Below are 141,495 nucleotides of genomic sequence, written 5' to 3'. Positions count from 1 at the left end.
ATTCAGAAAGTAAGATTTGTTGTAACTATTTTGATTACTTATTATTTGTTAGTTAGAGACGGGTCTCTTTATTATGTAGTTCTGGCTGTCCTGGAACTCACTCTGTAGACTAGGCTGACCTCAAACTTAGAGATCCACCTGCCTCTGCCTCCTGAGTGAGGGGGTTAGAGGAGTGTGCCACCGCACCAGCCTGTTGTAACTATTTTAAAATTTGAATCTAGAAATATTTTCCTTTAAGAAGAAAAGGGAAACGTGTTGGTACAGAGGTGGAGCAGGATGTGGAGTAGTGTGAGTCTGAGGCCAGTCTGGTCTACATCACAAGTTTTAGAACAACCAGGGCTACGTAAGAAACCCTGTCTCAGAAAAAAATTAATTTTTAAAATGAAAGAGAAAGACTGGGATTCTTGTCTTCCATTGCTCAACACGCAGCTTGTTTTTGTGCAGTGTCAGAAAGGGTAAGAAACAGGGCCTGGGGTGTTTTGAAAATGCAAGCTCATTTTGTTTATTTACTGACCGGTTTTATCTGCAACCCGTTCTCCTAGGTTGGGGGATGGTGTCTATGATACCTTCATGATGATAGATGAAACCAAGTGCCCACCCTATACAAACACACTTTGCAATCCCTCTGAAGCACCTGTCTCCAGAAGGCTAAATGTAAGTAAGTAAACGATCCTTGAGGAAGAAGAAATGCTAGTTAATGTTCAGGCGTGGATCTGTATCGATGGCAACACAGACTTCCCTTTGTTGTTATGGCGTTGGTTTCTTTTGGCTTTGGGGGGGAGTTTATTTTGTTTTTTAAAACAATTATTGTTGGGATTTGGTTCAGTGGTAGAGCGGTTGCCTAGCAAGCACAAGGCCCTGCGTTCGGTCCCCAACTCTGAAAAAAAAAAGAAAAAAAAAACAAAACAATTATTGTTTTGACACAGCGTCTCAGTATGTAGTCCTGGCTGGCCTGGATCTCTGTGTAGACCATGCTGGATTCAAAGTCAGAGAGGTGCCTGCCTCTGTCTCCAGAGTGCTGGGATTAAATGGGTATGTTACCATACCCTGCTGGCTTCGATTTTGATTTCTCCTGATTTGGGGAAAACAGTTCCTGTGGTTTGAGTTTAGCTTTTGGGAACAGTTTGGATTTGAAATGCACCCTTTCCTTACTCCTTCTATTGGGGTAGGTGTGGCACTTGGGGAGGTACTCTTTTTTAGGTAATGTTTCTTTTTGATAGCAGATGACATACATAGAGTATTACAAAGGCTTCTTTTAACCGAAGTCACAAGGAAAATAACGTCAGAATTCACAATCAGTTCAGTTTTTCCCCTGTAGACCTGGCAGATCAGTATGTGAAAGACAGCTTTAAAAAAAAAAAAAAAAAAAAAAAAAAAGGGACTGGAGAGATGGCTCAGTGGCTAAGAGCACTGACTACTCTTCCAGAGGTCCTGAGTTCAAATCCCAGCAACCACATGGTGGCTCACAACCATCTGTAATGGGATCTGATGCCCTCATCTGGTGTGTCTGAACAGCTACAGTGTACTTATAATATGTAATAAATAAATCTTTTAGGGGCTGGGGATTTAGCTCAGTGGTAGAGCGCTTACCTAGGAAGCGCAAGGCCCTGGGTTCGATCCCCAGCTCCGAAAAAAAGAACCAAAAAAAAAAAAAAAAAAAAAAAAGAATAAATAAATCTTTTAAAAAAAAAACCCTCTTAAATTGTTTAAACAATAAGCCTGGGTTCACACCCCCCTACCTCCCCAGACAGGGTTTCTCTGTGTAGCCCTGGGTGTCCTGGAACTCACTCAGAGTGCTGGGGTCAAAGGCTGCACCACCACCTTTTGTCCAGCTTGGGTTTTGACTCATTCAGATCCTTTATGAACTCCAGACCCTTAGCTTTCCACACTGTTTTGTTTAAGGTAATAATGAAATGAATTCACAGTCCACAGGCATATGCAGAGTAGTGGAGCAGGGTTTGGATACATTCCAAGGCAAGGAGCCTGGGTCTGTGACTTGAAAATATGCTACAATGTGTCATCTGATGAAGCATCTGACTTCCTGAGCCAACTGCCTTGTACTTTTCCTGTGGTTCCTCTTACAATCTACATTTGTTGCTTTGTTCCTTTCTTCGTTTACTCTGGAATTTTACTTTAAAAGTAGTACATTTTATTTGTGCATGTTTTGTGCAGGTGTGTGTGTGTGTGTGTGTGTGTGTGTGTGTGTGTGTGTGTGTGTGACCAGACTTAGCGGCAAGCATCTGTATCTGAGGAGCCCTCTTGTTAGCTTGTAATTGTTTCTAGCTCTCCCCTAGGTTTTACCACTCACAGGGAGGCTAATAATACGACATGCTTGGTCTAAATATGTTTGGAAGTGTGGTCACCCTATTTTTAATCTCTTTTGGCGTCCAGTGGGGGTTCTTTCCATCCCTTCGAGTTTATTTCTGTGGTCTCTAAACACCTCAGAAAAATCCAGAGCCATCCCTGTGGGGACCATCCTATTCCCTGGCTCCCTGCTGTCAGTCATCGAAACACTGCATTGAAAACCTCCTGCATTTGGGCATCGGGCACAAACCTCATTTAACGTTAGGTCAGAGTCGATCCATGTTGATCTCTATCCTATAGGTCTCTCAAATTGTACTTCAGGATCAAGTGAATTTCTCACTGCATGTTGTTTAGAGTGACCGTTACAGGGAAGCCCTAAGGTTTTAGATTCTAATCCAACATGTCATTGCAAGGTCTTTTTTTTTTTTTTTTTAAACCCCTTTATCCACTCTTACTGTGTGTATGATGTAGATGTATGCTCTTTTGTCTTACTCTTTGGGGGTGGGGTCTCTCCGTCAAGAGCTCTCACACATGACCAGCCTTGCTACACAGTTTGCACAGCTGCTTGCTCTGGTTTTGCCTTCTGAAACTGGAATGAGGGTCAGGCTGTCTCCCCACCCAGTGCAAACGCGCTAGCCTCTGCCCTCTCTCCTCAGCCTCTGTTATTCGCAAACTCGACTGCAATGGTACTCTTTGACCCTGTGGGGGCACTTACAATCTCTAATGCTATGGCTCCGTTCGGAGTACCCATCAGTCTTGGCACAGTCGGCCTCATCACCTCAGCACTTCACAGGGTCCTTTCGCACGCTGAGCTAAGCTGTCAGTCATCACTCTAAAGGCTTTCACTGGACTAAATTCTTTGTCCCAGAGATTTGAGGTCAGAGGCTGGTAGGAGGTAGGAGTTTTTGTTTGGGTGGTCTTAGGTGGGGATTGAACCCAGGACCTCATGCACGGTAGACAGACTGAGGCACATCCTCTCCTCCCAAGGGTAGGTTTTTATATCTGGATTAGGAAATTACTCATTCTGAATTTTCCAGCAGGATTTTTTTTTTTTTTTAGGGCTCAACTAATATAGCACATTTTATTTAAAACCCAATATGCTTTCCACATTAATGGTACACATGAAGCATTCTTAAGAAATAAAACATAACTCTTGCGTGATCTGTCTCTTGTACATAATTACGTGGTTAACTTGATACTGTATACATGACTCTTGTTGGTTTCTGTTTGTTTTGTTGTTGTTTGAGACAGGGTTTTGATGTGTAGCCCTGGCTCTCCTGGAACTCGCTCTATAGACCAGGCTGGCCTCTGACTCAGAGATCTGCCTGCCTCTGCTTCCAGATGCTAGGATTAAAGGTGTGCATCACCGGCGCCTGGTTTATATACCTTTCTAATTATCACGATTATAGTCATAGGCTAGAAATATATATAGCATTTTATAACTACTAACATTTTATATATGAATACTGGTGTCTAATCTAAGGGTTTCTGTGTCTGTGAACAGACACCGTGACCAAGGCAAGCGTTGTGAAGGACAGCATTTCATTGGGGCTGGCTTACAGGTTCAGAGGTCCAGTCCATCATCATCGAGGCAGCACACACTGCAGCATGTAGACAGTCACTGCTATGTAGCTGAGAGTTCTGCATCTGGATTGACAGGCAGCAGGAAGAGTGACACTGGACCTGGCTTGAGGGCCCGCCCCCAGTGACACACTTCCTCCAACAAGGCCACACCTAACAGCGCCACTCCCTTTGGGCCTATGGGGGCCATTTTCATTCAAACCACCACAGCTGTAGATTGAGGGAAAAGGGAAAGAGTGTTTTATTATTGGCACAGAAGACTTGGTATATAGTCGATTCTTATAAGGATTTGAGATTTATAAGAAAGGGAAACATGGCAAGGAAAGATTCTTTTGTGTGGCAAAAACCCTTATTGGGATTTCCCCAGTTTGCTGGAAATCTGAGCTGTGATAATCTACAGTGGAACACGTCTGCGCCATCCACTGCCCTGTAAGCCACACTTCAGGAAGGGGCAGGGTGAGGGAAGGCCAGCAGGCACAGGTGAGGGAGAGGACGAAATGAGGTTGGCATCTACAGAAGAACTGGGGGGCAGAGACAGGACAGCCCTGGTTACGTTTCTAGGGACTTTATGAAACCTGGACATGCCCTGTGAAATTCTGGGAAGTGCCAAGGACTTAATTTGCAGAGAGTGCAGATAAGGTCTTGACGGAAAGAAAAGCCAGGAGTCAGGAGAGTTAGGACTTAATTTGCAGAGAGTGCAGATAAGGTCTTGACGGAAAGAAAAGCCAGGCGTCATTCTTAGTTCTGTTAGAGTGATTCTATGGAAATTAGACCTCTGTTAAATACTTGTTCTTCGTGATGTACTGTGCCTGAGACCCTCTCTTTATCACACACGGGAAGTGAAGGCCTTCAGAGTCAATGCAGCCTTTACCAGGCAGAGAAGTTTCCAGGGGCAGGCACAGGAGCACAGATAACGTCCCACCAGCCCGATGATAACCCTTGAGAGGCGTTCCTTTGCATTAAAGCAGTGGTTTTATGATTAAGCTTGAATATCTCTAGAAAGGTAACATTAAACTGAACAGCAAGCAGAAGGCAGCCTTTATGTAAAGGGAGGAATGGGGTTAGGTGTTTTCCATGCAAAAACTTACTGCTGGGCCCTTCTTTGGCCAGATACTTGGCTGATATTTAGTAGAAAGAGCTTTAATATGGATGGAGTCACCACAACAGGAAGAGAAAATCCATGGGGGTTGGGGGGGGAGGAAAAGGGAGAGAGAATACAGGAGCATGAGTGGGCCACATTTTGAGAACTTCACATAGCGGTAGCCAGCGTTTTTGCATAAGTTTTATAGTTTGTGATAGCCTGTTTTGAATATGGACTCCCACGACTGCTGCAAGTAAGTGTTGTCCACATTTTACACAGGAAGAAACAAAAGTTATGCAAAGTTCCAGGTCATAGAGCTTTGAGTAGTACTGCCCTTCTGACTTGGTATATCTGAACAGTGCATTCCAAAGAGTTTAGCAGTAAATGTTTAGTTATATTAAAATTAGATAGTGATTTAAGGAGAAATGACCAAGTTGCATACAGATACTCTTTTTTGGTACATAAATCTAACTAAAACCAAGCCATTGTTCTTTGCCCAGCTCAGCCTTATAGGTAGGTTAAAGTTCTTAAGAGTACCTGGTTTTTAGTACCGAGCCACATAGTGAACAGTAGGTATTCTGTCGTACTGGATAGACAGATGGAAGGAAGGAGGGAACTCATCTCTGATCTGTCTGACTGTCTTTCCTTTGTGTGGCCCTGGCTGTCCTGGAACTCACTCTGTAGACCAGGCTGGCCTTAAACTTTAAGAGATCTGCTCGTCTGCCTGCCTCTGCCTCCTGAGTGCTGGGGTTAAAGGTGTGCACCACCAATGCCCCGCTACATTCCTACTTTCCATTTCTAAAGATGAGCTGGCTCTGTGGGTAAACGCTCTTCCCAGCACGCCTGAGTCCAGCCCCTGGGAAATGTACGGTCGAGGGAGAGAACTGGAAAGCTGTTCTCTGGCCTCCACATGTGCGTCAGGGCACTTGCCCTCCGCCCTTCAAGAAATAATAAGAATCATAACAGTATGAGACTAGTATGATGCTACAGAGAGAAGACTGAAATTGGGTCTTGAAGGCATATTGGATGAGTGGATGGTGGATGGGGCGGGGAGGGGACTAAAGAGGTCTTCTGTCTTAGTCAGGGTTTCCATCACTGTGAAGAGACCATGACCAAGGCAACTCTCGAAAAGGACATTCAGTGGGGCTGACTTACAGTTTCAGAGGTTCAGTCCATTATCATCAGGGCAGGAAGCATGGCAGTGTCCAGGCGGGCATGGTGCTAGAAGAGTTGAGAGTTCTACTTTCAAAGGAAGCCAGGAGAAGACTGTCTCCAGGCAGCTAGGAGGAGACTCTCAAAGCCCACCCCAACAGTTTCCCTAACAAGGCCACACCTACTCTAACAAGGCCACACCTCCTAATAGTGGGGGTGGGGATGGGGGAGACAAGCCAAGCATATTCAAAAAACCATCACAGGCTCTCAGTTCAAAGAATTAAGAGAAGGAATGTAGCTTACTGAAGGGCAGTAAAGAGTGACCCTGGCTAGAACAAAGCTGGCCACATGTAGGAGCTGTGGTGGATGTGTTCAAGGGATCGAAGGATTGATGAAAGGCATCTCCAGAGACTGTTGCTTCTTTTTTTTTTTCCTATTTGGGACTTTGCTTTTTCCTCTCTCTCCCCCTCCCTCCCTCCCTCCCTCTCTCTCCCCTTTTCCCCCTTCCTCTTCTTTTTCTCTTTCTGTTTATCTCTTCTGTGAATGTATGTATGTATGTATGTATGCATGCATGTATGTGACTGTGGTATACTGTGTGGTGTAAGCATATGTGCATATGTATATGTGCACGCCTATGAATTCATGAGTATCTTAGCTAAGGTTTTATTACTGTGAAAAGACACTGTGACCAAGGCAACTCTTACAAAGAAAAACATTTAGGTAGGGCTGGTTTACAGGTTCAGAGGTTCAGTCCATTACGGGAAACCGGCAGACGTGATGCTAGAGAAGGAGCCGAGAGTTTCTTCATCTTGATCCAAGGGGAGCAGAAGGGGACAGGGTACCACACTGATATAACTTGAGCATAGGAGGCCTCAAAGCCTGCCCCCCCACTGTGACACACTTCCTTCAGCAAGGCCACACCTCCTAATAGTGCCCCTCCCTATGGGCCAAGCATTCAAACCCATGAGACTGTAGGGTATGTTCCTCTTGAACCCCATATGGCTGTGTGCATTTCCGAAGCCAGAGGAGACCATCACCTGTCCTGCTCTAATGTTCTCCTCCATATTCCTTTGAGACAGAGTCTGTCAGTAAATCTGGCGCTAGTCTGACTGTCTGTCTCTGTACCCCATAGCCCTGGGCCTCCAGGCACATGGGTAGCTTTTCACATAGGTACTAGGACCTAAACTTACTGTGTTCTCATTCTTACCACTGAGCCATCTCTCCAGTCCCTTGCTTGGGTTTTTTAACTTTAAAATAAGCATACCAATGTGTGTGGTTGTCGCTTGTTCAGGGAGAAGGCCCCTTCCCCGTCCTCCTGTCTCTCGTCCATTAACCGTGTTCACTCTCTTCTCGCACAGATTACCACTGAGCCATTCACGAGAGGCCACACTCAGCACTTCGTGAGTGGGGGTGTGATGAAGGTGGAGCAACTGTTTCAAGAATTTGGCAGCAGAAGAACCAGTACTCTCCAGTCCGATGGCGTCAGCAACTCCGAAAAGTCCTCTCCTGCTTCTCAGGGGAAGAGTTCAGACAGCCTGGGTACAGTGAAGTGCAGCCTCTCATCCAGACCATCTAAGGTGCTCCCGCTGACTCCTGAGCAAGCTCTGAAGCAGTACAAGCACCACCTCACCGCCTACGAGAAGCTGGAGATCATCAGCTACCCAGAAATCTACTTCGTGGGCCCGAATGCCAAGAAGCGGCAAGGAGTTATTGGTGGTCCCAATAACGGGGGGTACGACGATGCGGACGGGGCCTATATCCACGTGCCTCGAGACCATCTGGCTTACCGCTATGAGGTGCTGAAAATTATTGGCAAGGGGAGTTTTGGACAGGTAGCCCGGGTCTACGATCACAAACTCCGACAGTACGTGGCCCTGAAAATGGTGCGCAACGAGAAGCGCTTTCACCGCCAGGCAGCCGAGGAGATCCGGATTCTGGAGCATCTTAAAAAGCAAGACAAAACTGGGAGCATGAATGTCATCCACATGTTAGAAAGCTTCACCTTCCGGAACCACGTGTGCATGGCCTTTGAGTTGCTAAGCATAGACCTGTACGAGCTCATTAAAAAAAACAAGTTTCAGGGCTTCAGCGTCCAGTTGGTCCGGAAGTTCGCCCAGTCCATCCTGCAGTCCTTGGACGCCCTTCACAAAAATAAGATCATTCACTGTGATCTGAAGCCTGAGAACATTCTCCTGAAGCATCACGGACGGAGCGCGACCAAGGTCATTGACTTCGGGTCCAGCTGTTTTGAGTATCAGAAACTTTACACGTACATCCAGTCCCGTTTCTACAGAGCCCCGGAAATCATCTTGGGGTGCCGCTACAGCACGCCAATTGACATATGGAGTTTTGGTTGCATCCTCGCAGAACTTTTGACAGGACAGCCCCTGTTCCCAGGAGAGGATGAAGGAGACCAGTTGGCCTGCATGATGGAGTTGCTAGGAATGCCACCACAGAAACTTCTGGAGCAATCCAAACGTGCCAAGTACTTTATTAACTCCAAAGGCTTGCCTCGATACTGCTCCGTAACTACCCAGACGGACGGGAGGGTTGTGCTTCTCGGGGGCCGCTCACGCAGGGGTAAAAAGCGAGGCCCACCAGGCAGCAAAGACTGGGCAGCCGCGCTGAAGGGGTGCGATGACTACTTGTTCATAGAGTTTCTGAAAAGGTGCCTTCAGTGGGACCCCTCTGCCCGCCTCACCCCAGCTCAAGCATTAAGACATCCTTGGATTAGCAAGTCTGCACCCAGGCCCCTCACCACGGACAAGGTGTCAGGGAAACGGGTAGTTAATCCTACAAATGCTTTCCAGGGACTGGGCTCCAAGCTGCCTCCAGTCGTTGGAATCGCCAGTAAGCTTAAAGCTAACCTAATGTCGGAAACCAGTGGTAGTATACCTCTGTGCAGTGTATTGCCAAAGCTGATCAGCTAATGGACCACTCAGACTCATACATACGTATTTTTAATTACCTTACAGACATGCAAATGGAAAAAAAAATAATTGAAGCCCATTCACCGATGGATATGTTTTTGTTAGACTTTTTTTTTTTAACAAGGCAGAACATTTTTATATGACTATAAACAAACGCTTCAAGGGCTAATGTCTAACCAGCTTGTATTGGCCATCTGGAGTATACATTAAATGACTTTTTAATAGGTCAGTGCATCGTCCTCATTCCCTTTGGAGGTTCTTCAACCCACGTATTACCCTCTTGGTTTAAATCTCTCTCAAGATAGAAGATACTTTTATGTTTCTAGCTTTTTTTATTTTATGTACATTGGTGGTTCGCATGAATGCCTGTGTTTAGGGTGTCAGATCCTGGAGTTAGACAGTTGTCATCTGCCATGTGGGTGCTGGGAATTGAACCTATGTCTTCTGGAAGGGCATTCAGAGATCTTAACCACTGAGCCATCTCTCTAGCTGCTAGATAGTAGATACTCTAAAAACATAAGCTGTTTCTCTCTTCGTCTCCCTTAGCATCTACTGTGGAGGGTATTGGGGTGTGGGAGGCATGGACGGAAGGCAGAGCTGGAAGTCTTTACCCCAGCAAACAGTTCTGGGGGGCTCATTCTAGGTGGGAAGACTCGCAGAAGAATACAGGTAGCTGTTTGTCACCTGGGGAGCTGTCGCCATGGTTCAGTTTTTAGTTCTCTGGTTTCCATGTTTAGTTCATAATATTTTATGGTTTCGTTTTTTATTATTTGGCCTCCGATTTATAGCCTGGGTACTCAGTGGTTCACAGATCTTAAGACTTTACCAAATAACACTGTGGTTAATTCTCTGCTTTCATAATTCCCCCCAAAGGCCAGCGTGTTAAAGGCCCACTCCCCAGCACTGTGGGGACATACTGGGGTCTCCTAAGTCATGGGCCTCAGTGTTGGATGTTGGGCTGTTCATTGTGAATGTGTTTTAAAGAGGACGGTGGAGCCCTGGTCTCATTCTCTTATTTTTTTTTTTTTAAAGAAGATTTATCTATTTATTTATGTATATAAGTACACTGTTGCTGTCTTCAGACACCAGAAGAGGGCATCAGATCCCATTACAGGTGGTTATGAGCCACCATGTGGTTGCTGGGAATCGAACTCAGGACCTCTGGAAGAGCAGTCAGTGCTCTTAACCGCTGAGCCGTCTCTCCAGCCCTCATTCTCTTAACTGCTGGCCCATCATGTGAATGGCTTTGCGCCATCAAACACTCCACTGTGATGTGATACCACAGGCCTAGGCCAACAGAATGAACCCTCTGAACATAATAAAGCTTCCACATATAAACTCATTACCGTGGGTATTTGTTAACAGAAATAAAGAGTTAACCCATACTGATTTTAAAGCCAACTCATGCTCCTTTCTTGGGCCAACTCAAAAGAAGCCAACTTTATGTCATAAATGACCCAGGGCATCAAAGGTAGACTCAGCATGAAAAGCACAGTCCCTTCCTTAGTCATCAGTGGCCAGACCACTACCTGCATTGTCTCGGACTCCAGACTTTATGTAAGTGATTACCGTAAGGTAACCTCCCAGCAAATTAAATGCCACTTGCACCTCCATGTTCCACACTTTCACTCTGAACACCCCACCCTTCCCTGGACTCCTAGTGAACCCCCATTATAAGAAGAAAAACATCTGAGAGTCCAGAAATACAATCCTACATTTTCCCTAGTCTTCAGTGGCCTTCCTTTCTCTATAAGGACTAAAAGTTAAAACAACAAAACCTAGCAGTGCCTGGGGCTGCTACTGCGGGTCTCAGTGGAATGGTGTAGAGCGCCGGGAGCTAAGTAACCCACAGCACCTGCTTTTGTTTTAGTTTTTCCATCTCACCTTTGTTCATAGCCCTTGGGCACAGACGTGGCCGACTGCTGCGGGCACCGTGAAAGTTGGTCTCAACCTGTGGGTCTCAACCCTTTTGTGATTCAAGCGACTCTTGCAGGGGTCTCATATCAGATATAACAGTAGCAAAATTACAGTTACGAAATAGCATCATTTTGTGGTTGGGGATTACCTCAATATGAGGAACTGTATTTAAGGGTCACAGCACTTAGGAAGGTTGATAGACACTGTCTCAGATGGAATTATCATTGTATTGCCATGTGACAAAGTTCAATTTTTCCTCTTCCCAGCACTAAGGCCAGAGGCAGAACGCTCAGACCCGCTATGGCCACTTGAAGTTTTTGTCCTTTGGGTGTTAGATGACTCAAACTTTAATCCTGGCTTAGAAAAGACAATCCCTCGGGTAGCACAAGGCCCTGGGTTCGGTCCCCAGCTCCGGAAAAAAAAAAAAAAAAAAGACAATCCCACAGCTCCTGGTAACTCCTACTAGATTCTCTGACTTACAGAAGAAACTCGGTCCCCCATGTTATCTACACAGAGCACACGTTAAGGTGGTTTTGCCTTTCCCTATCAGTGTGGAAGGCCTGCTCTCCCAAGCAGACAGTTGAAAGGGTCACTAAGTGACATATTCGTTTTTGTTGTTTGTTTGTATGAGCAATCCTTGCCAGCCAGCACAGAGTCCGAACTTTAGAAGGGAAACCATGGTGGAGGCTGTCACAAGTTTTTCCTGCTGGACAGACCGAAGTGTGGACCTGAGCTCATTGAAACTGGGCTAAGTGGAAGGTTGTAAACGGCCCATGCTTTTACAAAAGCTATAGAAAGCTCAGAAAAGGTGAATGGATAAATTTCTGTCTAAACTTGGCAGCCGGAGCATGACGCACAGCACAGTCATTCCCATTGGCCAGCCTACCTCCTGCAGTGACTCAGGTTTGGGGAAAGTAGGCTGTTCTTAAAAACATAGAACTGGCTGTACTAATCAATCTGAGGTGCTCTGCAGGTGTTTTTTAGAAGCTCTTGCTCTGCCCTCTCAGCAGGGAGGGACTTAGGTTGCCGCTGGATAGCTCTCTGGCAATCTCTGTTACACAGCCGTTTCAGTGGAACACATCAAGTTGGCTGCCTTGGGGGCTCTCTAAACTGAGGAGAACCAATTCCATCCCCAAATTGTTACCAACATCCTAAAAGAGTTCAGTCAGAATTTTTGTTTCATTGTTTCTGACATACTTTTTTTTTTCTTTCCACGTGGAGAATTAGCTGATTCACCCAGTGCTTGATGATCTGTTTTGACTGCACTCTCTGATACGCTGTCAGGATTTCTCTGCAGCACGCATGTCAGCCTGAGGTGGCCTGGGTGTCCCAGTCACGGACAGACTGTATACAGTCCTCTTCCTCCAGGACTGGGCTCGCTTCTCCTCACTTCAGATACACGGTCTGCTGCTGTCTTCTTCAAGGAACGGGGTGATCCGATAAGAGCCAAGTGAAGACACTTTGTTTTGGTAGGCATAGTTAGCTTGGTAATAACGAGAAGGAAAACACAAAGCCTGGTGCAGCAGGCCTTTAATCTCACCCCTCAGGAGTCCAGAGGCAGGCGGATCTCTGAGGGTGAGGCCAGCCTGCCCTACAGAGTGAGTTCCAGGGCTACACAGTGAAACCCTGTCTACAAACAAACTAAACAAGAGACAACAAAGACAAGGGTAGACTATAGTTTGCAGGGTGGGGGTGGGACACGCCTCTGAATTCCAGCGCTCAAGAGGCAGGGGTAGGAGGATCTCTGAGTTGGAGCTTAACCACTGTGCCACCAGCCCCCTTAACTGTTCTGCATCGGTTATCCGATACCATTAACAAAAAAGGTAGGAAGGTGGCAGTGTTCTGCAGTGCCCCCCCACCCCGGAAATAAAGGTAAGTGCACAGCCCTTTCAAGCAGGTAGACTGGCCAGGTCGTGTCTTCTTTTCCTCAGCTTCCCCAGAAAACTTTGCAGATGGCTCTATCTCATGGTGTACACAGAGCAAACACAGACAGACAAGAGAAGCCTGGGTTTGTTTAAGAACAGATAAAGAGCCAGAGATATAGCAAGCCAAGAAGAGCTTCGCCTTACCAGTGATCTGCCTCCTACTTTTCAAAAATACTTCCCAAATCCTCATTTCAACCCACCCCCTCTTGAGAACCCTACACTTCCCGGAACCCAGGAGTTTTAATGGTCTTAGACCTGATTAGAGGCAACCCTTTTTCAGTGTCTACTGAATTGCATCTACTAATATCAGTGGTAAAAATTTTCCATCACAGTCAACTCATCCTCCAAGGCTTAAAAGCTCGGTGGTCCCTGAGATCCAACCACCCAGGCTCCACCTCTGAGATAAGTCAGAGCAAGAATAGATCATCTGGAGCAAGGGTTCTCAACCTGGGTTCGAATCCTCTTGGGGTAGGAGACCCTTTCACAGGGGACTCCTAAGACAATCTGCATATCAGATACTTAACCACTGCAGTTCTCGGCCTTCCTAACGGTCCGACCCTTTAATACAGCTCCTTACGTTGTGACCTCCAACCATAAAACTGTTTTCATTGCTACTTCATAACTGCGATTTTGCTGTTGTTCTGGATCACAACGTGAATAGCCGATATGAACGATACCAGATACGCAACCCCACAGAGGCACTGAGACCCACAGATTGAGGACCCCTGGTCTGGAGGAAAGTGTTATAGCTTCTTACAGGTCACTCACTGCTAAGCCCAGCCTTCCTGAGTGGAGGAGACTTAGGAATAAGTTCACTCCCTGCACCTCCATGCAGATAGAACACGGAGAAAGCAGAGCCATAAGGGAGGCCGAATGGCGATCTGTGACACTTCGCCTCTGATGTAATTCAGTTTGAGTCACTTTGTGGTCATTTTCTTCCATTGTTCATTTGACCCTGCTGAGTGCGTCTGGGAAATGCTACCCGGAGGCGGTGACTCATCCTTGCCTCCATCCAGGTGTTCTTGTTTTTCATTTGATGGAGTGGTGGTGGTTGTTTTATATAAAAATGACTTGCTTTGAGAATTTTCCAGCACCTCATAATTGTTTCAAAGCCCACACAGCACAGACGTACTCTCAAGTGTCCTATGGGGCTGGGGAGGTGCGGTGGTGTGGAAAACCAGCCATGCTGGATTACTGGGGCAGTGTCAGGTACAGCCTCTCTAGCATGGAAACAGGAACAGTGTTAGTGGATAACTGGTTCTTTGGGGATCCCCCAACGTCAGTTGATTTGGAACCACCATGTAGCCTAAGCTTAGTTTGCATTTGAAGGCCTGACAAAAAGCTTCCAGAAAGCAGTTTGTTTGAGGCCCTGGCACTGATTTTTAAAGCCTTGAACAAATGACAGGAAGTGGAATCTGTATCAGGGGTCTGCAAGCAGTTCACCCTCGGCCTGCTTTTTCTGGGCTGGTTCTGAGCCACACTGTAGTCCTGGCAGTAGGAGCTAATTAAGAGATGAGCTGAGAGATTGCTATCCCCTGCCTTTGAATTGTCCCTTGGCTTTCTTCCTTATCAGAGCCTGGCCCAGCTGGATGTGGGGCTGCTGCTGAAAGTGAGAGAAATTGGCCCATGGCTTCAATCTCAGCATTCTGTCTGAGTTTGAGGTCAGTCTGGTCTACAGGGTGAGCTCCAGGACAGCCAGAGCTGCACAGAGAAACCCTGCCTCAGGGAAAAAAAAAAAAAACAACATCCAAAGAAAACAAAAACTTACCCCATGGCTCCCATGGCTACCTTCTAAATGTGTGTGTGTGTGTGTGTGTGTGTGTGTGTGTGTGTGTGAGAGAGAGAGAGAGAGAGAGAGAGAGAGAGAGAGAGAGAGGGAGGTAGGTGCGCACACACGCATGCATTCCGGTGCTTGCACACAGGGCAAGCAGTCACGTGGCACAGGCGTTTTTTACTTCTTTGTCTATCTAGGAAGGACAATGTTAGTCCAGGGGCAACTGCAGTGAGACCACACTGAGGACTGCCCTTGACCTTTTGACTGCATGAGCCTAGGTGTCGCTTGCCCTTGCACTGCAGGGGCCACCCAGCTCTGCTCTTATATGTTGGCTACTGATGAGCACAGAGAGGACACCCAGTTGGGGCACGGCAGAGAATTCTCATCCATTCCTAGGTCAGAACACTGGGCCCAAGTCAAGTCGCTTCTCTTCCTTCTGAAGCAGGTCCATTGTGGCCTCTGCTGACGGAGCCATCTTTCAACAGTGACTTGGGACACTGCGGGCGAAGTTTACTTATGTTCCACCCTGTCAGACGAGACAGGTGAATGTATGAGGCTGGTTCAGAAACCGCAGCCCTGAGATCTTTCCCTGTGGGTATGAGCAGGTGCCGACTCCTGGGTCCGAGTCTAATCCCTTCTCATTAAACTCTCTCCTCACATAAGAGGCCATTTTTTCTCTTTGGGAGCCAAAGAAACCATCAGCTATAGATATCAGAGAGATGCTTAGGCATGTTACTTTGGGAGAAGAAGACGACATCAGCGTTGTTTGGGGACCAAGAAGAACAGACTGGTCACAGGTGCTTCCTTTCCATCCGCTGCAGCCAGCCAGGGGCTTCCAGGACAGGCCCTCCTCCTTCAGGGATAACTGTCACTCACTCCACCCCCTCAGCCTTTTCCCAGCCTTACCTGGTCTGAGGCATCTGTATTTCTAAGATGATAATTCTTCTGTTCTTCCTTTATTCCTGTCCTTCCGTTCCACCTTAAAGAGGATGGAGGGGAGGTAAAGACCAGTAAAAGCCGGTAAAAGCCAGGTGACAGTTGGAGCACACAAAGAAGAGATTCTTCAGACCAAAGTCAGGAGTTGCAGGAGTGCTTGGGCTCTGGGAGGGCTCCCCGACCCCAACCTCTCTCCCTGTACTTTTCCAGGGCTCGCTCTCCAGGGGGTTAGCCCCACTACTGTCTCTTTTTTTTTTTTTTCCCCTAGAGCTTTTGGTGTGTGAGACACAGCACTGGGTCTATTCAAGCGTGATGTAGCCCAGCGAAACAGGTAAATGAGACGCAATGCCGTATGGTCATAGACATAGGCTAGGTGCCCTCCCCCACCTCAGATAAAGGTCAAGGGGCTTGGTGGGAATGGAGGTCGCCGTAACTGTCCATGGCCATTTATTTGTAATTTGTTCCCCTTGTTCCTACTTCTTTGGACCCCCACATCCTACAAGTCACTTAGCGTCTGCAATGCTTCATGCTTTGGAGGTGAAAAAAAAATGATGCACTGGACTAGGGAGATGGCTCAGCCTGGAAAGGTGCCTGCTCCCAAACCTGGTGACTGGAATTAGATCATTGCGGCCCACACAGGAGAAGACTGACTCGACTCCACATGTGTTCAGTAGGACGTGTGCCATGACACACACACCCTGCATACACAGGCAAAGAAACCACAACACTTAAATATATTTACATATATTTAATGTGACCTATATATAAAATGATTCTCTCCGGTCATGGCGGCACACCTGTAATCCTAGAGGCAGGCCGATCTCTGTACATTCAAGGCCAGCTCGGTCTACAGAGTGAGCGCCTGGACAGCCAGGGCTACATAGACCCTTTCTCAAGATAAATGAACGAAAGGGTGCTTTTTCCAACTTAAAAAAAAAAAAATAAGATAGACTCCCTGAGGCTTGCTCCCCTCCCTGAAGGGTTTTGTCCCCCGCTCTCTCGGTTCCCCGGAGCTGGGGGCCGAACCCAGGGCCTTGTGCTTGCTAGGCAAGCGCTCTACCACTGAGCTAAATCCCCAACCCTGTCCCCCGCTCTCTTAACGGTCCTCTTTCCATACTTAGCTCCCAAAATAGTTTTATTTCTACACACTGGGTTAAGAAAGGGGCCAAGGGTGAGGCTAGAAAGTTGAGCAGTGCCAGCTGAGGCTTCAGTGGGGAGAGAAAGCCCGCCCTTCCACTTGGTGTGACCAGAGGCCAACAGGACATGATGGTGCTGACGGGCCATGAGGCCAGCTCTGTGGGAGGAGGCTGGTTAAAGAAAGCTCTGAACCTCCCAGCTCAGATGCCTCTTCTAGCATGAGAAGCCTCACAAGTGAGGGTGCGGCCCCTTCTTTATCCAGTGGAGGGGTCAAGAAGTAGAAGAAAGAGCAATTCAGGCCAGGGAGGGAGCTTTGAACCAGACGAAGCCTGGCACCGAGAGACGGCGCTAACATGAGTGAAGGCAACGAGGACCAAGTGTGGCAACTTAGGCAACTTAAAAGCTCCATGACCAAATCTTAGTTTGGCCAACGCAGTTGTTTTCTTCTTTTTTTTTTTTTTCCGGGGCTGGGGACTGAACCCAGGGCCTTGCGCTTGCTAGGCAAGCGCTCTACCACTGAGCTAAATCCCCAACCCCCGCAGTTGTTTTTGTAATACCAACGCGCTCGCGCTCGCACTACGTTGTCCTACCTTCGCTCTCAATACCTGCCTCCCCTCCCGACCTGCTCAGAATGTCAGAACCTATCTTCAGCAACATGAACACTCCCGACTTCCCTGGTGCCATCTGGGCCTCGGGATGGTGTTCACTTCATTTCTGGGCCTCTGGTTTCTGTCTACCTCTTTAGGGAATCTAGGACAGCACACCGTGAGAGGCTCCCGGGAGGTGTTTCCTCTAGAGCCAGTCTTTGTACTGAAGACCCAGAACTAGGTTAAATAATTTCAAAAGCTGAAGCCCTTGCCCAGGTTCACTGAGCTTCTCAGGAAGGAGCCCTGCAAACAGAAGCCCACTGCTGGGTTCCTCCTGGCAAGGGCAACGCATCTCAGGAATGCCGTGCGTGCGTGCGTGCGTGCGTGCGTGCGTGCGTGCGTGGTGCGTGCGTGCGACCGTGGGTGCGTGCGTGCTGTGGGTTGGATGGATGGGGGCTGGAGATCTAGGAGAGACAGAGAAGTTCTGTCTACAGGGTGACGGGTCTTGCAGAATGGGAGGTAGAACAGGGGACAGTGCTGCAGTAGATTCAATGAGCCAGGCTGTCACAGAGGCCAAGCATGAAAAGGCAGGGCCCATTGTCCAGTTCCTTACCAGAAGGCTGAGTTTTTCAAGATAGACTGGGCCTTTCCACCACCTTTCCCACCCCAAAATCCAAACAAAACAAGTGTAACAGTCAAATCCTTATTTCTAAGGCTAGGGACAAACGCCTGTTTTCTTGGGTTGGAGAGTTAAGAGATAAGTGGAGGTCTGGGGCATAGGCAGGCTGAGGCGCCCAAGGTCCTAGATTATGATTCGTAAACGTGTCAGAAGCAAGGGAAGCCCCGTGGCCAATATGGAGCAGGTTATCTGAGAGCCTGTGAAATGGAGCTGGGATGGAGTGTGGAAGATGGCCGGCAGATTCGGGGCCCAATCTCCTAACAAGGAGCAGCTCAGAGACTACAAAATGTGGACTGGGGCTCAGGAAACCCTTAAGAGATCGTGAAGGGGCTGGAGACGTGACAGCTGTTCAGAGCCCTTGCTGCTCTTAGAGGGGAACAGAGTTCTCCCCCTGGCACCCATGCTGGCATCCACACTGGGTGGCTCGCAGTGGTTTGTAGCCACAGGGGTCTGACTCCCTCTTCTGGCCTCCTCTGGCACTGACACACAAATGCACGCACCCGTGAGTGTGCCCTTTGTGCACTGTGTGTCCGCGTCCGCAGATACACACACATAGATAGAAAGAAAACCAACCTTAAAAAAAGGCACCACGATGCGCCCAAGGGCGCGTAAGAAAGGGAGAGAGTTTGTTAGAATCCTAAAGAGCCCTGGCTGTGGGTGAGGATGTAGGAGAGGGCTGTCCACCTGACAAAGCGTCAGGCTGGCGGAGGGCGCAGGCTCTGCAGCCTTTGGGCTGTGTGAGGAACCAGAAGAATAAAGAGCCTGACTTCAGCCTTGAGCAAATAATCTTATTTTCACGCTTCCCACTGGCCAAACCTAATTGGAGTCCAGAGGTCCAGCGTGTGTGCGTGTGTGTGTGTGTGTGTGGTTGGTGCAATCTCGAAAGGCTAAACTCAAGTGTGGAGCACAGTGGGGACAGGTGCTCAGGTCGTTTGGTGGGATGGAAGACTGACATTTGACTTTGGAGCAGATCGTGGAAGGGTGGGGGGGTAGGTAGATCCAGAAAGGCAAGCAACACACACAGCACAGTCTCTATGACCTCCAGGAGACATTTTGTCAGCATCAATAAATACCTTTAAAGAAAGATTTATGTAGCTGAGTGTTTTGTCTGCATGCATATATGTGTACTGTGTGCATACCTGATGCCCACAGTGCTAGACCTACCTGGACACTGTATCATCTTGAACAGGACAGTTGTGAGCTAGCATGTGGGTCCTGGGAGTCTCAACTCAGGTCTTCTGCAAGAGTATCAGGTATTCTGACCTGCTGAGACATCTCTCTCCAATCCCCAATATACACAGCTTTGGTCCATTCAATTTTCCAGTACTGCACTGTCCACTGAGCCTTTCTTTTCTTCTCATCAGTTTGCCCACTTGCCAGTTTTTCCTGCTGCTTTGTCAGAGTTACAGCTCTCTCTCTCCCAGATTCCCAGACAGCTTGTCCTCACTCTACAGTAAGGATTCACTGGATATGTAAGCCTGAAAAGTTCAGCTCTCTGGGCACACTGAACACACCTCCTGTGTAACAAGTCCTTATCCCACGTAGGCATAGAAGTCGGATGTGTTTGATAAGGTCTAATGTTAGTCTGAGCAAACATTTAGAAAAACACAGTGGCAAGAGTGACTCATGGCCTCAGGCAGGTGACTGCTGGGTAGTGCCCTTAATGAGAAGGATTTGTCATGCACGGAAGGGAATTCCTGGCACACAACTTGAAAAGTGAGGGAACAGCAAAATTTAAAAAGTTCCAGGGCTGCAGAGAAGGCTCGGGGTTTAAGACAGTGTACTGCTCTTGCGAGGACTTGACTTAAATTCCTCGTGTCAGCCAGCTTACAACCACCTGAAACTCGAGATCTAGTACCTCTGGGCTCCGGGTCACCAGCTCTCACGTGACTGTACACCCACAAGATGCTCCACTGCAGTGTATAAATGTAATTAAACAAAATAAATCTTTAAAGTGTGACCAACGCAGGATGGCCAGAGCACAGAGAGCAGGAAGAAGAGAAGCTGGAGAGGGTTTTAGTTTGTATCAAATGACATACCTCCAGGTTAGAAGCCTGTTCAACAGACAAGGGACCAGAGGGGTTCTAACGTGGTGGTAGGGTGATGGCTTGTCCTCTCAGAGGGCTAGTTCACTAGTAGGAAACAACGTTTGCTCAAGTACCTACCATCCAGGACCTGAGATGGGCTCACCGCCTCTGCTCTAACTTTCCCTCTACTATACACCCCGCTTCTCACCTCCTCGTTCTTACCTCTACCATGCACCCTGCTTCTCACCTCCCAGTCTTCACCTCTATCATATACCCCACTTCTCACTCCCCATCCTTACCTCTAACATGCACCCCACTTCTCACCTCCCAGTGCTTACCTCTACCATGCACCCTGCTTCTCACCTCCCAGTCCTCACCTCCTCTCTGCACACAACCATCGCTCTCTGAAGCTCATCACGGCTCTGACTTGGCATCCAGCCATCAAGGCTAACTGAGCTGAACGTGCTTCTCAGTCTAGGATGATGTGGATCAAGAACACCCAGGAAGCCTGTTTATTAGTCAACTTTCAGGTACTGTAAGGAAATGAGGGAGACTGTGAACTTTATAAAGAAATGCTTGGGGCTGTAAGTCCGGGATGGGGCAGCGTTGTTTAACCTCTGGCTAACTAACACTCCTGGGTATTCACATCATGGTGAGTTAGTTCCATTACAGTTGTGATTTTGAGACAAATTGATGTGTTGATTAGGCAGCAGCTAGGGGCAGAGGCTGTTTATAACAGTCCTTACCTTATAGGGTCTTGCCTATTCATAACAACCCCTCACAAGACCCTTATCAGGGGCCCTCTGAAGACACACGTTAAGTGATCCAAGTGCCCTTAGAGTGATCAAGGTCTCCGCACCTGTTATCCTCACTAGACCCCCAACACAGCAGGTGCCACACCTAAGCTGTGTCTAAATCATATTGTCTTCCTCCAGCTTTGGCCCCATCCTCAAACAGGACAGCGGGAGAACAGGATGGACCCTGACAAGGCAGGTGGGACTTGGGACCTGCTAATCCTAGACTCACGCAGCTCCGAAGATTTTCAGCCTTCCTGGTGTTCTTTCTAAATGTTGTGGCTATTCCCCACAGGCCTTATAGCCGAAGAACACTAAAAATAGGCCGGCGTGTTTCAATTTAATTAGCCATTCCTCCGAGAACACCAGATGGAATGAAGACAGATGCTCTGGGGGCTTCAGAAGTGGGAGTCGGTTCTAAATGTGGTTCTGTGAGCCCAGACAAAGGCACACTGCAGCCTGCAGGCTTGCAGACCACAGTCTGCCTGTTGCTCCCAGGTGCTGGGCACACGGGAGAGCTGGTGGGTGAGCGGGTGAAGGGGTGGTTAGGGGTGTGGGGGCTGGGGCAGGGAAGAGGCTCCGGGCTCAAGAAAACAGGCTACTTCCTCCTCGGGGTCGAATGTGTGATCCCTGCGGAGGCACCTGCTTGTCTAGCTCCTGTTTTAGGGGTCTGCGGACAGGCAACATCCCATAGCAAGAAAGGGTTGTGACTGCCGCCAAGTGAAGTGTGGAATCTATTTCTGGAGCCCTTTAAGAGGAGGAGAAACTGCCAGTTGCCCGGGGTCAGATATTTTCCTTATCTAAAAACAGAGTGATGTGTACAGGGTAAAACCAGGCAGCACTTGGATAAAAGGGGTGGGGTGGGGTGGGGGTGTGTTAAAAGGTCCTTAGGGCCCAGGATCTATGCCCTTAACTAACGGCTTCACAGTGCATGGAAAGACCAGCGATGTGGAACAACTGCTCCCCCTGGTGGTGTACACAGGGATAAACTTACCAGACGCACTTCATTATTCAGCTGTTCTCTACGTGGTTCAGTTTGTTCCCCAAATTCCAGACAAACGAATATGTGCCTGGTGTGTGAATTAAGGGTCGATTCCAACTCTTTCTAGCTTTCCCTCCCCCCTTTCCTCCCTTCTTTCTCCTCTCCGCCCTCCATTGCGGGTTAGTCCCAGTCGAGGGCATCTTTCTCATTTTGCAGGCTCAAGTGAGCTATGACTTTAGCGGCTCCAGGGAGAAGGCTGTGTGTGTCACATTTCCTTCTGGCTCTTCTCCAAGGAGAAGAAATGGCCTTTTGTAACACCTTCGTGTAGCTTAGCTGTAACCTGAAGAATCGCTAGACTCCATGCCCATGCCCCAGGGAGGCTGGGAGGAAGAATATTAACCACTGACAGCGAGCTCCATTTCTGGTCCTGACTCTGGGGAACAGTCTTCCCTGCTCAGAACCAACATCACTAGCATTCGCACCAGGTCCTGTACTCTGTGCTCCTCCTGGGTGACATGGCATTACTTTACTGGCTGTTCAAGGTTGGCTGTCAGGGAAGGACAGAGGGACCAGGGATTGTGGCATGTAATCTGTGAAGACACTCTGAGGTGTCTGTGCCTATTTGTCGTGGTTCTTACTAACATGGAGCCGTCCTTATCCTGGAGGTTTGTCCTTAGACTTCTCACTAGACGTGATTCTGTGTCGGCCAGACACCGGGTGCTGTGATGAGGACCAGATCTGAAGAACCAATTCTCGTTCTCCTTTCGGTAGACACGCCATGGTTGAGTTTCTTTTGTTTTTGATCTTGCAGGCCAAGGTCTAACTATTGCTTTCAGGCACCAGGAATGGCAGAGAGCCCTCCCCTCTGCTCCTCTTCTTCCCCCTTTCCCTCCTCACTCCTCTCCTTCCCTCACTCTCCTCCCTCCTTTGTCTTCCCTCCCCCTTCCTTTTCCTTCCCTTCTTCTTCTCCTTCCCCTCCTTTCCTTCCTCACCCTCTTATTCCTTCCCTCCCTCCTCCCCCTTTCCTCTTTCCCCTTCCCGACCCTTCCCTCCCTCTTCATCTCCCCTTCTCTCCTCTCTCCCCTTTCTTAGTGTCCCCTTCCCCCACCTTCCGTTCCATGCCCCCCCATCCCCACCAAACCCCCCACTTCAGTAGGCATATGTTTGGAAATAGTGCTGCATGGTATACTGTAAGTTTTGAAGCGCTGACTTGGGGCTGTTGAGATGGCTTGTAGGTAAAGGCACTTGTGACCAAGCCCGACGGCCTGAGTCTGATCCCATCGTCCATAGGATAGAAGGAGAGAATAGATCCCAGAAAGCTGTTTTCTAACTCCACATGTGTGCTGTGGCTCACGTATGTGCATGTGCGGCTTACGCACGTGCATGCTTGTATGAGCATACACAATAAATAGATAAAAATGTAATAAAAACTTTAAAGTTAATTTTGAGATTACTTCCACCATTTTTCTTTTGCTGTAGCAAAACATATAACATGAGCTTTATCATTTTACTATCTTACAGGGCACAGTCCCACACCACTAAGCATATTCACGGAGTTGTGCAACTGTCAACATGCTCTAGAAGTTTCCTTTATTCTCTACAGAAACCGCACAAGTCTTGTGTTTAGCTTAAGATTATACGAGACGCCGCTGGAGTCACGCTGTAATTTCTTGGTGGCTTGGGCAGACAATCAGTGGCCACCACACCACCCTCCAGGCTTCTCCAGATCCTAAGGACAAACAAGACTGTGTCCTCTTCACTGTGCTGCAGTCACTAGGGTCTGTAGGGGTCTATACCATCTCTTCCCGAAGCAGAACCACAGCTTGTCTGTGTACTGCAGCTCTGGGACTGACAGAAATTGGCTATTCCACACGAAGGAGTGCATCTGTCTGTACAAATAAAGAGCAGTCCCTGGGAAAAGAGACTCTGGCTGTTCTTGGTCATAAAGAGATGCCAGGGGTGTGCACTTGGGGGTCAGAAAGATTTGGGTTCAAAAGCTGGTGTCGGCCCTTGTCAATCACTTGGCTTGTTTTGTGTTTGGGTCAAGCCACAGATGGGGACACTTCTGGCACAGAGATCCTTTACCTCAGAGCAGGAGACTCGGTAGTACTAGCTCTTCCTCCCTTCCCCCTCCCTTCCCCCCCTCTTCCTCCGTTCCTCCTTCCCTCCCTCTGAGAATACCAGAGACAACTTGGTTGCCTTTCTTATTGGCTCCTTTTCTGGGGCATTGGTTCCTAAGAACCAGAATGCTCCCTGTTTTCTGAGCCCTGACCTCATTTTGTGTTGATTAAATATGAAAGAAAAAAAAAGGTTTCTTTTCTGCTGGATGAAGGTGTGGTTTGTTCATTGGTATATTCTAATTCCCCTGCCTCCTACCCAGTCACTGGCCTGAACTCCTCTTGCGTTCTAAACTAAACCTACCACATCTAATGTCTCCAGACCCAAGAAAGGGACAGAAGACGTGATACTTATATGTGCATCTAATACTTTTTTAAAAATTGTTTATTTATGTATTTTATGTACATAAATGCTCTGTTTTCATGCACGTCAGAATCGGGAAACAGATCCCTTTTAGAGATAGTCGTGAGCCACCATGTGGTTGCTGGGATTTGAACTCAGGACCTCTGGAAGAGCAGTCAACCCAGGGCCTTGCGCTTGCTAGGCAAGTGCTCTACCACTGAGCCAAATCCCCAACCCCGCAGTCAATGCTCTTAACCGCTGAGCCATATCTCCAGCCCCTAACATTTCTAATGTGTTGTTATGTATATTTCGTTTGCTGAGGAAGGACATAAGTCATAGAGTGCATGGGAGTCAGTTCTCTTCATGTGGTCTTACAGATTGAACTCAGATGGTCAGGCTCAATGGCCTTTTCCTTCACCTGCTAAGCCAGTGCCCCAGCCCCAGGCACTGAGGTTTTAAAGTAGGCAGGACCTATCAGCCCTTGCTGACAGATTCCCCTTTCACTTACCTTTCCATTTCAGTTACTTGACCATTTATTCTCACCTCCAAATGTTCAGATAAGGTTTATGCTATGGGTGAGGAGGTCCTTGGAAGAGCTAAAGTCCAGCACAAGGTGACACATTTGCATTTTAAATAGTTAGATCTCCATGTGTGAATTCAAGGAGCCCTGGGGCAATGTGGGTTTAGGAATATGAGCTTATTATCCAACAAGTTGCTAAGGAATGTTTAGTGTTTTATAATGGTCCTAGCTAGTGTCCAGTTCCCCATTCATCCCTTCAGTGGTCTCTCCTACACGCAACTGATAGATTCTACAACCAGTGCTCCTGGTTTAGGAGCCCAGACTTAGATCTCAGGAGATATGAGACACCAGGGGAGCTTGGCTCATTTATTTTTAAACCTTAGCATTATGTGATCAGATTACCAATCAAATATTGTGAGAAAGGGTTGGTTGGGAAGAAGAAAGCCAGAAGCATCTTGGGAGGGCCAGCAATTCACATGGAAGCCAGTGGGTACCTGTGGCAGAGCAATGACCTGTGACCTGTGAGGGATGCAGGAGGAGGTAGGATGAGGTGGAGTTGGCAGTTGGCTGACTGTTAAGAAAGAGTCTAGACTGCCTGCCTGCCTGACTGCTTCAGCCTGTGGTGGTTAGGTGGGAAGTCATACTTTCTCCTAAAGGCAGAATGAAGATTGTGTATGTGTGCGCATCACACGCACACACACACACACACACACACACACACACACACACAACACACACACACAGAGAGAGGGGGGGGAATATGATGATGATGTTGGGTTAGTGTCAGTGTCTGAGTATAATTCAGGACACAAGCTCTATCAAGAGAACCATTTGAGTTGTGTTTATAAATTCAGGGGTGGTGGGTTACCGGGAATAGAAACTTGGGAATTAGCACAAAATAATTAATCAAAGCAGGGAGGGGAGGAGCCGGAAGAACATGTTAGAGGCTAGCGCGTGAGGAGAGCAGTTGGGAGAAAACTAAGAAGTGAGCCGGGGGAAGGAAGCAGAACATGGTGAGAACCAACAGGCAGGGGAGAGGAGAGTTCTGAGAGGGAAGAGTTGCTGTCAAGTGTGAAACCAGGCAGCTGCAAACAAACCCACAAGGTAAACAGAGCTGAGGAGAGCAAGCCTCAGAGTCAGCACGGACCCAGGCGGGCCAGTGAGATGTAGGGGGAGCATGAATGGAAAGCTTGGTAAGTCTGTTCCTTTCACAAATAACTTGGAGTTGGGAATCCAAAAGAAAGTTTTGCTGTCAGTTTTTAATATTAATGGGATGTGGTGGCACATGCCTTTAATCCTAGGCCTGGGAGGAAGAGAATCAGAGGTTGGTGGGCCAACCTGAGCTATATGAGGTTTGTGGGCTAACCTGAGCTATATGAGAACCTGTCTAACTTCTGCCCCCAACCAGATTTTTTTCTTTTCTATTTTACCCCAGCCTCTTTTCTTTCTCTACCGATCTAGGTCTCAAGAATACAAACTTTGGAGCTGCTGTAGTCCCCTTAGAAGATGAGACAGTGCCTGAGTGGACACCGAGACCAAGTCCATTGTGAATTTTAAGCTCTAGATTCCAGAAGGTTCTTGAGGACTTGGTTGGGTTGCTGGCCAACCTGAGACCACTCTCCTTCAGTCTTACGTCTGCTTCTCAGCAGCATGCATCCTGAGGCAGGGAGGTTAGCATACTCTGGACCCAAAGGGCTTTACTCGGGTTATTTTTAAAACAAGATAAGGGTAGCAGTAACCTTTTCAGAACGTTGAAGCAAGTGATGCTGGGAGATTGTTTCTTCTCACTCCATGCCTAATCTGTTGGCAGTGTTCTATCTCAGCAGGGCTCTGACCTCCTGTCCACTGTTCTACCTGCCCGCCAATTCCTTTTCTCTGCTCTACCTTCCCTCCCCCTTTCAATTATTACATTAACTTGCCAATTAGATTTCTTGTGTTCACCCACACCACACAACTCATTTCCAGTCTGTTCCTGACACTCATTGTATTTGAGCTTTTCTTGAGTACCTTATAGGACTCTTCCCTCCAAGGGTAACCATTTCTGCAGACCAGGAATTTCCTTAGCAGTCACCTTCAGATGCCTCCTGTACCCCTGCTGGGTGCTCACGCAATGGCTCCCTTGCAAATCCCTTTCCCATTAGTACTTTATGAACTACGCTTACCAAAATCCAGAGGAAAGTATGTGTAAGTTCCAGGGAAAAGAATGTTATCGGGAATCTTGGTCATGCTAATGTCAAAACGAGCAGACTGGAAATACTAGGGAAGATTTGCTCCCTAGTAAATCAGTAGGTGTGGTAACGTTGCCAAAAAACTATGGAGAGAGCTGATGGGTGTTTCTTGGTTGGGAGGTTTGCTTGCCTGAACTTTATCCAGAGAGAGGAGAGAGAGAGAGAGAGAGAGAGAGAGAGAGAGAGAGAGAGAGAGAGAGAGAGGCTCTAGTCTCTACCACCTTGGAAAGTAACTAATTTGTTTAAATAGTCAAGATCAGTCTTTTGTTGTCTAGACTGGCCTTGAACTCTCTCTTTAGCCCAGGCAGGCCTTGAATTTCCAATACCCTCATTTTAGCCAGAATAACTGGGATCAAAGGCCCTTACTACCAGGGCCAGCTTTAAGAGTATTTGAATGAGTGATGGCCACAGAGTTCAAGGTTAGTCTGGGAACCTGGACTAAACAGCAACACACACATAAATACACAGACACACAGACGCACACTTACTTAGACACAAACAGAGACAGACACACAGAGACATACACAGACATACACACACACACACTCAGACACACAGACACAGACACACAGACACACAGACACATACACACACACACACACACACACACACACACACACACACACACACACACACACACACGAGTGGCCCTGACTACTTTTTCAGAAAACAACCACAATCAGGGTGCATTTTTATTTTGCATAAGTAACTGCTCCTAAGCGGAAGGGCGGGGCTAAGGAACCGGATCTTTGCACATAGAGATGCTAAGACAACAAGACAACCAGTATACGAAGGACTGTGAATTAGGGCTGGATAGGAACAACACCATCACTTCAGTGTTGTCCAATGAGTTAATGCCTCGAAAGTACTTTAAACCATGTCCGGTGCGTAGTGAATGCATCAGAAGAATTCAACATCACAGCAATGACTCCCCCCTCGCTCTGATCCAACCCTGACAATACCAGGTCAATTATTCACAGGGTTGTAGCGAGCCTTTTTACTTTCAGATTTTCCACCAGCCACCCACCAGCCAGCCGCAGGCTTTTGACCCTCCTTTGAAGCAAACAAAATCCAACAATAATAATTACACAATAAATAAATGTGTAATTATCACATCCTCCCTGCTTCCTGTGTGCAACTGGAGAGTGCTTCAAAGTATCCGTGGTTGCGTCTTTAAGTGTGAGGAATGTTTGTTTGGCTTTTGTTTCTCAACTCAATCAGGAGCTCTCTTTGTTGGTTCTACTTTTTAAAAAAGACAACTTTACATGCTTGTTTTTATTCATTTCCAAAGGTTACTTGCTTCGTCCTTCCACATCTCCTCAGATCCCTCCAGAGGTGGGCAGGAGCTAAGGGCCATTACCTCCATGGCTGCCAAGACAGTCAAGATAACGGCTGCTTTCTTCCCTAGAGCCCAGGAAACTTTCAACATTTGACCGTAGTCTTTACACCTTGGCTAACCAGTTGCCTTGGCCAGAATCTGGTAGCAGTTTTCTAGCCTTAATAGCTACAGTGCATTCCCACTGAGAAGGCAACCATCTTTTGGAGGCTGGCTCGTCACTAACGATCACATTTTTTTTTCTCTCTCTCGACAGAAATAGATGTGGTTTTCCCTTACAACACTGTAAGTTCCCCCACGGAGCTGGAAACTCCCTTCTTGGTTGTAGCTCTCCCTTCTGACCCAATCTGCAACTTTGGGAAGTTAGTTTGAGCTTCTGCACCTCCAGTCACAAAAATCACCTTGGCTAGGGGCCAACTGGAGGATGAAAAGGTTTAAGAAAGGATTTATTTTCGGGGGTGCTTAGAAGGGATTTACGAATGCCTCTGCTGAGAGAGAATAGTCCATTCATGGAGTTACCGGCTTCTTTAGATGATTGAGTTTAAGCATTTCCATCGCTAACCACTGCCCTCAGCTTGGATTAAGAAGGCAGTTCTGTCATGTTACCTACCTTCCCTTCTTTTTCTTCTTCTTCTTCTTCTTCTGTGGAGTGTACTTCCGAAGGGCCCCAGGTACACAGAAGGCAGGGGTTACGATGACTATGCTTTCAGTCTGAGAAAACAGGAAATGAAACTGCCCTCTGATAAATGCCTACCCCTATCTCCTCGATTGAACCTAAAGGCAAAGAAACCAGCCAGAGAAAATTGTAGTCTAGCCACAGGCTGCAGCAACTTTCCAGTGTTGGGGTGTGCGGAAATGTGGGCGTCACGGGATTATCTTTAATCACAGAGTTTTCAGAACCTTCCATGTTCATCCATTCTTATCGTAACACCCTTCTTCCTTCCTCCTTCACGTGATATCTTTGGGGCACTTCCTTACCCCCTGTTCCATTTCCTAGAGAGCTTCTTGTGGCTATCTAGAAGTCCATGATGCATTGCATGATTGGTTGGTACCCTGGTGCATATCTTACCTACCTAGGCCAGGACTGAACCACCCACTACTCTTGTATTCCCACAGCAGACCTATTCCTTAGGCCTGCCTGGGCCCTTTTCCCCCTCTCCCTTCAGGGGCTGTGCTTTCTCCTGGCCTGGCTGCCCGACACTCTGTCTGCTTAGGTGATTGTTCATAGCCTTTATCCTTTTGAAGGAATAGATTGTGGATAAAGACTAGTCAGAAAGCAGAACATCTGGGCCAGAGTAGTCACTCAGCATGCACTGCAGGGTTTGTAATCACAGTCTTGTGTTTATGACAGCAGTACTCATAACGATCTAATAAACAGCATTTAAAGAAATACACATAGGGTATTATCTTAGTCAGGAATTCTATTGCTGTGATAAAATACCACGACCAAAAGCAACATGGGGAAGAAGTTTATTTGGCTTTAAACATTGATATCGCAGACCATCACTGAGGGGAGCTAGGGAGGACACTTAAGGCAGAAACCTGGAGGCAGGAGCTGAAGCAGAGGCTGTGGAGGGGTGCTGCTTACTGGCTTGCTCTCCATGGCTTGCTCAGCCCGATTTGTTATACTATCCAGGATCAAGGGGCCAGGAATGGTAACACCCACACTGGGCTAGGCCCTCCCACACCAATCATCAATCAGGAAAATGCTCCGCAAGTTCCACAGGCCGATTGTACGGAGGCATTTTCTCAGTGGAGATCCCTTCCTTTCTGATGATTGTAACTCGGCTGTGTCAGGTTGGCAGAAATGAACACACAGGATTAAACAAACTAGCCAGGGCTGGAGGGATGGCTCAGTGGTTAAGACCACCGGTTTCTCTTCCAGAGGTCCCTAGTTCAATTCCGAGCACCCACATGTAATGGGGGGGGGTTGTGATGGCTCACAACCATCTGTAATGGGATCTGATGTCCTCTTCAGGTGTGTCTGAAGATAGCAACAGTGTGTGCATATACATAAACAAACAAGCAAACAAACTAGCCAGTACAGCTACCGACTACACTTAGCCTTTTTCTTAAAAGGGGAATTTGCAACTCATACCAGCGTGGATGAACCTCGAGGGCATCATGTATAATGAAAAAAAAGGAATGGGGTGGGGTGGGGGAACATAAATTCTGCAGCTTTCACTTATGGGCGGTATCTGAAAGAGCCAAATTCCTAGGGGGGAAAATTTTGATGGTGATTTTCAGGGGTTGGTGGTGGGGAGAAAAGAGAAAGAAGGTAATACGGAGTGGGTATCGAGTTTCAGGAAACCGGTATAAACCCATGGTGGAGATCTTCCTCTGTGCAGTGGAATCTGTAGTCAACAGTGAGGTACTATAGTAAACATCAAGGTGCGTTAAGAGAGTAGACCTCATGGTAAATGTTCTAACTGAAATGGCACGGCATAGCATGGCAGGGAAAACCATTCTAGAAGGAACGTGACGGTCCACATGGGATAGGTGACTTAAATGACACTGTGGTACGTAGGAGGAAGATATCTTATTCTTTCTGCTATTTTTTTCTGAGTCTAGACCAGGAGTCCAGGGAAGCCACCTTCAGGGTTGAGGTGGGGACAAAGCTCGTGGAGAAGAATCTGCAGAGAATCTGGGCCACTGGATAGCTGTTGGTGACACCTACTTTATGACTTTTTCTGGGGCATTGACTGAGTCAGCCCTCGGAAACACAGTCATGTCAGCTCACAATAATTACTCACTAAATGGGATCTATTATCATGACCTTTTAAATCTGTTTTTTCTGTCTGCCACCAATCATCCTCCCAACCATCCATTCAGTACAAATGCCAGAGCCCTGTTTTGTGAAGGGCATTTGGCCAAATCATCAGGATTATACAAAGTTGCTGTAGCACAAATCTCAGGTTGATTCTACCTCCCCAGGCTTCTTTTAGTTTACATTTTTATTATCGAGCCCTCCCTTCAGCCCTGTGTTGGGATCTAGGGCCCTGTTCTTTCTCCCTGACTGTTCCACCATCGGCTTGTGTTTTGTAATACCCGTCATTTCTTGACAGGAAACAGAGTACGAGACAGGTAGTGTGTCATCCGGTCCTCACCCCTCCCCAAATTCTGTGAGGATTTGGTCTCAAGGAAAGCCAGGAAAACCCAAGATCTCTCCAGACTCTCAGCATTGGTGAGGGAGGCACTGACTGGGCTGGAGCGCAGTAGCTCACTGCTCCTACTCAGCGACTCTCCTGTGTAGGTTCCCCTTCTCAGGCCCCAGGCTTCTCCATAAGCTCTCTGGGAAGCAGGAGGAGCGCTGTCGTGTTAAGTAAACAAGAACCAGATTCCTGAGCAGTGATGTGAGTGGGCACACTGGTCCAGGCAGCTGAGATCACATGGGGAAACGAAGAGACACCTCTGTGTACTCCTGCCCTACCTGGGGAGGGCCCAAGGGAGAGGCTGCCCATGGACCTGGACCCCCTCCCCATGCTCCACCCCCCACTTCCAGTTTTTCTTGGCTGAATTAGATCGACTTTCTAGCAATAGGATCTTCAGATGCAAATGAACAGCCAGTCTGATGTCCTTTGAACTTCTCTGTTATGCCCAGTTCACAAGACCCCCCCCCAAGAGACCACCAGGGACCCCAAATCTGATGCAAGTACACAAGAGTCTTTATTCAAGCTTCCTGATGGAACAGGAAGGAGTGTGACCCCCCAAGCTCTAGATGAAAGGGGTTTATAAAGGGAAAAAACCCACAAGTGGGGAGGAGGGGGGTTTCTGAGTCTTGGCATTACATGAGAGGGTAAAGGAATGTTGGTCTCTTTTACAGACCAAGGGTGGGGGCCATATCACTTCAAGGACAGCAGACAGTAGCTTTTAGACAGTAGCTTTTCCCAAGGACAGCAGCTTAAAATAGAGTTTGGAGGACAAGACGGAATCTGTCCTGGTTTTTGTTTGTTTGTTTGTTTTGTTTTTGTTTTTTGTTTGTTTGTTTGTTTTTGCCTCTTCATTGACCATGTCTCTCTAAGGGCAAGTTAACTTAGAATGAAGTCTTAAGAACAAAGTGGAGTTTATTCTGCTACATCAGCCTGCTACCTCAGATACTGCTTTCTTACCTTCCTCCCAGCTCACGGATTCACCTCCCCCACCCTTGGTTGCTACTCTCTATTCTTGCCCCGCATGAGGGAGAATTCTGAGGAACACTTTTCTCACTGAGACTGGGAGGGCCTCATGGTCCCAGGAGCTCATCCTGATTCATGGTCCTGGGAGGACATCCTGCTCTTAGGCCCATAGGTAGCCAATGCTGGCTGATTCAAGCGGTTGGGTTTTCTTTTGAAATAGGTGACTTACTGGTATAGTTTCAGCTCCCCTGAGATTAAGAGAGGAGAGAGAGAGGAAGAGAGAGAGAGGGAGAGAGAGAGAAACAGAAAGAAGAAGAAGAAGAAGAAGAAGAAGAAGAAGAAGAAGAAGAAGAAGAAGAAGAAGAAGGAGAAGGAGAAGGAGAAGGAGAAGGAGGAGGAGGAGAAGGAGAAGGAGAAGGAGAAGGAGAAGGAGAAGGAGAAGGAGGAGAAGGAGAAGGAAGGAGAAGGAGAAGGAGAAGGAGAAGGAAGGAGAAGGAGAAGGAGAAGGAGAAGGAGAAGGAGAAGGAGAAGGAGAAGGAGAAGGAGAAGGAGAAGAAGAAGAAGAAGAAGAAGAAGAAGAAGAAGAAGAAGAAGAAGAAGAAGAAGAAGAAGAAGAAGAAGAAGAAGAAGAAGAGGAAGAAGGTGGTTTCTTATACTGCTAGTATGGCAGGTATGAGGCGCCACACTAGGGAGGTACCCAGCTTACCCAGCTTTCAGCCTTGGTAAGGACTGCTGAAGGCCAACTTGGTTTGAGGATTTCCCAGTGTCTTTAATCAGTACTGTAAAGGGGATATGCTGTGTGCAGTGGTCCAGGAAGGAGGAAGATGAGTCTGTGGTCAGCCTGGGAAGGCTATGACTTTGTCCTGTAATGGCTAGAAGGGACCTCTGTAGATCTTAAGGGTCCCAGGAGCGGCTCATCTGTGCCCTCTGTTACCTTCGTGCTTGGAGCGGATAGGTCAGTGTCAGCACCTTGGAGACTCAGTATCCTCTTGGTTGACACTGTTTTCCATGCCTGTGGAGGGGTGAGAGGGAGCTACTGTTTAACGGGTATAAAATTTCAGTTCTGAAACAAAAACAAAAAAGAACACACGGATGGCAACAATCGTTGCACAGCAGTGTGGAAGCACTCAGTGGTACTGTGCACTGTAAAACAGCTAAAACAGCGGCTCTTAAAGGCTGGGGAGATAGCTCAGCTGGTAAAGAACTTGCCACTACATCCTCGAAGACCTGAGTTCAGATCCCCAGCACCTGCAAGAGAAAAAGATGAGCCTAGTGGTGTGTGCCTGCACTCTGAGGAACTCACTGATCAGTCAGCCTAAATAAACTGGTGAGCTCCGGTTTCTCTGAGAGGCCTTGTGTCCTGGTTGGTTTTTGTTGTTATTGTTGTTGTTGTCAATCTGACATAAGACAGGAAAAGGGAATCTCAGTCGACAGATTGCCTGAGATTGGCCTGCAGGCCATGTTTTTGGGAATACCTTGACTTTTGAGATGGGAGGGCTCAGCCCACTTTTCCCAGCCGCCTCTGGGAAAGGGATCCTGGGTTGTATGGGAAAGAGGCTGAGCACAGCCAGAGACAGCAAGTCAGTCAGCAGCATTCTTCTATGACCCTGCCTCTGGGTTCCTGCCTTGAGCTCCTGCGCTGAGTTCCCTCAATGATGGACTGTAATCTGTAACATGGTTTGCTTCTAAGCAAGAAGAACCTGACTAAAATACCTGATCTCAAAAAGTCCTGACTAGAATACCTGGTCTCAGAAAAGTTCTGACTAAGGCTGCAGAGATGGCTCAGTGGTCAAGAGCACCAACTGCTCTCCCAGAGGACCTGAGTTCAATTCCCAGCAACCACATGGTGGCTCTCAACCATCTGTAATGGGATCTGATGCCCTCTTCTGGTGTGCCTGAAGACAGCGACAGTGTACTCATATACATAAAATAAATAATCTTAAAAACAAAACACAAAAACAAAAAAAAAAGTCCTGACTAGAATACCTGGTCTCAAAAAGCAAGGTGAGGGGTTGGAGAGATGGCTCAGTGGTTAAGAGCACCGACTGCTCTTCCAGAGGTCCTGAGTTCAAATCCCAGCAACCACATGGTGGCTCACAATCATCTGTAATGGTATCTGATGCCCTCTTCTGGTGTGTCTGACAGCTACACTGTACTCATATATACTAAATAAATAAATAAATCTTAAAAAAAAATAAAAGCAAGGTGAGGAACAACTGAGGAAGACATTTGATGATCTCTGACCTCCACACATATGTACACATGTGCATGCACACCCACACACACATGAACGCCTACATACATATTACACACACGTTGAATTTTACATTAAGTGTGTTTTATTCTCTCTCTTTCTCTTGTGTGTGTGCATGTGTGTATGTGTGTGCACATTCATGTGCCCATGCATGCCCTCTAAGGGTATTAAGAGTCTTCTGGCGTCTCTATTTTATGACAAGTGCACAGGTCTTGGGCACTCTGGTGATCAACACAACACTTGGTACTAACTGGCGCTCAGTCAACGTTGGTTGCTTTGAAAGGGATCATGGAATCCATAGGGGACAAAGATATAAATATCAGGCTAAAACCATGTGCCCTTTCAGGACCTTCTGCTGTTCTTTGCGTCTGCGACTGCTCCCAATGGCCGGAGGCTGCCAGAGTCATCGAAGGCCTTTCCTTATAGGAACGAGGGCCTCGTGTGTAACAAGAACTGCCTTAGGAAGAGTCCCTCTATGGAGCAATCAAGCGCCGGGGGGTTGAGAACTTGGTTTGTTACGTCATTCACTAGTGTGTATGTGTAGATGAGGTCTCAGGATGAGAGGATGGATGAGGCCCTCAGATGTCTCTCTCACTGGGGAATGTTTGGGGGAGGGAACCCTCACTCTGTTTGTCACAGACGGCAAAAACAAAACAACACACAGTGCAGGTCCAATAGCCCAAATCTGGAAACCCAAGACTTTTTGAATATTCTGAGATTTTAGAGTTCGGAACATTTGGATCTTTGAATTAATCATGTTCAGCTAGCGAGTCCCAAGAATTTCAGATAAAGATATGTGATCTGTCTGTCTGTCTGTCTGTCTGTCTGATATGGGCCTCTTATAGTAGGTCCTTCCTAACATGTTCAAAAATGCTCTAAGTTCATATTCATTATTGTTTTCTAACTCTCTTTTCTTTATCACTGTTTAGATAGTCTCTGGGAACTGAGAAGTTTCCAGTTTCAGACTGTGTTTCCCTTCCTTGAGTCACCAAGAGGTTGGCAGGTGTTAGGAGGCCGCACCACCTTCTCAAGCATTTAGGATCATGGGTTCTGACACAGGCCGACACAGAGAGGGTTGGGATTCTGGTCCTTCTCACTTGGTTGGTTGATGATTTTATGATGGTATATTAGTTACCATTCCTTCACTGTAACAAAATAACCAAGGTGGTGTAAAAAGAAGAAAGATTTACTTTGGCTCATAGTTTTGTGGTTTTAAGCCTTTGTAGTTGGGTCTGTTGCTTTGGGGTCTCTGAGAAGGCAGAGCACATATACGGTGAATGCACATTCACTTCACTTCCAGAAGGAAAGAGGAAGGGAGACTGGCAGCTCACAATCCCCTCTGAAAGCAACACTCCCAGTGGCCCAACTCCTCCCATTAGGCTCCTCAGCCTAAAGGCCCAACTCCTCCCACAATCCTTTAACGCATGAGGAACATTCAAGGTCCAAGCTGGTTGCCAGTTTTTTGAGTGACAGTGTTTTCCATGGTGGGCATAATACCAAAAGGTGTTGTTTTAGAGTGTAGCTGAGAAGGTAGAATGAGAGGTTTTTTTTCATTGTTGTTACTGTTGAGACAGGGCCTTACATTGTAGCCTATGCTGTACTGGAACTCATGTAGCACAGGATAGCCTCAAATTTGTAGCAATCCTCCTGCTGCGTCCTTCTGAGAGCTAAAATTACAGGTAGGTGTGTGTGTGTGTGTGTGTGTGTGTGTGTGTGTGTGTGTGTGTATACGTGCTCTGCCACTGAGCTACATCCCCAGCGCAGAATGAGATAATTCTTATGAAAAGTATCTGTCATATAACAACAATTCAGATAGAAGCTAGCTACCATGTGCCAAGAACAGTTCAGGATATCGCTCTTGTGTTGAGTCAAGGGGATAACATCTCTTCACCATACAAGGCAACATTGAGGTGTGACTGGAATTTGAACCCCTGGATTTGATTCCTCCCTATTTGGCTGCTTCAAACTTCTGTTCTTCCGTGAAGCTGTTCATCATTCTACATTTAAAGAAACCTATGTCTGTATTGTCTCACATGCGTCTTCACTACCTTTCCCTACACTCCTTCCAGTCTGTTCACCAGGCGTCACCTGGTCACCAGGCAAAGAGCCATGGGTCCTTTTCACTGATCTACTCTAGCTGTACTGTAGTCCTGGATGGTGAGCTCCTTTTTCTTTGCTTCCTCCCCCAGTGCATTATCCATGCTGTACAGTGGGGAGCACACGTGGTGTGCAGGACACCAGAGGGCAGAACCCTTGATACAGGAACCTGGGCTGGGCCTTCTGGAACGCAAGTAGATACTTCCCTCTCTTCCTGACACTTGGCGGCCCGGTGGTGCGATCTAGACTTAAGAGCCATTGGGCCGGCCTGGTGTGTCTGTTGACTTACAGAGGACAAGTTTCCATTCCTCTCTGGTAGTTTCCTCTTTCTCTTTCCATTCCTGTTCTTCACAGCTGCTCTGGCTATTCCTCACCGTGGCTTCAAGAATGGGCTGCAGACAAGGGTTCCTGGGGGGGGAGCCCAGCACTTCCTTCCCTAGGAGGGTCCCCAGAAAGTCATTGCCAGCAGCACGTGTTTTGGGGAGAGTTTCTTTTTTTTTTGTGAAATGGAGGGGAGGATGGGAACCACGGAGACTACTATTTTGAAGTTGCTTTTTGGGTCAGACATTTCTGTTACTAAGGATTCTTATGTATTTTATGCCATTGTTCTGCTTTGGAAGTTTTCTCAGTTTATCTATGAAATTTACTCCTATGACTTGAAGACAGCTTGGTGCCTTTGGGCATCGAGTCATGGTCCTTTGCCAGCGTGAGGGCTTCGGAGCACTGATCTGTCAGCCATACCAGCCACAGACACAGAACTGCTTCTTCATTTGTGCGCACCTGTCTTTCAGTCTGTCAGAGGTGGTTCTGTCTTACCCAGAGAAGCTCTCTGAACATTCTAAGAAACTGACGTCCATAGGTCTCCACTCTGCACCGTCTACCGTTCATACCACATCAGAATAAAATAGGAAACTTTTACTCCTTGTTGGTTTGAACTGGGGGCTAGGGACGTTTGGAGAAGACATACTGTCATTGACCTTGTTTTTTTTTGGGGGGGGGTGTTTGTTTCTTTGTTTGTTTGGCTTTTTGGGACAGGGTTTCTCTGTGTTGCCCTAGCTATCCTGGAACTCACTCTGTAGACCGGGCTGGCTTCGAACTCAGAGATGGAGTGTTGGGATTAAAGGTGTTTGCCACCGCTGCCCGGCTACATTGTTATAAAAACATAACAGGCCAAGATGGAAAGAAGGCTGTGAGACTTAAAGTCGACTTAAAATGGGGTTCTAGTCAATGCTTCTTTAGAATATTCTTGCTTAGGAATGGGAGAACCATGTCTTAGACGTCGACAATTTGTGGATGGGCGTGAGGGCCATTTGACTACGACATCTTGGTATTTATTAACAGAGTTGAGACTGTCAATGTGGGTGGCTAAAAGGGCGCCACCTTCATTCCTCACCATTCCACATGTGTCTCTCTAGGGCTGTACGCTCCATCAAAAAGAGCAGTGTGTCTCTGTAGGAGAGGGTGCTCTTTGGGTAGTGACACACAAGTAGTGCTTTCTTGCCAGAAGCTCCCAAAAGCTCTCAAGAGGGACACATGGGAATATGTCTGCTCAGGACTTATATAGGAGCCATAAGTTTGGACTGTGGGTCAGAAAGACTTGGTTCTGACCTTGGCTGGAAGAACAACCCCAATGGAGTCATTTCTCTAGAGCTCACTTTTCTCATTTATAGAATAGATGTTTGTGACTAGCAACTCATTACATAGGGTTGGGTTATAGGGTAGCTCTTGCTGTAATAGAAAGCCTAGAACACTATGCCCTTCAAGAAGAAGAGCATTCATTTGTTGTCCATATAAAGATCTATGTAAGTATTTTAAAACTCAAATTATTGATCTACATTCACTAGGACACAGGGTTCCTTGTCATTTTATTTGTCACCCTCAAACTACAGCCTTCATTTCCATGATCCAAGAGGGCTGCCCAATTTCCAGAGACTTTCATTCTAGTTAACAGGGAAGAGAAAAGAGGAGGGGGGTGTTTCGTGACACTATTCCTGGGGTGACATAGCAAACCTCTGCTCATCCCGAACAGGGAACCAATGACAGACCAAAGTAAGGGTACCACCAAAGTACAACCTGGTTAATCAAAGAGTTTCAGTGGTGTTACTTACAGAAATATGGGCAAGGGGATACTACAGGGGCAGAAATGACTCAGAGAAAGCCGCATCACTGAAGATCATCCCAGGATGGGTGGGCGCTCGTGAAAACTGGAAACACAGAGTTTGTTATTAAAATGTAAGGTAGCGCAGTGGGCTGGAGAGTATCCTTTCCAGGGAGTTCAGCTGGTCCGAGTCCGTTCCAGGCAGCTGGTCTGGTCTCTGTTTCTCCCAAGTAGCTTGGCTGGTCTGAGCCTGTTTTAGGCAACTTTGCTTCTCTGATAGTGTCTCTCTACAGTCTTTACACCCATGTATGCTTGGGGAAGGAGAGATCTACTGGATCATGGAGTTTCAGGGACTTCTTGAAGCCTTCGAATTGTTTACTTCTGGTGTTAAAGACCTTCTCTGTGACAGAATGCCTCACTTCCCCTTAAAACATCCTGTTATTTCACAAGACTCCCATGTCTTATGGAGTGCTCCTCCAAGATGGGATGTTCTAACCTCAGAGGAAACGCATTTTCCCTTATATCACTTTCATTTGTGGGTCAATGCCTAGAACTTAAAATCTGGCATAGGAACCCGCTGGAACAGACGTAGAGAGATTACGAAGTGAATTTTGTATTTAGACAGGCATATACTTAGCTAAATATTGCATCTCTGTCACTGTCAAAGAGTGGGAGGCTAAAATGACATTGACTGGCTAAATCAACTGGCAATCTCAGCTACAGAGACATTCCTGAGAGTTAAACAAGACAATCCAAGTTGTGAGAAACCCGAACACCTGCTGGGTTTAGAGCCATCACTCACCTGTTGCTGCCCTTGCTGCCATGAGATGGTGGTGAATACTTTGTAACCACATCTTGCTGGCCACTTCTCTTCTTTTAAAAGATACTTTGAGCTTCATCCATTATATCATTTCTTTAAAAATTTGGTTTGTTTGAGACAGAGTCATGCCACGGGTAGCCCAGGCTTCCCTTAAACTCATTATGTAGCCTAGAGTGGCTTCGGAGCTTGCACCAATCCTCCCTCATCATCCTCCAAAGATGAGTGCAGGTTTAAACCATTCTATCTGGCTTGTAAAGACACCTTTAAGCATGTCTTCCTAAACTAAAGCCGTATAAAGAGGGAAGCCCGGGAAAGGTGACTAGAGCGCGCAGTGATGGTTGTCTTGAGTGACACACGGGGATGGGCCGGAGGGTTGTCTGAGGATTCAACGCTTTAGATGCACGCTGTTGTCCAAGTCTGAGTTCATGTTTTCGGCAGTGGGACCACAGGTGCCTCTGGATTTATTAAGGAACTATGACTTAAGAAAAACAGAAATGCAGAGACCAATCCTCTAACAACCAACGTGAGCCATGAATCCAGGACGGCAACTGATACAATTCTATATACGTGTGGTGCTTCAATTGTCTTCATGTATGCTATATTACACGGTATTGATCTGCATGTCAATATAAATCCTAAATGTTTTTTTGTAACTAGATTCCCTACATCTTTGTAATGCTTTTCTGGGGCTCACGCCCGGACTTTTCACATGATAAGTGTATACGCTATTTCTGATCTACAACCCCAACCTGACTTCCACCTTTTGAAGTGCTTTTACACATCCTCAACAGCTTTTGCTTGAGCAGCTCACTACAGATGGCTGAGAGCCTGGTGTTAGACAAGCAGGACTCTGGGCTTTATTTTGTCCTTATAATATCTCTACAACGTGGGCAGAACAGATGCCATCGCTACTGTTTTTTTAGACAGGAAAGAAGGAACTGAGGGGGCAAGGGACTTTTGTAAGGTCACATGGCTACCCAGTGTTAGAATGGAAGGTTCTGGGTCTCTTGTAGTGTCTTTTCCTGTGGTTCGTCCTACCGGCCAGCTAGCCATGGGTTACTCATCCATACTGCTCCATGCCAGGTGCCCTGTCCTTTGGAGCTGTGCTCACATGAGTGTTCTTTTCTGGTGTGTGGTGTGGTGGTGGTGGTGGTGGTGGTGGTGGTGGTGGTGGTGGTGGTGTGTGTGTGTGTGTGTGTGTGTTGTGGTTGTCCTGTGTGCTCTCTAGCTTCATCTGGCTTTTGTAACTCCAGGAGAAACGCTTCACTGGGTCTCTGTGATCCATTATTCCTAAGACCTCAGGTCTAGGCATCTTCCCAGAATTCCCCTTACACAGGAAGGCTGCTCAGTGTCCGGAACAGGTCGCCACACAATGGGAACAGAACAAGGAACAAGGAAGCAAAGCTGGAGGGATGGTGGTGTTTAATCTTTCACGAGAACTGATGCTGTATGCTCTGTAAAGCGTTCTCGTGGACGCCATCACATTCAGTTTCTCCTCAGTCATAAATGGAAATGTTAGGATCTTTCTCATTTTCCCAGAGAGAGCTGCTAAGAATGGTTTGCTTAAGGTACCTGTTAGGGTCCAAGAATTGCTGAAGGAAGACCCCAGACTCAAATAGCATGCAAAGGCAAAGAGTGTTTATTCTGCAGAAATTACCAGCACGCAGGGGTCAACCATTCATGGAAATGGTGAGAACCTGAGGGGCTTGCAGGCCTCCTTTAATTCAGTGCTAGGGGACTTTTCCAGAAGGATTAGATAACCTCTAATAACCTCTACTATGAATGGTAGGGGCAAAGCAGTGACGTTAGTATACTTTTGACTGGCTGCTATGTTAGTTTCATTATATTTGATGAGACCTTGAATTCCAGAGACCAGCTCAGCTCTGGCCCCATTATCTCCTCTGGCCAGGTGTCCAGGAGATTGTCTCAGCTCTGGAGATATCCCCCCTAGTTCAGTTTGTCACTGACTAAATTGTCAGTGGCTCCTTTTGAGAAGCCCAGTATGCAACCCAGGGAATTGAAAATTTTTATTCCTGGTATTGGATGTTATACCTCTCACACCTTTTTAGGACAGCTGGATTCTGTTCATTTCTATTTTGTAGTTTCCCACTGTGCCTCACTGCCTCTGAATAGCTCAAAGAGACAGGTGACGGCCAATGCCAATGAGAAGTTCTGAAGACCCTCTGTGGGTACATGGGGCAACACAGAGCTGAGTGAGTCAGGATGGGAACTCCTTCCGCTGGAGCCAGTGAGGCCTTCCACCTCCTCATCTCCAGATTCCTTTCCCTGTTCCTGCATCTCCATAGCCTCAAGCAGTGTCGTTGAAACCGGGACTTGTCTAGCCTGTGTGCAATGTGGAAGGGATCTGTCCAGCTGCAGACTGAAGTGAGCTAATTTGCTTTCTATTCCCAGGCCTGTATCTGCCACACTGCTGACCCAACTACTGCATCTATCCATTCCCCTGGGTTAGCATTATCACCACAGGGGTAAGCCAGGAGCATGGAACCTAGTGCTGAAAAAAGTGCTTCTTGAAAGGGCACCAGTCGTCTCAGTTTTGCTGGATCTCAAGAGGGGAACTACTGTCCTTCACCTGTCCACCTCTGTCTTCCTTGGGACAAGCCTCTTCTGGAAATCTAAACAGGGAAAAGCAAATGAACCTTATTCTCCTGGGCTATGTCTCCAATGCCCTTTTCTACTTCTACTAGAACTAGGCTGCTACAGGAATAGTTATTGGTCATAGCCTCAGGGATGATTTCCTCAACCACCCAAGAACTATTCCCCTTGCCTTTCCCCTTGGTCTATAATCTCAATGAGTTTAGAACACAAAGGCATAGGTGTACCTCCCAGAGAGACATGAAGTTTATGGGTATTTTGAGACACAGTCTGCCTTTGTTGCTCAGGCTGACCCTCTGACACATCATCCTCCTGCTTCAACCTCCTGCAGATAACCCTGGATTACAGGCAGCTACAGTGCCTCATCCCTTTCCTATCTTGGGTCATGTTGGGTTTACATAAAAATATGTTCAAATGCATAATAACTAAATTGGTCATGATAACACAGCAATACAGTCTCAGAAAACCAGTAAGTCCATGAGGGAAAAAAAAGTAAAACTCACAAGTATATTAAGGAAATCCTTACTATTGCCTGACGCCTAATCTTAGGATGAATAGTCTCTGTAACCCCCGCCCCCCCTCTCCGCCCCCGGCTCCCCGCACTGCCCGGGTAGCCCCCACCCCCAGGGTCCACGTAGGAAGATTCTTATCAATTATCCGTTTCTTTCAAAATACACCGCCTCCTCAAATTCCCCGATGACCTGTCTTCTAGATCCAAGCAGTTGGAGAAGTGAGGGTTTTGTTTGAATTATCCAGCCTCTTTTCTTTTGCCCTCCTTCCCTTTCCCTCTGCCCGGCCCGGGTTAAGAACTAGGATTTCTTGGTGCTCTCTTCCTGACCGCTAGCTCGCACTCCCTATGCTCTCCCGCCACTGGACTTCCTCCCCTTTAAGGCCCACCCCTCCCCCAAGCCCACGCCTCTCCCAAGCCCCACCCTCGATCCTCCCCTTTAAGGACTAGCCCAGGACGCTGAGCAGCCTGTGACGCGGCCGCCGCCCCCGGGCTGGTACTTCTCGGCGCGGCGATTCCCCCGGCCGGGCCCCGCCGTCCCGCGTTCCCCGGAGCGCTCGTCTCCGGGGGGAGGGAGCAGGGCTGGTGGGCGCCCGCGGCGCACAGCGGGACCCACGGGGCCCCGCGACCCGCCGAGCCTGGAGCCGGGCCGGGGCGGGGCAGCCGGCTCCAGCCCGGAGCAAACTTCGCCGCCGGGCGGGGCGTGGCGGGGACCCGGGCCCGAGCCGGAGGAGGGGGCTGCCGCGGCCCCTTCCTCTGCGCGCGAGTCGCCGGGCACCATGCTGTCGGGCTCTCCGGGCCAGACTCCGCCGGCGCCGTTCCCCAGCCCGCCACCACCCGCCCCGGCCCAGCCGCCGCCGCCGTTCCCTCAGTTCCACGTCAAGTCGGGCCTGCAGATCCGAAAGAACGCCATCACCGACGACTACAAGGTCACCAGCCAAGTGCTTGGCCTGGGCATCAACGGGAAGGTGCTGCGGATCTTCGACAAGAGAACCCAGCAAAAATTCGCCCTAAAGGTAAGTCTGGGCCGCCCGGGATCGCGCTGGGATCCGGTGCAGCTTCCGGTCACCCCGCGAGTGGCCGGCACCCGAGAGGACTCACGGGGACTGCCATGTTGGGGTGTGAGTGGGATCCAGCCGGGAGGCCACGCTTGGGTCCGGGACGGCCTCTGATCGCTTCACCCGGAGCCGAGGACACGGTGGCCCCATCCTCCCTCCCTCCTTCCTTTCTGCGGGCACAAAAGGCCCTTTACTCATTGAGCTGGTTGGTCGGTCGGTTTGGAGAAGTTCGCTCTCTGAGGTTTCCTTAACCCTACTCCTTATTTGGGAGCCGGAATGTGACTTCGCTCTCTCCGGCCTCGCGAGGTCGGCGCGCAGCACTGGGGCGCGTCGGCGCGGCGCTGGAGACTGGGGACCCCGCCTCCGTGTCCCGCGATTGTCTGGAACCGCCAGCGCCTGGCCTGCGCTACCCCTTAGGCTGCGCCGCGCTGTTTCCATTGCTCCCTCCACCGTTGGAAGCCTTGTCTGTAAGCCAAGGCTTGGCCCAGTGCTGATAAACTGGTCCCTCGTAGCTGGAGACTCAAAGGCAGGAAAACACTATTCCTGCATTTGGGAAACCCACTCTTAATTTCTCTACGTCTGCCTGCCTCTGTTTCTGTCTGTGGTAGTGGAGAATGGGAATTTCAAAAGGTCTTAGTGAACCACCGGACTCTGTCATTCAGGGTCACTGCAAAGTTTTCTTCTCTCAAGGGTTTCAGGTTACACCGTATCTCTAAAGGTCACTTGTCAGGTTTCTTTCTCCCGAGGTGTCTCAATGATTGGAGGAGCAAACTACTTCCTGTGTTATATTTTTCTCTTCCCCCTCAGCCCACACAACTTGCTTTGTTCCAGCCCTTCTATAGTACAGATAGACTATAGTACAGATAGAGTTGAGACTGTTGTCATATGCGGGACCAAAACCTGGGACTTTGTATGTTTTTGCTGTTTTCATCTTCAGCATCACATTAAAAATGTTGCTTGGTGTGAATGCTGGGGAGGGACTCTTAACACGGCCCCAAATACTGAAGCGTTTGTACTTTTCACTTCTCTTTCCCTGTTAGTAAGTAAGTGAGGAAAGGAGTTGATTGGGTCGAACGGTGGCTCTGACCTTGGGGACTGGAGGCTAAGGAACAGTTTGACCACAGTTAACTGTATTGTTGAGGAAGTGACAGATGTTCTTTCCGGAAACATTTCTCTCTCTGCCGTGCCATCTGCCTTTACCCATCAGCAGACCGGGGACACTGGCTGTTCATTCTCTTGCTTAGCTGGAACACAGTCTAAAGACTTCACAACAATAACAGAAAAACCTGCTTTACCCTTTCCTATTCTGTTTGAATACACTGTCCTCTGAAGTGCTCTAGGCTGTCAATTCAGATTTCTGGTATAGTTAACGGAAGTTCGTGTACTTTTCTCCTTTGGATAGTTTTGAAAGGAAAAGAAGCTAGCAGCATATTAAACCATCCTCATGCTAACCCTTCTCTAGTCAGGGGTAGGTGAAGACTGTTTTGACAAGCAGCCCGCTCCCAGATCTTCAAGGCTGACTCAGATGGCAGATTGCAGATTTCCCGTACATCTTTGTGTTGAGATTTTGAGTAGAGGAAGAAAGGAGAGCCAAGATGTTTGGAGAGTGGCAGCCGTGTCAACAGCATTTTCATACCCAAATATTGGCTAAGACATAATCGCAGCCTTGAGGGAAATCTGGTTAAAAGAAATCCTCTTTCAGTGGCACGCACCACCACTGCCGCCGAGTCTTACGCTTTGAAAACTTTAGGTGCTGAGTAGTGAAATGATTTCAAAACAGTGGGGGCAGCACGGGGAGAGGAAACAGTGGAACAGGCTGGGTTGATGATCCCTTTGGGTACTGGGAAGAGACCTGTGCTCTATACAGTGTACTGAGTCCATGCCTAGGGACGTAGTGCCCAGCCTGGCTCTCATGGGGATTTAGAAGCCTGTCTTATAGCCCCGAGGAATGATGGGAAATGAAGGCTGCTCCTAGGTTCTGCTCTTTGTTCTATTAAGTGAAACCGGGGCTTAAAAAAAATAAAAACTAACCTAAGGATGGCCCAGCTGTGAGGAGCGTTTGCTGCTTTTGCAGAGGACTCAGGTGGGTAACACCTACCTGTGACTCTAGTTCCAGGGGCTCTGACATCTGAGCTCTTTCTGTCCTCTGTGCTCACCATTATGCACTTGAGACACACACACACACACACACACACACACATGCACACGCATGCACACACACACACATGCATATGCACGCACACACAAACGCATAACACCCCTACACATAAAATAAGAATAAATAAGTAAAGGAACCAGTTGGTCCTGCTACTTTTCTTTATTCTCTTGGGAAAGCCGATGTTTAGATGCTTCTGGTGGACGCTGTCACCTTGCTTGCCCGTCCCTGCTTGCTAGCCCCTAGTCATGCACACACTTCCAGTCAGTTCGAAGCGAGTTGAGAGGTCATCACCATCCAACACATTCATTTAGTTGATGAGAAAACCCAGGCCCAGAATGAAGACACAACTTGCTGAAGGCAAGTGGTGATTCCTGCCATTCCCTTGACCGAGGCGAGAACTGAACCCAGTTCCTCGGTTTCCTAGTCTCGGGCCCCTCTCGACTTGTAACTGCCGTGGTATTGACAGCGAGTGTCCGGTTGCTGCTTCAGAGTGCCTGGGGTGTGAGGAGCTGCTCTGACCCTTGAGTTTTGGATGCATAGCAGGTCTCCCCACCCCCATTAAGGAGTTTGTGATAGACATCTTATTTATTACTCTTTGGGGATTCTGTAATTTCTTTGGTAGGGACACCCAGTCTCAATCCGTCTGTGTATGAGCTGTCTCTCTTCCCCATGGGGCTACATGACTTTGTTCTGCCTCACTGTGTCATGGTGACGCTTAGGTATTAGCTGAGCAAATTTAATTAAAGCTGGTATTATTGTCCCACTCTGCTGTTCAGTGCCGATTAGGTGAAGCGTGTTATTGCTTTGCAAGATACGGAATGTTGTCATAACTTATCTCTGTTTATCTTTCCATTGCGCAGATAGGGAAGCAAGGTCCTGTAGTTTCTTTCCCCAGTGTGCCTCCCTCACTAGGTCAGTGACGTAGCTGCTTTTGGTAACACGATGGGGAGATTAGAACCTCTCACCATTGTCTGGGACATTGTTGAAGGGCAACACCAGCGCTCTCTCACTGCCTGGGCCCCACCTCTCCAGCAATGTCCTCATTCTGTGTCCTCACTGGAGAGATGGCCCGATAGTGTGGCTGGCAGGGGCAGTCTCAGTTTGACACCTGCTGGATGAAAACAGGAGGGGAGGATCGTGCCATCCAGTTTGGTTCCAGGGAGTCGACGGTTTGTGGAGCATTGACCACATGTTTATTAGGCTAGAGGACAGAGGCATTAATGCCCTATAAAATGTTGGGGGTCAAGAAACCTATTTGGAGTAGGCAAGATCAGTAAATGTAGTCTAGGGCAGCATTGTCAGGTATGGTGGCCATTCTTTGTACATAGCTGTTTATGTAAAAGTAGCCAATATGCAGGCATAAAACCAAATGGAAAATGCAGTTGCCAGCCACAGTTTGAGCACGCAGAAGCTTTTTGATTCTCACAGGAAAGACTACTGGACTTTGCTGTTCTGGGGGCTGCATCGCGTGACCAGGAATAGAGGTGTTCTGAAAGACAGGCGTCTGCGAGGGAGGGAAGCCTTGGCTAGTGGCAGTGGGAACTTGTTGGGCCCCTGAGGAATGAACGGACCTGCCAGAAGTCTTGAAACTGGCTGTGGCTAGAGCTGAGGGGAAGAGCAGGAGACCAAGTAGGTCAGGAGCAGTGGGGCTCGAGGACTGAATGTAACTTGTCTTGGGGTCAAATCAGCTTTAAAGTGGTTTTTTTTTCTTTTTTGTTTGTTTTGCTTTTTGGGGAGAAGGGGGCAGGGCTTGTGGATTTTCTAAAGAAAGGCTAGGTGGCATTGAGGTTGGGGGTTTGTACATTTTTGGACAGAAAGGTTGAATTTCTGCCTTCAGAGAATATTTCTTTTGGAAGATGACAGCAGACATGTTATCCCGGCGTGATCCTGACCTTTCTACTAAAGCAGGACTCTGGGTCTCTCTTGATGCAGGATTAGAAATGGGTTAGTTAATATCCAACGGTCCTTTTTCATTTGAATTTTGGACTTTTCACGGAATCTGAAATCTCTAGTTAAAGTTATGGTTAGGTGGCTAAAAGTCGGGGGAGTTAGGGAGAAAAACCATCATGGGCCTCTCTCTCTGGGCCTCATATTGGTGTAGGGTCTGGGAAACATGGTGTTCTCTTTTTTTGGGGGGGAAGATGAATAGTTTTGAGGTGCCACAGCAGACCTGCTTTGCTCTCCCTGGTTGTTTGTGTGGAACATCGGTGTTCACTGGCCTGCCTCTTCTCTGTGTCACACCCTCCTAAGGGTCATGTTGAGGTCTCAGTCCCCCCCCCCCCCATCCACCATGTTTTTGTGGCTCCATACCTTGGATGGAGGTGAGTGGGCAGGGGAGAGTTATTGGTAGGAATGCAACGTCTCTTGATAGTTGAGTAATAATGGGCACTCCTTGGTCATCCTTGTCACCTCCTCTATCCCATTGGGGAAGAGGCTGGGCTGCTGCAGAAAGGCTCCCTGGTGTGTATCAACGCCTTGCTTGCTTGTGGGCAGTGTAGCCATATGCTGTGGAACCTGCTCTCGGTGTGGGTTTCCTAAGGCTATCTGGTTGCCAGCAGGAAGTGACGCTGCTACTGAAGACCTGTCAGCCTCAAACTCAGCTCCCTGGTCTTCTCCCAAGAAGCCTTTTACACACCTCCCTTGTCAATGGGGGCGTTGGTAGGGAGAAGGGGGTCATGCCAGAACATCTAGATGTTATCGTACATGTAAGACTGAAGTGTGTCTTTTCTGCTACTTAGGACTGATACCCCTGAGGATCTTAAACTCTAATATTTTATATTTCGAGGTGTATAAGTTCATACATAAGTTCAAATATAATAGAGATGGACCTGCTTTTAGGGGTTATGTGCTAGATAAAAAAGAAAAAATAATCTAAACAGTAACAAAACGAAAACCAACAGTAGACCATCAAGCGGTCTAGGTTTGAGGCCCTGCTAACTAATCGTGTGACTTTGAGATTTGGGTTCCAGCTGTCGCCAGGCGGCTCTGGCAGTGTGCAGTGGCAGAAGAGTCTACCCAGGGCCCCAGACACCAAGGGCAGGTGAGGGGCTTGCTGACTCGCTCTGCACTGAATGGTCACCAGTACCTGGGCCAGCGTGGATGCCCTCTGACAGGTGTAATGTGTAATAATCTTTACTGCCCGACTGACCTCTCTCGTGAAAGCTCAGAGAGTATCCGCAGGGAGGAGAGGCGCTGCCAGCTCTTGCCTCGAAATGAGAGGAATCTCAGTGAAGGACTCTTTGCCCTTTGAAGTCATTGGGATGTTGGAAGGCCACTGGGGCACCTGATGTGGGGGTAAGTATGGCCGAGTTGTAGCCATGTCCCTTCCGCTGGCTAATGTTTGTCTAGGCATTAGACATCATTCGCTCAAACAAGTGCCTTTTAGTTCAGCCACAGTCTCTGTGATGGGCAAGGGGTTGTTCTGAGTCTGTGAGTGGGGACCGATTCCCAGAGTCGGTGAGGACGTTAGGGTTTCTGTGTTGGTCCACTGGCCTTCAGGGAAAGCTGGCCATTAAGGAAGCGAGTGGAGAGGGCACATCTGGAGCAGACTGCTTTCTCCTCCCCGTGGCGAGCAGTGTTTTAGCGTGTATGTGGGCTCCCGTGTCCTGATTTGTTTGGAAGGGGAGGAGGTGCAGGGGAGGAGGGATCGTGAGGTTGGGCTTGGCCTCTGGCATTGTCATATTCTTGGAGACTTTATTCTGTGATCCAGTAAACATCTCCGTACGCCAGCTGGGAGGTGGTGGACCTTCGGCCTTAGCTCAAGGTCAACCTCTGCTTGTATGGGATGTTCCCCTTTAAGGTGAGAAAAGCTACGTGTTTAAATCACTGGCAACTTGAGCTCTCCAGAAGGGTCACATGAAAGGGCATCTGGTTCTTGATGGATGGCTTCAGGCATCTCCTAACTAGTGCCAATTTGAACTCCTCTGGGAAGCGAGCGTAGTGGCTGCAGGTAGCAATTCTGGGCATCCGTGAGCTGCTTCTTCCTCGGCAGACAGGAGGGAACTCTGTTGTTGACGCCTTTCCTTCTTGTTTAGCTCCTAGGTGAGTCTTCCTCTGACTGAAGCAAAGGTAACATATTTCACCTGGCTTATGCCTCTGCTGACCCCTGCTTCTCTTGGAGCTTCTTGCCCTCCATCTCCTTCAGGGCAGGTGATTGAGTTGGCCCTTTCGATGGCATTTTGACTATTCGTGTTATTAGGAGCCTTCTGGACCACACTGGCCATTTTATAGCCTGGCCTCCTGCCTCAGGCCCAGGACTGATACGCAACCTCTGTCTCAGCGTCTAAAATTAAACTGGCCACGGCTGCACTTCTCTCTTCGTAGCGAGGCCCTGGTATCTGTCCCAGGTCTGCTTGCCACACACTGAACTGTTTATCCCATTATCACCTGTGCCCTCCTTCTGTGCCTCTTTCCCTTCCAGCCTGAGCGTGGTGGGTAGTTGGGGCAAATCTCTGCCTGAGGGCAAGGTGAGAGGTGTGCTCATGGCTTCTCCAGGTGTCTTTATTCACTTGGACAAAGGCTCCAAAGGGCTGCCTGGCCATTCCCCAGGCAGGAGAGGGCCAGACAGAGAAAGGCAAGCAAGTTTTTAGATGGTTAGGCCTTCTGCCATGCTTGCCTGCTTCTTAGCTGTTGCCAGTCTGTCCCCAGTGCCTATCCTGTCTGGCCCAGATGGAGTTTGCTATGTCTTTGTCCTCTTGCCCTATTCCTAAGTTGCACTCTCCACCCCACAGTATGTGGCCTCATGTTACCACATCCTGAAGTATGACCTCATTATATCAACTTCCAGGAGTAACTGGGCCCTGGTTTTCTGAGTACCTCCTCGCTGAGTTGGGCCAGGACCTCCCAGCTCAGCCACCTAAGAAGGACACCAAGGACAGGAGGCCTTTTACTTTCTCACTGCAGTGGCAGGGGTACCCGTCTAGGTGTATCCTCTTTCTCTAACTGCTGGGGCTTCTGTGGAGCAAGATGAGGGAGCTGTGGGGTAGAGCGTCTCTTAGCTGGAGACAATCAGCAGAACATCTCCTTCACTTCTACCTGGGCTTTCCAGTCCTTGGACAGGTGTTGATACGAGCCACGGCTTGATCCATGTTAGAGCATGTCTGTTCTCCCGGGATCAAGGTGTATTTGAGGGGCAAGGGTCTGTGGGATGAGTGTTAGGAGCCAAGAGGCAGGACATGGGAAGTCCTGTCTCAGTGGAGTTGACTACCTGTCCTCTCTGGTCTGATGCCCCAGGGCTGTATTTCTTCTACATCAACCCCTTAGCCTCTAGGTGGGAGGAGCTGGGCAGAGTTGGCGAGAAGTTTATTTTTAACTGTGACAGAAGGGGCCCCTGTCCTCAGAATAGCAGGCTTTCTCTCTTTCCCATGGAAGCCGTCATCCTTAGCCTTCAGTTCTGAGGAGAAAGCTGATAGACTCCCAAGGAGCAGGCTTTGCAGGAGCTGGGGAGGGAAGACACGAAGGGAGGAGCCTGCAGATTGCTTGCCATGCTTAGCTTCTGTAGGGCTCCAAGTTTCTTGCAGTGAGAGAGTGGAGGATGACCAGGGAAGGAACTGAGAGCATCCTGGGAATTCAGGTAGACTGGTGGGGACCACCCACCCGTGCCCCGGAGTGGCATTGGAGAGGCTAGGCCAGTAAGGGGGTATTTTGTGCCTTTGTGGCTTCATCATCTGCTCTCTGCTCTTTCCCTTCCTCTGTGCCGTTAGCCGCACCCCTTACCTGGCCCTCACAATTTGCTCATGTCACCTCGGCTCAGATTCTTTGAAAGGAAATAAGGTTGAGCTGCGGCGAAGTAGACAAGAAGCAACAGAGAGAAGGGCCGGGGAGTACGAGGACAGTAAAGTACTGAGGCTAACGTTGAGACCAGGCAGCAGCGGAATGGAGTGGGGGGTGTCTCTCCCAGTACTGTGCTTTTAGTTTGTCCGAAGCCCCGCTGTGTCCGTACAGCTTCCCCGGTGGGTTGGGTTCCTTCTGCCTGCCTGTTATAATGACTTAGGCAGATGCTTCCCAGGTCTGGGTCTCATCAGCCCCTCATGTTTGCATATTTACTTGTTTTATCTGCCATTCCCATTCCTTTGCACCTACCTCTCTGTATCCTCCTTGCACTCCTCCCCCTGCCCCTTTCCCTCCTTCTAACTAAATTGGCTCTTTCTGTCCCCTACAAAGGCTAGTCTTTCATGAAGCTTTCCGTACCCAAGTGAGTCCTGAAGCTGAGGCTCAGTAGCACAGCATGTGCTTAGCATGTGCTTAGCGTGTGCTTAGCATGTACACAAAGGGCCCTGGGTTCCATTCCTAGAGCCCTTTACTGCTCCTTCTGCCCCACAAAAGAAAGTGGAAAAAAATGTAACCCTTCCTGTCAATCGTAAGAGACCCTTACCTGTTACTAAACATCTTAAGTGCATTTATTTCTCCGCGGGCAGGATGTTTGGTTCAGCACGGCATTAGGTCGTTGATTCCTTGGAAACCTACATCTTTCCTTTTTCTTATATCATCTTTTCCTTTTGTAATTTATGAAGCACTTATTTATTTATTTTAGCGTATACTCATGCCTGTGTGTGCCCGTGGCGTCTTTCCTTCTCCCTTCTCGGTTCCTTGGGCTGAACCAAGTCGTCAGGTTTGTCACCCTTATCTACTGAGCCCCCTCAACAACTCCATCCTCCCATCTCAGCATAGCGACTCGATGCTCTCGTTAAAAATGAAGTTCAGGACTGGTCACACTTGGATGGGACAGTGCTGGCTGGGTGCTGAGATTAAGCTAGGGACATAGTAAAGCCCTCCGCTGTCAGTATGAGGCCCTGCCCGTCTCCTGGCTGCTGCTCCAGGGTCATCTTTTGGGTGATTTTTTTCCTCCATCCATTCAGATCTTCTGATTCAAGGAGGTACCTTGTGTTTCCGTTGCTGGGATTCTTACAGCCCTCCTCTCTTTTCCGCTCCAGGGGCCCTCACTGTCTTCTCTGTGAAGAAGACCCTCCTGTCACACATGTGAAGGATGTCAGCTTCCCTACAGTCCTTGGCTAGCTCTAGACCCACAGCAGGGACATAGATGCAGATCAATGTTTTCTGTCCTCTGGCGTTGTGCCTGTGTGTCGCAAGACAGACCAGCCATGAGCGTCATACTGCTGGGTCTGAGGTCAGAGCTGTCAGTCTCATGGGGCCACTTATCTCCCGTGTCCTGAAGCTTGCATAGGAGATGGAACCCAGGAAACCTGGTTTCCAGCTCAACCATTGTGGCCCTGAGCAAGTCCTAGGCCATGCTTGGACTTCCCTCAGTTTCTCTGTTTGTAAATAGGAAGACTCAGAGTTGACTTAGCAAGACTTGTGCACTGAATGCCTTTCCTTTATTGTCACTACAAACCATTACTGGGAAATGACTCAATGCTGAGAAAGAAGTGGTCACCTGGGTCAAGAGCACACTACACAGGGAGCCATTCTCACCAGTTGTGGTGTTGTTGGTGTTGCAGGCCGGGGTTATTTTATCCTCCTCTTGGCTGTAGTATTTTTATTCACTTACCCAGTGTTTGTAAATGTTTGCTTTCCCCCACCATGCCTCCTGTCTTCCCTGCTGACTGGCCATCAGGGGCCTGGATGTCTGGATTAACCTGGAATGGGAAAGAGATCCTTGTCATCCCTTGAGTCTACACCACATCTGCTGCATCTCTACTTTGAAATGGGAGGAGGTTGGAGGCATCAAGGTGTGTGTGTGTGTGTGTGTGTGTGTGTGTGTGTGTGTGTGTGTCTGTTTTGCTATTTTAGCAGTGTGGGATAGACCCTGTATTTCTAAGCAGGTTTGCCTTAGGGTAATCTTCCATTCTCCCCATCCCCCAGATCCAGAGTAACTAACTGGCTTAATTAGGTTTGGTGAGATAGCTCACTGGGTACCCTGCTAAGCCTGACCTAAGTTTGATCATCAGGCTCCACATGTGTACTGTGGCATGTGTGTGTCTTACCCCCACCCCCTCCATAAGATGCAAGTAAGAAAGAGAAAAATAGCTGTGCCAAGTACTACTTTTGTAGCCTCCCTTGGATACATCAGAGCCACACCCTGGCTTTGATTCCTATCACCCTTCTGTCTTTCAGACCCCTGTGGGAAGCTCAGCTGATCTAGGGGCTCTTGGATTAATAACAGGTTCTTTTGGGGCAGGTGTGACAGGGTAGACACTGCAGCCGATGCTGTGTACACCCTTGTTAGTCCCTTCAGTGGTAGTAGGTACATGGATGAGACAATGTATCAGATGCTGTGTACACCCTTGTTAGTCCTACTTCAGTGGTACTAGGTACATGGATGAGACAATGTATCAGATGCTGTGTACACCCTTGTTAGTCCCTTCAGTGGTACTAGGTACACGGATGAGACAATGTATCAGATGCTGTGTACACCGTTGTTAGTCCCTTCAGTGGTACTAGGTACACGGATGAGACAATGTATCGGATGCAGTGTACACCCTTGTTAGTCCTTGCAGTAGTACTGCAAAGTAAGTAAGTTTTTTTTCTTTTTTTTTTGGAGCTGGGGCAGAACCCAGGGCCTTGCGCTTGCTAGGCAAGCGCTCTACCACTGAGCTAAATCTCCAACCCCGTAAGTAAGTTTTTTTACAGAAGAGGAAACATGTTCAGAATAATTAACTCATTAGTAGTTATTGAACACCAAGTGCTAGGTATTAGTTTAGGTTCTGGGGACATATCAGCTTATAAAACAGTCAAAGCCCAATCTCATCTGCAGGGGGCTTGTGTTCCTGTAGGGGAAGATGGAGCACACTAATTAAATGGTAGAGCTTGTCAGATATCAGTGTGTACAGAATAGAAAATAAAAACTGAAGAAGATCTGAAATGTCAGGAGTTTCTGCCTGTCTGTCTCTTTGTGTGTGTGGTTGTTTATATCCTTGTTAATTTAAGAAACTATTTTTATGTATGTGGATGTTTTGTCTGCCTATATGACCATGCACCATGTACATGTGGTGCCCACAAAGAAGGTGTCGGATCCTCTAGGACTGGAGGTGGTTGTGAGCCAGGTCCTCTGGAAGATCAGTGAGTGCTCTTAATCACTGAGCCATCTCTCCAGCCCGGTGTTTTAGTTTTAAATGGCAGGTTAGGAAAGGCTTCCTGGAAGAGGTGACTCATGGCTGAATCTCAAATGTACTTGTAGAAGAGGGTCTATCAGGCAGAAGGAATAGCCAAGGCCAGAAGCTATAGATGATGAAAATGCCTAACTCTAACCCCCATCCGTACCCCCATTTTTCTTTTTTGAAACAGGGTTTCGCTGTGTAGCTTGAGCTGACCTTAACGGTACTGTCTTTCTGCTTTGACATCCTAGGTGCTGAGATAGCCAGTATGGACTACCTTGCCAGGCTCTGAGAGTGCCTAACTAAAACCTGGTCCTTTTGTAGTTCACAGTTCTGCCTCTGGTCCCATTATAATTCAGAGCATAGGTGACCTAGTAACTAGTGTTCTACTTATAATATTCATGAATGCTTTTCTTATACAAATTGCTATAATGATAAGGGTGGTTTGTGGGATTTGTCTTTGGAACTTACAATTTTATACAGACTGTATAAAATCAAGGAGAAAAGGCATTGCCACTGCAGTCTTCTCTCCAATCTAGATCCTCCTCTGGTCTGATACTCAGTTTTATTAATGAATCAATGGAAAGGTTCAGGGAGCCAGTGCTAGGTAGGTAGCAGAGGAAGGGCCGCAGGTGGCCAGGAGAGAAAACAGAGACACATGGTTGGGCTCCCCAAGACAGGGTGTGTTGAGGTGGGATCACGTCATGGCACAGGACACTGTGTGGACACACACCTGATCAAATCTGTGTGTAGACAGCAGCTGGTCTCTAGCAAGTGGGTGGGGCTGCAGGCTGTTCTCTTTTGTTTGACCAAGGAGAGAATGTTTCTGTTAATTGACTGTTCTAAAGAGCTGGGTAAGAGAGAGAGAGAGCGAGAGAGCACCAAGGAGTGCTGGGTAGGGGTTGAAGCAGCGGAGGCTTTTTTCCTCCTTCCTTGGGCCTCAGAGTCCTCCAGGTCATTAATTCTGTCTAGGCATATAGGTGGAGGCCCAGCAGTGCCCAGCCCTGGTCACCTCAGCATGGGTGAGCAGAAGGCAGGGCTAGGGAAGGGAGGGTAGTTAATACAGTTGAGAAAGTGAAGCAATGGGGTAGGCCTGGTTTTTTCCTAAGTCTGCGCTGTAACAAAGGAAGTTGCAACATTTTTCTTTCTTTTTTCTTTTTATAGAGTAAGAAGTAGGGAAAAAAAAACCCCATCTTCCAGTAAACTTTAAGAAAAAAAAAGCATGTAGCCATGGCTGTCGTCCGCCTCTACCTCCCTGTCTTTTTCTTATGTAGTCTTTTTAGGACTTTCTTTCCTGTCTACACTTTCAGTCCTTCTCCTCTGAGAGCCTGTCCTTATGGCAGTCCAGCTGTGTCTCTAGAGAGGGAAGTAGCCATGACTTGGCCGGAGGATCTTGAGAAGGCTTCTGTCTGCGGTTCTCCACATGTCTGTTCACACACTTGGAAGGTTGTTGGTCCTCCTTGGATGTTGAGGGCTGTTTGAATGGACCCTGATGCCCAAGGCTCTTCCTGCCACCTGGGTCTGGACTTATGTGGTATTTCATAAGGTCGAAGTAGCTGTTGTTTCTCAACTCCAATCACTACCTTCTGGTAGATGTGGACTGTGTGTTTAGGCATAAGCAGTGTGTGTGAGGTAGAGAGATCAAAGCTTGAACAATCATTCCTGTTCATGTGGAATTTGGTCATGTTTGATTTTGGCCACTGGGCAGGATCTGGGCAAGAGTCCAGCTGTATTTGGAAATGCAGAGATGGTATATTTTCATGATGAAAACTGTGAGATTTGGAAAAGTTGAGAACTTAACTTACTTCCTTTATTTCTTTGCTCAGATTAATTTCCTCTGTCCTAGCTTTCTGTACTTCAACACAACCCCAAAATTCCAGTGCACCTCAGCTTTGAGTCCCAGCTCTAGTCCTCTAAGGCTGTTCTGGGTCATCCTTGGAATGAGGGCTCCTTGCTGGTAGGATGTTGGACTGACCAGAGCAAGTACTGAATTCAGTGTGTTCCAAGGGAGAAAAGGTAAAAGTCGTCTTGGTGAGAGTCTTTGTTGGGCTTGTTGTTTCTAGTACCTTGGATTTCTCCTCTCACACTGTTTTGTTAGACTTAGTCATCCTGTCGTTGGCTGGAGAGGAGTCGACGGAGTGGGCTCAGAATTTTGACTCCTGGATCCCATAGTTGAGTGCTTAAGTCCTATTCTGAAGAAACCTCTCTCTGGCCAACATGAGAACAGCTCTCATGTGCTCAGATGTAGTTGTCTACATTGAAATTAAATAAGCTCTCTCTACATCTGCAGTGCCCAGGAGTCAGCTGCTGGCTGCTGTATTAGCAACACAAGTAGAGGACATCCTGTCATCACAGAACATCTGGATACAGTCATTCTATATCCGTTCTATATTCATCTCCACTTAGAGGGGACTTGGGGAAGGGCAGCTAGAAACCAGTCATTTACAAAAGGATCTTTTCAAGATATTTAATTCGTTTGTTTCAGATAACATCCCATCATAGAGATGCTCATCTAGTCTTGTGGCCCCTAACCCAAACTGACCGTCAGATTCATTTGTGGACACCATTTGAAGGTGTAGCTTTCTGGGCAATTTTCCTGTGTTTTATGGAGTCCTAGATTGAACTTTGGTCCTCAAGCTTGCACAGAAAAGTGCCTTCACATGCTACGCCATCTTGCTAGCCTATATTATAGCATTTTCATACAGATTCTATATTGTTCTGCATCATCTCCCTCCCTGACGAGGAATGCGTATTTTTAGACTATTCCCACGTCAGAATCGCACAAGTCTGGCAACCACCCATCTGTCTAGCTGATTTTTAAATTTTTTAGTGACAGGAGCTTTATTCTTTTTCAAGAAAACCTTACATATTAAAAAAAATAATGTAACAATTTGTTTATTGAGTAAAAGTTTTGTTCTTGATCTTATAAAAATCCTTTGATGTTCTTAATCTTCTTTAGACCCATGGCAAAGTGCATCACCCTATGCCTGGGCTTAGTCTCCGCAGACGGACTAGCACACTGCAGTGCGGACCCTGCCAGGTACATTTTCAGGGAGCCTCGGTAGCCAGGGGCTCCAGGGAGATGCAGCGGCCAGGGGCTCCAGGGAGGTGCAGCAGCCAGGGGTCTAGGGAGGTGCAGCAGCCAGGGGCTCTATGGAGGTGCAGCAGCCAGGGGCTCTATGGAGGTGCAGCAGCCAGGGGTCTAGGGAGGTGCAGCAGCATTCCTGGGTCCTTTGGCTGTCAGGCAAGGCCAAGAGACTGAGGAGAGCTCTGGGTCCCTGGGAAGATCCAGCCGGGATGGCCACAGGTACCTTAGCCTTCCTGTGTCCTCTCCTTCTGTCATTGCTCTGCATTGTTAGCACATGCACCCAGCGATGCCCAACTGCTTCCTTCGGAGACCTTGAGGGACTCAGCCATCCATATGGCTTCTGTTTAGAGATCTTCAGTAGATGCCCTACTTCCTGAGCACACACCCCTCAACCTGGCATCACAGAGAGTTCAGCCTCTCTTTGCACCTTCAGTCTTCCAGGCAGCCCTCCGTTCTGCACATGCAGATCCCCCTTTTCTCTTGATGCCTTCCGCTTGCTTATCCTTCTGCATTCTTCTTGCTGGGGTTTTGTTCATCTTCTGAGACTCGTACAAGTTCTTACCTGCCCGAATTCTACCATTCCAGGCAAACCCGACTGTAGGTGGACCAGTGGCAGTCGATCCTGGTTGCACAGACTGTCACCCCCACCTCTGCTCAGCTAGCTTGGCTCCAGGGGGACAAGTAGTGTGTTCACTGTTTGCTATCCCCATGTGCAGACCCGGTGCCCAGAACTCTTGAAGGTGCAGTGATATGGCAGGAGAGGATCCATATCGTTTCCTCTTTGTTCGTTTGGGAGTTTCCAAGAGGCTCTGAGGAGAGCTGGAGCCTTTGCCCCATACCAGCATCCTCACCTCAGTACCCAGCAGCTCAGCAGCTCCAGTGAGGAAAGTGGTGCCTTGCGGCTGATAATCAGCAGGCGGCATTGGAGGCTTGGCTGCCTCAGAGGCAAAGCCGGTATTTAAACAATAAAGTGTTTTAAGTCAAGGGTTTAAGCACCATCTTCAACAGCAGTTACTATTAACATCACCCTACCCAGCTCCAGTGACAAAGACATGAGTCGAGCCAAAGAATTTTCCATAGCTTTGAGAAGAAGAGACAGGGAGGAGTCTGGATGGGTGCTAGAAGGAGCTGGCAGGGACCTCGATTTTGCTCTCTGGGCTGAGACTGTGTGGGAGAAAGGCTGTTAACATGCCCATCAAACCCCGTGTCTCCCAGGTTGGACTAATGTTGATGAGTGTTGCTGTTGTTGTTGTGATTATTATTATGTGTTTGGGTACTGTGCTGCATGTATGAAAGTGCCTGTGGAAGCCAGAGAGGGTGTTAGATTCCCTGGAACTGGTGTTACAGATGGTTTAGAGCCATCCGATAGGGATACTGGGAATCCAACCTAGGACCTCTGGAAGAGTGGCCAGTGCTTTTAACCGCTGAGCCATGTCTCCAGCCCTGCAGTTTTATTTTTCAGTAGTGTTCCTTCAGTACCGCTTGGTGATAGCCCATGAGTTGTTTTTTTTTTTTTTTTTCCGATGCAACCGAGATGACAGAGGGAGGACTAATGTAGGGCTTCCTTCCTTCCAGGATGCACAGAGCTGGAGGAATTCCCCGGCCTCTTGATGGTGCTCAGACACTAACCACAACCAGCAGCTCTGTCAAAGGTGTTCTGAGAAACACATGTGCCAGGAATAGTCTGAGTTTTCAGAGAACTGCAGCTTGTAAGAGGTCTCCTGTGTATTGGGTAGAGCTAGAGAGAGAGAGAGAGAGAGAGAGAGAGAGAGAGAGAGAGAGAGAGAGAGAGAGAGAGAGTGTGTGTGTGTGTGTGTGTGTGTACACACTTTTGTATGCAACTGTTTCTGCTCAACCACACAGATCAGGAGATTTCTTTCAAGGTTGGCTTCATTGTGAGCCAAGTAGAGAGTTCACAGCCCAGGAAGGCAAAGAGGTGGCCAGAGGCTTGCTTTTTGTAAGTTCATTCAAAGGTATAGGTGCGGTGTTTTCCCACGTAAGGTTGGGAAAGTAATTTACCTTGGAGGGCTCAGGGATGCTTCTCTCGAGTTTGAAAAAGTTTGAGACGTGTATTTTGAATACGAAGGTTTTGAGCAATAGTGGTGACCTTGCTTGTGCCTGAGTGTGTGTCCTGTGTGTGACTGAGTGTGTGTCCCTGTCTGTATCTGAGGTGTGTCCTTGTGTGTGCCTGAGTGTGTATCCCTGTCTGTGCCTGAGTGTGTATCTCTGTCTATGTCTGAGCGTGTGTCTTTGTATGTGTCTGAGTGTGTGTCCCTGTCAGTGTCTGAGTGTGTGTCTTTGTCTGAGTGTGTGTCCCTGTCTGTGTCTGAGTGTGTGTCCCTGTTTGTGTCTGAGTGTGTGTCTTTGTATGTGCCTGAGTGTATGTCCCTGTGTGTGTCTGAGTGTGTGTCCTGTGTGTGCCTGAGTGTGTATCCCTGTTTGTGTCTGAGTGTGTGTCTTTGTATGTGCCTGAGTGTGTATCCCTGTTTGTGTCTGAGTGTGTGTCTTTGTATGTGCCTGAGTGTGTGTCCCTGTCTGTGCCTGAGTGTGTGACCTGTCTGTGCCTGAGTGTGTGACCTTGCAATCACCCAGGTGCTCTGACAGTGTAGGGTGGCTGGTGAGGGTTGAGACTTTATAAGGGAATAAAATTAGCTGGCTCATGGCTGGGGGGATGGATCAGTGTTAGGGTTACTTGTTGCTCTTGCAGAGGACCTGGGTTTGTTTCCTGGCAGCTCACAACTGTCTGAAGCTCCAGTTCCAGGGGAGCTGACACCTTCTGGCCACATCAGGTATTGCGCTCATGTGTTGCACTTACAGACAAAACATGCAGCTAAAACACTCATATACATAAAATAAAAATAAACTACTGTGATGTGTGAGTGATGTATAAATTCCGTCCATCTTCCTAGTTTTTAATGGTCCCTGCAGACGTGCCATCACCACTGGACCCAAATAGCAAAGGTGATGTGTGTATGTGTGTGTGAGTGTGTGAATGTGTGTATGTGTGAATGTGTGTGTGAGTGTGTGAATGTGTGTATGTGTGAATGTGTGTGTGTGAGTGTGTGAATGTGTGTGTGAGTGTGAGTGTGAATTTGTGTATGTGTGTGAGTGTGTGTGAATGTGTGTATGTGTGAATGTGTGTATGTGAGAGTGTGTGTATGTGAGAATGTGTGTGAGTGTGTGTGTGTATGTGTGTGTGAATGTGTGTGTGTGGTGTGTGTGTTTGCGCATATGCTATCACTCACCTGCTCCTTTTCCTCTTGCCATCATAGAAAAGGAAACGTAAGCAAGGTGGTTCTTTGCTCCAGGTAATGGAAGAAAGAATCTAGGGACTAGGTGATGGTATGAAGGAAGGGGCTGCTCCGTTTTCCAAACTCTGAAGTAAATCCTGACGTGTTCCGTGATGTCACATAGGTGGGAACATTCTACAAGTGTGTGTTGCCACATTAAAGGGCCTGAGAAGTTCTCAGTAACAAGCGGTTATACTTTGTGATTTGGACATAAAGGTCTTTGTTTGTCTCTCTGTCTTTCTCCCTATCTCTGTCTCTCTCTGTCTCTCTCTCTTCTATCATTAGCATCCTATGGCTTACAGACTGAGAAGTTACAGTAAATACTCCTTTTCTGAGAGAACTGCCTAGTGGTTCGGAGAAGGTCACCTGAGCTGAGCTAACACCTGTTGCAGAGGTGTGAAAAAGCTGCGTGTTTGCTGTGTGTGTGCATGTGTGCTGTGGGGAGGGAGGGGTTATGGTGGATGAGGGTTCTGGCAGGTGGTTCTGTTGAAGGTGGCTCTGCCCGAAGCCCTTCTGCTTTGTTTCCAGGGAAGCTTTGTCCCGCCTTGGAAGCAGTGAATAGCAGCTACATCTGTCAAGCCTGGGAAGTGCGGTTTGCAGTGTGGGGGTGAGGGAGCAGTTGGCAGACACTCCTGCTAGAGGCTCAGGCTGCCCAGAGCTTCTTGGTATTAGGGAAAGGAGGGGCTGGGTGGTCCTTAGGCAGCTGCTTGCTAATCCTGGCCATGGGAGGAATGAGATTTAGCCCGCTTTTATCTCTCTGCATTCTTTTCTGACTACAATGCCACTCAGCTGTACTGACCCTTGAGGGAACAGCTAGGAAGAAGCAGGTGACTTGGAGGTTTTCTCCCTTCCTCACTGGCTGGAGGGCTTTGAGCAGAAGATAAAGGCACTCACTTAACTCTTCATATACATAGTGAAATTCAGAATTGTGAAATAAATTGAGATAGATTAAGGATTGTAGAGGTTTAAAAATTTTAATTAAAATAAACATTTTTCTAGTTTATGTGTATCATGTTTTGCCTGTGTTTTTGTCTTGAGTACCACGTGCATGCCTGGTGCTGTGGGGGCCAGAAGAGGGTGTCAGATCCCCTGGGACTGGAGTTACCATCTGTGTGCTGGGAGTTGAATCCAGGTCCTGTGGAAGAGCAGCCAGTGCTGCTAACCACAGAACCATCTCTCCAGCCCTTTCTTAAATTTTTTCAGAGTCCTGATTGGAATTGTTGTTTAGAGCATTGTTGCTATTGGTTGAAGGTGAATGAATGATTTGTAGATGTCAGGCTCCTTGAGAAATTTCTGGAAGGTCTAACTGGATTCTTTACCTGGAACAAACCTAGGCCAAGAGGGTTTCCAGAGCCGTCGAGGGCTTCAGTTTATAGGGAATCTGCTTCCTTCCTTTCCCTCCCTCCCTCCCTCCCTGCCTCCCTCCCTCCCTTCTGTTTGTTTTTGTGACAGTTCCTTTCTTTGTATAACAATCCCAGCCTTCTGGAGACTAATCTGTAGACCATGCTGGCCTTGAACTCACAGATCCACCTGCCTCTCAAGTGCTGGGATTAAAGGTGTGTGCCACCTCTTTGGCAGAGTGTGGTTGTTTCTAAGGAATTCTATACTGAGGGACAAGTAGGAGTCGATTGCTTCCTGGGGTTGTATCCTGGCATGGATCCGAGGCCCCAGCCTGATTTGGGCTAAGCTAGGTTTCCTATCTCTGGTGCACTGGTTTAATCGTTTTAGTCTGCTTTTTACAAAGGAGTTAGGATGTCCTCTGCAAGAGCTAAGTGGGGTGTCCTCCATTTTTCAGCTCTCCGACATGTTCTCTGGTCTTACAAGTAATAAGAGGCCCAGTTATTGAAATGGGGGAAGGGCAAGCCCTGTGGAGAAAAGGCCCATGCTGGCCCTAACTACTTGTCCTAAGACCGGGGAGGCCAGCTTTGATATGAGAAACAGCAGCATTAGCCACTACTGCCAACTGGGGTTGTGCCTGCAGATGCCTAGCCTCCAGGGCATCTGGGATGACCAGCAGCTGTGACTCCCCAAGACTGTTCTGTGGTAGGAAAGGAACCTCCTCACTGAGGTAGAGGTGGGCTGAGGTGTGAAGAAGGCCTGAACACACGAGAGGAGTGTGGGATGACTCCCCCATCATCTGGGGATGCATCACTGCTAATGAGAGGAAGACCTTCAGATATTGTCTAGATGAATTGGTCATGATGGAAACACACCCTCTTCGTGGAGCTTTGTGTATTTAGAAATCTTCACTTTTTCCAGGTTGTGGCAGGCAGTGCCAGCTTTTATCTCGAGCCCCTGAAGGCTAGGAAGCAGGGCGGTGGCTAAGCCGAATGCTGTAGTGGCTGCCTGTCCATCATCTTTTGGTCAGTGCCTCTAACCCTCTTGGATTCGAGTCAGAATGCAGTGCACTTGTATGAGGAAGAGCGGCCATTGCAACACTGTTGCCTCTTTAGGTCTAGCCTTGTGTCAGTGCCCTGCACTGTGGCCCGCCTGGATTTAGTAGATATCCTGCTATTTTGTGTGATGAGGAGCTCGAGTTTTCCTCAGTGACTGGCACTGTTATTCCAGCGTAGGAACAGGACTTGCACTACCCAGGCACTGCAGGGACTTCCTCCTCCCTCCTCAGGCTCCTCTTTTGGGGTCTTGACCTCTGTACTCATTACTTTGTTGCTAAGATAAAGCACCTTGACAAAACATAGGCAATTTAAGGTGTTTATTTTGGCTTACTGTTTCAGGGGGTGAGATCCCATTACGGCAGACAGAGGCTTGGTAGGCAGCAGCAGGAAGTGAGAGAGTGCTTCCTGAAGTACAGAGGAGATACTGGAAATGGGGCCTTTAAACCCTCAAAGTCCCCAGTTATTATTTTCTACCCCAGCTAGGCCTTGATCTCTCCAAACAGTGCCCCCATCTGGGGACCATGTGTTGAAATGCCTGAGTCTATAGTTTCTCATTTAAACCACCATAGCCTCTCAGCTGTCACTCACCCACCCATCCTTTGCCTCAGACCGGTGGCCTAGCAGTTGTCTTGCTTTGTGAGACATTTTTACTTGGAATGTATATTCCCTCCTTCTTCAAGACCCCCGAGTCCAGAAGCTCCAGACGGTTCAGGATCCCTGGAAACCAGAAGGGGGAGGGTGAGAGAGAGCCTGGCCAGTTGTAGGCATTGATAGCCAGGAGGGGTTCACTGGTGTCTCCTGCTTTTCTGGGGAGCCCCACATGGTCTCCACGTGACAGGCATGTCTTAGATCATGTAGGGAAGAAAACGGTGAAAGCAACTTGTGTGTAGTTTCTCAGTAAGCTAATGGTGGTGCTTAAGTTAGAACCGGCTTGCTTTTCCTTATCTCTCAGCAAAATCTATTAAATGTCGTCTTTGGGGCCAGATTTAGATGATCTATGTCAGGGGTGAGAACAGAGAAGGCAATCTTAATGTTATTGAAACTGGACTTTTGAAAATATGAGTGGTTTTTTTTTTCATCCAGAAAATTTCTTTCTTTAATTCTCTTTGGCTTCCATAATATTCTTTGTGCCAGAAACAAGCACACACACACACACACACACACACAGCAGGTTCCTGCTTTTGGCCTGTGTGGAGATGAGGGAAGCTCTGATTGATATCTGTGTATTTGGTTTCCATCTAGAGAAGTGGTTTCTAGAGATGTTATAAATATTGGGCTGTCAAAGCTGGGCAGCCCAGTGCTCTGATTCCGCACCCGGTGGGTGCCGAGCTCCTCAGCCAAGGCTAGAGTGGGCGGGACTTGCTTCTGACTGTCGCACAGTGATGCAGCTGGTCCCATAGGAGCAGGGATTGATGACATCCAAGGTCTGAGCACCAGCTTTACATGTGCTCTGTGCTATAGAGTTGCCTGTTACTGGGTCAGCCTGGCCTTCATAGTTCTTGCCTTGAGAGACAGACCCCATGTGGGCTGAAATGAGCACACTTTGCTCCTCCCGCCACTTCTCGGACCTTGTGGTACTGGAGCCTGGCTGTTCTTTTTATCGTAGTGTCTCACCGTGATGTGTGGTTAACACCGTCTGCCCAGCCACCTTGTTCTCTCATTAGCCAGTCACCATACTGTTCTGTCACTCTCTCCACTCAGGTGACCTCTCCATACAGGTCATTGTATTTGCAGGGGACACTTCAGAGTGGGTTCCGACACCAGTGCATTTCATCCTGCACTTTCAGCATGCATTTGCGTTAGATCCTAGTATTTGCTAATGTGTGCGGTTTGATTTTTTTTTGTTTTTGTTTTTGTTTTTTTTTTGTTGTTGTTGTAAAATTAAATAGCAGTGAATTACAAAAATCTTAATTTGATAAAGCTTGACAGAGGTTCCATATACAACTCAAATCTCTATAGCGAAAAGCTTATTACTCTAGTAAATTATTCCATGCCTCTCTCAACCATACCAATATGTACCTCTTTACAAGATGGACACACACACACACACACACACACACACGATAGATACCCCTTTATAAGATGGACACACACACATACACTGGATACACATGCATTCGGGCCACTCCACTCGTGTTTGTATGCATGGGTTTGTGCGTGTGCATGCATGCACTGTGGTATAAGGTTTAGCCACATGGTAATATGTAGGCCGTCTGTCACTCTGTGTGCTGAGTCCTGTTCCATTGTGTGGGCACGATAATTTGCTTATCTTTTCTCGTATGGATGGGTGTTTGGGTGGTTTCCAGTTTTGAGAACTGATGAATAAGCTTCAAGTGCTTCTTGCACAGGTCTTTTTCTTATGAGCCTAATGTTTTCATTCCTCCTGGGGAAGTAGCTGGCATGTGATTGCTTGGGTGCTGGAGGCTGATTCTTGTTTTTGGCCAACTGCCCTGTCTTCTGACTGTCAGCGATTAGGGCGAGCCTACTCCTCAACCAAGTTATTCTCCCCAAGATGGTGGGCTCTCCTTGGAGCCCACCCAGCTTTTGAGGGGAGAGGAAAGTGGTAATCTTACAAGACGTTATCATTGTTAACCCACTTGCTACCACTGAGAAAAGTAGAATTTAGTCCTTTTTTTTTTTTTTTTTTGGTTCTTTTTTTCAGAGCTGGGGACTGAACCCAGGGCCTTGCGCTTCCTAGGCAAGCCCTCTACCACTGAGCTAAATCCCCAACTCCGAATTTAGTCCTTTTTTGATGGCACTGTGTGGGGTTTTAGGACTGTCACTGCTTTGAGCCCTTGACTCCCTCTTGAGGGCTGTCTTCTTCAGGCCTGTTGCTCTAGTTTTCCAGACCATTTCTCTTGTGTTGTGGTCCTCAGATCAACCACAGCCTGGTTATTCTCTTCTGAGAAGGAGCACAGTTTTCCCAGTGTGGCCAGAACTGAGCAGCGGCACTCTGGATGTGATTCTGTGCCAGATGAGTTAATGTTCATCAAAGTGCAGCCCGTCCGACTGACGTTGCCATTACGATACTCAGTGTGACGTCATGTTGACCTTCGATACTAAAAACATGAGCCGCATAAGTTCTGTTTGCTGTTGTATCATTTAATCTTTGCTTCTATCTGATGAAAAAGCTACTGTTAAAATTAGCTTTATCTGGACTGTGGTTTAAATCAGCCTTTCTTAGCTGTGATATTATTGACTAGATGCATCTTTGTGGTGGGGAAGGGTAGAAGTTGATGATGTCCTGTGTTTTGTAGGAATGAGCGGCGTTATGGCCTGAATAGATGGAGTCGAGGTGTGGTCCCCAAAGCACGGATAATGAGCATTTTGGCCAGATAACTGCCAGGGGTGCCTTGGGCATCAATCCAGTTTGGTGACACCACGCTCACTAAAGATGGAGTTGTACAGAGGACACTATCATGGCACCTGCACAGGACATGCACACACACGAAGCAATCCATGTTTTACAGTTTTGTTTCTCCTTCACTCTCTAGAGGACAGGTCTCTGTTAGGTTTGCGGGGCAGCATTCCCCTTGGAGATCCTCACGTAGGGCTAGAATTGGAGTAATTTGTTCCTGCCTTTCAGGAAGTAGAATGAAGTGATCTTGATGGGGGTGGGGGGTGGGGAGGTCAGCCGAGTTTGAAAACAGGCCGTAGCTTTGCTTCCTAAAGCCAATGACTATGGGTCATTAGTGTGCACACTTCCAAGCTACGTGTTTCGTGTAGTCTTCATTTTCCAGTGTTCATGAGTTTCCCCAGTCCTTGGCAGCACGGCTCAGATTTCGGCTGCCATGGTGTATTAGCATTGAGTGATTGTGTGGAATACAAAGTTCTCTGTGAGCGCCTCAGTGCACAGTCACTGTGCTTGTGGTAGTACCGTGGGCCTTGACGACAAGTTGGTTATTGGTCGGCAGGTCTGGGACGGTTTGTGTTCCCGATTCTTGGTTGTCTCCTACTGAGAAACTAACGGCATGTTTTGAGACATATCTAGGACTACCATTGTCTGCATTAAGTGGCTGAGGGTAGTGTAGATTGAGAAAATGAAGGTATGACTAAGGGCAGGCAAGGTTGAAGTTGGTATTTGAACTACATCTTTAGTCACAATTCTTTACACCCTTCGTTTTTCTTAGAAGTAGCTTAATAGCAAAACCCAACAAGTACGTTTATCGCAGGAGGCACAGTTCTAAGCACAGTTTTATTAACACCTCCCTGAAGTAGATACATTAGTGTTCCATTCTGTGTCAAAAGGAACTGGATGTGTAACGACAGAAAACTGTCCAGACAGTGGCAGACCGGCTGGGTCCACCCAGGCAGGCAGAGCCTTTGCTCCCTGGTGTCCAGAGCTGACTTCTGTGACAAGGTTCCTTCCTCCTCTGCTGTTGTAGTGACTCTCTGGAAATGCTAACGGGACTTTGGGAGGTGATGTTTGCCTCATGTTTTTTCCTATTACATCTTAAAACAAGAACCAACGCACACACGCACGCACGCGCACACACACACACACACACACACACACACACACACACACACACACACACGCTCGTGCGCACACACACACCCCGTTGCCTAGAACACTCCCGATCTCTCTCTGCTCCTTCAGAACTTGCAGGCGTGATGAGCTTCTTCTCTGTGATGGCTTCAGTTGGCTCAGTGGTAAAATGTTAGACAAAGCCAAGGATGGCATTCCTTGTTTTGCCATGGGGTGGATTCTCTGAGTTAGTCGGCAAGTCGATTTTTACAGAATACCACTCAAGTGCCATGTACTGGGGACTTAAGACTTGGCATCAAAGGATGGACAAGACATTGTCTTGGTCTGTGGTGGGAGAAGACTTAGATTGCGAGTAACACCAGTGTTTTAGCTTTTGCCTTGTTATGACCAAACACCTTAGCAAAAACCTGAGGAGGGGTTTATGGCTCAAGGTTCAGAGAGTCCAATCCACAGTCACTTGACCCCATGTGCTTGGAGGCATGTGGTAAAAAAGAGCTGTTTATGGGGACTAGCAAGATGGGGGGCTGGTAACAGAATCCATCCAAGTACTTATCTTCAGTGATCTGCTTTCTCTAGTCAGGTCTCAACCTCTCAAATTGTCCAGAACCTCCCAAAATAGCACCACCACCAGGGACCTAAGCATAAATCAGTAACTCTTTGAGAAAAGAAATGAGGGTCACTGGCTGTGGTTTCTCAGGGAGCCCAGGCTGGATGGTAAAGGTCTAGTTGATGATCTACCCCAGCTTGGCCAGAGATGGTGCATGTAAAATAGGCCATCTGTTTTCCGTACCCTCTTAGTTGGTACGCTGTTAGCACTTAGGATTGTGTATTGCTTCCTTTCCCATGTTCTAGTCTGAAATCCAGCCTTCATGCTAGAAAAGATGTGCATAGTAGTAATGGACATTCCGCCATTTTCTGCCTGTTCTCAACAGGGGCCACTTCCTCCTTGATTCTTTTTGACTTTGGCTGCAGCTACTAGTTCATACATAGGGTCACTCTGTTCTCATTTTCTACCTACCTCACTTTCCCTGCGATTAGAAATGCAGGTGATATTAGATCTCACATTTATGATCTTACTCTGATAGGAGAAGTAATGTCTGAAAGTTTAAAGAAAAATCAAAAGGGCAGATGTTTTAATCGTGGAAAGCAAGGTCATTTGAAAAGGGATTGTAGGGACTGGAGAGATGGCTCAGAGGTTTGAGCGCCCTGACTGCTTGCTCTTCCAGAAGTCCTGAGTTCAATTCCCAGCAACCACATAGTGGCTCACAACCATCTGTAGTGGGATCTGGCACCCTCTTCTGGTGGGCAGGCGTATATGCAGGTGGAACACTGTGCATAATAAATAAACAAACAAACAAACAAACAAACAAACAAGCAAGCAAGCAAACAAGTAAGTGGTTTAAAAAAAAAAGAAAAGGTATTGTAGACAAGGTAGTTCTAGAACCTAATAATGTTTTTCCTAGAGATAATCCAAAAAGAAGGCCCCAGCCTTTTGGAGTCTGCAGAAGGTGAGGTAAAGCCCAACATTGGACTAATGAATGCAGATCCACAAGGGATAGGCAAGGTAACCCCTTGCCATTGGGAAATGCCCTAGGGACCTCCAAAAGGCTCCAATATCAAACTCGATTCAATCATTCCCTGTCAGCATTGGAGAAACTCATCTATAGAGCAATTAAAAGATTGAATGCCTATTTTTAAAAACACTGCCCTGGATAAAATCAAGATTAGAAGAGCTTCAGTAGATAAAACAAAAAATTCAGGAGAGACCAGAAAACAAGTATTTTGGCAAACTGCTATAAATGATCAGAGATCAAGGCTGAAAATACAGATAAATAGCATTGAAACTGAAGGCTTACTAGACACTGGGACAGATGTAACAATTTTACCAAAATTTTGGCATTCAGATTGGCCTCTTCATGAGGTAAACATTCAGCTTCTAGGGATTGGAACTTTATCTGAGGTAAAAACCAAGACAAGATGGGTTGAATGTACTGGACCAGGAAGACAAATAGGCAAATTAAAGCCACATGTGGCTAATACAGCCATGGATTTATGAGGATGTGATTTGTTGCAGCAGTGGAAAACACAGATTAACATTCCTCCAGCCTCAGAAACAAACCATAAAATAAAGAATGCTTCCGAGAAAAATATTAAAGGGTATTATTCGTCAAGAACGGTCACAGATTGTCCAGGTTTCTATGAGCAGGACACAAGAGTTTCGGGGAGACATTGGATAGTGGAAAAAACTGAATTAAATCACCCTGTATATTTTAAAGATGTATGGACTTCACACGGAAACCAGGATATGTGTGAAGTTGGGGAAGAGGTTTTTGCCTTTGTTTCTACAGAAGAAGAAAAGCTGTGGGTACCATCAAACTTGATAAAGTTTAGATTCAAACAGAAGAGACCTCCTGAATCAGCTTGGTCATTCAGTTCAAACTAACATAACAGCTAACAGATGCCTTCCATTTGATCAGATGTGAAGAAATAAAAATAATAATATTTTCGAATGATAACCCACCAGAGGCACACTTACCTTCCGGACATGAAGTGAGGTTTTCTGAAAGCGTGTGTCCCAACTCCATGTTAGAATGTCAGACCGTAGACTGCCATGTGGCCTGAAGGGGTATTTCTGTTGTTTAGTATTTAAAACACAAGTAAGAGATTTAAGGTACTTTAAGTAATCCACAGGGTTACTGCAGTTCAAGCCTGTTTTCTAAATCTCTGTTAGGTGATTTGAAGCTAAAATAAAACATTTGAGCAGGGCAGCTCATGCCTTTAACCCCAGCAGAAACAGCTGGATCTCTAGAAGTTGTTTTCTAAATTCCAGAGTTACCGTGAACAAGGTGGCATTGCATGCCTTTAATCCCGCCACCCTGGGGTGAAACTCAGATGCGACTCCTAATTAGTATGTTTGCACACCAGAGAAATCACAGACCGTGTTCAAGGAATTCATATCCAGGTGGTTCAGACCTGTAATCCCAGCACTTGGGAGGCAGAGGCAGGCACATAAGAATTACAGGGATTTAAATTTAAAAGCCACTTGCAAAAGGCAGGCTGAAATTCAAAGTGAATGTCCTTTGTGATCTAAAAATAAATACACTTAACCTTGAAAAAAGTACATATGTAAAGAGAAAGGAGAATATAGGTGTATTTATCCACTAAGGTATATTTAGTTTCAAAAATTCAAATGTTAAAAATTTCAATTGAATCCCCAGCCCCGGAAAAAAAAAAAAAGAAAAAAATTTCAATTGAAAGATAATATTTTTTTTCTGAGAACGGAACCCCTGTTGAAGGAATCTTAGAAAGGACTGGAAGAGCTTGAAGGGGCTTGAGACTCCATATGAACAACAATGCCAACCAACCAGAGCTTCCAGGGACTGAGCCACTACCTAAAGACTATACATGGACTGACCCTGGACTCTGACCTCATAGGTAGCAATGAATATCCTAGTAAGAGCACCAGTGGAAGGGGAAGCCCTGGGTCCTGCCAAGACTGAACCCTCAGTGAACTAGATTGTTGGGGGGAGGGCAGCAATGGGGGGAGGATAGGGAGGGGAACACCCATATAGAAGGGGAGGGGGAGGGGTTAGGGGGATGTTGGCCCGGAAACCGGGAAAGGGAATAACACTTGAAATGTAAATAAGAAATACTCAAGTTAATAAAGAAAAAAAAAGGGGGGGATATTCATAGGAGGGGATATGGAAGCAAAGTTTAGAGCAGCGATTCAAGGCATGGCCATTCAGAGCCTGACCCACATGTGGTCCATTTATATACAGCCACCAAAACTAGATAAGATTGATGAAGCTAAAAATTGCATGGAAAGGGACTGGATATAGATCTTTCCTGAGAGATACATCCAGAGCATGTCTAATACAGAGGTCAATGCTAGCAGCAAACCACCGAACTGAGAATAGGACCCCCTTGGGGGGGAATTAGAGGAAGTATTGAAAGAGTTGAAGGAGCTTGCAACCCCATAAAAACAACAATGTCAACCAACCAGAGCTTCCAGGGATTAAACCACTCTCGAAAGACTATACATGGACTAACCCAGGACTCCAACTGCATATGTAGCAGAGAATAGCCTTGTTGGGGCACCAATGGAAGGGAAAGTCCTTGGTCTTGCCAAGGTTGGACCCCCAGTGCAGGGGAATATGGGGGATGGGGAGGGGAGGGAATGGGGGTTTATGGACAGGAAACCGGGAAGGGAAATAATCTTTGAAATGTAAATAAAAAATATATGATAAAAAATTAAAAAAAGAAATGTAAATAAGAAATACCCAATTTAATTAAAATGGAAAAAAAAAAAAGAATAGTCCTAACATCTGTAATCTGTGCAGAGAGGAATCTTAACATCCCCTTCCATGGTCTCTCTGCTCCCTCCCCTCCCTCTGGTCTCCTCTGCCTCTCTAACGCCCGCCTTCCTTCTCATCCAGTGACAGGCCTCGTTCTATCCTGTACCCACCTTCATCTGCACAATGACATCAACCTACATAATTGTACCTTGGTAAATAGAAAGGGGAAATAAGATTAGCTAAAGACACTGGATTGTAGTGTAAAATCTGCTGAATTAGATCAACCTGTATACTTTAAAGAATGGCAGAATGGGACTCAGGGAGTGCGGTAAGTTGGGGAAGAGGTTTTGCCTATGAAAGACTATTGGTTCTATCAAAACTGATAAAGATTCTATCGGAGTAATAGAAACTTCCACATGAAAGGGATGACTCAAGGAAGGAAGAGAGACACAGCAGAAAGACAGAAACGAGGACAAGACAGAAAGCAGATCCTCTTCTCAACACCCATTGAAGAACAGTCGTTCATCAGACTGGCAGACTGAAAACCTTGATCTGAAGTGAACATTTGCTGACGACAGATGATCGGGTCTGCAGTTAGGGAGGGTCATCATATCAAAAGATCATCGTAAGGACATTCAGATTGTTAAGTTTGTGGGGTTGGTAGTTGTTTCTGTTGTAAAAAGTTAAGTCGTGTACTATTTTAGCTTAGACAAAAAGGGGGAAATGTTACAGGATATTTGATCACAGTGTAAACCCTGAGACTTTGTTATTTACTTAAAAAAACAAAAACAAAAACAAAAACTAACCTGTTTTTAGTTGTGGGGTGGCTCACCATTCTTTTTTTTTTTTTTTTTTTTTTCCCCCAGAGCTGGGGGCTGAACCCAGGGCCTTGCGCTTGCTAGGCAAGCGCTCTGCCACTGAGCTAAACCCCTGTGGCTCACCATTCTTATACACCTTTAATCCTTCTGGCTGGAATACACACACACACACACACACACACACACACACACACACAGACACACACAGACACACAGACACACACACCCCCTTAGTACACACCTTTAATCCCAAACAGTGAAGGTGAAGTTAGTTTGTAGAAGGAACCACACATATTTGCAAGTGATGTCTAACTGAGTGGCAGACAAAGTGGCAAATCAGAGAAAGATTTGACAGAATAAGATATGCCCAATTCTCTTGAGAAGAGAGGAAAGGTAGTCTACTTAAGAGACCAGTGCAGAGAGGAGAGAGGGCAGATTTACTGGGGCATTTGTACAGAGACAGGTTGCAGAGGGAGAGAACCATCTAGACACAGATAAAGACAGAGAATGAGGAGCTGGTAGATTAGAACATATTGCCAAAGTTTATGTGAGGCCAGGCAGAGCAATTCAGCAGAGACTGAGAGAAGCCATTTTGAATCAGTCAGCTGGGAGAGGAGTCTGAGTCAGAGCAGCTGAGTTGAATCAGCCAGCCAGAGTTCAGAAAGAGCTGGGAAGGGGGAGCTGATTCAGCAGCAGTCTCAGGGGCTGAAATGTTCTAGGCCTGGATTAGATTGTACAGAGGCTAGAAGCTTCCATGATTAGGCCTTAGTTAGCAGACAGAGTCAGTAAGCAAGCCTGGAAGATGACAATTACATCAGGCAAATAAAAGCTAAACTTACACTGACCTTTGTGGCAGGGCCTCCTGCCTCCTTCCTGGGTTATTGTGTTAGAATTCACTTGTCGGACACTTGGCTGTACCTTTCCAGGCAGATTTTCAGGTTTCTTCCCATTGCAGCTGTCTCTCAACATCTGAATATTGGTCCAAATGTTGGTCTAACCTGCAGGTCTCCCCACCCCCTCTCCTCTCTGACTTTGAACAAGGGTGCTTCTCTCAGTGTGATGTCATTGCTCTTGCTTTTGCTAGCGGGTATCTGTGTTTAAGCATCAAACCTTCCCTGGGCAGTCAGCTTAGAGTGGCACCGCCTTTGCTGATGTCTTCAGCTGGGTGAGGGACGGTGTCTCGGGTAAGACAAGACATTACCAAGGGCCCCATTCTTAGCAGAACAGAAGTTAACGTCTCTGCCATGTGGATTCTTGTGTTCAGGGACTTGAGCTCTGTCCTCCATCTGGGACATTTTTATTAACAATGTGGAAAAGAATAGCTCATGTCTCCCTCTCAGCCATTCTCCTGTGTGTTGCACGGACAACTTCCACCTTTTGGTTCTCCTTCTCTTTACCCAGCATTAGACGTGTTGCGTTTGATGCTCACAAATCCCTGAGAACATTCCCCTCCCCATCCTACTTCTTCCAGTCAGACCTGTTTAGGTTTGTGTGCCGTGAGCTTTATTCAGCTAAACGGAGTCCAGAAAAGGATGCTGCACTTCACCATTTGAGTCAAAACTTGACCATTTCTGTGGCAGAGCAAATGGACTGAGCGCCTGACCTCTTTCTTCTGTAATTAAAAGGATCTCTGCTGGCTCTCACACGTCTCACCTACTAAATACTAAAGAAGCTCATCATTTTTCTTCCTGTACCTTGACCTTAAAGAGTCTGGCCTGTCTTCTTTCCAGCGGGCTTTGTCTCCATTTCTGGGAATGATGCCTTGTGATTTACTGGAAGCCATGGCTGATGCTGTCCAATTTAATCAGTTAATTAATGTCTGTTGCCACTCCTCCATGTTAGGTTTTGCAGTGGACCTCAGAAATGGAGCAGCTGTGTGTGTGTGTGTGTGTGTGAGAGAGAGAGGGGGGGGGGGAGAGAGAGATGGGGGGGGAGAGAGAGAGAGAGAGGGGGGGGGAGAGATGGGGGAAGAGAGAGGGGGAGAGAGAGAGAGAGAGGGGCGGGGAGAGAGAGATGGGGGAAGAGAGAGGGGGAGAGAGAGAGGGGGGGGGAGAGAGAGATGGGGGAAGAGAGAGGGGGAGAGAGAGAGGGGGGGGGAGAGATGGGGGAAGAGAGAGGGGGAGAGAGAGAGAGAGGGGGGGGAGAGAGAGAGAGAGAGGGGGGGGGAGGGAGGGAGAGAGAGAGGGGGGGGGGAGAGAGAGAGAGAGAGAGAGGGGGAGAGAGAGAGGGGGGGGGAGAGATGGGGGAAGAGAGAGGGGGGGAGAGAGAGAGAGAGAGGGGGGGGGAGGGAGGGAGAGAGAGAGAGAGGGGGGGGGAGAGAGAGAGATGGGGGGGGAGAGAGAGAGAGAGAGAGAGAGAGAGGGGGGGGGGGGAGGGAGGGAGAGAGAGAGAGAGAGGGGGGGGAGAGAGAGAGAGAGGGGGGGGGAGAGATGGGGGGGGAGAGAGAGAGAGAGAGGGGGGGGAGAGAGATGGGGGAAGAGAGAGGGGGAGAGAGAGAGAGAGAGAGAGAGAGGGGGAGGGAGGGAGAGAGAGGATGTATAAGAATGAGGAACTGCAAAAAGGCCTGGGAACACCACAGGGATGGTGTCTTAGGGTTTCTATTGCTGTGATAAAATACTTTGGCCAAAACCGAAGTTGGGGCGGCAACACCACTGTTCATCATCAAAAGAAGTCAGGACAGGAACTCATATGGGCAGGAACCAGGAGGCAGGAGCTGATACAGAGACCGTGGAGGGTGCTGCTTACTGGCTTGCTCCCTACGGCTTGTTAAATTTTGCTTTCTTCAGAACCCAGTACTACCAGCCTAGGGATGGCCCCAACCACCATGGGCTGGACCCTCCCTCACTAATCACTAAGAAAATGCCCTTCAGGTCCACCTACCGCAGTCTTATGGAGGCGTTTGGTCATTTGGGTTCCCTCCTCTCAGATGACTCCAGCCTGTGTCCAGTAGATGCAAGGTTAATACGCACAGTGGGAGATGACTAGGACGGATGAGGGCTGTCAGGGGTGAAAACTCGATGCTCAAACTCCTTAAAGCTCATGAAAAAACAAACCACTGCTATCAGACATATACCAAAGAGTCCGAAGACTGGAGTGTGACTCTTAGATTTATCAGTTACTTCCTGGTTGGCGTTGGGCACGTGGCTTCAGTGGGCCTCAGTTGCCATCTTTGAAAGGGGAGCCAGCAATAGATTAAATCCTGTGGGTCTCTTAGGCCTGGATGTGCTATATTGCCTTGACTTGTGTGACCGGCACAGGATAGTTTCAGTATAAATGACAACTCATTTTGTCTCTAGGTCATAGTCATCTGTTGGAACAGAAAGAGCATCTGTATCCCCTAGTCGTCCGTCCTCCTAACTAGACTAGCTTACTATTTTTCTACGGTAAGTACTAGGCTCAAAATCAACTTAGTGTTTATTTTGGCTAGAGGGCCAAAATATTTTGGTTATTTTGGTTATTATGGACTCTAGCCCTCTAGATGGTAGGAAGGCATGCCATGCCTGAGGGGTAGGAAGCTGGTTGACCACATTTCTGTGGCACAGAGGAAGCAGGAGAAGGAAGTGGGGGAGACTGGACATCCTCAAACCCCAGTTAAATGATAAACTTCCTCTAGCAAGGCTGCACATCCTAAAGGTTCTTTCCAAACTCTGATTTCATTTTTTAAAAGCAGCACCAAGTGGGGACCAGGTGTTCAAATACTCTGAGGTCATTTCTCATTCAAGCCACCATGTGACCCGGGACTCCTAGGAAGCATTGTCCTACTGTGTCAGGCCCGTGTCTACCCAGCTCGGAAGCTGTGAGCAGTGTAGTTTGGAGCTAGTCTACTTTGCCTTCTGTCATATTTTGTCTCCCTTCTCCAGAAATTTGTAATATTGCCTTCTTAGTCTCCCGCGTACTTGTGCAGCAGGCTCTCCCTACCTCACCATGCCGTCTCTCAGCTCTGCTGCTCTCCTCTAGAAGGAGGACGCCTGTGGAGGGTGCATAACTCTTGTGTCAGGTGAGGACTCATATAAAAGGCCTACTTACTGCTCCTCTTTGAAAGAAATCACTCAGACACTAAGGAGTCAGACCAACATGAAAAGTAGAAAAAGGGTGTGGGGAAATCCGTGCTCTTCTGTAGGGCCTACTGACTGGTGGTCGGCACTGTTAACTCTTTATTTTTTGAGGTTTTATGTAAATGAATTCTTTTTCTGAATCCATGTCAGTGCACAATGTAAGTGCAGTGCCTATAGAGGCCAGAAGAAGGTGTTGAATCTCAACGACTGGACTTTGAGATATCTGTGAGCCATCGGGTAGAACTGGGAATTGAAACCAGGTCCTCTAGCCTTAAGGCCCGTGCTCTTAACTGCTGAACCATTTCTCCAGCCCAGCACTGTTGACTAGAAATATTCCTCCAAGAAGACCTCAGGCATCCACAAGGTCATAATAGTCTTCGTCTTCTCTGTCTCTCTGTCTCTCTTTCTTTCTCTTTCTCTCTCTCTCTCTCTCTCTCTCTCTCTCACACACACACACACACACACACACACACACACACACAACTTGTGGTTGTGGGAGTCAGTTCTCTCCCTCCACCTTATGGGTCTGGGGATTGAACTCAGGTCATCAGGCTTGGCAGCGTGCGCTCTTGCCCATTGAGCCCTCTCCCCAGCTTCTTAAGAAACAAAACAACAACAAAATCATACATGGAGTTGTCCATTCTGTTTAGTATCATTTTTCCCCTTTGTCTTTTTTTCCTTTTTTTCCTGTTTTAAAGATAGTTCAGAGATACACAAAAGACAAGAAAGGTTGCCTGTAACACTTCCCGGTTATAGTAAACCTAAATTCATGTTTAGTGTGTTTGCATCTTGTCTTGAGGACTATGCTTCGAAAGTTACTTATGAAACGTGAATGCATTTTCATTAAAGATCAGGACATTAAGCACAGCCAGGGCATCACCTGGATCCTTGGGTGCTCTCACTGAGAGCACCGTGTTCTGTGGCCCCAGCTGTGCTTCCCCTCTTCATCAGCTCCTTCCTTGTAGACATTTACGTGGGTGCTCGTAGGCTTCTTGATATCGAAATACTGAAAGAAAAGGATTTGTAGGGCCGTGGTTGGATCTGAGATTTAAACACAGTTTTGATAGGTATGAAAGGCTTTCTCCTAATTTCTCCTAATTCTTTCAGCCAGGATGAGAATTTGCTTCCCAGATCTTTGCAAATCAAGGAGTTTGTTCAAATGTGAACGGTTTGCCAGCCCGGTGCAGTTATTGGCGCTTTTCCTAAGTCCTCTCTATACGAGTTACAGCAGGTGTTTTAACTTGGCCATCACCTTCTGTTTCTCTCAACCACCTTCAGCCACTTTTGTGTTGGGTTGGTGATCTTTGCTAGGATTCAGTTAGCATCCTGTTACCTGTCCTGTGTTGCAACTCTTTGAAAAATTTGTCATTTATAGTGTGACCTTTTCTTTAGCCTCAATCCTTTGCGACTGCCTTTCTGGTGGTTCCGGAGCATGGCGGGGCACAGCAGGGAGAGTCACCCTCAGTGGAGGTCACTTCTGGGCAGTGTGGCGAGGGTGTTCTGTGGCTTTTGGCATGAGGATTCCTCATTGTCAGTGTTACTTTGGGTAGAGACTTAGCCCCCATCATAGTTATAAAACTCAGTAACAAGGAGAGAATTGGTTTTTACATCCTGGTTGACTGTACCAGCACACAGGGCTGCTGCCGTCCTTCCGTGTAGTCTGCCGTCTGAGGAGCGTAGGATCTGTGGCTGCTGTTAGGTTGAGATCAGTCTCTGGGGAGACTCATGGGGCATCCTCACTGGGCTTTGCTCTAGCAGAGTGGGGCTCCTTTATCTATGAGTAATTGAATGGACAGCGTCTGCTGTCATCGCCTGTGCTCTGGAGCACAGACAGAGGTGTGGTCTGTCTTTCAAGCCTGTTGGCACCTGTCAGTGATTTTGGGAGTCGAGACTCCCTCATCACCATGGCTGCTTCTGTAGCAGCATTGTGCTTGCATGCATGTATGTACCTCTTTACAGTATAATTAATTCCCATGGTTGGGATCTGATGCTGTATTTTTTAGTGCTGTCCGTTTACCCTGACACTGAGCATTCTAGATTTTTCAGAGTGAAGGCATTCTGTGTGTTTCTTCCCTGGGTCCCTCTCTGGCCTTGGATCTACGGGTGTGGACTCTTGAGGATCTGTCAGAAATAGCAAATGAGGAAGGACAGTCTGTCTTGGTGTCGCGGCTCTGCGGCTTCTCCAGGCCTTTCTTGTTCTACAGTTATCCAACTAGGATTAAGTTAGCTTCTCTGTGTTGTGTGTGGAAGCTCTACCTCTCCAGGCTTCATGCTGGAAGGAGAGGCCTAGACTTACTGAAGAAACAAGGCGAAGTTTCACCTCTCCCTGGGAAGAGCCCTGTGTGCTAAGATAGGAATGAATAGAGCTGGAGTGGGTGAGGGAATGGGTGGGCAGGTCCAATCTACGTCCTGGGGTCGGGATGGGTGACGACTGGGGATCTCAAGCCTGCACCCCTAGGAGAGTGAGCTGGTTTTCTGCTGGAGACTGAGAGCTTAGGAGATAGCCTGCAGAGGTGGTGTCTAGTTGTCTGGGAGGAAATGCTACTACAGGGGGCTTCACAGTCCAGTCCTGCCACAGCTAGCTGGAACATCCTGTGGCTGGATCACTCCATAATGGGTGACCTCATTTATAGATTAGGATGTTCCCTTCCAGGTAGGCATGAGCCAGGTGAGATGACACATTGGAAGTACTTAGACATTTTATTTGGAACACCCACACCCCCAAGCTATGCCTGCTACTTGAATGGTCACGAAAGAGGTTGCAGAGACTTGCCCACAGTGGCTGCCTTTCCAGGCCCTCCTTTCCTTTTACCCTGCAAAGCATTGTGGCAACCACGTGGTACAAAAGGAGCATTTGTGGTCCAGAAAGAGGGACGGTGTGCTGGCCCAAGGGAGTGGTGAGTTGGTGCCCGACGAAGGGCTTCCCTCCAACCCCCCAGCAGCCTCCTGGGAATGCAGAGGTCGTGTTTGACAACACAGCAGCACACTTGGTGTCTGAATTGGTCTTCTGCATCACTCTTGGCACCCGGTCGGAATCGGCACGTTCCCGCTCCAGCTGTCCCTTTTAAGTGGTGTGTGAAGGGGAAACTCAAGACTGCACCATATCCTGGGTCCCCCTGCCTGGCGTCTGAGCTATGAATAACCCCTGAGGGAAGTGGGCAGGCCTGGGATCCCAGCTGCCCACCTCAGGGGAACTAATGTTCAGGAATAGCAGCAGAGCAGTAGTAACAGAACACTGATGTGGTGTTTGTGGTGTGCCACGCTGGTCTTGGAAGCGTGCGTTCTTTTAGTTGTTACTTGTGTTTAATAGAGCGGCCCCTTGGGCCTGTCATGGACCTGTTCAGCACATGAGAAAACGGATTTAGGACCCCTCCCCCCAAGTTCACAGCCCCTCCCCCTGGAGTTCACAGAGCATATGGGAGCATGACCTGATCCTGACCCCCGCTGTACTTTCAGGCCTCCTTGGCCTGTGCACCTTAGTTTAGAACTCACATCTTTTGACATTTTCTGCAAGAGAATTTCAGAGATGCCATATAGGGCTGAGTCAAGGCATAGAATTCGTTCCAGGCGTAGTTAGCACCGGTGTCACAGATTTAGTTGCCCCCCAGGCACACCTTCTCTCCGTGCCTTGTGGCTTTTTCCTTTAGTAGAAAAGTCCATCCCCCAGACTAAATCCCAACGACTGGACTTTCAGATATCAGTGAGCCATCATCTGGAACTGGGAATTGAACCCAGGTCCTGAGCTGGGTTCAGTGTTGGTTCTCCAGTGTCCTTGCTACACTGTGGGAATGAGACCTTTCCCATGTGACTCCCCTGGCTTCTGCTGCCCCTGCTGCTCCACTCTGTGGGGTTTCTAGCAGTTTCCAGTCACCTCTCTGCCTGGAGGGCTCAGGCCGCCTCTCTTGTCTGTCTTTACTTAGCCATGTACTTGAGATTCGTGCATTCTTGCTTTCTCTCTCTAGGTTTCTGTATGCTGCACTTGTCTACGAGTGTCTTTGGCATCCATGCCCCCGCCCTTTGACATCAGCCGGCCTGCCTGCCTGCTGTGAAGGCCTTCCATAGCTTCAGTTAGTCTTCATAGCCAGTGAGGGTCTGATAACATGTGACTGGGATATACAGGAGACCCTATCGCAATGAAACGCCACTAAAACCTCCATGCGTATTTTAAAAATGAACACTTTTCATAGTTATCTCTAATCTCCCCACCCTAACCAAGTTTCCAGAGGATAAAACCTAATTTCCTCTCAATTACTCGTCTTCCTGGAAAATTTTAGGTTTCTCTAAGAATCGAGAATTTTCCTAGTCTTGCTCCAGTTGACGTCACCTGGAGGAGAGAAGCCCGCCTGCAGCTAGCGTGTACTGTGAGGGGTGGGGAGACAGTTCAGATAGTAAGGCAAAGTCGCCACGCTCCAGAAATTTCCCCTGTAGGAGAGAGCTTGAAAATACATTTACACTAGGTGACGGAAGACAGGGAGGGATTCGATTAAAGAAACAAATCCTATCTCACCTGTGGAGAGAAGGCATCAGTATGAATGAAAAGTGTTTTTAGATTAAGAGAAGAGAACCTTACGTAGACCTTCTTTGTTTTTTTGTTGCATTTGTAAGATGGCCTCCCTGTTTAGCCCAGGCTGGCCTTGGACTTGCTGTCTTGTCCCGGCTGGGAGAGAACTCCTGCCCGGCCACAAGTGCTGGACTACGGGTGTGTGACACTACTGGACATTTATTTGTGAGGAAGGATGATCTTGCTTCAGCTGGAAGTGTTGACCATGTTGGCCCTAACACCGTGTGTCCTGCGCCCTGTGAGGTGGAGCCTGGCCTGCCCAGTGAGTGCCGTGGACCATTCCTGGCTGCGGATAGCAGTACTCGGGTCTTGTTTGATCCTAAGACAGTTGTGTTCCTGGATCCCACACCAAGTGTGCAGCCTGAGGATTGACTTTCCTCAGAAAGTTGCCTGCTGCACTGTCTGTTGTCTTTAGGATTTTGTCTAGTTTGGCATTGTGGCCTGAACTCGGGGCTGAACAGCCCCTTGGATGTCCATCCCTGATGTCTATCTCCTGCTCTCGGATGTGGAGGCAGAGTGTGAGGATGACTTCCCCCGCGGGATTCTTTGTACTTTCATTCTCTACTTTGGTGGAGAATTGAAGAGAGAAATGAATTATAAATCTTTCCAGTGCCCACTTCCTGAATCTCTGCTCCCTGCTGCAGTAGCCTGAACGTTTCAGATCGCCAGTCTGTTTTGGTTTTGATGTTCAGTGCCACGTGTGGCCTATAGTAGAAGTTCAGTCACTACTTGATAAGTTGAATTACATGCACGTGGAATTGGCCAGTGTCTCTTTCTGTTCCTCCCACAGCATGGGAAAATAAAAATAAAAATACACACCCTGTAATCCCCCCACCCCTGTGCAGAGCTTGTGCCATGTTCTCATTTGACCACAAGGTGGCAGTGTGTCACCGGGGACCTGGCATCCTGTGAACTGACTTCAGCACACGTGGAAGATAGTTCTTTGTGGGTTTCTGCTCGTGAACGTGCCTCTTTGAAGCCACTTCAGGAAGTTTCAGGCTCTAACGGTTTCTTAGACTCTGGGCAATAGGGTGGAAAGACTTGGGTTTTATCTGTCAGGTCTGATTTAGGCCATGCTGTTGGCCTAGAAGCTTAGCCACCTCTCTGAAATGGCTCAGCGTGACTGCAGCCTAAAGCACATTAGTGTTACTGTCGGACATCCCGAGCTTGTCCTTGGCTGCCTGACACCACTCCCCAGACGTCAGCTCTCTTCTCAGTCTCCCTGCTTGTCTGCTCAGCCACGTTGACTTCATTCTAGTCAGCGCCCAGTCTTCACCTTATCGAAGGCCTGCGTGCCTTCCTGCCTCGCGCCAGTCCGTCTGCTCCCTGGCCTGTTTCCCTGCCAGCTCAGACTGCAGACCGCTCAGGGCTGTTGGAGAGTGTGATGTCAGGGTAGATCTGGGTGGGTTTGTGTCCTGCAGATTTTATCATCTGTGTCCTGCATGGAGCGGGCACTCCAGTAAACATGATAGCTCTTACCTTGGAGCACAGTCTCACCCTCATAGCATGGCTGTGAGCAAAAGTGACCCCTCCATCGTACAATGTGCTAGAGTGCCTTTGGTTCTAACAATGGAATTCTTCTAAAAAAGAGTTGGAGCAATCAGGAAAGTTTCCATTTATTTGTTTGGTTTGCTTTGGAAACAGGGTCTCACATAGCCTAGACTTTCCCTGGTTTCATTGTGGAGCCCTCTTGCCTCATCTTCCAGTTGTGCCTGGCAGGACTGGATGCTTGGTGATGCCAGGAGGATCCCGGGAGCTGCCGTCACTCCCTTGCTTCCCTTGGCTTACTACTCTGCGGTCTTAGGTGCAGGAGAGGCACTGTTGGTTTTGTGGTTGTGTCTCAGTAATCGCCTTCAGAGTTCTTCTGGGCCATTTGGATGTTAGGCCCATTCCTAAACTAGTCAGTAGCAGAAGGGCGGAAACTAGAAGCTGGTTTAGACTGATCAGAATCCAGTCCTTTAAGGCTGCCAAGGGTCCAGCTTCACTTCATGCTCCTAGACACCTGGTCTAGGGAAAAGAAGGGACGTGAATGTGGCTCAGGGCTGCACAGGTGCTAAACGCCAGGATTCCGGCCAGCCCCTGGCTGACTCCAGAGACCATCTGTCTGAATCTGCTGGGTTTTAAGTTCCTGGAATCTCTCCCGTTCTCGTCCTCGGAGTGATTCTTTTTGGTCTTTCTCTGTGGAACACTGTCGTCCAATGCTTGCCTGCTGCCTTGCCTGTCGTAGACTTCATGCTCTTAGTAGATGGAATGAGAGTGGTCTCGGCCTTGCTGTTCAGTCTTGACAGTCAAGCTGAGTTGTGCTGAGTGATGAGAGCCATCTCAGGTCCTCGAGTGGGAGAGACTGGGGAAGACCGTGTTGGTGGAAAGGCTGGCTCGTGGGCACAGGCTTCCCCCCAGTCTGTGGCCGTCTCCTGTCGACTTGTCACTCAGAAGATGTTGGCCTTGCAGATGCTGCAGGACTGTCCCAAGGCACGCAGAGAGGTGGAGCTGCACTGGAGGGCCTCCCAGTGCCCACACATCGTGCACATCGTGGACGTCTATGAGAACCTGTATGCCGGGAGGAAGTGCTTGCTGATTGTCATGGAGTGGTAAGCAGCCTGCTGGGCGGGTTCTGTGCATCCTAACCCCTGCCACACTGAGGTTTCTCTGCCTCATCTTGAAGCTCGGAATATCAGCATTTGGCTTCCTTTGGGAGCAGCGGAGTGTGTGGGGGTGGGGTGGCTTGCTGGTTGCCAGATCTTTCACTGCACTTTTTTTTTTTTTTTTTTTTCCCAGTCTCGATGGTGGAGAGCTCTTTAGTCGGATCCAGGACCGAGGAGACCAGGCATTCACAGAAAGAGGTAGAGGGGTCTGCTGGGGGGTAGCTTTGGGTAGACAGAGCCATGGCCAGCTCCTAGCTCCTCTGTGTCTCTGATGAGTTGGTGGGTGTGGGAGGCTGAGGCTGCATTGACAGCTCGTGTTTCTCTCTCTTGTCTGCAGAGGCATCAGAGATCATGAAGAGCATCGGGGAGGCCATCCAGTACCTGCACTCTATCAACATCGCTCACCGGGACGTCAAGGTAGCCTGCTTATATCCGTGCTCTGCAAGACTGGGCCGGCACACTGACCGCCTGGCCTCAGGGCACGATGGGTCTGCAGCCCAGGCTGTGGTTTGTGGGGTTTATGGGGCTTGGGACCACAAACGTAGCAGTGAAGTTTGACTGCACTCAGCCCTGTGGGCTGCTCAGCAGCGCCTCACTGTGCCACACACAGCTTTCTGAGTCAGCGTTGCCCACAGCTCCTCATCAGTCTCCTGCCCTCTGTAGCAGGGAGCTGAGGTCCTCACGCTGCCTGATGCAGAGGGCCTGGTCGGATGCACACTGGTCGAGCAGTGAATGGAAGGCACAGTCCTTCCACTTGGGTTCCTCAGCATTTCCACAGCGGCCTTATTCACTCACATCTCTCTCCACAGCCCGAGAACCTCTTATACACTTCCAAAAGACCCAATGCCATCCTGAAACTCACTGATTTTGGCTTTGCCAAGGAAACCACCAGTCACAACTCTTTGACCACTCCGTGTTATACACCGTACTATGTGGGTGAGTTCAGAGGAGGCCCAGGGACTAAGTCTTTACCCAGGCTCTGTCCCAACCCCTTGTTTTGCTCGTCTCAGAAGACCGTAGACCTAGGCATGCTGGGTCTTTATGTTCCTGTGCACTGGATCTGACAGGGCTCCACTGTAAATGGGCTGCCAGGGTTAAGCTGTGATTGAGTGCTACAGAAATAGTCTGCTGGGCTTAGGGCATCATTTGGTGTCTGTGTACTCTTCCTGAGGAGAGCCAAGGTTTTTCCCCAGAGTCTGGGATTCATATTTTTCTCTAAAGTCCCAGCTGACTGATAGAATAGGACCCCAGAACATGTTTGTGAAGTTAAGTGGGTAACATGTGTTTGGAGGTTCTCAGCAGTATTTGCACCCTAAGCTTGTAGCAGCAGAGTCCCTTCTGGGAGAGGGTCTTCTTACCCGGCCCCCACTGCTGCTGCTCTTCCTATATGTAGAGATGAAAGGACTCTGAGGCAGGGGAGGTCTTAGCATTCAAAGAGCCAGGGCAACTCACGGTGACCTTTGCTTTCCAGCTCCGGAAGTACTGGGCCCAGAGAAGTATGACAAGTCCTGTGACATGTGGTCCTTGGGTGTCATCATGTATATTTTGTAAGTGGGCTGGAGCGTGGGATGGTTGCTAGGCTGCAGTGCATTAGGGAGCCGGGGAAGCTCAGGGAAGCTGGTACCTCTGCAGGACAGGAGGGAGAGGCAGACGTTAGCATTTCCCTTTGAATGGGAAATCCCTGGGAATCCCCGGTAGGTATCCCTGTTTCACCTGATACTTAGTGGGTTTGGGCTGCTAAGTGGTGGTAGAAACTAGGTGAACATCCTTGGCACTTTAGACTCCTGGGCCCTGCTGTGTCTGTATCAGCAGTTCCCTATTTCTCTGTGACTATTACAAGCAGAGTCAGTTTCTCTCCTGATTCTCAGTGCAGGAAGTAATTACACCCACGTTGTCCTTCTCTTCCTTAGGCTGTGTGGGTATCCCCCCTTCTATTCCAACCACGGCCTTGCCATCTCTCCGGGCATGAAGACTCGCATTCGAATGGGCCAGTATGAATTTCCTAACCCAGAATGGTCAGAAGTATCAGAAGAAGGTAGGAACCAGCCTTCTGCGGCAGGGAAAGGAGTGCGTGCGAGTGTCTGCACATGTCGGTGTTTCTCACTTGTGTGCTGGAACTGGGGACTCGCACCTGCTCCTGTGCCTTCTAGGCGTGTCTTGCCTGTGTGAAGTGCCCAGGCGTGGTCAGAGCCATGATATGTGTAGGGCTTGTCCAGCATGCTGGTCCTTGGAGGCATTGCTCCTTAGGTAGCTGCCACTACCTAGTCTCCTTTGAGCCTGATTCATGCAGGAGAGAGCAGGGAAAAGTACAGCTCCTGAGCTGTCCCTGTCCCCTGAGCTGTCTGTCCCTGTCCCCTGAGCTGTCTGTCCTTGTCCCCTGAGCTGTCTGTCTCTGTCCCCTGAGCTGTCCTGTCCCCTGAACTGTCTATCCCATCCCCTGGGGTGTCTGTCCATGTCCCCTAAGCTGTCCTGTCCCCTGAGCTGTCTGACCCTGGCCCTTGAACTGTCTGTCGCTGTCCTCTGAACTGTCCTGTCCCTTGACCTGATGTCTTCTCTGCCTCACCCATAGTGAAGATGCTTATTCGGAATCTGCTGAAAACAGAGCCCACCCAGAGAATGACCATCACAGAATTCATGAACCACCCGTGGATCATGGTAAGCGTTGTAGGCTGGGAAGACCTGGGTCAAGGGACTGTTGCTCAGTATGGTGCCTTCACCTGGGCTTTGCTGCCCCCCACCCCAGACTGTCACTCGATCCTATTCTCTCTCCTCAGCAATCTACGAAGGTCCCTCAGACTCCACTGCACACCAGCCGCGTCCTGAAGGAGGACAAGGAACGATGGGAGGATGTCAAGGTGAGGGGCCCCTGAGGAAGAAAGCTGGGAGGCAGTTCACAGGAGTCCCCAGCAGGAAGCCAGCCTGGCCAGGGACAGTTTAGGTCTGTGTTCTTCATCCCGGTCTCCATAGCAACAGGTGACTGGGAGCCATCACCTTCACTGGCTGTGGCAGAGGCTCTGGCCAGACTCTGCTGTCTGTTTGCCATGAGCCTTCCTCTCCTGGGCCTCTAGTGGGGCCTGTAAGGGCATCAGGCACCCTCTCCTCAGTTTTCAGAGGGCACTGAAGCCCCGACAGAAGCAGGCTCTTGAGGATGACTGGCCCTGGGCTCTTCCCCTTACGTGGGTTTGTCGGAGGGCTCCTGGCAGAACAGCTACACAGTGGGCACCCTGTGCTGACCCAGTGCCCGAGGGTGTTGGTCAGCAGTGTGGACCCACAACTGGCATGTGCTCACTGCACGCTTTCCCTGCTCCCAGGAGGAGATGACCAGTGCCTTGGCCACGATGCGTGTCGACTATGAGCAGGTCAAGATAAAGAAGATAGAGGACGCATCCAACCCTCTGCTTCTCAAGAGGAGGAAGAAAGCTCGCGCCGTGGAAGACGCGGCCCTTGCCCACTGAGCCGCACTGTCTCCCACCCGCTGGAGGACAAGCAATAACTCTACATGAATATATTTTTTAGACAAAGAGACACAAGTTGCCCAATGCTGCCTCCTGTTCTCTTGGGCTGCGTGGCACCCAGAAATGCCTCCGGCTTTATTCTGCCCTTGGCTCTGGCTTCCCCCGAGATGGGGGCTGGAGGATGTGTGAGGGGGTGAGGTGCTCCTGAGCCCGTGCTCCTTTTGCATTTTATCTGTAATCTGACGTAGCGTTTTTATGACCCTATCTTCTTGTCCTTTTCCCCACTCCTCATCCTTCCCCAGGTCCTTCCCCATCTACAAAGGCTGCGGCTTACCCAAGGGCATTGTGGAGGTTGTTATAGGGATGTCCCTAGGTCACCCATCTGTCCCCCCTGGCCTCCCGCTGCAACATGGGGTTCCCACTGGCTCTAGAACCTGTGAAGTCCAGGGAGAAGGGAGCACAGTGGCCGTGGGTGCCACTGGCCTCCCAGGGAAGCCCTTAGATATCACCAGTGTGCACAGCAGAGCAGCACACGTGTGTACGTGTGTGTATGTGTGTGTGCATGTGTGTGTATGTATGCCTGGGTCCATGCCGGTGACTGGGCATTGGAGGGTCTAGGGAGGGCAGGACTACAGGGACTCCTGCTTGGACTGAGCCTTCCTACAGCCTAGGTAGCCTGTGTGGCTCCAGAGCCAGGTAGTCGTGGCCTCTGTATTAGCTGGGCAGGGGAGGCAGTGAGGGGTATGTGGGCACTGGCAGCCATCAGGAGGACTGGGTTCCCTCAGGATCCCTTTCCTAAAGTAGTGCTGGTCCCAGGTCCTGGAGGCCCTGATCCGCTGAGTAGCCTCTGCTCGCCCTTCTTGCCACGATTAACCCACTCTTGAGTTCTCTGAAATCGTTAGCCATTTCTCAATGGGCTGTCCACTCCCATGGGTGAGCCTGGGAAGGTTATCTACCCAGAAAGGCAGTTGCATTTCATGCATCTCCCCTGAACTCTGGGGTACCTGCCAACCTCCCTTTGGCAAGGGCAGGACCACGTGTGGTCTTCTCGATTTCCAGCACGGGGTCTGGTGGGTGGGACAGTCTTCGCACCAAAGATGTCTTGACTCTGTCCCTGCCCACCAGCCACCTTACCCTCTAACTACTCAACCTGGGTGGGGGCTCCCCAGGATTGAGGAGGAGCAGGTGGGGAAGAGTCTTTGTGCCATGGTCCCCCATGCCCCTCCTGCTGGAGGAGGGGTGTCTCCCTCAGGGGTTGGTGGAGGAGGGGCTCCTGGGCATCTCTGGGCCTGGGGCAGGGCCCAGATGTCTGCAGCTCCTCCCATGTCTTTGATGGTGTGTTCAACACTCAGACTGTTGTAAACTGTTGTTTTGTATGAACAAAATTGTCTTTACTAAACAAGTTTAATAGTTGAAAGTTTCTCATTCTTTTTCTTCCTAAGGCTTGGGCCCTCATTTACTTCTGTTCTTCCAGTCTGAGGGGAGTGTTTTCTGTGAAGGGTGGCAGGGCCCTGTGCCCTGAGAGGGGAGAAGAGGGCCTTCTGCCTGGATGAGCATGGGGAATACCCCCTCTTAGAGGAGAGGGCCTGCATCAGGGGCTCCTTTGGGGTCTGAATTCCCAGAAGAACAGAGGTGTGTATTGTCTTAGAATTCCACCAGGGGGCAGTACAGGCCAGGCAGAAACAACCCTGTGATAACTGAATAGCCTAGTCAGAACCTAGCGTAGGAGCTGATTTGCTGACTCCACCCCTTCTCTTCCCAGGCAGTGGGGAGGGCAGGCAGCATGGCTAGCTACCAACCCAGAGCGGGAAGCGCTGTGCCTAACTGTCTCAGAGCTATTGATTTGGGCTAGAACTCAGGCCTCAGGACCTGGGGGCCTGGAACGTTCTCTGCCTTCCACCAACCTTCTCTCTGGAAGATGCACTTGCCTGCCACCCTAGTCATGAGGGATCATGTCTCTGCTACTCAACCTGAGAACGCTCCCTTACCTGGAGCACTGTGGAGAATCACCCAGCCAGCCATTTTGTATCTCCCTGTTTTTTGTGTTGTGACCTCTCTGACACTGTCTGAAGGATTTCCCTGAAGGCCAGTACGATGAGATTGGGCTAGTCCGGGTGGCCCCATGCTAAAGCCTCAACCTTGCTCCCGTCTGCAAACTCCTTTTACTGTGGACAGTGACAGACATGCGCACTGGTCCAGGAATAGAGTGCGTTCCTTCGGGAACTGGAGTTCAGCTTCCTCGTCTCGGCACCAGGGTTAACCACTCCTGTGTTCTGCTTTCTTCTCTCAGTCCAGTTTACCAGGTCTGATAGTGGCCTTTCCTGAAGAAAGGATGGAGGTCTGGCCATGCCTCTGTCACCACCCCCACTCCACCCCATGGGCCTCTATCTATACCTTGGGGGCGTAAACATTTTTGTTGTTGTTGTTGTTATTTCCATATGACAGCCTTTGTGTAGGCCGAATATATACAGATGTCCTGGGAGAGGGTGTCTGATCCCTTGATGCTGGAGTTGCAGGGGACGGTGGATCACTCCGTGTGGTCCCTCTCAAATAGCAGGAAACAGTCTCTCAGGGTCATGCCTGCTCGGTACCCTTCTCCAACCCAGCTAACTCCTGATGAGTTAGATTGAACGACATTGGGTATGAGGTTGCACAGAAGACCCCGGCCCTGCTTGGTGGAGCAGTCCCTGGAAGGAGTGCCCGGTGAATGGTGTGGGGATTCTTGTTAAAAGATATCAAGGGGAATTCTTGACACTCCTGTGTGCTCATTGCTGCTGGTGCTGGGTTGATCCCAGTGTAAGTCCTCCGAGGTAGTGAATCCACTTTACCTTTATCTGTGAAGAGATTCAGGCTCAGAGATGCACTTTGTCCAAGGTCACACAGCTGACTGGGTGACTGTGGGTCTGGTGCCCTGCGTCTACTCTTAGAGCTCCTTCAGAATGAACAGGAAGCCCTCTGGGCATAAGGGAAACACTGGATTCCGTCCCTGTGAGGATACACTAGGCCCTGTGGGTATGCTGTGAGCGTGGCTTTGTATAAGCAAAGCGTCTCCTTCCAGGGACTGACTGCTCCACCAAGCAGGGACAGGGTCTGGGTAGGCTTGTGTCCTGCTCCTCTGGTCCCTGCTGATGGTTAAGTTAAGTCTACTCTGTGGTATGCAGACAACTAGGGGTTTCTTTTGGCTGGGTTGGAGACAGGAAGACAGAGGGCTCTGAATGGGTAAGTGGTAGGTGGAGACTTTGCAAAGTGTGAAAATTCAGTTATTCAAGGAAGGAGGTTAGGGAAAGTGACCACACCACTGTGAGTGTGGTCAAACCACTGGGTCGTGTTATGTGTGGGATTGAGTGTAGGCACAGAGGTCTGGAGGGCCGCCTCCGTCCCCACCCTGGACGACACAGCCCCTCCTCGATCTGCCTCACCAAGCACTCATTTAGGCACCTGGCTGTCTTGGGTGAGCCTGGCTGATTTGGGAATAACTGCTTTTTATAAGGGACACCAGACTTCAGCTCAGGGGCCTATTGCTGACATTTCTCCTCCTCTCTGCACTGAGTCAGGCCAGCATGGGGAGGTTGCCCACTTTACCACTACATTTAATATCCAGGCACTGCAGCATCTGTGCTGAGAGAAGGGGAGCGTGAAGCCAGAGTGCCCTGGGGGAGCTGCACAGAGCCAAGTGTGTGTGCCTCTCACATGTGAACTCCTAGAAACTGTTGCAGTCAGTGAGGGCTGTGCCATCCACGTCTACATGCTCTCCTTCTTTCAGCCTTCTCCGAGTCTTAGCCGTCTTGAGACGAGGGGTGAGTGAGCGGCAGGAAGCTGATGCTGGCCCTCTACCGCCAGAGAAAGCACTGCCAAGGTTATGTAAGGGCTTTGAAGAGAACAGCAGAGCAGTTTTCTACTTTGAAAGTTAAGTGTCATTTCTTTCGCTTCAGGCCACATGCTTACCAGTGGTGTGGTAAAGACCTTTTCACCCACCGCTGAACAAGGACGCCATCTTTGGTCTCCCCTTGCTGCCAATAGCTGGTGTATGTCATGCCAGTGGGTTGGTGTAGATGGATTGGTAGTGAAGACCATGCTGCCTTCAGAGAAGCAGCCCTGGGAGAGCTTCCTTACAGTCCTGGGGTTAACTGCCATAGGGTGCTCTGGTAGCAGTGAGTACCGGCTGAGTTCTCACTGGCCTGTCTGCCTGCTGAGCCAGGCCCTTCCTTTTTCTCTTAAGGGCAGGCACAGTCCTCTTGTTTTGTTTTTGTTTTCCACAACTGCTGTTTTGTTTAATGGTTGGCCCTGTGGACTCTGCCCACTGACAACTGGTTCACTCTTTCACTGGGGGAGTCTCCAACCTTCCTTCAGCCTCTACTCTTCATTCTTAAAGTGTTTGCTCTCCTCAACCAGAATTTGGGAACACACACTAATAGGGATTTCCCCCTTAGTTTTTCAGTTCATTAATGATAATAATTAAAAAAAAAAATCTGGAGTGACACCTTCATCTGAGGTCACTTTTTAGTAAGACATTTTATGAATCACTACAAAAAGCTGGCTTTGCATGAAGTTGAGCCATTTTTAGAAGGTTGGGGAGCATGGACACTGAGGGTTCCCTTAACTACCATGCCTTGTAAAGGCCGTGGCTTTTTGCCACATCCCCTAACGTGGAAATCCCCAATGGGAGTGAATGTGCATAATTGCTTCCACCTTTTGTATTTTTAAGACCAGTGTCTCAAAGCTAAGCCTACCTTGGCATTTACACAGGCTCTGCAGAGAGTTATTGCTAGGAAGCTAAGTTACCACCCAAGGCATTTGACTTGGAGATCTGTCAAGTCCTGTCAATCCTGTAGGATTTTAGGAGGGGGCCAGGGCAGTAGAACCTGTGTATGGTAAATTATCATTAGAGACCAGGGTTGCCATGCAAATGATTCATTTGCCTAACTTTCATGATCTCAGGGCAGCCAAGTTTCTTACTCTCAATTCATACACCCCTGCTGGGATTTGCAAGTGAAATACTGGAACTAATTTCCCCCCTCGGCCACCTCTGATGCCCTCTGTGGCCACATAGGAACTGTTCTCGGCCTCACCTAAGGGAGTCAGGTTCCTGGGGCTTCAGAGTGTCTTGAGGGTGAGTTGCTGTCAACGATACTTTAGTCACTGGGAACGATGAGCTTGCTTAAGGCTCAGACTTGGCAGCTGCGAATCTCTGGTTGCTAAAACAGCTCAGACCCCTAAGGTAACCAGGCCTCAAGTTTCAGAGTGAGAGGAGTTCTCCCAGCCTCATCTCTTGGTTTATAAACCTGTGGTTCTGAATTCACGAGTCAAAGGTTTATTTTTCAAAGAAACCATGACCTCTTCTGGGGTTGAGGCCTAGACCTTGGTTAGCCAGAGTCTGTGCTGTGGTGCAGGGTTTGCTCTTGCAGTAAGCGGAGGAGGTGGTTCTGGATTTCTGGCACCTGGGCTGCCTCCTTTTCTGAGACAGGAACCCTGCCTCCTATTCTACCGACAGGAGGAAGAGGGGTAGGCTGGGCTCTCAGCTAGCCTGCAAGGAGGCAGGCGAGAAATGGAGTCTGACTTGCTTATTCAAGGTTCCAAAATGGAGGGGTGCTTGATAGCTGAGCAAAACCAAACACAGTAGCAGACGTTCAAGTGTGGTAGAGAGGACACAGAATGTTTGCCATTCAGAGTGAGGTGGCAGAGCACTGCAGTTCTTCCCCTTGTTCCAGAAAAGCCTTTGGAGCTGCCTGTGGTGGCAGAAGCCTTTTAATCCCAGTACGTCAGGAGGCAGAGCCAGGCAGATCTCTGTGAGTTAGAGGTCAGCCTGGTCCACAGAGCAAGTTCCCAGGACAGCCAGGGCTACACTGAGAAGCCCTGTCATCAAAAAACCAAAACAAAACCATCTGGAAACAAGCAAACCTTTCTTTTATACTTTGATTTATCTTCAAAGAGGTTACTATCCATATGCTTGTAAACACAGCTGGCAAGCAGCTTTGAATGTGCCATTAGGCATATTGTTATGCACGTGTGCAGTGTGCATGAGCAGATGTGTGTGTTTAGGCTCATGTGGAGGCCAGAAGAGTGTTGGGTGTTCTCTGTCACTTTCCTAGTCCTTTTTAGGCATGATCTCTCTTTGAAGCTGGGTTTTCTCCACTGTATTGGTATCCAGCAAGGCCCAGTGGCTCTGCTGTCTGATAGCACGAGGGGCTGGAGTTTCAGGTGTTTGTTGGATGTCCAGCTTGATCTGAACTCTAGTCCTGAGGATTCCGTGGCACGCACTCTCAACCTCTGAGCTCTCTCTTCAGCTTCCTTCTTCACACACACACACACACACACACACACACACACCACACACACACACCAGACACACACACACACCAGACACACACACACACACACCAGACACACACACACACACACACACCAGACACACACACACACACTAGACACACACACACCAGACACACACACACACACACCAGACACACACACACACACACCAGACACACACACACACACCAGACACACACACACCAGACACACACACACACACCAGACACACACACACACACCAGACACACACACACCAGACACACACACACACTAGACACACACACACACACCAGACACACACACACACTAGACACACACACACACACCAGACACACACACACACCAGACACACACACACACCCACACACACCAGACACACACACACACCAGACACACACACACCAGACACACACATACACACACCAGACACACACACACCAGACACACACACACACACCAGACACACACACACACACCAGACACACACACACACACACACCAGACACACACACACACCAGACACACACACACACCAGACACACACACACACACCAGACACACACACACACTAGACACACACACACACACCAGACACACACACACACACCAGACACACACACACACACCAGACACACACACACCAGACACATACACACACATACCAGACACACACACACACACACCAGACACACACACACACACACACACACACACACACACACACACACACACACATACACGGTTTTAACTATGTAGTCCTGGCTAGCCAGGAGCTCAGGCTGGCCTCCAAATCACAGAGATCCACTTGGATCTTCAAAATGCTGAGGCCAAAAGCCACGTCCTCTTTATCGTTCCCATTTTTAAGTGTGCCATTCAGTTGTTCATTTCTGGTGTTGTATAACTAACCTTCAGACTTTTCTTCTGCGCATAACATGCCACTTAGTTTTAAAACTACACCCACAGCTAATACCTTGGTTTCTTAAGGTATCTTATGAATTTCTGTGACTAAACTCAGTTCTATCATAATTACTCTTCTTTTTTGGTGCAAATGCTTTCCCACTGACCTGTACCCTTATCCTCAATGCTTTTGGCATGTGAATACGTAGCATGCATTGCATGTATGTATGCATGTTCCCATGTGTAAGCATTCAGGTGTGTGTGTATGCATATGTGTGTGTGGGCTGGAAGTCGATCTGAGTGCCTTTCCCACCCCTCTCTTGAGCAGGGATTTTTTTGTTGAACTTGGAGTTTGCGGATCCTGGATAGCCTGGCTAGTCAGGGTGTTGTGGGGAGCTCCCTGTCTCTGCTTCCTCAATCCCAGCATTACAGGACACTGCCACGCATGCTTGTCTTTTTTTTTTTTTTCTTTTCTTTTTTTCGGAGCTGGGGACCGAACCCAGGGCCTTGCGCTCGATAGGCAAGCGCTCTACCGATGAGCTAAATCCCCAACCCCACATGCTTGTCTTTTAGGTAGGTTTTGGGATCTGGACTTCAGTCCCTAATCCACTGAGCCACCTTCCTAGCCTCTCTTTTTTGAGATCTTTCTTTCTTTCTTTCTTTCTTTCTTTCTTTCTTTCTTTCTTTCTTTCTTCCTTCCTTCCTTCCTTTCTTTCTTTCTTTCTCCCTTTCTTTCATTCTTTCTTTTTTTTTTTTTGTTAAAGATTTGATTTATTTTATGAATGTACATACACTGCTGCTCTTCAGACACACGCACCAGAAGAGGGCATCGGATCCCACTACAGATGGTTGTGAGCCACCATGTGGTTGCTGGGAACTGAACTCAGGACCTCTGGAAGAGCAGTCAGTGCTCTTAACCTCTGAGCCAGCTCTCCAGCCCCTCTTCTTTTGAAATCTTAAAACAAACAAAATCAGTTTTAACTTCATGGTATGGAATGCCATAATTATTTAACTTACATGTTTAATGGGGGGTTTTGTTTCCACTACCCTTCTTTAAACAATTTATTTGCTTATGTTTGCACAAGCATGCATGTATGTTTCGGGCACCCTAAATATGTGGAGGTAAGAGAACAACTTCAGAGTGGGGGTCAGCCTTAGGGCTCTCAGAGACTGAACCACCAACGAAAGAACATACAGGTGCTGGACCTAGGCCTCCCCACTCATGTGTAGCAGATGTGCGGCTTGGTCTTCATGTGGGTCCCAAACAACTGGAGCAGGGGGCTGTCCCAAAAGCTGTTGCCTGTCTGTGGGATATGTTCTTCTAGTTAGGCTGCCCTGTCTGGCCTCAGTGGGAGAGGAAGCACCTCGACTCACAAAGACTTGAAGCGCCAAGGTCAGGGATACCCAGGAGGTCTCCTGCCTGCTTAGAGGAGAAGGGGAGGGGGAGGTTGGGGGAAAGATTGTGGGAGGGGGTGACTGGGAGAGGGCAATGAGTGCGATGTAAAGTGAATAAGTAAAAAAAAAATTTTTTTCTCCCCGGAGCTGAGGACCAACCCAGGGCCTTGTGCTTGCTAGGCAAGCGCTCTACCACTGAGCTGAATCCCCAACCCCGTAAAAATATTTTTAAAAAGAGAAAAAAAGAGGGTTAGTTTTCTCCTTCCCCCATGTGGGTCTCAGGTCATGAGGCTTGGGAGCGAGTGCCTTCACTTGCTGAGCGGTCAGACAGTAACACCCCTCCCTCTTCATAATCACAGATGATTTGAATGCCTTTTGCAGTCTTTTGAGCGCACCTGTAAGAATTCTGTAGGCTCGATTCCTAAAAGTGGGGAGGTTTGATCTGAGGCTGGATGCACTTTAGCCTTGCTGGGTCCCACCGAAAAGAGTTTGGGTTATTCGGTGATGAGCGTGCTTCACATGTGGAGTTATGAATGAGAGGCCTGTGAGAGGGCTTTCTCTCAGCAGCCGGGCAGTCTGGGCGTCCAATAAGTCAGCTGAGAATAAGAGGACATTTGAAGTACTTCCCCAAACTCAGAGACGCATGCCCTTGACTAAGCTGTGGGCGACTGGAAGAATCAGGGCAAGGGGATTCCTTAAGCCTCTCCCTGCACCAGAGGCTTTGCTTGGCCCACAGTGGGCATTTGCATACGCCTGGGGCATGCGGGCAGAATGTGCAGACTAGAGTTTTAGTTTCGGCCTTGTGTCAACTGGGCTGCCTGGTGTGCTTCTCAGACCATATGTAGTGCGTGCAGAAGGTAGCAAGTATGCAAAAAAAAAAAAAAAAAAAAAAAAAAAAAAAAAAAAAAAAAAAAAAAAAAAAAGGGTAGCCGGTGGTGGGGACTGTAAAGGACACCCATTGTCTCTGCAGGAGAAAATGGAGCAGGTTAAGGCTCTTCAGGAAAGGCGTGTGGTAGAGGAGATGGCTCTTTCTCAGAGCTTTAGGTGTTAGGAGACTCGGAACACATACAAGCATTCTTCCACATAGGAGCTCAGCCACATTGCCTATGAGAAACCTTGATAGGACGTTCATTCATCAAGCCTCCAATCCTCCGTGACTACTGCGGAATCAGGCTTGTGACGCAGTAAATAGCTCAGACACTCACAGGAGGAAGCTGGGGGCAACCAGTGGATGTTTGGACGTTTGTGAGTTACAACACGGAAACAAAAACAAAACAAAACCCGGCCCTACCCAAACTCCCCCTCCCTCTGCACAGACCTGATGACTAAAAGTATGAGAGGCTGGAATGTTAGCTCCCCGGGCAGGACTCTGTGTCCCCTTCATTCCTCATGCTCCCAGCGCCCAGCAGCGCAGGATCTCTGATAAAGGCTGGAGGTTGGTGTGCGTCAGGCAGTCTGCAGAGCTTGCTGCTGTGAGGGAACATATGGTACCGTATGAGTGAGTGCCTAACTGTGTGTGGTAGGGGCAGCGGTGCATGCTGAGGGCTGAGAGATCAATAAACACCCTCCCCCCTTTATTTTAGCGTCCTCATGACCTGACACAGCTCCTTCCTGAGGAGAAAGCTTCTCTGTCAAATTCCATGCCTCTGTCTGCTCTTCAACCTGGTGGTCTTGCTCTGCCCCCAGGGGGCGCTGCAGCAGCCAATCTCATAGCCCGTTGCGGCCCATCTTCCTTTGCAGCTCTGTTTTCACCCCTGACTGACTTGCTGTGCGTGCGAGGCTCCTGCAGGCCTTCTGAGGCCCACAGAAGACAATGTGCCCTTGGAGCAGGGTCAAACGCGGGATAATTGCCTGGGTGCATGCATGAAGCTGAGGGTTCAATTATCTAGCCTTAATCTAGACACGGCAGCGGTATCCTTTTGTGGCTGCTGGTTTTCCCCTCCTCTTTGTTATACATTTGTTGTTAATATCGTATTCCACTTTTTCTCATGTGAACGCTAACAGACTTGTTTTCAAGCATGTCACAAATGCAAAACATGAGAATCAAGGAAATAAGAAAATGCAAATGTGTCTGGAAGGAGACCTATGTATGTTAGAAGCTCTTTCCCAGGGGAGCTTTTTTTGAATAGAAACCAAGACCCCATTCTTGTCCCGCACCATTGTTCTCTGTCCTAGATGGTGGGGATGAGTGGTGACTCCTTCAGGGCAGAGATGAAGGGCCCGCAGTTTCTTTAGGTGGTGAGGTTGCGAAGAGGTAACGTTTTATCTGTGTTCACTGACAGGAAAAGGACAGCCATGCTGCTTGTCCTTAGTGTGTTGCTGTAAAATTATAAAAAGCAAAATGCTGTCTTTTACCCCCACTACGTCCATCCCACAGTGCCCCAAGATATCTGGTAGATATCTTAACCCCAATCAGCAAAGTGTCTCACATGCTCTGCTCCATCCCATATAACACTGCCAATGGCTTCTCTCTGAGCCTGGCAACAATCTCTCTACCCATCTAGTTCCCAAGGCAGGCTTCACCATGCCAGAAATATACATCCCAACTCCGTGGCGGCCCAGTGTCTCTGCCACCACACGATCTCTCAAACTCAATTCGCCACAAGAAAGAACACACAACACAATAACCTCTGACCCAATTGATAAGATATAATTGCCCACCTAAACATACAAAGCCCTGTACAATCCATCCCTTAGGAATATTCATAACAACCTGTAAATACACAGAGTGGAATCTTAACATCAGCCTCCATGTTCTCTCCGAGGTTTCCTCTCCTCCCCATTCCAGTCTTCTCCTCCGCCCTCAAACTTTTCTCCCGCCCATCCTTCCTTCTCGTCCAATGACAGGCCTCGTTCTTTCTTGTACCAGCCTTCACCTGTGCAATGACTTCATCCCACATTAGTATATTGTAATTGTTTTCGTAGAATCTAGGCTGGACTTCCAGAAACACTGGCTGAAGTAACCCATCCCAGATTAACTCCCTCCCGGGGATAAGTTCTGATATCAAATCATAAATCACACCTTCTTGATTGCTCCTCACTGGACAGGCAAAGTCCTCTTAGAAGCATCCATGATAGAAGACAGCAGGAGGCAACCACTGGGAAGCTTAATACGTTGCCAATGTCAGAACCTTGAGAGGACCATGTACATACGGACTTGATATCTGTCTTCTCATTGCAATGAAAGACACTCCACATAAGGAAGGGTTTATTTTGGCTCAGTTCGAGGGTACGCTCATCCCGGTGGGGAAGGCCTGTCAGCAGCAGTGTGAGGCAGCTGTTCGACTAACATCCTCACAAAGCAGAGAAGAGAGACCGAAAAGCTTGCTTTTTAAAATTCAGTCTGCAGCCTCAGCCCACGCATGGTGCTGCCCATATTTATAGACTGACCCATCTGTAAACATCACAGACGTACCTTGAGGCTTGCCTCGCTAGTGCCCCTCGGGTTGTGATGTCTCTCTTGAAACTCAAGGCAAGACTTTAGCAGTGCCTTCCTATAAAGTCAAAGTCGGGTTCTCCTTCAAGATGTGATGGCACAGAGTGAATGTTCCCACTCCAAAAGGGAGGGATGAGAGTACAGCAAGAAAAAATCAGACCGAAGTCCACAACCCAGCAGGGACATGGCCCAAGCCGGCAACTCTCTGCCATGCAGCTGAGGAATTATCAAAAGGGTTTCAGTCTGTGGTTGTTTGACCCAAAGCAAATGGGAGAAAAATGAGGCTGAACATGGAGGAGAGGCACACGTCGTGGATGGAAACTGCTTACCTTCCAAGGGAAGAGGGGTGGATGGGGGAGAGGGACAGGAAGAGGGATAACCAGAGACACGGTATGACCTTTAAGAGTCGACTCCAGTAAGCTTCCTCTAGCAAGCCCCTCTCGTCTCCTCCTATAGTCTTCTTAATGCAAATACATCACTGGATTTATTATTGAGGTCAGGCCCTGGTGACCGTTTTCCTAAGCCCTTCCTAGAAGCAGGAACCCAGGCAGAGCCCACGGAGGAGCATTGCTTACTGGCGGGGTCCCCATAGCTTACTCAATCCTCTTCCTTCCTTGCATCTTTCCTTCCTTTTCCCCTCTCCCTCCTTCCCCCTTCCTGCCTCCCTCCTTCCCTCCCACCAAACGAAACCAAACAAAGCAGAAAACAAGAAGAAGAAACTCTCCTAAAAAATGAGGAAAAAAAAACAAAACAAAAGGCAAGCAAAGCAAAATGAAATGAAGTCCACAAAAATACCTTTCAGTTTGCTTTGTGTTGGCCAACTAGTCCTAGGCCTGGGGCCTGCTCTGGAGTGCGGTTGGTTTGCTAAGGACTCTCCACTGGAGAAAACTGATTTTCTCTTTGTCAGTGAGTATCACCTGGAGATAGCTTCTTGGTTGTGGCGGCCCTCCACCCTCCCCGCCCTGCTTCTCCATTTGGTGCTGGGAATCCATCTGACTTGAACCTTTGCAGGCCCCGTGCATGCTGCCGTGGTCTCTGAGTGCACATCAGTCCTGTTGTTCTGAAAGAGACTTGTCCCTCACAGTCATCCATCCCCTCCGGCTCTTAGGTAATGGCACCTCCTCTTCCACATGTCTCCCTGAGCCTTGAGGGGAGGGGTTTGATGAAGACATCCCATTGAGGGCTGAACGCTCTAAAGCCTCCCACTTTGCACATCGTCCATTTGTGGGTCTCAGTGTTAATTCCCATCTGCTGCATGAAACTTCTCTGATGAGGGCTGAGTGGGGAGCTGGTCTATAAGTACAGCCGTGCATCACCAGGAGTCATTTTATTGCTGTTTCTTTAGTAGATTAATAGTGGTAGGTTTTCTCCTTGGCCCATGTCCTATCTAGTGTCTGACTCTTGGCCATTTTAGCAGCGTCAGGAGCGAGTTCCATCTCATAGAGTGGCCCTTACATCCAGTCAAGGAGAAGATGGTCACTCCCATACACTAATATTAGTGTATCTTGCTGTTGTAGGCTGTGGGGTTGTAGCTGGGTGATAATGATGGAGGCATTTCTCCTCCTGTATGTGCAGAGTACCTTCCAGGACCATCGATGTTGGTCAATAGGGGTGAAGCTTCTAGTTAGGTACTAGCTCAACTTCTCTGTGTTCCATAACTAAATGTTCCCTTCAACAATAGGGCCTCACCATTAGGTGGTGGAGAGCGACCAATGAATATCTTGACAATAGCCTGGGATGTCTGAGGTTCCTATGGGGTCCTTTGAGCCAACAACTCAACAAGACATAACTCATTTCTAGAATTGGAGGTTTTATTTGTGGAATAAGATGTCTACTTGGGCCAATGTCTTCCCTATTGTTTGGGGCCTTCATTTAGATTCATATATGTAATTTTAAGAAGCTTCTACAGTAGTAGATTTCCACATTCAGCCTGCTTTCTTTTCTTTTTTTCCTTTTCTTTTTTTCTCCATCTTTATTAAATTGGGTATTTCTTATTTACATTTCAATCGTTATTCCCTTTCTCGGTTTCCATGTCAACATCCCCCTAACCCCTCCTCCTCCCCTTCTATATGGGTGTTCCCCTCCCCATCCTCCCCCCATTGCCGCCCTCCCCCCAACAATTCCGTTCACTGGGGGTTCAGTCTTGGCAGGACCAAGGGCTTCCCCTTCCACTGGTGCTCTTACTAGAATATTCATTGCTACCTATGAGGTCAGAGTCCAGGGTCAGTCCATGTATAGTCTTTAGGTAGTGGCTTAGTCCCTGGAAGCTCTGGTTGCTTGGCATTGTTGTTCATATGGGGTCTCAAGCCCCTTCAAGCTCTTCCAGTTCTTTCTCTGATTCCTTCAACGGGGGTCCTGTTCTCAGTTCAGTGGTTTGCTGCTGGCATTCGCCTATGTATTTGCTATATTCTGGCTGTGTCTCTCAGGAGAGATCTACATCCGGTTCCTGTGGGCCTGCACTTCTTTGCTTCATCCATCTTATCTACTTTGGTGGCTGTATATGTATGAGCCACATGTGGGGCAGGCTCTGAATGGGTGTTCCTTCAGCCTCTGTTCTAAACTTTGCCTCCCTATTCCCTGCCAAGGGTATTCTTGTTCCCCTTTTAAAGAAGGAGTGAAGCATTCACATTTTGGTCATCCTTCTTGAGTTTCATGTGTTCTGTGCATCTAGGATAATTCGAGAATTTGGGCTAATATCCACTTATCAATGAGTGCATACCATGTGTGTTTTTCTGTGATTGGGTTACCTCACTCAGGATGATATTTTCCAGTTCCATCCATTTGCCTATGAATTTCATAAAGTCATTGTTTTTGATAGCGGAGTAATATTCCATTGTGTACCACATTTTCTGTATCCATTCCTCTGTTGAAGGGCATCTGGGTTCTTTCCAGCTTCTGGTTATTATAAATAAGGCTGCTATGAACATAGTGGAGCATGTGTCTTTGTTATATGTTGGAGCATCTTTTGGGTATATGCCCAAGAGAGGTATAGTTGGGTCCTCAGGTAGTGCAATGTCCAATTTTCTGAGGAACCTCCAGACTGATTTCCAGAATGGTTGTACCAGTCTGCAATCCAGCCAACAATGGAAGAGTGTTCCTCTTTCTCCACATCCTTGCCAGCTTCTGCTGTCGCCAGAGTTTTTGATTTTAGCCATTCTGATTGGTGTGAGGTGGAATCTTAGGGTTTTTTTTTTTTTATTAACTTGAGTGTTTCTTATTTATATTTCGAGTGTTATTCCCTTTCCCGGTTTCCGGTCAAACATCCCCCTAATCCCTCCCCCTCCCCTTCTTTATGGATGTTCCCCTCCCCATCCTCCCCACATTGCCGCCCTCCCCCCAACAATCATGTTCACTGGAGGTTCAGTCTTAGCAGGACCAAGGGCTTCCCCTTCCACTGGTGCTCTTGCTAGAATATTCATTGCTACCTATGAGGTCAGAGTCCAGGGTCAGTCCATGTATAGTCCTTAGGTAGTGGCTTAGTCCCTGGAAGCTCTGGTTGCTTGGCATTGTTGTTCATAAGGGGTCTCGAGCTCCTTCAAGCTCTTCGAGTTCTTTCTCTGATTCCTTCAACGGGGGTCCTGTTCTCAGTTCAGTGGTTTGCTGCTGGCATTCGCCTCTGTGTTTGCTGTATTCTGGCTGTGTCTCTCAGGAGCGATCTATATCCGGCTCCTGTCGGCCTGCACTTCTTTGCTTCATCCATCTTGTCTAATTGGATGGCTGTATATGTATGGGCCACATGTGGGGCAGGCTCTGAATGGGTGTTCCTTCTGTGTCTGTTTTAATCTTTGCCTCTCTATTTTTAGGGTTGTTTTGATTTGCATTTCCCTTATGACTAAAGATGTTGAACATTTCTTTAGGTGCTTCTCAGCCATTTGACATTCCTCAGCTGTGAATTCTTTGTTTAGCTCTGAACCCCATTTCTTAATAGGGTTATTTGTCTCCCTGCAGTCTAACTTCTTGAGTTCTTTGTATATTTTGGGTAAAAGCCCTCTATCTGTTGTAGGATTGGTAAAGATCTTTTCGCAATCTGTTGGTTGCCGTTTTGTCCTAACAACAGCGTCCTTTGCCTTACAGAAGCTTTGCAGTTTTATGAGATCCCATTTGTCGATTCTTGATCTTAGAGCATAAGCCATTGGTGTTTTGTTCAGGATATTTTCTCCAGTGCCCATGTGTTCGAGATGCTTCCCCACTTTTTCTTCTATTAGTTTGAGTGTATCTGGTTTGATGTGGAGGTCCTTGATCCACTTGGACTTAAGCTTTGTACAGGGTGATAAGCATGGATCAATTTGCATTCTTCTACCTGCTGACCTCCAGTTGAACCAGCACCATTTGCTGAAAATGCTATCTTTTTTCCATTGGATGGTTTTGGCTCCTTTATCATATCATCTGCAAATAGTGATCATAGATGTGTGGGTTCATTTCTGGGTCTTCAATTCTATTCCATTGGTCTATCTGTCTGTCTCTGTACCAATACCATGCAGTTTTTATCACTATTGCTCTGTAGTACTGATTGAGTTCAGGGATAGTGATCCCCCCGGATGTCCTTTTATTGTTGTTTTAGCTATCCTGTTTTTTTTTTTTTGTTATTCCAGATGAATTTGCAAATTGTTCTGTCTAACTCTCTGAAGAATTGGATTGGAATTTTGATGGGGATTGCATTGAATCTGTAGATCGCTTTTGGTAAAATGGCCATTTTTACTATATTAATCCTGCCAATCCATGAGCATGGGAGATCTTTCCATCTTCTGAGGTCTTCTTCAATTTCTTTCTTCAGTGTCTTGAAGATCTTATTGTACAAATCTTTTACTTGCTTGGTTAAAGTCACACTGAGGTACTTTATATTATTTGGGTCTATTATGAAGGGTGTCGTTTCCCTAATTTCTTTCTCGGCTTGTTTCTCTTTTGTGTAGAGGAAGGCTACTGATTTATTTGAGTTAATTTTATACCCAGCCACTTTGCTGAAGTTGTTTATCAGCTTTAGTAGTTCTCTGGTGGAACTTTTGGGATCACTTAAATATCTTATCATATCATCTGCAAATAGTGATATTTTGACTTCTTCTTTTCCGATCTGTATCCCCTTGACCTCCTTTTGTTGTCTGATTGCTCTGGCTAGGACTTCAAGAACTATATTGAATAAGTAGGGAGAGAGTGGGCAGCCTTGTCTAGTCCCTGATTTTAGTGGGATTGCTTCAAGTTTCTCTCCATTTAGTTTAATATTAGCGACTGATTTGCTGTATATGGCTTTTACTATGTTTAGGTATGGGTCTTGAATTCCTGTTCTTTCCAGGACTTTTATCATGAAGGGGTGTTGAATTTTGTCAAATGCTTTCTCAGCATCTAATGAAATGATCATGTGGTTTTTGTCTTTCAGTTTGTTTATATAGTGGATTATGTTGATGGTTTTCCGTATATTAAACCATCCGTGCATACTTAGATGAAGCCTACTTGATCATGATGGATGATTGTTTTGATGTGCTCTTGGATTCGGTTTGCAAGAATTTTATTGAGTATTTTTGTGTCAATATTCATAAGGGAAATTGGTCTGAAGTCTCTTTCTTTGTTGGGTCTTTGTGTGGTTTAGGTATAAGAGTAATTGTGGCTTCATAGAAGGAATTCGGTAGTGATCCATCTGTTTCAATTTTGTGGAATAGTTTGGATAATATTGGTATGAGGTCTTCTATGAAGGTTTGATAGAATTCTGCACTAAACCCGTCTGGACCTGGGCTCTTTTTGGTTGGGAGACTTTTAATGACTGCTTCTCTTTCTTAGCAGTTATGGGGTTGTTTAGATGGTTTATCTGTTCCTGATTTAACTTTGGTACCTGGTATCTGTCTAGGAAATTGTCCATTTCCTCCAGATTTTCAAGTTTTGTTGAATATAGGCTTTTGTGGTAGGTTCTGATGATTTTTGGAATTTCCTCTGATTCTGTTGTTATGTCTCCCTTTTCATTTCTGATTTTGTTAATTTGTACACACTCTCTGTGTCCTCTCGTTAGTCTGGCTAAGGGTTTATCTATGTTGTTGATTTTCTCAAAGAACCAACTTTTGGTTCTGTTGATTCTTTGTGTGGTCCTTTTTGTTTCTACTTGGTTGATTTCAGCTCTGAGTTTGATTATTCCCTGCCTTCTACTCCTCCTGGGTGTATTTGCTTCTTTTTGTTCTAGAGCTTTTAGGTCTCCTGTCAAGCTGCTGATATATGCTCTCTCCTGTTTCTTTCTGCAGGCACTCAGAGCTGTGAGTTTTCCTCTTAGCACGGCTTTCATTGTGTCCCATAAGTTTGGGTATGTTGTACTTTCATTTTCATTAAATTCTAAGAAGTCTTTAATTTCTTTCTTTATTTCTTCCTTGATCAGGTTATCATTGAGTAGAATATTGTTCAACTTCTATGTATATGTGTGTGTTTTTTTCCTTATTGTTATTGAAGACCAGCTTTAGCCCGTGATGGTCTGATAGGACGCATGGGATTATTTCTATCTTTCTGTATCTGTTGAGGCCTGTTTTATGGCCAATTATATGGTCAGTTTTGGAGAAAGAACCATGAGGTTGTGAGAAGAAGGTATATCCTTTTGTTTTAGGATAGAATGTTCTATAAATATCTGTTAAGTCCATTTGGTTCATGACTTCTCTTAGTCTATCTATTTCTCTGTTTAATTTCTGTTTCCATGATCTGTCCATTGATGAGAGTGGGGTGTTGAAATTTCCTACTATTATTGTGTGAGGTGCAATGTGTGCTTTGAGCTTTAGTAAGGTTTCTTTTATGTATGTAGGTGCCCTTGTATTTGGAGCATAGATATTTAGGATTGAGAGTTCATCTTGGTGGATTTTTTCCTTTGATGAATATGAAGTGTCTTTCCTTATCTTTTTTGATGACTTTTGGTTGAAAATCGATTTTATTCAATATTAGAATGGCTACTCCAGCTTGATTCTTCAGACCATTTGCTTAGAAAGTTGTTTTCCAGCCTTTTACTCTGAGGTAGTGTCTGTGTTTGTCTCTGAGGTGTGTTTCCTGTAGGCAGCAAAATGCTGGGTCCTCATTGCATATCCACTTTGTTAGTCTGTGTCTTTTTATTGGGGAATTGAGTCCATTGATGTTGAGAGATATTAAGGAATAGTGATTGTTGCTTCCTGTTATATTCGTATTTGTATTTGAGATTATGTTTGTGTGCTTTTCTCTCTTTGTTTTGTTGCAAAACAATTAGTCTTGCTTTTTCTAGGGTGTAGCTTGCCTCCTTGTGTTGGGCTTTACCATTTATTATCCTTTGTAGGCCTGGATTTGTAGAAAGATATTGTGTAAATTTGGTTTTGTCATGGAATATCTTGATTTCCTCCATCTATGTTAATTGACAGTTTTGTTGGATACAGTAACCTGGGCTGGCATTTGTGTTCTCTTAGGATCTGTATGACATCTGTCCAGGATCTTCTGGCTTTCATAGTCTCTGGTGAGAAGCCTGGTGTAATTCTGATAGGTTGGCCTTTATATGTTACTTGATCTTTTTCCCTTACTGCTTTTAATATTTTTTCTTTGTTTTGTGGATTTGGTGTTTTGACTATTATGTGACAGGAGGAGTTACTTTTCTGGTCCAATCTATTTGGAGTTCTGTAGGCTTCTTGTATGTTTTTGGGCATCTCTTTCTTTAGGTTAGGGAAGTTTTCTTCTATGATTTGAAGATATTTACTGGTCCTTTGAGCTGGGAGTCTTCACTCTTCTATACCTATTATCCTTAGGTTTGATGTTCTCATTGTGTCCTGGATTTCCTGTATGTTTTGGACCAGTAGCTTTTTCCATTTTACATTATCTTTGACAGTTGTGTCGATGATCTTTATGGAATCTTCTGCTCCTGAGATTCTCTCTTCTACCTCTTGTATTCTGTTGGTGATGCTTGTATCTATGGCTCCTTGTCTCTTCCTTTGGTTTTCTATATCCAGGGTTGTCTCCCTTTGTGCTTTCTTTATTGCTTCTATTTCCACTTTTAATTCCTTCACCTGTTTGATTGTGTTTTTCTGTCATTCTTCCGGGAATTTTGTGATTCCCCTCTATAGGCTTCCACTTGTTTATTTGTGTTTTCCTGCATTTCTCTAAGGGAGTTCTTTATGTCTTTCTTGAAGTCCTCCATCATCATGATCAAATGTCATTTAAAATCTAGATCTTGCTTTTCTGGTGTGTTTGGATATTCAGTGTTTGCTTTGGTGGGAGAAATGGGCTCCAACGATGCCACGTAGTCTTGGTTTCTGTTCCTTGGGTTCCTGTGCTTGCCTCTTGCCATCAGGTTGTCTCTGGTGTTACCTTGTTCTGATATTTCTGACAGTGGCTAGACTGTCCCATAGACCTGTGTGTCAGGAGTGCTGTGGACCTATTTTCCTGTTTTCTTTCAGCCAGTTTTGGGAACAGAGTGTTCTGCTTTCAGGCATGTAGTCTTTCCTGTCCACTGGTCTTCAGGTGTTCCTGTAGGCATGTGTCCTGAGTCCACCAGGCAGGTCACTTGGAGCAGAAAAATTGGTCTTACCTCTGGTCTCGGGCTTGAAGTCGCTCCTTGGGGTGAGTTTCAGCTCTCTGTGAGGGCGGCAACCAGAAGGGCCTGCCCTGCCTTCTCTCGGGTCCCTGTGTACAGGGGGCCCAGATGGCCCTAGGTGTTTTCCTCTAGAGTCAGAAATGTGGCCAGAGAGTAGTCTCCTCTGGCTCCCCAGGCGTGTCTACCTCTCTGAAGGTCTAGCTCTCCCTTCCACGGGATTTGGGTGCAGGGAGCTGTTTGACTGGGTCCCTTCAGATCCGTGCACAGTCTGTACTGCAGAGCACCTGCAACTTGAGTGCCCCTATCTTCCTGTTCCCAGAGGCCCTATACAGTTTCCTTTTGGGCCAGGGATGTGGGCAAGGGTGGGCAGTACTGATGGTCTCTCTTGTCCTGCAGTCTTAGGAGTGCCCACCTGTCTGGGCGATGAGCTCTCTCTCCCACAGGGTTTGGGAGCAGGGAGCCGTGAGCCGGGATCAGTGAGGTTCCCAGTCTGCTTTCTTATACAGCACAGAACCACATGCCCCAGGACCGTTCACAGTGGGCTGTGACACTCCCACACTGATCATTGATTAAAAAGAATGCGCCCCATATATCTACAGACAACCTGACAAAGACATTTTTCAATTGAGGTTTTCTGTGAAGATGTCCCTAGCTTGTGTCATGTTGATGAAACAAACAAACAAACAAACAAACAAACAAACAAACAAACAATGACCTACCCAGCGTGGAGAAAAATAGCTAATTGAAATGCATTAGATGGATATGGAAAATATAGAAGCTACATATCTTTTTTTTTTTTTTTCCGGAGCTGGGGACCGAACCCAGGGCCTTGTGCTTGCTAGGCAAGCGCTCTGCCACTGAGCTAAATCCCCAACCCCGAAGCTACATATCTTATGAACAATTTAAGGGAAAATAACTTGGAGAAACGACGCTTTGCAATAACAGATGGTGTGTTGTGTGGTGCTAGCATGTGAGTGCATGGAACGCCTGTCTTTTGTTTTATTTTGGGAAGGTAAAAACTACAGAAGACACATTAGAAAGAAGCACATTTGGGCCTGATAGTAAAATTGAAAGAACTTTGCATGATGAGAGTTGTCTGGAATTGAAGCAGGTGCTACTTGAAGCCCTGAGGACTGCTTCACTGCAAACACTGAAGTGTGAACTAGGCGACCACCTGTCTGGCCGATAGTCAAGGAGGCTGCTGGGGGAGCCTGTCAGAGAATCACCAACAGTCAGGCTTGAAAGCTGCTGCCTACCATAGCTGTCACTCAAGCCTCAAGTCTACAGTTCTCTTTCTAACTCTGCTTTCTTCTTCTTCTTCTTCTTCTTCTTCTTCTTCTTCTTCTTCTTCTTCTTCTTCTTCTTCTTCTTCTTCTTCTTCTTCTTCTTCTTCTTCTTCTTCTTAGCTGAAACTATTGAGGAAGACAGGATGAAGGACGGCCTGAGAGTTTGCTAAAGCTCAGTTTCACCATGTCTTGTGGTAATAGTGAAGTGACTCCATGCATCCTGAACTCCTTCAAATATTTGGGGCTCCTGGGTGAGTCAGAGGTGACTCAGCTGCTGAGAAGGAGGAACCAAAGAGGGGAAGCCCCTGACTCCTCTCCTGTTGACACCTAAGAGTCCACGTAGCTCTTTTGTACATAATTCTGGTTACAAGTAACCAGAAACCCAATTAACAGTGACTCAATCAAGAGGAAAATCATTACTTCACACATAATGGAAATGTGGCCGGAGTTCTGATTTAGGATTGGTTAAGTCATGAGTTCATGACATCCCGACTTGTTTCCGGTTTTGGTATATTGCTTTTTTGCTTCTTAATTCATTCTCTTGGGCTTAGTTTTCTACCACTTGCCCTTATTATTTATTGCCCCCTGCTGCCTTTGAGTTTGGCCTCTTGCTTTTCTAGAGTCTTGAGGTGCACCATTAGGTTATTTGTTTGAGACATGCCTGATTTTTAAATGTGAACACTTGCAGCCTTCCTCTTAGAACTGCCTTGGCTGTATCTGAAAGCATCGGTTAGTTTGTTCTATCATTTTTATTTCTTTCTAGAAAAATTGAAATTTCTTCCCTGCTTTCTCCAATGGCCCATTGTCATTTAAAAGTATGTTGGCAGCCTTTAAGTATCTGCCATTGATTTCTACTTTTATTGTTCTGAGGTGATACAAAGAATTATCTCAGTTTTTAAATTCAGGCTTGCTTTGTGCCTCTGATGTGATCAATTTTAGGTAAGTTTTCATAAGCTTCTGAGAAGGGTGAATGTTCCCTGTCAGATAGACCATAGGCTATAGATACCTGTTAAATCTAGGTGATTTGTGCTATCATTTACTTATGAAGTTTCTTTGGTGGTATTTTAGTTTGGAAGACATGTCTGAGTGTGTGAGTGGGTTATAGGAGCCTCTCACCGTTGTTGTGTCAGGATCTATGTTCTTTCATACTGTTAGCATTTGTTTTTATAAAATCAAGTGAATTTCCCAAAGTCGATACATAAATGCTTGTAATTGTCATATTTTTCATTGAATAAATGTTCTCCATTTTAAATATGCAGTTTGCTAGCAAAGGACATATATAAAAAATTGAATGTCAAAGGATGGAAATCGATCTACCAAGTGAATGGAAGCCATGAGCAAGGTATAACATGGCTTCCTACTAATTTCCCAGAAGCCCTTGCTATGGCCTTCTGTATGCAAGCGTGTGTGCTCGTATATTTGTATAACTTGTGTACTTTACATGTGTCTCTGTTAAGACTCCAAGGCAGGCATGCTGAGGTACTGGTGAAAGAAGGTATAGTTTATTGATTTTTTTCTTAGAGTAAAGGTTATTAATAAATAAGTAATGAAATGAAGAAATGTACAAAGAAGGTTTGTGTAGGTGTTGAAAAATAAAGAGCACTCACAAAGTCCTCTGGTGAGAGGAGAGGGAAAACACAATGATATAAAATTGTAAATAACAATAAAAATAAATTTGTAAAAAATGAAAATTATTAATTAAAAAGAAAAATTAGAAAAACTATAATTTAACAAAATACAAAAAAATTAAAAAGGCAGTAACACAAAATAGAAGGTACTATGCTTTTAGTTCTATTTTTTTCCCCTCAAGAAGTGATGTCTTCTTCCTTGGAATTATGTTTTTACCCATCTCTGTAGGTCAGAGAAGAGCTGTTGCTTAGCAGTTCCGATGAGCTAAGTCTGTGTACATGTCTTGTCCCTAGCAAGTTGGAGTGCCCAACCTGGGACCTGCAGCCACATGTGCCCCAGGAGAGCCACGCGAATGCAGCCAGCACAGAATGCTGAACTGACTTACATCACTAAGATTTTGTTTTTGCAACTCAATGATGTATTTCTCAGATATGAACTTTGTACACGACAACACTGTATCACAACGGCAAAAGTTGCACATGCCTGCTGGCCTGCTAGGTTCTTATGAATTAGGGGTCTAATTTTCCACGGACAGGCTTCCTGTGAACGCCACGCTGCAGGCATGTGGAAGACCCCCGTGTGTAGCAAGGGTCTGTTGTTCTGCCGTTCTGTGCTCCCTTCCCTTGTAGCTCCAGTGGTTGTGTGTGGGTTCTGTGACCTCACTTTACATTCTTGTGCCCTAATGATGCTGACCTGTGGGGTGGCTGACTTGGGTGCTGCCACAGTGGGATGTGCCTGGCGGTGGTGGTATAGTGGAGCACTGGTGTTGGTCGTTGCTGGCATCCTTGCATGGTAGTAATCTACTGATGGCACTCTTCCTAGCACTTTGCTAGCAGGGACACTTAAGGCTCATCTACAGAGTGGCTGTGGCAGCTGTGGCCACAGTTTCTCTACCAGCAGTGGCATTGGTGCGGGAGGCAGACCCCCAGGTCATTCATAGGAGAAGCTTGTTGTTTAGTGTAAATGCACATTGGAATAGCCATTGGTGGGGTAGCCATTGGTGGCTCAGTGATTCTAGTCCTGCTTCCTTTCACTACAGTCCAGAGCTTTCTCCGGGGAAGCTTCTCATTTGCCATTTTACCTGGATGTCTTGTTTTGTTTCTTAGAGGCAGGTTAGCCTTATGTAGCTGAGGATGGCCTTGAAGTTCTGGTTCTTCTGCATCTATCTATCTCCCAAGTGATAGGATTTCCCAGGCTACCATTCCAGCCTTGTGTCCTTGCTTTGAAGGAATATTTTCCGGGAGGCTTTCCATCCTGGAGAAAGCAGATCATGCTTATTCTCACTCGCTAAGCAATAGCATGAAGCGTTCCCCAATTAGATCAGAGGAAACACAAACGTCATGGCCGTTGGCTACTTTTTGCATTGCGTGACAGAAGCAACTTTGAAGAGAAGGCTTTTATTCTGGCTCCTGATGTCAAGAGGGATTCCCGTTCATCATGGAGGGGGAGTTCATGGCCATGGGAGCATGTGACACAGGGGCATGTGCATCCCAGTGACTGGGAAGCAGAGACAACTGGATAAACCCTTTAAAGGTCTCCGACTTGCTTCACCAGCCAGGCCTACCCGCTAAACATTCCACAGCAATCAAAGTGCCAGAAGCCGGGGACCAAGCATTCAAAACATGACCCCCATGTGTGCTTCTCCATATGTAGCCCATCAAACCGAAGGAGGGGTCTGTTCCTCTGAAGTATGTGCATGCTTAATATAGGCGCTAAATTAAGGCTCTGTGGTGTGAGAGACTGGGGGAAGGGCAGACAATAGCCACATTCTTTCCTAGGTAGGACACTGGTTTCTTTAGGTGTGATGGCGGTCAGGGTAGGGAGGATGTGACTGTACGCTATCATTGCTGAAGCTGGAAGTCAGAGTCAATTGTGCTGACTGTGGTAGGACACCTACCTGTTCATCGGTGGGGCCTGAGAGTCTTACTGGAGCGTGGATTGTAAGTTTAATTGAATGGCCTTCAAAAGCTAACAGCCCCCACCGTGGGCCTGCAGCATGATGTCTCATGTCAGCGTCCCCTCAGAGTTGCAACCCATAATTGTTATTATTACCTTTAGATAAGTGAATGAATAAAAGAAAGGAAAAATAAAAAGAAGGAATGAGGGCTCTTAGGTACGGGGGAGGAGATTTATTGTAGATGTGTGGAGAGATAGCCAGAGGCAGGACCTCTGGGAGAGTCCAGAGGGGTTGTACAAGACCAGGCTGAGCTGGGCCTTATAGGGAGAGAGAGAGAAGAGAAGAGAGGAGAAACTGGTGCAGCAGCCAGGAGGCCTAAAGGTACAAAGAGAGCGACTGGGTTGTAAGGAAAACAACAGCCCTGCCCCTGGGTTGGGAAGTTCACTGTAGGGGTGGGGTATGCCAGCCAGGAGGGCCCTGTAACTGGTAGGAACTGGCAGCCAGTATCCGATATGCTAAGTAGGCAGCTCAGGTATTTGTACCAGGTTTGAAACCTAAGTGAGGAATTGACATTAAATTTGTTTGTGGACATGCATTTTGTACATTTATGTCTCATTGTTTCTTTGGTCCATTTAAAAGAGTTTCCCTACATCCGGAAACAGGCCAAAGAATATGATCTAGTCTTGTGTTTCTTGAGCTGTCTTTGGCTTAGAACTTGACTTGAAAGATTTCCATCTATTAGGGACCACCATTTTCATAAAATGAAGTAAAAGGAGTCATTAGGAGAATGGAATGAACATATCATTGAGATATACCAAGTATGAGCTCCACTTTCAAACAATTATTTCAAAGCACACATACAAAAATACCTAGAAGCCTATAAACAGTTATTATACCTACCTTGTGTTATGGTTTCCCAGACCTTGTGATGAGAGTTGGTCTCTAGGGTGGCAGGCTTCAGGACATGGTTAGAATATGAGAGCTCTAACCTCAGGAACAAATTAATTCACTATGGATTCCTAGAGTAATGGGTTTGGGAGGAGGGACTGATAATATGATTGAGTTCTCTTTGCTTCCTGGACACCAGTAAGTGAGCAGGTCTGCTCCAGGGTTCACTCCCTGACATGCCATTCTCTGCCTTGTCGTAGGCCGAGAAGCAATGGTAACCACGGCAGAAAACTTATGGAATTGGGACACCAAATAAGCCTTCATTTCTTTAAGTCCGTTTCCTCAGGGTTTTCTGTAAGGCAGTGAAATGCTAACACCCTGCCACGAACTCTTCGGATCAGAGTGGTCCTCAGCCCCCACAGGGCAGCACTGATTTAGACAGCTGTTGACCTCTGTTATCCTTTCTAGGCTGAATCTCGGGATGCTTGGTGTTTGAACGCCTTGGCTGGGATGACCGTGAGACAATTACTGGTTGTAATGTTGCACCAGATGACAGAGCAAGAGCTTGGGTATTTTTGCCCTCTGTTTTCAGGTGGACTTCTAGATCCATCAGAATTTGATGGATTTGATGGATCAGAAGATTGGTATTGGAGTTGAGGGCACACATTTCTTGATGGTGACTGTCCGTCTCTCTACTGTGGGAAAGACATTGAGGGTAATGGTCAGCTGGAAGAGGCGTGGGTGGGGGTGGTGAAGAAAGGTTTGTGTTTGGCGTCTTACTCCAGGCTCTCCATTGGAAATGCCCATTGGACGGTGATTCATCTAGGCCCAAAGTATAAGCATCTTGAGTTGAGTGACTCTAGGGTTACTGTTTAGAAATTTGTTACTTTTATGTTTAAAAGTGACTTGAATATCTCTATCCATCCATCCATCCATCTATCTATCTATCTATCTATCTATCTATCTATCTATCTATCTGTCTGTCTGTCTGTCTGTCTGTCTGTCTGTCTGTCTGTCTGTCTATTTATCTATGTATGTATCTATGCATCTATGTATGTATGTATGTATGTATGTATGTATGTATGTATGTACCTATGTATGTATGTATGTATGTATGTATCTATCTATCTATCTATCTCTCTATGTATCTATGTATGTATCTAGGTATCTATGTATCTATGTATCTATGTATCTATCTATGTATCTATGTATCTATCAATGTATCTATCTATGTATCTATCTATGTATCTATCTATGTATCTATCTATCTATGTATTTACCTATCTGTGTATCTATTATCTATCTATCTATCTATCTATCTATCTATCTATCTATCTATCTATCTATGTATCTACCTATGTATCTATCTATGTATCTATGTATATATCTATTATCTATCTATCTATCTATCTATCTATCTATCTATCTATCTATGTATCTACCATCTATCCATCTCTGTTAAGGAGTCACCTAAATTTGTTCTCTGATGTTTAGGGTTCTGAAATGTCCACTTGCTGATTGCATGCAGCTCTGAGAATTTGCCATGTGTGGAAACCGAAATCTGCAAACATTCCAGAATGCTCAACACCCTTTTTCCCCTTGCTCTTATTCAGAATCTATCTAGGCATCTTCTTCCTTCTCCTGAATCCCACTGACTGTCTGCAGCTCTGAGCCTGGTCGACTTGCAGATGACTCATTCAGACTGTGGCTTTCAATTCCGTGACTTCCATATTTCCAGGGACCTTTCCTCTGCCTCTACTCAGCTGCTCATGGCAATGACGGTGCCTGGATTTTCTCAAACTTCCAAAGCCTTCCCATTCATGTATTCCACACTCTGGCCACAGCCTCTTTTCTCAGTGGTTCAGATCCTCCCTCAAAACCACGTCTTGACCTCAGGGTTAAGGACTTCTAAGTAAGCTCAGATACACTATCCCATTGGATCAGTTTGCTTCTGTCTTTGCTTCCCTTTGCATTCAACTTATATACTCTCAACTTTCCTTTGTCGTCCTTTTATATTCATGAGCTCAACAAACCCACCTTTTATATGTTCATATAAGGGCCATGAGAAGACTCTCAAGAAAGCCGATACAATCTACCTGACTACTTTAACCTACCATGCCTACTTCTACCTAACTGACTTAGTTAGGGTTTCTATTGCTGTGATAAAACACCATGATTTGAGGATCAAAGGGTTTATGCCATGCTACAACTCTTAGGTGACATGGAGGGAAGTCAGGGCAAGAACTCTAGGAAGGAACCTGGAGGCTGGAGCTGAAGCAGAAGTTATGGAGAAACGCTGCTTACCTCTCATTCAGACCTCACTAGGTTCCCCATCTCCCTTGTGACCTTTTATTGGCACTTGTGGCCTGGTCTCCAAGCAGCTTTTACCACTTGTCATCCTGTCCCTCCCATGTTGTCTGCCCATCTCTCTTTCCTCCATCTGATCATGCTGAATTTTCACTGGCTCAAGTGATAGCCTCATCACAGAAGGGCCAGTGCAAACATGTACGACACACTCTTAAACCGGCCTCGTCTCCACTCAGTTGCCCATGATAGAACTCTGTGGTTCATCTTGGCTATTGTCCACTTTCACCCAAACATTGCTGAATACGCAAAACCTGGCAGTTCCTATTAAGACCTTACTCCTGGACTACAGCACCCTCTTACTGAGACTAGGAACAGACGGCCCAGGGTGGTCTCACACAGAAGAGAACTGTTTTCTTTTCTCTACTTACCAGCCTTGGTTGGCTTCCCTTTCCCAGCGAAGCTTAGCATTTTTATAAACCGCCCGCCATCCCTGATGGATCAGCCCAAGGTCATTATAAATCTTCCCTCAAGTGCTTAATATCCCTCATTTGTGGCTTGTCTTTTAGTTACTGAGACCACTAATGCCCCTTTCTGACCGAGGCTCTCAGCAGCACACAAGGAGCCGGAGGGTCTGCCTAGGTAGGGAATCAACACAAACCTTGTCATTTCAGAGAGAATACTTTCCCTCTTTTCTTTCTTGTGCTAAGGAGTCTTTTTAATTTTTTTTTATTAATTTTTATTTATATGAGAACAGTGTAGCTGTCTTCAGACACACCAGAAGAGGGAATCCGATCCCATTACAGATGGTTGCTGGGAATTGAACTCAGGACCTCTGGAAGAACAGCCAGTGCTCTTAACCGCTGAGCCATCTCTCCAGCCCCTAAGGAGTCTTTATGCTTGTTTATCTGCTGAACAGCCTCATTTGGCCAATTATCCCTCATCCTTCATCCAGCTAAATGTCACCCCCTCACAGGAGCCTCTTCCAGTCTGGCTCGCTTGCTTTGTTACGCCCCGCCCACTCCTTCTCATTACCGGGCATCATTTTACTAGACATGGCAGCACAAACCTGTACTTCCGGCATTTGGGAAGTGGGGACAAGCAAGTCAAGGTCAGCTTAACTTCATAGTGAGATCCCATCTCAAAGGCCAAAAACCAATAAGTAAATAGGAATCACCACCATGAGCTGGGCGTGACAGTTGAAGTAGGAGGATGGCTTGAGCCTAGTAGTTTAAATGCGACAATGACTCAGCCTCAAATGCACATGTGTGTTTGTGTGTATGTATACACATCTCAAATGCACATGTGTGTATGTGTATATGTATACACATCTCAAATGTACGTGTGTGTATGTGTGTATGTATACACGTCTCAAATGCACGTGTGTGTATGTGTGTATGTATACACATCTATGGAAATATAATTATAGTCAGCTCAGCTTTGTAGATGTTGTTGAGTCCGTGGGGACAGGTGTTAGGCCTGCCTTGTTTGCTGCTTGTATCCAATCACCCAACAGAGTTCCTACAGCACTGTGAGTTCTGAAAGAATAAACATTCTGACTTGAGGGAAATGTTAGGGTGAGGAGGGTAGCCTGCCTCTCTTCTGGTTTGGGTTTCATGAGTGGTAGCTATGAAGGCAGAGGTTATTATGATGGATGACCAACTTAGCCGCAACCGCCAAGTGCCAGGGAGAGTCACTAGTTCTGCCTTGCTGGAGGGGATTAGGTAGGGTCATGCTGGGGAAGTGACATCTTTCTGTTTTAAGTAACCCAGGAAAACTGTAACCAGGCATGAGAGCCTCTCTGCGAGGTGTACTGATTGAGCTGTGGACTGTGTCATGTGGTGACTCTGTGACCTTGCAGTCGTCTCCTAGAGTGGAGAGGGGGAACTGAGTTCTAATATTTCCGAGGGCTAGCAGCAGTGCGGGAGCCGGACATTCACCCACAGCGCAGTAGTGTAAACAGATTACACGCTGCGTGCTTACACTAACCTGCCTTTAGTCGCCTGGTGGCTTCTATTGTTCTCAGTAACAATCAGGCCCATACGTTCAGCAGGCTCCCTGGATTTATGACCTCCTCAAGCTGTAATTCATACGAGGTTCTTTCCCTTCATCAGGCCCAAACCATCTCTGGGATGGATTTCAGGAAACTGAAAGCAGGCGCTCAAAAATTCAGTTTCCTCTTTTCCATTCCAGGTGCTAGGGTGAGCCTGATTTGCTTTCTGCCCATGAATCGTGGGTAGGAAGGCAGTGGTCTAATTTTTTGGCACAAATGTTAGATTTTTTTTTTTCAGGATGTCAGTAGCCATTTTTCCATCTGATTCCCTACAATCATTTTCCAAAATGTATAAAGATTATGTATGTATATGTAATTATATTTATACCTTATACATTATATATGTTTATAATTATATATTATATAAATATATTTTATATAAATATTATACATACACATGTACACACATAAATATAATGTACACATGTATATAATTATATATTATACATTATACACTATATGTTATATAATTATATATTATATAACATATTATATACAATATGAATATTATATATTATATACTATATGTATATATATAATTTTTTCAGGGTAGGTTTTCTCTGTGTAGCCCTGGCTGTCCTGGAACTAGTCCTGTAGACCAGACTGGCCTTGAACTCAGTTCTGCCTGCCTCTGCCTATTGAATGCTGGGATAAAGGCATGGGCCACCAGTGCCATGCTGAAATTTTTGTTTTTATTTCATTTTATTAAGTACTTGCTCTATGCCAGGAGCATCACATCCTCCCATACATTTATTTCTTAAAACACCACCTTAAAAAGATGATGATTTTGTCTGTGTTAGGAGAATACTGTAGTAGGTGGTATCTCAGGGGACACCAGAGCTGAGGAGCTGTGCTGTGGGGTAAGAGGTAAGCCGCATTATTTTCCTTGTCGCGCTCACCCCCAGGTACCCCCAACCCTCCTCCCCCATCAACCCTCATTCATATCTTCCACAGCTGGGGGACAAGGAAGCTTCTGGAAATTTAAGCCCGTGTGGTTGCCTAGCACTGCTGGGAAAGGGGAGCTACCGATGAGGCACGATGACTGGAAGCTCTCTGGAAGACCTCGCCGGTGCCCAGGAAGGAACGGGTCCCAAAGGACGACAGAGTGGGAAGGAAGGGGTTTGGCTGAATGAAAAACTCAGACGCTCCAGTCGGGACTGAGGCTCGAGGAGAACTCCAAGGTCAGTTCCTTCAGTGGCTGTGAGACTTGGTGCTGCAGAGGAGGATCACAGCTCGTAGTTCGCCCCAGGGACTTGTCAGTTTCAGCGACTTTGTCTGCTTAGGAACTTTTGAAAAAGGAATGCCATTGTCCAACTGCGCATCAGTGATATATCAGAGGGCTAGTAAGTGGACTTTGATCAGCACGAAGCACACAGTTCCTTCTCTGTACGGGCTGGAACTCTTGTTAGAGGAAGGGATGCTTCTAAATGTTCCTGTGCAGGCAGATGGAGAAGTCCCTGGTGTTTTCAAGTTTGGGAACTTGCTTAGCAGTCCCATCTCTATCTTTCAAACACCTCTATTCATAGCCCCAGGATGAAATCACTAATTCAGACCTAGTTCTGTATTTTAGTATTGAGAAATTCTAGTTCCAGACAGGGCTAAATAAGTCTCCACAGTCATGACATGCATTATCTCCAGGAAAGGAGCAATAAATAATGAAACTGATACATATGCAAAGGGGACTCACTGTGACCTTAGAGAGTAGACTCAACTGGTTTGCTCTGGAGGAGTTTCTGTAGCTCACAGAAGAAGGCCAAGGGTCATCCTCTCATTTGAAAATCTAATTTTATGTTCTTGTGACTCAGTTTCCGTGTATGCTTTCCCTAAGCATTGTCACAATTAAATGCCAAAGTAAGTCTGAAGGAAAAACGTGGAGCAGAATGGACAGCTTCTGCCACTGACCCAGCATTTGCTTCTCGCCTGCCGCTGGCACCTTACTCCTAGAACAGGGGAGCCCGTTTGCTTCTCATCTACTAATTTCTGTCAGGATCTATGTAAGGCAATCACTTTGTTATCTGGATTCCAGGAACTTCTCTCACTGGTACCCACCCTCCACATCTCAGTAACCAAGACCACAGAGGAATGCAGATTCTCACTTTCCCACCACCTGAGATCTAGTACGACTGGGGAGATGAGAGAGCTGGTCTTAGAGAGGAAAGTCTTAACTCTCTTCCCAAACCCTCGCCCAAACCTCAATTGTAACGCAACTCTTCAAAACACCTACATATTTTCACCCACGTGATACCCACGTTCCAGACTTTGTGTGTCAGTGAGAGTTTGACCTGTAGTCAGAAGACACTGAAGGCAGCCTGGCTTACCCTGAAGGAACGTATCTTCTCACAGTTCTGGAGGCTGAGGCGTTCAGGGTGCCAGTAAGACATTGTATCCCGAGGCCTCTGCTGTCGCCTCAAGAGAGATCCTACCTCATCAGGTGCTCGTAAAACCTTTTCCTTGAGCGTTCCTAAAAGATGATAGGGAAATAGAACAAACCTTTCAGGGTCTCTCCTTAGTGCTAAGTCCACCATGAAGGTTCCATCCTTGTTGTCCCATCTAACCTTGGTCACCTTCCAAAGGCCCCACCTTTAAATGTCATTGCTTTGGGAGTCAGTATGAATCGATTGGGTTAGGGACACACACATTCAATCCCTAGCATGTAGACCGAGATTTTTGCCAGTTTTCCGAAGGTGAGATGGAGCCTAAGAGAAGTAAATGTGTTGGGCTAAGTCTACAAAAGGGGGACCTAAGAATGGCAATGTCTATGTTGATGGCCCAGTTATGCTACAGTTCTCAGCCAGCTCTTCCCTCCATCCACTAGCCGAGAGCACAGAGCACAGAGCTCAAAGGAAGTCCTAACACAGTGTCATGGTTTGAATATGCTTGGCCCAGGGAATGGCATTGTTTGGAGGTGTGGCCTTGTTGGAGTAGGTGTGTCACTGTGGGTGTGGCTTTAAGACCCTCATCCTAACTGCCTGGTAGCCAGTATTCTGCTAGCAGCCTTCAGATGAAGATGTAGAATTCTTAACTCCTCCTGCACCATGACACCTTGATGATAACAGACTGAACCTCTGAACCTGTAAGCCGACCCTGATTAAATGTTGTTCTTATAAGAGTTGCTTTGGTCATGGTGTCTGTTCACAGCAGTAAAACCCTAACTAAGAAAAATGGGTACACAGATCCTTCGATATTCTTCCTTCAAAGGTGAAGCCCAATACCACCCCCCCCCAATGTGGCCTGTACTTTCCTCCTTCTAACAGGTGGAATGTGGTAGGACCAGGGGTGTGAGAGTTCCTGGATTAGGCCAGGAATCACGCTGTACCTACCTTCCTCTGAGTTCTCTCCAGGATTAGTGGCTCCTGGCAGTCTGTACATCCTGTGCTGCAGACACTCATGAAGGGGCCACAGCCATCTACAAAGAGCCACGTGATGGGTTGCATTAGGTGTGTGAATAGTTCTCCTGCTCCTGAAGAACCAGATAGTCAAAGAGTAATTAGAAGAGAAATAAAAAGTATTTTGAGGCAAATAAGAACGGAGACACATACTACTAAAGTGTCTATTATTACTTTTGGCACAATGTGCAACTCTTGGATTCAGTGACCTTCCTTCTTCAGCCTCTTGAGCAGGTGGGAGTGAGTGTAGAGATTTTATTATTGTTTTTGAGGCAGGGTCTGGCAGTGTGGTCCAGGCTGGCTTCATATTCTTAATTTCTGTGTTTCAGCTTCTCAATCCCAGCTTTATAGGTGTATACCACCATTTGGGCAAAAACCTGTGTCTTTTAAGGAGGCAGAACAATATGGGGAAAAAAGATAATATTTTAGAAATTTATGTATGAAAATGATATATAAGGGTTTGATATAATCATTAAGATCATGAACTCTGACATTAGTAGTTGGCTGACCTGAGGTAGATGCTTTCATTGAATCTCATTTTCACGTGTAAGAAATTGAGATGTTGGTTAGATGTGATGGCTCGCACCTTTAATCCCAACTCCTGGGAGGCAGAGGCAGGTAGATCTCCATGAGTTCAAGGCCACCTAGTCTCCATAGTGAGTTAGGGATATACAGTGAAACTGTCTCAAAAAAACTGAGATATTAATTTAATAGTTCCTCATAATGTTACATGATAACAAGTTAGTATATATGTAGTGCATAGTAAAGTAGTCAGCAAATGGCTTTAATTAATGTCCACATTACTATTAATGTAAATATTAGGTGTAAAGGTCCAGAGATGGATACAGACAGAGTATAACTAGCAGAGACAGAGCCTAGGTATTTTTAAAGATTAATTTATGACCAACACAGGGTTGAGAGTTAATAAAGTAATTTAAAAAAACCCTTGAATTTCTGACACGATCTGGAGAATGTTGAATTACTGAACTGTAGTGCAGCAAACTGAATAGTGGAAAAGCTCACACTTCTGAGTATACAGGAAACGGCAAGCCTAAAAGCATATAGTGTGCCCCATAAAGGAACAAGTGTGGTGCTGACACACCCAGAAATTCCAGCCAAATTGTAGCTGCTGTTGAGATCAGTTATGCAGCTTTTCTAGACCTGTTTTCTCATCGCAAATGCTCAGTCTCTTGAATGAGAGACCACCTCTGACTAGTTAGTGTATGCTGGCTGCCACTGAGCCCTAGCTGCTGGGATCTTTCTGGATAGGGGTTTAGAACTTCTCTAGGTCAGGCTGAGAACTTCAGTCACCTACCTCTGCTAGCCCTTTCTTCTTCTTCTTCTTCTTCTTCTTCTTCTTCTTCTTCTTCTTCTTCTTCTTCTTCTTCTTCTTCTTCTTCTTCTTCTTCTATTTCTTCTTCTATTTCTTCTTCTTCTTCTATTTCTTCTTCTTCTATTTCTTCTTCTTCTATTTCTTCTTCTTCTATTTCTTCTTCTTCTTCTATTTCTTCTTCTTCTTCTTCTATTTCTTCTTCTTCTTCTATTTCTTCTTCTTCTTCTTCTTGTTCTTCTTCTTGTTCTTCTTCTTGTTCTTCTTCTTGTTCTTCTTCTAGTTCTTCTTCTTGTTCTTTTTCTTGTTCTTCTTCTAGTTCTTCTTCTTGTTCTTTTTCTTGTTCTTCTTGTTGTTCTTGTTCTTCTTCTTCTTGTTCTTTTTCTTGTTCTTGTTCTTTTTCTTGTTCTTTTTCTTCTAGTTCTTCTTCTTGTTCTTCTTCTTCTTGTTGTTCTTCTTCTTCTTGTTCTTGTTCTTGTTCTTGTTGTTCTTGTTCTTGTTCTTGTTGTTCTTGTTCTTGTTGTTCTTGTTCTTGTTCTTCTTGTTCTTGTTCTTGTTCTTGTTCTTGTTCTTGTTCTTCTTCTTCTTCTTCTTCTTCTTCTTCTTCTTGTTGTTCTTTTTGTTGTTCTTCTTGTTGTTCTTGTTCTTGTTCTTGTTCTTCTTTTTCTTCTTTTTCTTCTTCTTCTTCTTCTTCTTCTTCTTCTTCTTCTTCTTCTTCTTCTTCTTCTTCTCCTCCTCTTCTTCTTTTTCTTCTTCTTCTTCTTCTTCTTCTTCTTCTTCTTCTTCTTCTTCTTCTTCTTCTTCTTCTTCTTCTTCTTCTTCTTCTCCTTCTCCTCCTCCTCCTCCTCCTCCTCCTCCTCTTCCCCCTCCTTCTCTCCCCCTCCTCCTCTTATTGTTGTTCTTCTTGTTCTTGTTCTTCTTCATTTCTTCTCCACAGGTGTGTGCATGCACTCTTTGTATGCATGGGGACACATGCCCATGTGTGACTGTGCATGTGCAGACTTGACATTGATGTGTGAAGTCACCCTCAATTCTTCTTCCATCTTCTCACTGAGATAGACTCAAACCCAGAGCTCTCCAAAATGGACAAGGGCAGGTCACCAAAATGTCTGGATTGTATAGGGAAGAGCCTCTGGGGGAAGAGAAACCCAGCCTCTGGGCTGAAGAGTTCAGGGTGGAGGGCAGGGTATGCCAGTCATACCCTGTAACAGGTAGAGACTGAGGGATGCTGGGAGAACCTGGAGGCCAGTTCTGCTTTGATATGTTAAGTAGACACCTCAGTTACTTACCCAGGGTTTGGAACTTAACAGCTAGCAACCCTGCCCTTGGGATCCCTGCCTGTGCCTTCCCAGGCCACCATACACACTAGCATTTGCTTGGATTCCAAGGATCTAACTCCTGTCTAACTGGTGCCGGCAAGCACCCTAACCACTGAACCACCCTCCTTCCCCTCCACCCCCTCCCTCCCATTCTTAACCCCAACCTTTCATCTCAGAGCTTCAGCTTTGATGCTTCCCACTTCCTTCCGATGGTTACTTTAACCGAAGTGAGTCAGGTCTTACTGAAAAAATGACCACAGCTTGTCAGCTCCCACCCACCCTGTCCCCGGGCTGCCTGGCCAGCACGTGTGTGTGTGTGTGTGTGTGTGTGTGTGTGTGTGTGTGGTGTCAGGGTTACTCAGCTCATTGTTTCCCTTTATCCTTGAAGTCACGAGACATTTAGTAGGGCTTCCCCAGCCACTCCCCCTACCCCAGCCAGAAGGCGGTCTAACTAACATCTATCTGGTAGCTCCGGGAGGGGGCAGGAAGAGTGGTGGAATCCTTTGGGAACCTACTGAGTAGGTCAGTTTACCTATATTCAACTCTTGTGGCTCAACTCTGTTGCCTCTGACCTCCGTCTGAAGACGGACCCCAGCCCTTGGCCAGCAGGGGCAGGAAGGGCTGAGTTCAAGGCCACACTGAATTTTAGTGAGACCTTCTCTCAGAGCAGCAAGGGCTGGAGATTTAGTTGAGCAAGCGGATGGATGTTTGCTTAGCACGTGAAAGGGTTTGGTCACCAGCACCGTAGAGGCAGGCTTGGCAGGAGTTTTTAATTGTGATTGCCAGCCGTAACCAGATTTGTGGAGGAGGACTAGTTCCCAGTTCTAGGAACTGGTGAGGACTTTGTGTTAATCCCCAGAGTGCCTCCAGACAGATCTAGGTTCACCCCAGAACCTCTGGAGCTTGAAGGAACCACCGACCCATGAGGCATCTCTTGCCTAGTGTGGGCTGCACGTGGGCAGAATCACCCTCCCTAGCTTTGGAAGGTAGAATGCCTTGTAAGTTTTCAGGGCACATTTTAAAGGGCTGAGCCTGAAGATCTCAATGGTTTCTGCTGATGCTTTGAAAGGCAGGCAAGGCTTTTCCTCTGAGCTGATCAGAGCTCCACCCCTTCCTGGAGAGTCTTTCTGTGGAGTCTACAATTCACTGCATCTGCCCTCTGGAATTTTGAGGGATTTTCTTTTAAATCAGACAGGACACAACAGACACCACAAAGTGATTTGAGTACGATCCATTTATTCAAAACGAGGATCTGCTACAAAAGCAGACAAACAATACGCCATTCCCAAGAGGAATTGATTTACTTCTAGTTAAAAATGAGTTCTATTAGAACTAATTCTAGGTGGTTATAAATAACAAACTGGTCACAGCTTTCGAGACTGGAAGTGGTTGCAGAGTGATGGCAGGGAGATGCGCTGAGCTGTTGCAAGGATAATCATGGAAGGAGCAACCTGGTTTCTCTTCCCAAGACCCATGAGAGTCTTCACAACTCTCCCAGGAGTCCTGAATTCAGGGATGAGGGCAAGTGAAAGGACACCATTGGTAAACAGCTCTGCAGCTCTTAAGTGTGGCCAGCCTTAGGATCGAAGTTTCAGTTGCTTCCCAAGGAAGCTCCCCTCCCATTATATAATATAATTTCCCTTTGAACACTCAAATACTATAAAATGTCCCCTATGGAAACAGCTTAAACAACACAGATTAAAAAATAATAAATATTGTACAATTATAATATTGGGCTTCTTTCTAAATAGTTCACAGAGAAGCTCAGTGAATAAATAGAATGGGAACTGAGGTATCAGAGGTAATAAATATTTTGGAGAGAGGTACAAACGAGGTTTTCCAAGGAGTTGCTCCCGTTAGCTAAGATCTCTGGATCAGATTTAGAAGCTCTATTTATGTCCTGCAGTCCAGTAGATGCCGGGTGGTTCAATTTTTCATTTTGAGTGTCACGTAGGCTTCTATGCAGTTGATGAAGATGTCAAACTCATTCATGGCCTTGTAGACACCTTTGTCTTGGAGCTGTGTGGGGAGAGAAGAATCTGGTTAGGACCCATTGGAGGGCTGAGGGGCTCCCTGCACTAGGAAGGCCACTGAGTGTAGAAAGATCTCAGCTTTCTTGTGTTGGGAGCTGAAGGACCCAAAGCAGATTTGTTCATCTGCTTTGGGAAGGGGCTGTGTCTTCCCTTGCACCTTCTCCGACTTTAAGCACTGCCAGGGGTCAGTAGGGAAAGGGAAGCATTCGGTTCTCAAAGCACTGTCTTCAGAGTAGAGCCTTTTCAACTCCCCCCCCCCCCCCCAGAGGCCAGTGCCCACATAATGCGTATGCAGAATGTTATGCAAAGATGCTAGAGGAAGCAATTTCAAAGCAGGACAGTGATAGAGATAACAAGGAAAAACATTTTTTTTTTAATGTTTTGCGTGTGTAGGCAGTCTTCACCCCGCTGCTCTGGCCTGCTGTCATGGAATCCATGCCCACTGATGTTGGAGCTCTGCCTAGCCCACAAAGAAGATGTGGGCCACATGGCTTCTGGGAACTAGGGTTGAATAGGTTCACAGGCAGAAGGAAGTATGAAACCTCATTTTGTTTGCCAGGTGGAGAGTGCCCTGGGACCCCTAAGAATTCTGCTTCCTGCTCCTTCTGGTTCCGAGGAGCATCCAGGCTGAGCCCCAAGATGTACCTGCGTGCACTCATGCATGTCTGCTTTCTGTACTTGTGGGTTCTGCCTGTTTCCCAACAAGGTACTTTCTGTACTTTCTGTTTCCTACGGCGCTCTCCCCAGCACCTAGCGCTCTGCGCTTATAGGCTGTCTGGTCAGTCTAAGCCAAAAGCCTGCAAAAGTGGAGCAGTCATTTAGAAACTGCCAGAGACGCTTTGCAGAAAACAAATGTGACTGAGGTGGTGGCTTTCTAACTGGCAGAGGAGGTCACACCATTTGCTGGTTCCCACACTCCAGGTTCGGTCGGAATAGGTCGGGCCCTCTTTCTGCCCTTGCGAGTGGACGGACGGAGGTCACGTTCCACGCGTTCTCTTTGCCATGGCCCAGGCTTACCTTATTAAAATCATTCTTCACCTGCTCCACTGCCTTGCTTTTATTCTCACAGGGGAGAAATCGATGCTGTAGAAGAAAAAAAAAAAAAGAGTGTTGATAATTCTTGCTCGAACCCTGTATCCATGGCTCTTGGGAGGAAACTATCTTCTTGTAATGAGGAAGGAGCTACCCTTGCTTATCTTCGATATCTACTTCCTAGCCCCCAGGGAGAACTGAGCCATGATTGGCCCTTTATCTTTCTGTGCCGAGGAAAACAGCCTAAAGAAGATACAATGTATGTCTTTGAAATCATGGTTTGCTGAGCGTGGGTGTGAACTTAGGTAGGTCTTGGGTTTTGTTCCTCCGAGCCAGCCCCAAAACATGTTATGTTTTTAATGTCTCTCCTTGTCTAGCTCCAATCTCAACCACCATGAGCTATTTCTAGGTGTCTGAGAGTGGATCGGAAAAAGCCTCAGTTACTGGCGCCAAATTGTTGGGCCAGAACCATCGTTGGGCACAGGTAGACTCCAACTGATTTTCCAGTATCGGTGAGAGAAGAAAGAAGAAACAACAGCAGCGAAGGAATCACTTCAGTCAGAGACATAGATGTCCTGGATATGCTATTCATAGATACTGGCTTAGAGACAGTAGTCTTCTGGCCCTTCTGAAATACCGGGGAGATTTCTATCAGCCCAGGTGTGTGGCACTGACTTTGCTTTCCAAAAGAGGAGATACAGAGACCAATGTTTTCCTCTGCTTGGGGAGCCTTGGCTGGCAGCCCCAACACGAGGGAACTATGACTGAAGCCCTAGCCTTCCCTTGAAGAGAGGGGAGTAGCTAATGACCCACAATGACTCACAAATAACAGGAAGGCTATACGCAAATCTTCACGTGTGATCGCCTCAAAGCCACCCCCACTCTCGCCCAGAGACAGACAAGCAAGAGATCTGACTCCGGGTGTCCCTCTAGATTTACCTAGTCCTCTGTCTAGTCTGTGTGTGTCTGGATGCGCATGGCCTGGCTGGATTGTAGGAGACAGTGTTTGTTGGGTGGCTACAGGGGAAAGAACTGGTCTGCTACTCACACAGCGTCGCAGCTGTATCCAGAGGGTCTTCAGCTTCTCTCCCAGGGAATTCAAATGCTCCTTGATTTCTGGGCCATGGTTCTCTGCCTGGGGCATCACTTCTACCAGGTAAAACTTGATCATTTCTGACAAGGCTTGGCAACCCAAGTAACCCTAAAGGCAGGGATCAAAGGTTGGGTGTGGCTTATTGGAAGGATGGACTGTTGCCACTAATGTTGATGGACAGTCTTGTCCCTAGGGGACCCCCCCCCCCCAGTTACATTTTCTCTCTTTACCACAGAATGAGCTCTTCATAACCCTCGACTGCTGGCAATATGCTGAGTTAAGGTCTTCTCACTTCTCTTTTTGAAAGCCACGGCACCAGACCCAGCTCTCTCTGTCACAAGCAGCACCTCCCCTCCCTAATCACTTAATTGCTCCCCAGCACCCAGTGGATTCTTACCTTAAAGTCCTGCAGTAAGGAATCTGTCAGCAGTATGTTGTCCAGCTGGTCCTTCTTTTGCTGGAGGGACAATAGGACCATGAATACAAGGGCTGGGGGAATACCCATCACGCGTGCCATTTGAATACCTTTTCCATTTGTAGAGTTTTGAATTTGTAATCAAGGTAGCCCTGGTGACTTTGGAAAGGTGAGTTTTAAAAACAGGATTAGATGGTGCTAGAGCCCGGAGTTAAATCAAAGTCCTTCCTCTTTGGATCAAGTTGTTTTTAAAAACTTCTGACTGAATTTAACAGATTGGGAGAAGTTTGACCCAGGCCTGGTCTTCTTTCAGATGAGTCAGTTGAGGTTTCTAGGGCACCTGTGTCAAGCCTTCCTGTCTGGAGTCCCTTACGGCAAGCCTCTGCTTTGCATGGTTCTCTGCCTTCTCTGGACCTCCTACAGCAGTTTCCTGAGCTCTGGTGTTCCCCCAAACCCCCAGACTTTGGTCCTCCAGATCTTGAGACTAAGCAGAGACAGCATGTATCTTCTACCCCAGGCTTTGTCCTAGCCAGCAAAACATGGGGTCTCATCGGAAACTTAACAGAAAGTTCTTGAGCATGGGAGAGTCAATGCATTCACCTCCTAGCTAGCTAGGAGTTAACCTAGCTAGCTAGCTAGCTAGCTAGCTAGTTAACCTAGTTTTCAGCTATGCCTGGATTTAGTTTAACTCATAACCCATGGCTTGGCCTAGGACTCTCTGGATTCAAGTTTAAGGGTAATAGATGCTGGAGATAGAGGAGGAGTAGCAGGAGGAGAAGGAGGAGGAGGAGGAGGAGGAGGAGGAGGAGGAGGAGGAGGAGGAGGAGGAGGAGGAGGAGAGCTACAGTTCCATCAGAATGCATATTTCAGTTGATCCTAGGAAGAAAGGCTAGGTGGGCATTATACTTACAAAGAAAGTCTTCACTTGACTGAAGGCAGCCCTCAGCTCTCGGAGCATGTGGGTCTGGCTGACTGGGAAGTGGGTGCAGTTATTGTCACCCCGGATGGAATGGCCTTTGCTGGTCTTCACTCCAGCCAGTAAGAGCAGGCAACATAGCAGTGCTGAGCCAGGCATGCTGAAGCTCTGTTTTCTGCAAGGCTGCGTTGTGGCTATGGTAGTATAAGAGCAAGTCCCTAATGTGTAGATCTCCTGCCCGGTGTCCCCCTTTTATACCGAAGGTGCAGCAGGGCCTCTCAATTTACAAACTTCCTGGCAAAGGCTCCTCCCTCTTCTAGACCATGCACTTTTTTGAGCTTAATTTTTTTTTCTTTTTTCTTTTTTTTGCATTGTAAGCACAAGAGAACTGGTAAGAATGAACTTCTGCATTACGGCTATTTTTAGTAAGCGCTATCTCTCTTTTAATTTTTTTTCTTTTTAGCTTCTCAATACTAAAAGTTGTATTTCCTGAGGCAGACAGCTGTTCTATGTACAGAGAATCTACAACTGTGGGTTCCATTCACGCACTCGTAAGTCACAATGACGTGCATAAATGGGCTATTCCAGAGCACATTAGGATTGAGAAATAATTATTTCCTCCACTCAACCTGGGTTGAATGTCCGCTATTTCTTGCTGACCAGGAGGTCACCTTAGCACTCAGTTACCCAAAGGAAACAGGAGAGGGCTGATTACCCTCAAAACTCACTCTCTTTGATTCTTCCATTGTGTGTTCAAGACTCTTCCTTGAAAGGTTTGTTGGCTGTGTGACAGACGATCAGAGGAGGGTTCTGGTGCCTTCTCTGGCCTGTGTTTTGTAAAGGTTCTCAGATTCCAGCGTGGAAAGTTAGGAGAAGGAGCTCAGACTTCCAGGAAGCTTGCTCTGTGCTGTTAGGTAGTCCTCACCATGGCCCCGTTTTATAACGTCCCAGGCTTGGAGAAGTGTGACCTGTGGCTGTTGAAGGATGGAGGGATGGAGATGATGTCATTATTTCTACAGAGTCCTCAGAAGTCTCTGCTAGTTCTTCCCTTCAACCGGGACTTCTCCTACTTCTAGTTTGGATGGGGAGAACATTCACCTAGAGTCCTCCACTGCTTTTCCCTCTGTGCTCTGGGCAAGCCACTTGTCCTCCTGGTACCTGTTTTCTGTGTGACCCAAGCAGGGCAATACTACATGTCCTGTTGGCCAGGGACTGTTTGCTTAAATAAAAGTTGACCCATGTGGAGAGCACACCCCAGGGTTCTCCTTCCCACATCAGCACGGAGGAGAATCTCTTTTGGTACAGGGTTCCAAGCCTGTCCCATTGGAGAGGGTTACCATACTGGAGCCGGTGGACCAGGAACTTCAGCTTATTTGGTCTTATCTGATGTGGGGGTGGCAGACCAGGATCAGGGCTCTGGCCTCTCCTCCCAACACTCTTTGACGGGAAAAGAATCTTCTAGAAGTTGGAATGGAGTTGAGTCAAGAACTGCTGCTCCTGTCGATTTCAGGCTGAGGTCTACCAGCAGCAGGCACAGAGCGAGGGGCCAGGCAGCTCCCACCCCTTTCACTTTCTCCTTCCCTTTTGACTTCTGGGTTTTTGGGGATGTCTGTTTCCACCAGCAGAAGCAACCCTCTCTCTAAACTGATGATTTTTTAGGTGTGGACACAGTGTTGTAGACCAGGGATCTGAGTCCCAGAGGAGACTCAAGGTCCTCCTTGACAGACAGCGTGGACCCTCACTGCCCTCTCTCCTGACTGTGTCCTGTACTTACCTGCACCATGGCAACCACAATCCCCTTTGCTGCCTTTCTGCATAGTTTTGTCTTTCTGAGCAGCTACAAGTTTCCTGAGCATATTGTGTTGACCTCTGTGTGTCTGACTTCCCCAACACTGAATCTGGCTAATCGAAGGTATCAGCTTTCTTGGGGACTGGGACTGGCCAGTTCTATGAGCTTGATCCAAGGCTAGGAGATGAAACAGCAGGAAGTAGGAGGGTGAGAGTAGAACTCAGCAGGAGAGACACCAACTCTTACCTCTTCCTGTAATTATTTCTTTATCTATAATCTCCTTTTACACATGTACATCAAACTATTTCATAATATATTAACATAAAACATTAATATATTAGCGTGTACTTAATTATAGCATATAATTTATATTAATATAATGATATACCATATTTATATATTAATCTTTTAGTAGTGTCTGAGATATACTAATATAAATATAATAAAGTTTCATTAATAGACTATATCATGTATTACTATATGTTATGAATATTATATGTGTATTATATGTTACAAATGTGTATACTCTACACTCACAATGACACAGAAGAGAGATGCGTGAAAACAATTTACATTTCTTGTTAATATATATTCAACTAAGTGGGGCTTACAATTATGATCTGAATTCTTTATTTGTTCTGAAATACATGGCCAGTCATCTTCAGCCATTTGTCAGCTAGTTGGCCCTTTCTTTCCCCATTCATTTCAGATTGTTGCTCACTCTCTCCTCAACATTTCAGACTCTAAATGGTCCTCGAGAACCTTATGTGAGGTCCTTGACACAAGTCCATATTTAGCCAAGTAAGGACCATGCAGAAGCTCGAGTTGGTGAGAAGTCTTTGGCATACGCTGGGAAAAGCCCCAAAGCCACAGCTACATCTGAGACATAAATGTCAAGAATTGCATGGTGGGAGACTTGAGTTGGGTTTCAGGACAAGGGAAGTGCCTGCCCATGACAGGGAAGTGAGACTGTGTGTCTAGGGATAGATGGGCACGCTGTCAGTCTGGGTGCTGTTTGGTGCTTTGGATTCCAGAAGAAATGACTGTTACACATCAGTCTGTGCATTCCTTGGGGACAAATGGACTGAGTCAGTCCAGAAGTCGTATTTAAATAAGCTCTTTCCTGGAAGAGCAGGTGGAAGTTGTGAGAGGAGGACCTGCAGGGCAATGTCTCCTTTATTGCCCATGTTTCAAACATTCCCTATTTCTCATCAGCTGCCAGTGAAAGGATGTTTTATTACGCATGGCTTTAAAAGGTAGTATTTGTTGTTAGTTTGTTCTGAAGAACTTTCCCCATGTAGCTGAGGCTAGCCTTGAACTCACCCTTTTCCTGTCTTAGCCCCTGGAGCACTAGGATGACAGGTGAACTTGAAACCCAGCTCGAGATTTTACTTTTCCTTTTCATTACATAAGCACAGAGGCCAGCAGTCCATGGCTGATCTTGCCCTCACACGTCACCAGGCCCTTGATTAACTCTGCCTTCTTCCCCATCCTTCATTGCAAGATGTCCAAGTTCAGTGGCAAGTTGATATAGGACATCCTCATGTGTTAGGAATGCTACTTAACTTTCGCCACTTTAGCTGCAAAAGACACTGGGCAGAAAAGTGTGTGTGTGTGTGTGTGTGTGTGTGTGTGTGTGTGTGTGTTTGTGTGTGTGTATCTGTGCACACGAGTAGATTTTAAAGTCTTATATACAGTGTACAAGATCTTATGGGGAATCTACTCATGCCCCACAAAATGACATCTTTCTTGATATAGTTGCTCCATGACTTCGTGTAGCTCTAGGGAAGAGTCTGGGAACCCTGAGGGGCACACTGGAGCTGCCAGGGACAGGATGCTGGACTTGGAGATCAGCCAGATTGTCTGGCAGTAGAGTCATCAAGGAGAACAAGTGTGTGATCCGGGTACAGAAGGTGGAATTGTTTACACCTGATAGAAAGCCTTTTTAAAACCCTTGATCCTATTGCTATCAGTAATTATTTTGGGGGACTGAAGGGACGGCTCATCCCTAAAGAGTGTGTTCTGCTCCTTCTGAGGACTAGAACTTGGTTCCCAGCTCCCATCCACAACTACGTACACCTCCAGCCCTGGGGGATCTGATAAACTTTTCTGGTCTCCATGGGTATCCTTCTGCACGTGGTAATCAGCACTCACACATGTAACATACACACACACACACACACACACACACACACACACAGAGTTGAATCAATATTAAAACTTAAAAGTCTCTTTGAAAAGCTGATAATGGGAGTTTCATTTCTTCTTATCTAGCATGGGACATTAGTTTCACTTTAAATTTAAGTGAAACTATTTTAAAGATTTTTACATTTCTAACGTGACTGGGTAGGAGCCCAGGGGGATGGGTCTACCTACCCGAATCATCTTCCTCAAAACAATTCCTCCAACTTTGGCCTTGTGAACTTTAGAAATATTGTTGAATGAAGATGGGGAGGGGTGGGGGTGTCAGAGATTTAGAAGGAACCCAAGTTAAGGCTAGCTTTGGGGCAAATCAAGCCAGGATTATGCAAACAGGATTGGATGTCCTGAGAATTGTGGCCAAGCAGATGTTGCAAAGCAAACGGAAGGGCTGATCTCTGGACAGCCAATGTGGAATTCCCCTTTGTGTAACTGTGGTGCCACATAAAGCAATTTGGCTTTTACTCAGGGACCAACACCTTACTCTAACTTCTCACATGAGAAATGTGTCTTGTCAAAGGTGATAATTCTGGCTACTCAAAGATAAAAGCCATTTTGACTGTTTCCATGACTCCCTGGGATAACCGTAGGTACTTGAGCCTAGGTGCCAGTGACATCTCTCAGCGGCAGAACTTGTCCCTTGATGGAATTTAGTCTGTGTATAGCTTCTCTTTATGGTTAACACTTCAAAGCTTACAGACAGGTCTCAGCAGAGATGGCTTCTTGGCCTGTGGCTTTAGCAGCCACATGGGGGTCCATGACTTGAAAGGTCGGGTTCTCAGTGTCTTGGGATTTCTAGTGACTGTTCAGCAGCGAATCCTGTCTCTTCCTTTTGCATGCGGCCCTCAGTTTAGGTGTAGTAGTTTTCAACCTTCCTAACCCTGCAGCCCTTTAATACAGTTCCTCATGTTGTGGCGACCCCCAAAGAAAATTATTTTCATCGCCAAGTTATAACTGTAATTTTGCTACTTTTACGAACCGTAATGTAAATAAACATCTGTGTTTTCCAGTGGTCTTAGGGAACCCCTGTGGATGGGTAGTTTGACCTCCAGCTTGAGAAGTGCTGATGTGGTATCTTGACTGAAGTGTTCTTTCTGTGATGTCATCTTTATCTGGCATAGTAAACAGAGCTTCCGCCCACCTGGAAGGATCATTTGTTGGCTCCTCCCTCCCTCCTGCCTGTCAACGTTCAGTTGATCACTAGATCCTCTGGAGTTTTCTTTGTAAGCATTTCTCTCATCCGTTCACGTCTCTTGACCTCTAGTTTAGAGTGAACATTTACAGATACCAACAAGACTATAGTCTCCTCATTAAAGCCCTCAAGGGACTTCCAACTTTTCTTCTTTTGGTAAAACAAAGACTGGCCTGAAGCTCACAATGTAGAGTACATTGGCTTTGAGCCAATGAGTGCTGCCACTGCCTCCACCTCTGTCTCCCAGACACACACACACACACACACACACACACACACACACACACACACACACACACATGTGTATATATATATTATTAATTATATGTATATGTGTGTGAGAATCTGTGCCCACGAATACAAGTGCCCATGGAGTCCAGAGGAGGGTGCTGGATCCCTTAGAACTAGAGTTACAAGTGGCTGTGAACCTCTTGATGTGGGTGCATATGTGGGTCTTTTGCTAAAGCATTATTTGTTCTTAACCACTGAGACATCCAGCCCCAGAACTCACCTTAACACTGTATAGAAACATTTTTTTTAACCATTTATTTGACTCTCTCCATTTCTTCTGCTTCGGTTTTCTGCTTCCCTCTATAATTCAGTCTCTTTGGTGTTCATTAAATTTTCTCTTTCAAATGATCCATGCCTTCTCTACCACAGGTCTTTGCCTATTTAGCTCCTCTCTCTCACTCTGCCTCCCTCCTGAGTTCTTTCAGCTTAGATTCCACTTCTCTTATATGATTTTTCTTTTCCAGTCCTGGACAGGTAGGTCCCCTGGGTGGCTGTCTTCAAGTATCTTGTACCTTTCCGGTATGTGACTCAAGGTAGCAGGTGTACACATGGGTATGATTCCCTGCTCTCTACCTCATTACTGTGAGCACCACAGGTCGGGGCTCGTGTTGGGTCATCATTGTTTGCCCATTGTATCGCTCTGGACATAGGAGAACTTCTAATGGTGGACAACAGATCAGTTGCATACACCAACCTACAGCAATTGTAATAGCAGACCCAAGACCCCAGCAAACTCCAGCCAGACGAACCCCCAGCATGAAGATGAGGGGTGATGGTGGATGTGAATTTCCACCCCTAGCTGAGGAGCTCTTGGCGATCGACAGTTGCTGAGTGAGTGATAGTTTTCTTTAAAGATACGATCCTTGGTCTATCATCCAGTCTCTAGGGCATACCCATATCCAAGAATATTTGGGCAGCACAAATTGGACTCAATGGGTTTAAAAAAGAGAAAGAATGTGGAGGTGGGTGGACAGAGAGGTAGAGGTGGGTCAGGAAGGAGTTGGAGAGATGAATATGATAGCATGTATTACATGGAATTCTCAAATGATTAATATAAGGATTGTTTAAAATACTTGGTGGTTGATGACTTCTTGAAAATGTTCTGAGGCTGCCCTCAAATTCCTGAGCTGCTAGAGTTATGGGCGTATCCCTTTACACCCGGCATTGCTTCCTGAAGTTTCGTAGCTCCAAGTGGCTATATGTCTTGTCATTCTGGCTCACGTAGAGGGTGGATTCACTGGGAGAAATTGACATGTTTAGTTTCATAATTACCTTTCAGTAAAAAAAGCAAAAGTCTGTTTACTAATCCGTCTCTTGCAGGCAGATGTTAACTATGTCTTCCCTGATTTCGGGAAAGTAAAACAATGTGTTATGTGTAAGAGGTGAGGAGAGGAGGAGCCTTAGGAATTATCTAATCCATACTTCTTTGAAAGTGCAGAGACGGAAATGACTGCCCCAGGCACTACATAGGTTAACTTCAAAGGTGGGGGTCTATGCTCAATCCTAGTTCGTTTATTAGTAGCAAATTACTGGTTAGGCATTTAGACACCAAGTTCTTGGGGCCCACCAACATGGTGGGGGCATTTATTCTGGGATTTGTGCAGTGCGTGGGTTTTGTGGTAGTAAGGAGAAACTAAAAGTCTGAAATTACGTTTTCTTCCACCCCGCGGTATGACTACGCCGCACTTGTCACACTCAGCCTTGTGTTTAGGAACTGGCTTTGAGGTGAGGGCTGCTGAGTTAATTTTGTCTTAGGGAAATGTCTAGGCCTTGACTGCAGGAGTCTTCATTCAGCATCTCCTTCCAGAAACTCTTAAATCATCAGCCACAGTCTACTTGGTTTTTGACCTGGACTCTAAACACATGCTCAATGTGTGCTCTCTGTGCACATCTCCATGACAAGGGATGCAAGTGCTCAGGCTGCTTCTACTGTGGCTGTGTTGTTCATGTATGCCAGCCTTTGCCTCATGCCCTGGAAACATGTGGCCATGTTGGGAAGTGCGTGGCCTCTAAGTCAGCCATCTTTAAACCCTTTGCGATAAGGATCCCTTTGCACATTAAAAGAATGTTACACACCTCTCATAGAGCTTTTATTTATATGAGTTATATAATTGCTATCACTACATTAGAAGCGAAAGCACATACTTAAAGTGTCTGTATAACACTATAAAGCCATAGGCAACAATGATTCTAACATGCATAACATCCTTTCAAAATAAGAGATTTATTTTCCAACTGAGAAGCCTGGCATTGTTTTGCACTTTTCTAAACCTCTACCACGCTCTGATCCAATAGAAGAAGTTAGATTGGGGGCCTATGATACAGTCCGGTGGGTAAAGGTGCTTGCTACCAAGCCCAGCCATCTCAGTTTGATCCCCAGAACCTACACGAATTGAAGGAGAGAACCGGCTCCTAGAAACTGTTCTCTGACCTCTAATTATGTGCTGTGGCATGTATGTGTGTTGTAGACACATACGTACAAAATAAAAAGAAGTCCTTATACGTGTTCTGACATTTAGACTTCTGTGGCACGCTGTTTTGACTGGAGCCTTTGAAGAAAACCCAAATACACCTAAATAACGAGAAGGGGGGTGGGCTTCTTGGGTTATTAGAATATCCTTTGAGAGTGAATAATCTTGGAGTGAGCCTGAGAGAGGGAATGTTCAAGTGTGGCAGGGGAAGAAAGGGCGGGGCATGTACCCAGAGGTCACCTGGCCCTGCGCAGAATTCTCTGTATTGCATTTCCAAAGAGCCAGTGTGGCCTTTGCAAGGCCCTGCAAGCTGAAGTGCTTCACACTTTGTGATTTGTGATTTCCAGTCAGAAAACAATATTTAGCATCCCCCTTTTCCCGCATACCCCTTCCCTGGGGCATAGAGTTAGTTCAGTGGCTCTACTGTGGGTCAACTTATCCCATTTCCTTCTTGTTCTGACTCTGTCTTTCAATTCTAAAGGATGACTTTCAACTATAGCTCTAAACTATGTGCTACCAATGTGTTAAGGAGTCCAAGGAAGTCTTGCAAAGTCCTGCAACTTCATATGATTACGGCAGTTTTTCTAGGAGAACACTAGTCTTTCACAGAAAAGCTGAGTTCGTATTCTGAGGCCCTCAGCTGTTCTAAGTAGGCACCTTATGGACAGTAGCCTCAAGTGGGAGGCTGGTTGGAAACTTTTTTTCACGTCAACAGTTATTGGTCTTTGGAAGAAGGCTGTATGTCCTGTGCCACACCTCATTTACATCAGACAGCTAAGGGTAGACCCTCCTTCTCCCTTCTGCTTCCCATCACCTGCCCTGGGTCCCAGTGTTCTGTTGTTGGAAGCCACAGATATGCCTTTCTTGAGGCTTGTCTTTGTAGCGTGGTATGCCAGTTATGCGGGCAGGTACTGGAGTCAGACTTGCCCTGCCTCTTATTATCGGTGTGGTACCAGGAATGTTACCGAGCTTGTCTGTGTGGTGGTATCTATACACAGTTGGATAAGAGGATGGAAACTGTCATATTGGGAAAAGTCCAAATGAAACTATGACCCTATGTAAATGACTCAGTGAGCTCCTGCCCCATGCAGGCTGGCACACCTGAGGAATGGTGTTGATATTTCCTCTTTATGATGTTCAGAGACTGCCTCTAGATGTATCTTCTCATAGACTTTGGAACAGCAGAACGAATTTTGTCTCTTGTCGTCTGAGGGCATTACAGGGGGACAGGGAAGACCATTCTGTGATGGAAGGGGTTTCAGATCATGCACTGGAAACCCCACTTCCAGCCCTAGTTCCTGGATCAGGAGCTTCAAGACAAGTTATTCCAGAACCTTGTTTCTCCCTCTGGGAGTTGGAGAGTTGTCAGAGCCATTTTTTTTCTAAGCTATTCTTCAGATCTAGAAATTTTTGGTCACCGATGTCCACCCCCCCCCTTTACATCAGTCTACTCTCCTTGTCAGAAATTAGTTGGCACTCCGATGTATTAGTTCCGGCGTGTAGTTTCCCTGCCAAAACCCCAGGTCAGTGCAAGATCAGGCAGGCCCCTTCAGTCTCTACTAGTCTGAGCGCCTGCCCAGCTCTGGAAGAACCATTCTGAAAGAGAAACAAACCTTTTTCCTAGGGGCAGCTTTTGCGTGTTCACCTGTGTTTCCTTCTCCACGTCCTGGCCCCCCGGGTGCTTTGAGGTTGCAGTTTCGTTGTGAGTCAAGCCTGCTGAGAGCAGTGGAAACCAGAGAGGCCTTCACTGAGAGGCAGGACATGATGCTGACTTTTCCTCAAGAGCATGACCAGGGTGGCGACCTGGGTGTGGGAGGGAGGTGGTGGGTTTCTCGGATTGACTGTGTCAGGGAGAAATTACTGGAAAACCCTCGAGAGCACCACATCTATTCGGAAGAGCCGACACTTTCTTAAGAAATAATCTATACGCAGTAGGGCTTGGTGGAGCCTTCCTGTGATCTTTGCACTCAGGAATTTGAGGCAGGAGGATTACTAGATAAGGCCAGTCTGGACTACGGAATGAGGCCCTGTCTTAACTAAGATGCTCCACACAGGAAGAAAAGGAACAGTCAACCAACCAAAGTCAGAAACGGCCCAGGCTGTGACAGTTTAACATCTACTGAGAGGCAGGTCTGATGTAGATCAAAGTCTTTTGGTGTGATTGGCTCCTGACAGAGGACTCAAATGACAGATTTTCTTAGCAAAGGTGATTCGGGGATCATGCTGGATTCTTCTGACAGAGCATGGTGAGGCTAATTGGAGTGCTGGCTCAGTGTTGGTATTGTTGCCAGAAGCTGTAGGCTTAGAGGAATTAAGGTCCCCCAAACCGTCCATTGTATCTGACCCAGAAAAGGAAGCAAAGCAACACCGACCACGTGGATGAATCTCCCATCATGCAGGCCCCATGTCAGCTTTTCATGGGTCCATGAAAGAAGCCCTGAGGAGCAGGTGGGCTGGAAGTCCACAAAATAGAAACACGTAGACGGTAGAAAGGAAGATGCTCGCCAATGTAGAAACACATCGTTTCTACAGACTGGAATAGCAACCTTTCTGGTCCTTCCTTATTCTTGATGTGAGGCAATATTTCTAAAGTGGTCAGTAGTTTCAAGAGAGCCAGGGTCAAGTGCAGAGAAGGGAAAGAAGTAAAAAAGAACCAGCAATGGATTCAGAGTTTGGAAAGGGCAGCAGTCTCAGAGTGCACAGGACCGGATGGGAAGCTGGGGTGGTGAGCAGATCCTCTGGGATCCCCCTGGTTACACAGAGTGGAGGATAGGATGGGGTTCAATGAAAGGATAAGAGCACCTCAGAGAGGCGAAGGTGTGGGAACCTTCCCAAGTGAGTTATCAGGGAGAAAGAATGATAGGAAGTGACAATATTGTCTATTCAAACATCGCCTAAGGTAATCAGAGTGAGAATGTCTCCTATGCAAATCTCATAGAACCCAGATCCTGAGACCCTAACTGGGTCTGGGCTGAGGCTCAGGTGCACTGCAGACGAAGCACAGTTAGCTCGTATAAAGGCTTTCAGGAAGATGTTCTAGGTCCTAAAACTTCCAAACATCTGTGGAAGAGCTTCAAGTGATTCCCTGTAGCAGACGAGCATGTGGCTGGACAGAAGGGTCTCCAGGTGTTAAACAGTGTGTTAATGGGGGTCTCAGGGTTGGGGAGTTGGAAGGGCAAAGATGTTATTTTCAGAAGGGTATCCTGG

The 141,495-nt window shown here is 47.1% G+C and overlaps 3 protein-coding genes and 2 long non-coding RNA genes across 12 annotated transcripts in view; 2 read left to right on the top strand and 3 right to left on the bottom strand.

Moving 5' to 3' along the window:
* Positions 1-6,541, bottom strand: part of LOC134481556 (uncharacterized) — a 6,931-nt gene extending 390 nt beyond the window's left edge. The window contains exons 1-3 of one of the 2 annotated variants that reach the window (XR_010057194.1): positions 6,122-6,541; positions 3,865-4,095; positions 1-877 (exon numbers count right to left, since the gene is read on the bottom strand). The exon at positions 1-877 is cut by the window's left edge and continues 390 nt beyond it. This is a non-coding gene — a long non-coding RNA (uncharacterized LOC134481556). Of the gene's footprint in view, positions 878-3,864 lie in introns of both variants that reach the window. The other variant, XR_010057193.1, reaches the window with a different exon arrangement.
* The window catches only part of Dyrk3 (dual specificity tyrosine phosphorylation regulated kinase 3), a 10,700-nt gene extending 1,423 nt beyond the window's left edge, over positions 1-9,277 (top strand). For 2 of the 4 annotated variants that reach the window (XM_039090691.2, NM_001024767.1), the window contains exons 2-3: positions 543-654; positions 7,477-9,277. In XM_039090691.2, the coding sequence (XP_038946619.1) occupies positions 571-654; positions 7,477-9,048 (1,656 nt within the window). In that variant the 5' untranslated portion in view covers positions 543-570 and the 3' untranslated portion in view covers positions 9,049-9,277. Of the gene's footprint in view, positions 1-542; positions 659-7,476 lie in introns of all 4 variants that reach the window. The other 2 variants (XM_039090693.2, XM_039090694.2) reach the window with 2 other exon arrangements.
* Positions 9,278-43,333: 34,056 nt separating this feature from the next.
* On the top strand, positions 43,334-89,633 carry Mapkapk2 (MAPK activated protein kinase 2). 2 transcript variants are annotated; one of them, NM_178102.2, is given in 10 exon segments: positions 43,334-43,871; positions 84,568-84,707; positions 84,895-84,959; positions 85,099-85,178; positions 85,571-85,697; positions 86,233-86,308; positions 86,672-86,796; positions 87,331-87,416; positions 87,536-87,616; positions 88,073-89,629. In NM_178102.2, coding segments are annotated over 10 exon segments (1,161 nt in total). In that variant the 5' UTR covers positions 43,334-43,634; the 3' UTR covers positions 88,217-89,629.
* Positions 53,369-61,595, bottom strand: LOC134481555 (uncharacterized). The gene is made up of 2 exons (XR_010057192.1): positions 61,458-61,595; positions 53,369-53,666 (listed from the first exon to the last, which is right to left on the bottom strand). It is a non-coding gene; the product is annotated as an uncharacterized LOC134481555 (long non-coding RNA).
* A 36,440-nt stretch (positions 89,634-126,073) lies between the features above and the next one.
* On the bottom strand, positions 126,074-130,739 carry Il10 (interleukin 10). 3 transcript variants are annotated; one of them, NM_012854.2, is made up of 5 exons: positions 130,341-130,506; positions 129,413-129,472; positions 128,971-129,123; positions 127,908-127,973; positions 126,640-126,876 (listed from the first exon to the last, which is right to left on the bottom strand). In NM_012854.2, the coding sequence occupies exons 1-5, from the start codon at positions 130,503-130,505 to the stop codon at positions 126,784-126,786; spliced, it is 537 nt and encodes a 178-aa protein (NP_036986.2). In that variant the 5' UTR covers position 130,506; the 3' UTR covers positions 126,640-126,783. The 3 variants fall into 3 exon arrangements, with proteins under 3 accessions (XP_006249774.1, XP_008767648.1, NP_036986.2); XM_006249712.5 differs by having other exon boundaries at positions 126,074-127,973; positions 130,341-130,727; XM_008769426.4 differs by having other exon boundaries at positions 126,074-129,123; positions 130,341-130,739.
* Between the last annotated feature and the right edge of the window lie 10,756 nt (positions 130,740-141,495).

This window comes from Rattus norvegicus, chromosome 13, assembly GCF_036323735.1.
Source record: "Rattus norvegicus strain BN/NHsdMcwi chromosome 13, GRCr8, whole genome shotgun sequence".
Lineage (NCBI taxonomy): Eukaryota > Metazoa > Chordata > Mammalia > Rodentia > Muridae > Rattus > Rattus norvegicus.
The sequence above is the reverse complement of the archived record's forward strand: the minus strand, read 5'-3'. Positions and strand labels throughout refer to the sequence as shown.

Bases quoted from the DNA above. Each gene is read 5' to 3' on its own strand.
- Mapkapk2 (XM_063272066.1), top strand. From the start codon at position 84,568: ATGCTGCAGGACTGTCCCAAGGCACGCAGAGAGGTGGAGCTGCACTGG. The intron at 86,309-86,671 runs GTAAGTGGGCTG...TCTCTTCCTTAG, and splicing joins GGTGTCATCATGTATATTTT to GCTGTGTGGGTATCCCCCCT. The intron at 87,617-88,072 runs GTGAGGGGCCCC...CCCTGCTCCCAG, and splicing joins AACGATGGGAGGATGTCAAG to GAGGAGATGACCAGTGCCTT.
- Il10 (XM_008769426.4), bottom strand. From the start codon at position 130,505: ATGCCTGGCTCAGCACTGCTATGTTGCCTGCTCTTACTGGCTGGAGTG. The intron at 129,473-130,340 runs GTAAGTATAATG...TTGTCCCTCCAG, and splicing joins GTCAAGTGAAGACTTTCTTT to CAAAAGAAGGACCAGCTGGA. The intron at 129,124-129,412 runs GTAAGAATCCAC...CCCTGCCTTTAG, and splicing joins CCTTACTGCAGGACTTTAAG to GGTTACTTGGGTTGCCAAGC.